The 144,179-nt window shown below is 34.8% G+C and overlaps 4 protein-coding genes across 4 annotated transcripts; 3 read left to right on the top strand and 1 right to left on the bottom strand.

The window, feature by feature from the left end:
• Positions 1-16,110: 16,110 nt before the first annotated feature.
• On the top strand, positions 16,111-17,544 carry LOC139866814 (vignain-like). Its single transcript, XM_071855103.1, is given in 5 exon segments — positions 16,111-16,382; positions 16,385-16,588; positions 16,679-16,914; positions 17,021-17,161; positions 17,242-17,544. Coding segments are annotated over 5 exon segments (1,089 nt in total). The 5' UTR covers positions 16,111-16,141; the 3' UTR covers positions 17,509-17,544.
• A 1,647-nt stretch (positions 17,545-19,191) lies between these two features.
• Positions 19,192-20,130, top strand: LOC139867988 (protein ALP1-like). Its single transcript, XM_071856330.1, has one exon. It carries the CDS (start codon positions 19,192-19,194, stop codon positions 20,128-20,130), a length of 939 nt encoding a protein of 312 aa, XP_071712431.1.
• A 60,042-nt stretch (positions 20,131-80,172) lies between these two features.
• On the bottom strand, positions 80,173-80,733 carry LOC139867987 (light-harvesting complex-like protein 3 isotype 2, chloroplastic). The gene is made up of 2 exons (XM_071856329.1): positions 80,469-80,733; positions 80,173-80,321 (listed from the first exon to the last, which is right to left on the bottom strand). Exons 1-2 carry the CDS (start codon positions 80,731-80,733, stop codon positions 80,173-80,175), a joined length of 414 nt encoding a protein of 137 aa, XP_071712430.1.
• Positions 80,734-101,061: 20,328 nt separating this feature from the next.
• On the top strand, positions 101,062-138,132 carry LOC139867985 (uncharacterized). Its single transcript, XM_071856328.1, has 2 exons — positions 101,062-101,133; positions 137,665-138,132. Exons 1-2 carry the CDS (start codon positions 101,062-101,064, stop codon positions 138,130-138,132), a joined length of 540 nt encoding a protein of 179 aa, XP_071712429.1.
• Positions 138,133-144,179: the final 6,047 nt, after the last annotated feature.

Below are 144,179 nucleotides of genomic sequence, written 5' to 3'. Positions count from 1 at the left end.
ACTTACATTTGTCTATACATATTTATTTACAAATAATTGTTCGTGAATCGTTGGGAACAGTCAAGGTCAAATGAATATATTAAACACAGTTCAAAGTTTTTAAGATTTCAACATTACAGACTTTGCTTATCGTATCGAAATCAAATAAGATTCAAGTTTGAATTTGGTTGGAAATTCCCGGGTCATCACAAAAGCCGTCACCGAAGAAGGAAAAAACGGTGGACCATTATTCATACAAAAAGCGAGAAACACCGGACCACCGGCGAGATGCCGGTGGTCGATGAGGAAAACAATACAAACCTTACAAACCGTCAAACAGAGGGAGAAAGCTTGGAACAGAGGTGGTGGCGGCTAAAGAAATTAACTCTAAGAGATGAAGTTGTTGAAGATGAAGATGAAAAAATGATTAAAAGCCACTGTAGGAAAAGTAGATCGGAGTAAAGGAAGTTTTAAAAGTAGATCGGAAAAGTAGAGAAAAGGGTGGGAGCGTCTCCATACATTGATTGATACTCCGTATTAAAAGGAATATTGATATTGAAGTGTTCCAATTATTATGACCTTTTTTTTTTTTAGCAAAAAAACGATAACATAGAAACATAGCCTCTTCATCGAAAGATGAAAAGACATACGAAAGTTACAAAGTCGAAACGAATCACAGCAAGGTTCGGGAACTACAAAAACTCTCAAACTAACAAACACCGAACCTTGAGCATCAAACATAAACAAAACAAAATAACTCATACAAACCACCTAGCCACACTAACATACACCAAACTTACAACTCGAAACACACCCACCTAGCCAAAAAAATAAAAACGCCAACAACTTACCGTCTCCTCGCATTACCTTTTCGAGTTTTGACGACCGATTTGACCACCACACCATCCACCTTCAACCGATTGAACATCTTACCTTTCCGATTCGTAATTTCATATGAAGAGACACAAGAAGCTCCATTTCTAATTCTAACACCCGGTACGGGAGGTGGAAGCGACCCTTCCATTAAAAGTTTCTCAAAAAAACCAACCTTTCTCCCAACACCACTAACGCCCCAGTGCACATCTTTACCCTCACTTGTACCCGAAGAATCCAAAGATAGAGGTCCCGGAGAACCAACTTGATTTGCGTCCATAAACGCCTGTTGAATCGTCTCACCGCATACCAAGTCACTATGATAGTCTTTAAGTTACAAAGGACCCGAACACGACACCACTTCATCATCCACCCTCATATTTCTCTCATGGCTAACAGTAGCACAAGGATGTGCACTACCCGCAACATCCAAATTATTTAACTCCCTTGGAACAACCAAAGTCGCACTTGAAACATTCAAAGGAGATACATGCCCACCGACATTCAAACTCTTCATAGACGCATCAACCTTTTTCTTAGTCGAACCATAGTGATTATCATACACCGAAACTACAGGAATACATGGAATGGAAGGAGCCGAAACAGGGGTAACAACGTCACCCTGACGTGACTCTTCCACAATATTAAAACAAACATCCACCTTCTCAACCGAAACCAAGCATTCATCTTCTACAACCGCGGGTCCACCATCTTTACTTAGCACCACTCCTACCCCTTCTAACTTGTCATTAACCTCTCTATCACAGCTAACCGCCTCGGACCCAAGCCAAACGGTCCGATTAAAAGCATCGATCCAGTCCGATGAAAAACCATCCAACACCAACCTCTCAATCAACGAGACATCACCTACTTCATTCACCAATAAATGCGTTTTGGAACAAACTGAATCATCTAAAACATCCTCAACAAGCTCATGTAAATGCCTAACATAGCTAGTTTCGATAAAGGCAAATAAAGAACCGAGATTACCTAAGCGAGAAGAAGACTGAGCAACGGATAGCACACTGCCAAAAAGACCTCCTCTCTCTTTAACGTTCTCGGGTGAAACATACTTAGCCGGTACCCCCTAAATCTCCACCCACACAAATCGGCTATACTTACTCGCTAACTCAGCAAACGGGGTGACAAGAGTGAATTCAGACGAACCAAGTTTAATCCTTTCTAAGCTAACAGAATCACCACACACAACCACAACACCAAACGGGCCCATTCTACTAACATGAGAGATTGCAGCCTTCCGATTAGCGAAAAAACACTCCAGCTTTTCATCAGTTAACGGCAAAGAATCAACTAGCAAGATACTAAGGTCTAAGTTTCTAACTGATCAACCACCAATTTATTCGGAGCAAGATTACACCGGAGTTTTGTGAAAGAATGAGACATACCGCGAACAGAACTTACACCAGCAGAACGTTTGAGGGGCCATCCCACATACAACGGACGACCAAACGTTCTTGAACCATTTAAAGTCGAAACCGCAGTCGTCGCCGATGCCGTGGAACAAAAAGAAACAAAGGCATACCTTCTGCCCGGCCAGAATTTGATTTTCGTAATCTCCCCAACTTTGCCTAACACACTTTCTAGCATATTATGATTGCAGCCCTTCTCAATCCTTCCGATAAAAATTGTTCGACGTCGAGAGTCGGAGTCATCAGTGTTGCCTCCAGTCGGAGAGGACTCAACACCACCACTCGCAAAAACCCGAGGATTACCTCCATCGTTGGAAGCACTATGAGGAATTTCAACCGAACGAAGAAGATCAGAAAAAGAGGGTTGAATTTGGGGATGGATCTGAGATGTGGAATTGGAGTTATTTGGGGGAAAGGAAAAAGGTTTTGAAATTGAAAAAGGATGAGATTTAGGAGAGAGAGATTCCGTCAGATTAAAAAAAAGATGACAAGGCAATTATTATGAACTTTAACATCCATTAACTTATCAATATTAATGACTTTTATTGTCATTATTTTTTCACTCTTTGGTTCTCTCTCTTAAAATATAAATTAGAGATCAGTCTCTAGTTTTGGAGAGATGAAAAAAACACGTTAAAAATAACACACAAAAATTCACATATTGTGTTTGTAAGCTTAAGTGAAGAGAGTCTAGCTGCATTGAATCCTAACAGCACGGTTGCAAAATTCGTTATTCGAAGATTAATCGGTCGGGACTTTGAAAGGATTAATCGAAAATTCGGGGATTAATCGGACATTAATCGGATTGTATTGTATACATTTAAATATTAAAATTTAAAAATTATATGTGTAACTATAGAAAAAAACCATGAATATAAAGATAATTTTTATCATAATTGTCTAAAATTGTTCATTTTACTTCAAAACTATAAAATTCTAGTGTAAATTCATGTTAAAATGTTAACCATTTTTTACTTTGGCTAACTTTGATTACCAAATTCGATTTTGATCCATCGATTGACGTTGACCGTTTAATTAAACGGTTTTTTGGAAATCGGAACGGATTGCTCTTAAAAATGATTAATCGGAGATTAATTGACGAGTAATCGGGTTTTTTACAACACTGCCTAACTGTGTGGTGTAGCTTGGAGTACATCTTTGAGTTAGCTTATGGAAAATAAATACGACAACTTTTTCAGGCAAGTTTTCAAGCCCGACAGTACTATTGTTTCGGCCGTTGTACCCTAGGAAACAGACATCGTGTAGACAGCGAAACTATTTTAATAGAACCGTGTTAAACACGGGCCTCGACTCATCATGATGAATTGCCAATTCTTTCATCTCATGTAGGAAAGTATTTAATCATATGTATTTTATTTATTATTTAAATGAATTTTATTCGAGAACGAAATTATTTCCTACATTATATGCACTGATAACATAAAACATTTGGTATATTAAAAATTGTATGGTGTAAACTATACACGAAGCCGTTGCACTACATGTAGCATAAAAGTGCAATGTATAGATATACAACATACACCACAAATATTATTTTACGGTGTCAATATATATGAAACCCTAAATGGAAATAAACTCCGTACCTTGATATAGAAATTTTATCATTTTATACAGTTATTGTAACATCCCGTGATTTTCCGTTAAATTTATTTTAACATCCGTCTTTTTTTTTTTTATAATATCTTTCGTTATTCAAATTTGTATCTGTCGTTAACTAACGTTCATAATATTCTCGTTATCTAATTATAACGTCATCAATTACTCGAACGTTTTTAAAATATTCGTTGGGTTAATTTCCGCACCCGCTTTGAAACTCGAGGGACCGAGATTGCCAAATGGGCAAACTAGTTGACTAGGTCAACTAGTCAACCCACTTACCACATCCACTCATTCACTCATCTTCCACCTCCCCATTTTTCTCCCTACTTCCATCTTTTGAACTATAACTCCCAAATCATAAAATCATCATCTAAATCCGATTGGAGAAGCAAACAACAAAACAAATTACATATTTGGAATCCTCTCTTCATCCTCTACAATTTGATACCAACTTCATCTCGTTTGGGTAACATTTCTAAAACTCTAGATTTCTCTAAATTCGTGTTTTTGACTTGAAATGGTGTTAGTTAGTGTCTATGGCTCAAGTCTAACATGAATATATGATTTATATGTTCGATTTCGTTATTTTTGATGACTAGCATGAACTTGAAAGTTTGGTGTGTTTGATTTATGATTTGGATGCTTAAATGTTGTTAATATGTTAAAGTGCAAGTATTAGATGTGTTCCTAGTGCCACTAGCTTCAATTTGATGTGTAGGTTGATTTGTAAAACTTCATAAACTTGATTAGTGATTTTGGTGATTTTGGATTAGGGTTTGATAAGCTTTATATGAACTTTTGGTGCATCAAATGCTATGAATTGTTGTTGATAAGTGTTTAGTTGCAATGTGTGTTTGATTACCTTCGAAACGTCATATCATACATGTGAATTGGTTGCCCGAATCATAAAATACGTTTTACGAACTTGAAACTTGAAAACAAACCTTTCTCGATCAATTGACGAGTTTTCGTTTATTGTAAATGATGTTTTTGATTGATGATATGTGGTTAGTTGTATTCCTTGTCGAAATAGCTTTCCGATGATATAAAATACATGTTCTAATTGTTTGCGGATCATAAAATGTGATTGTTTGTGTTTTGGTTCGTGCATACTTTGAAAACTGACCAGAAATCCCTGCACAGAGGGTGGCGCGGCGCGCCCCTACCCCGCGCGGCGCGCCAAATGGCCTGGCCAGAATTCTGTCCAACTTGGTCAAATTTTGAATAATGTTTGGCATGCTACGCACCTCCGATTAACATGTAACTTGGCCAACATGCTCATATATGATTTCTAAGATTAGAAAAATAGTTCGGAACCCGACCCGAACGTGTTGACTTTCGTTGACTTTGACCGACCAAAGTTTGACTTTTTGTCAAACTTAACCAAATGATTATGCAACCTTCCTAACTTATTTATATACTTGTATCTTGCATGAAACTTGGCAATTTGATTTCACATGCTAAATAATCGAGTCGTAACGAGCCATAGGACTAATTGAACATCTTTGACCTATCGTGTTTACCGTTATTGATACAACCTATTGTTTAGGTCAAGACTAGCATTGTTCTTTGCACACGTTTACTTTGTGAAGTACATTTATATTCGTGCACTCGAGGTGAGATCATAGTCCCACCTTTTCAACAATTTTTATTCTTTAAAATCGTGGGCTGAGAAACATATACGTTACATATTTACATACATTTCACATGTATATACACTTTTCATACTTTTATACTTTGAACACAAATACGAATACAAAGATACAGACGAGTTAGAACAAAAGTCCTCAATCCAATTATCATTAGTTCCACTTGCAGGGTGTAAGTGTAAGCGAGTGATTATGTTGTGTGGCCATACGGGTTTAACGAACCCTCATTCAGACGGTTCGCTACCGTTAGTGGATGAAATATAATTTCAACGTGCATAGTGTATGTTCTAACACTATATTCAAAATTCAGAGGGAAGATTCAGTTAAGTTTTGGTAATTGGGTGCTCGTGATACAGACAACATCTTTTGGGATGTATACGCTTGATATTCACTTTATACTAAATCTTGTGGTTTACAAACACATCTTTAGAGATGTATACGCCTTGATACTAAACCTTGTGATTCAAGATATATTTTTACAAATACATTTATGATCTCACCAACGTTTTTCGTTGACAGTTTTCTACATGTTTTTCTCAGGTCTTGCACGATATGTGATACATGCTTCCGCTCATTATTTGATACTTGCATTGGATGTCGACTATACATGCATTTCATGGAGCGTCTTTTGACTTTACTTTAAACCGTGTCGCCTAGATTTCATTTGTACTTACAATCTTGTAATTTAACTTTTGGTTGAACAATTCTTGTAAACTTTGGAAACAATCTTTATTTTGAAATGAAGGCGACATATTTTGGTCAAACGTTGTCATAAAGACTTATGACCAGGTAAAGGGACCCACGTAGACGACGCCGTCACTTGACGATTTGTCGGGGTCGCTACAGTTGGTATCAGAGCCTTGGTTGTAGGGATTTAGAGTTCATTTGTGTCCACCCCGAGTCATAGGGTACATAGGTGAATCTAGACTACAACCGGCATATAGACTGAAGTAGGAATTACTTGACTATTTGTGCATTTATACTCGAACTCTTCTATCATATCTAACTCGTATTCGATCTTGATCTTACGTTGATAAATTTTGTTGATGCGCCACCTTGACTTTATGAAGTAATGTTAGATGCACATGAGAATCAGGGTAATATAATTTCCGGGATTATATTACGGTGATTCACATGGACGTTCCGACATTATGACATGAAGAATTTAGGGCGAGTCAAGGAAAATTTTCTCTCTATCCTTAATCCATACTCCGGTTAGTATTGTTGAAAATACTAACCAACGATATTCTTGTGTCTTGAAGGAACAATGGCTCCTCGTCGTGTACGCCGCAATGAAACTCCCGAACAAGCCCTCGAACGGATGATAGCTACCGCCGTAGATGCGGCCATGGCCGGTCACTCATCCAACAACAATAATAATAACAACCACAACAACAACAACAACGACAACAACAATGGAGCCGGAAACTCAAACGAGGGATGCTCCTATAAAGCTTTCATGGGGTGCAAACCTCACACTTTTGATGGAACCGGGGGACCGGTCGTGCTCACCCGATGGTTTGAGCAAACGGAAGCCGTCTTTAGCATAAGCGGTTGTCGGGACCAAGACAAGGTCAAATACTCCACTCACACTTTCTCCGGAATTGCTCTAACATGGTGGAACACCTATGTTCAATCGGTGAGTACCGATGAAGCTCATGCCCTCTCTTGGGCCGATCTAAAGGAAAAGATGATTGTTGAATATTTTCCGCGCGAAGAAACCCGAAAGCTCGAGGAAGAACTAAGAGCTTTGAAAGCGGTCGGAAACGATCTTAAGGCTTATAATCAACGCTTCGCCGAACTATCCTTGATGTGTCCTAATCTTGTTAACCCCGAATCTCAAAGGATTGAGCTCTACATGCTCGGTCTTCCAAAAAGCATCAAACAAGGGGTGATGTCATCCAAACCCACTACTCATCAAGCCGCTATGAACATGGCTCGCCAACTAATTGAAACGGTTGACGAAATCGTAGTTCCGGCACCTAAGGCCGAGGATAAATCGGGCGGCAACAAAAGGAAGTGGGAACCCTCTCAATCAAGCAACAACAACTTTGCTAAGAAGCCTTACACCTCCGACGGCAAGAAAGGTTATACCGGACACCTACCGTATTGTAACGAGTGCTACAAACATCATTTAGGCGAATGTGGCAAACCATTTTGCTTGAAGTGTCAAAGAAGTGGCCATGTAGCCCACGATTGTAGGAATACCACTCCCGTCGCTCAAAAGGAGCCCAATGCACCCAAGACGGGTGTTTGTTTTGAATGTGGCCAACCGGGTCATTTTAGGAATGCGTGCCCAAATAAGAAAATCAACCCCAACGCACGCCGTTAAACTTTCAACATCAACGCCTAGGATGCCCGAGACGACGATGGACTAGTCACGGGTATGTTTCTTCTCGAGATTTTCACGTTTCATGTTTATTCGATTCGGTTACCGTTAGACGTTTTATAAACAAGACTTTGACTCGTACCCTTTACATTCCACTTTTTCCCCTAGACACTACTTAGGCAATTTAAGTGACCAACGGAAAATATTGTGTGCCTATAAATTTTATTGGAGGATATACGTTAAGACTTTTGACTTGACACCTATAGAACTAGGGAGCTCGGAACCTATTCGAAAAAAAAAAAAAAAAAAAAAAAAAAAAAAAAAAAAAAATGTTTCCCCATCATCTCGTATAGATTATTGTGAACTGAGTAATTTTCGGTTGGAAACCGATACCCTTTCCCTCGCATCCATGACCTCATGATTTCTTGCATGAATCCCGTGTGTATTCCAAAACGACCTCCGTTCCGGTTATCATCAATTGGGGGTTAAGGGAGACGATGTCTCCTGAGTCTTTTCCGAACTCGCAACGTTAGTTGTAAATCCCTCTTAGTACCATTCGATTTATCCAAGGCTCGTCCGTATTCATGAACCTCCTAAACCACGTATGCAACTTATCTAGACAAATCTGTTATCACATTTATAGATGACATCTTAACTTATTCAAGTAAAGAAGGCAAACGAACAACATCATCATCTTACGCTCGAACTTTGAGAAAAGAGCAACTCTATACCAAATTCTCCGAGTGAGAATTTCTGTTAAACGAAGTCAAATTTTCTAGACCATGATGTTAATGGTCAAGGCATTACAATCAATCTCGAAATCAAGCCACACGTGATCATGAAACTCTCTCAACTCAGACTTGTATTCGTAAAATCTTAGATCTCGTCTGTTATTACCGAAGATTCATTTCTGACTTTTCTCGTGTTACACGACTTTTAAACTCGTTAACTCAATAAGGAAAAACTATAAACCTCTCCGTGTTCGAGCCTTGAGCGTGATTCTTCACCCCAACATTTCTAGTTAAATTCGTTATTTTGCACGAAGAAGTCGAATACTAAATTGTGGATCCGATCAATTTTCTCGTCATCACGTACCACTCTACATACCTCTGATATTTCACCGTTACCGTCTGATACTACTGGAATTTAAGATAGCACACAATCCAAAGACACTTCACTCTTCTTTGACTTAACACCCTTGTGTTTCTGATAATCGGTCAACTATTATTCAACCACGAACTATACAACTGCGTGTACTACCTCGTTTCTCGTTCAGACTTCAACTTTTGACAACTAGAGGCACGTTATGGCAACCTCGAGATGCAAGCTCATCCTATTCTAAGTCCTCATTTCACTCCTAGCTTTATCGCTCGCATTTCCGTTTAAAGAAACTCCTTGTAACATTTCTCCATGGATAGAGAAATTCATCATATTACATTAGTATTCGCCACGAGGGTGAATAGTCCTAACGAACATTTTTTCGAACCCTAACTGACTTGTTCAAACGTATCTTAATAGATTCTATTCCAACACGGTGTATCCTTGTCAATTATCCCGTATCGAAATACTCGTTTCGCCTCTAGTTTTTAGTAGATCCCTCTTACAACAGTAGTTACCACTCGTGTGTTCACACGCACCTTCCGAAACCCTATATGACCGCTAATGTCATACCCCTATTCGTTGGACCAAAGCATGTGGCAAACAAAACACCAAATCTTAACTCATCCAAGAAACAACAATTGAAATAATCCAAGTCCGAGAAGGGCTCGAGACGACCCGTAGTCGCCCAAAAGAGTCATACCAAACTTAGATGAAAACCTCACAAATCCCAGTGTGTAACCGCGTAATATTGAGAAACCGCACCTTGGAAAGGTGTAATCCATTTTGGAAAATCGAGAAAGGCTATATCCGCAATATCGAACCTTTTAAAACCTTGGGGCGTATTGGAACCGCTTCCTATCGTTTATAACTTCCGACTAAATTAAGTTTCCGTTTACCCTACATTTCGTGTAACAAACTTAGAAACGTGTCCTGCGGAACAGGAACGTGCAATCCTTCTAGATGCACCAACTACTGATGACAAACTCCTCCTCGTAGGGGAAAACCGGCTGAACTTGTGGATCGTAAAACCAAACCTTACTACTACGTAACACCCCGACTATTCAGATTCGTGGAAATGCCTAAGGATGTATCTTCACTGCTCCGTAGATTGAACAACGCTAGGTCGCGAGTAAGAGACATCGACTACTACTTCCAACTAAATTTCGGGACGAAATTTCTTTTGAGGTGTGGATAATGTAACATCCCGTGATTTTCCGTTAAATTTATTTTAACATCCGTCTTTTTTTTTTTTATAATATCTTTCGTTATTCAAATTTGTATCTGTCGTTAACTAACGTTCATAATATTCTCGTTATCTAATTATAACGTCATCAATTACTCGAACGTTTTTAAAATATTCGTTGGGTTAATTTCCGCACCCGCTTTGAAACTCGAGGGACCGAGATTGCCAAATGGGCAAACTAGTTGACTAGGTCAACTAGTCAACCCACTTACCACATCCACTCATTCACTCATCTTCCACCTCCCCATTTTTCTCCCTACTTCCATCTTTTGAACTATAACTCCCAAATCATAAAATCATCATCTAAATCCGATTGGAGAAGCAAACAACAAAACAAATTACATATTTGGAATCCTCTCTTCATCCTCTACAATTTGATACCAACTTCATCTCGTTTGGGTAACATTTCTAAAACTCTAGATTTCTCTAAATTCGTGTTTTTGACTTGAAATGGTGTTAGTTAGTGTCTATGGCTCAAGTCTAACATGAATATATGATTTATATGTTCGATTTCGTTATTTTTGATGACTAGCATGAACTTGAAAGTTTGGTGTGTTTGATTTATGATTTGGATGCTTAAATGTTGTTAATATGTTAAAGTGCAAGTATTAGATGTGTTCCTAGTGCCACTAGCTTCAATTTGATGTGTAGGTTGATTTGTAAAACTTCATAAACTTGATTAGTGATTTTGGTGATTTTGGATTAGGGTTTGATAAGCTTTATATGAACTTTTGGTGCATCAAATGCTATGAATTGTTGTTGATAAGTGTTTAGTTGCAATGTGTGTTTGATTACCTTCGAAACGGCATATCATACATGTGAATTGGTTGCCCGAATCATAAAATACGTTTTACGAACTTGAAACTTGAAAACAAACCTTTCTCGATCAATTGACGAGTTTTCGTTTATTGTAAATGATGTTTTTGATTGATGATATGTGGTTAGTTGTATTCCTTGTCGAAATAGCTTTCCGATGATATAAAATACATGTTCTAATTGTTTGCGGATCATAAAATGTGATTGTTTGTGTTTTGGTTCGTGCATACTTTGAAAACTGACCAGAAATCCCTGCACAGAGGGTGGCGCGGCGCGCCCCTACCCCGCGCGGCGCGCCAAATGGCCTGGCCAGAATTCTGTCCAACTTGGTCAAATTTTGAATAATGTTTGGCATGCTACGCACCTCCGATTAACATGTAACTTGGCCAACATGCTCATATATGATTTCTAAGATTAGAAAAATAGTTCGGAACCCGACCCGAACGTGTTGACTTTCGTTGACTTTGACCGACCAAAGTTTGACTTTTTGTCAAACTTAACCAAATGATTATGCAACCTTCCTAACTTATTTATATACTTGTATCTTGCATGAAACTTGGCAATTTGATTTCACATGCTAAATAATCGAGTCGTAACGAGCCATAGGACTAATTGAACATCTTTGACCTATCGTGTTTACCGTTATTGATACAACCTATTGTTTAGGTCAAGACTAGCATTGTTCTTTGCACACGTTTACTTTGTGAAGTACATTTATATTCGTGCACTCGAGGTGAGATCATAGTCCCACCTTTTCAACAATTTTTATTCTTTAAAATCGTGGGCTGAGAAACATATACGTTACATATTTACATACATTTCACATGTATATACACTTTTCATACTTTTATACTTTGAACACAAATACGAATACAAAGATACAGACGAGTTAGAACAAAAGTCCTCAATCCAATTATCATTAGTTCCACTTGCAGGGTGTAAGTGTAAGCGAGTGATTATGTTGTGTGGCCATACGGGTTTAACGAACCCTCATTCAGACGGTTCGCTACCGTTAGTGGATGAAATATAATTTCAACGTGCATAGTGTATGTTCTAACACTATATTCAAAATTCAGAGGGAAGATTCAGTTAAGTTTTGGTAATTGGGTGCTCGTGATACAGACAACATCTTTTGGGATGTATACGCTTGATATTCACTTTATACTAAATCTTGTGGTTTACAAACACATCTTTAGAGATGTATACGCCTTGATACTAAACCTTGTGATTCAAGATATATTTTTACAAATACATTTATGATCTCACCAACGTTTTTCGTTGACAGTTTTCTACATGTTTTTCTCAGGTCTTGCACGATATGTGATACATGCTTCCGCTCATTATTTGATACTTGCATTGGATGTCGACTATACATGCATTTCATGGAGCGTCTTTTGACTTTACTTTAAACCGTGTCGCCTAGATTTCATTTGTACTTACAATCTTGTAATTTAACTTTTGGTTGAACAATTCTTGTAAACTTTGGAAACAATCTTTATTTTGAAATGAAGGCGACATATTTTGGTCAAACGTTGTCATAAAGACTTATGACCAGGTAAAGGGACCCACGTAGACGACGCCGTCACTTGACGATTTGTCGGGGTCGCTACAGTTATGTTCTTATTTTAGTTCTAGCTTGATGAAATGTAAAAGCTTATATTATTAAACTTTATCAGTTCATGATAAACTTCAAAGAACAAATTTATGTATCATCACGGAAATGATACTCCAATATAATAACACTTCAAATGAAGCAAGTCTTACTAATTTAGTCAATCTATACAGTTCCGTGAAAACCATAACAAAAAAATTTAGTGGTTAAGGTCATGATATTTTTAAACAAGATGCTATGTTCAAACTTCACTATCAACAACATACATTAATGGGTAGTCATGGAAAGGGTCACGAGATAATATGATTATGCCACACACATCTAAGACCATATTTAACCCTGATAGGCTTGTTGGCGTGTTGCTGGGTAGGGGTGGAGTGCTTGATTGGCGTGCTAGTAAACTGAGAAATAATGAGGTGATGTGTTAAGTGGCGTGTTAGGTGATTTGTTAAAATATGATTGGAAGTTGGGTAAAATGGTGGATAAAAATAAAAAATAAAAAATTCGACCAATCAAAATTGGCCCATAAACTTGCACGCCATCTTTGTTCAAGTACGTCAACCTTGAAACCCATCAATACGCCGCACTAGAGGCGTGTTGAAGGGGTGTTGCAGACACACAAGGGGCTAACACACCCCATTGGAGATGGTTAAATAAGAATACTTGCTTTTCCCGGGTAATATGAGCAAAAACCTTGTACATTTATGAGTTCATATAGTTCCATAAGCTAAAATATTAGATCATAATAATATATTTTCAAAGACTTGAGCATTGTGCTATGTTTATCTAATTACATGCATTCAAAAGTAACCTTATCGAATAGATATTGCATACTCGAATCAATGGAAAGTTAGATGAGCAGATTAAGGATTGATGAAGCAAAACATGAATAGTGTTAGGTGATTGATTAAGAATGATAATGATAATTAAGAAGGTTGCTTTTACTTGTCAACAAGATCTACAACTCCATAAAGAAATAACCTAATAAGTCACCACTATAGATTTATGCCCTTTCACCGACCATTAATTATTTTAGCATTTCTTTCTACTTTTGTTGTAATTCTATAAACTTGCATTGATTTGATTTAAAATTTAAAAGAGAATTTGTTTGTTAAAATTTTTATAATAATAACTTCATTTAACATGTTGTACCAAATCTGATTAGATTTAGGGTTTGTTTACCTATTAACTTAACTGAAATGATTACTTCAGCATTCAACGCGTTTATTTCTGACCTCTAAATTTCATATGACGCTGAATGGTTCATCATTCAGTCCTAAATCAATCATAGTTGAAATAATATCTAACCATTAAGCAGCTAAATTTTTTTTTATTATTTTTTTTTTTTTTTGGGTAATATCTTCCTTAACTATATCAATTAACACTTACGGAGTATCATATAAATATATTAAATTTTGATCTATGAAAGGTTAATAGCATAATTTTACCTCATTCATATATTGTTACTTGGAAATAATTATCTCAAACAAGTTATTGTTATACAGAATCAACTTCATTCAAAATTTTTAAATCGTTCAGATTATGAACCATTCATTGCTTACTCAATATGTTTTACCGTCTTACGTAAATTCATTTAATTGATTTAAAATACACAATTTATACTATAATTAAAAATATTAAATTCTCGTAACAACTAATTGTATTGTGAATTTTAAATATACTTGAAAATTCAATAAAAGTTACTATTAAGTTTCTTTAATAAATGGTATTGATAGATATATTCACTACAATTATATATTTAGTCTTCTACCTACAAAAGTATACATAACGCACAATTAAGATGAGATCATATTATATAATGGTGAAAATATCGCACATCCATATTATAGCAAACATTGTATTTAGTAAATTTTAGAATATTCATAGCAAATTTATATTTATATATCATATTAACATTTACTAATATATGAGGGTTTACTATACAAATCTATCTATTGTTTGATACGTTATGTAATATACTCTCTAGGTCTTATAAAAACTGTATCATTTAAACTTTTTTTTGTTAGATTTAAGATAAACTTGCAAGTTGTCTAATTTACCCCTATTTTATTAGTTTTTTTAATAAATGAACTTGTTATAAATAGTAATTAGTAATAAATTAATCGTCATATTAAATCACAATTTTCAATAATAAAAATGGCATTATTGGAACTTTAGCGGTTTTTTTAATGTTATTTAGAGTTAGAGACGATATTTCTGAGACAAACAAAATTTCTAAGGTAGACAAGTTTTTTGTTACGGAAGGAGTGTAATTTATCCCAAATCTATCATATAGAGGCGTTGCTTTTAACATTGCAAAATAAAACTTTATCTAATCAAATTCACAAGCCGAAAGTGATTCACATTGCGTGGTTAAGCTTCTATTTCCTTGTCTCGGTGTGATTTGAATATTTTGTATCGACACCATTACATTTCTTGATTCTTGGTTCGGTGGCTATCGCCGATTTGGTTCGGTGGCTATCGCCGATGGTTTTCTACTTCTTTTGCTTGATTTAAGTTTTTAGTGGTATTTGATGCGGTTGAATGGTGCGGGTGGTTTGCATTTTTCATATGGTTTTTTTCTTTGGTACCTAGGACTACTTCTCTCGTTTCTTCGATTCGGTTCATCAGATTGTCACAGATCTTCGCCATCAATTGAAAGGAGACGTTCTACGTTTTAAGGAGGATAATCCTGGTGTTCAAAGAAGCGAGATTGGTCGTTGATGTCTATGTCAAATGTTTGTTGGTGTTAGCATTAGTGCAATTTTTGCTAGGTCATGGTCATAGTTTGTATCAAATAGATCGGTGAATCTTGTCAATCACACTCATTAAAGTCTAAATAAGTTTATAACTCGTCTTGATCTTTGAATCTATTATAATGTAAATTATGTTTTCTTAAAAACAGAAAATAAAGATAAAAAAGAAAGAAAGAAAAGCACCATTTTCTAATACATTCATTCTGGTTATACTCTAGAAAAGTACCCAACAACTTGAGTTAACATTAAAGCAACCAAAGAAGGGCTAAAAATAGCATTTTGAACAAGAAAAACGAAAAGTGCACAACAAAGAAACCAATATGATTTGTCCATTTTCCTCAATTTGTACCAATATGATAAGTATGTCATGCATGCATTATACCATAAACATTCATATCAACACCCCTTCAATTCCTTTACTCAACCATCATTAATTCACTACATGAAATCAGTTTTTTTATCACTTAAAGTTTGCAACTTTTTTACACATTTTATTCTTCAATTTTAACATCACACACATTCTTCTCACCTCACATATTATTGAACCTCAATGGTTGTTCATGCCCATAAGGAACCTTTTTCATCCGCTCTTTAGTCTTTATCAACTTGTATCCATTTCAAGTTCAATCTTGCACTCTACCTGAATTCCTCTATATATACCACCTTCCAAGTTCTCAACTTTCATAATCTTTATCCAAATCCCATCAAGAAACAACAAGAAGAATTCAACAAAATGTCGATTACTAAATTTCTTTTGGCTTCTCTTTCTTTAGCTTTGGTTTTAGGCGTCACATGGAGCTTCGATTTCCATGAAAAGGAGCTTGAAAGCGAGGATAGTTTCTGGGAAATGTACGAGCGATGGAGAAGTCACCACAAAGTGGCTACACACCACCAAGAGAAGCAAAGGCGGTTCAACGTTTTTAAAGCCAATGTGAAACATGTTCACGAAACAAACAAGATGAACAAGCCTTATAAGTACAACTTAACAAGTTTGCTGACATGACTAACCACGAGTTCAGAAGTATCTACGCGGGTTCCAAGATTCATCATCATAGGATGCTTCAAGGAGATCGAATTGGAAACAAAACGTTTATGTATGCTAACGTTGACCCTGTTCCTAATTCGGTTGATTGGAGAAAGAAAGGGGCTGTCACCCCTGTCAAGGATCAAGGACAATGCGGTAAATCTATAATCTAGAGTACAACCCTGTATGCATCGTGTACAATATCTTACGCGTATGAACTGATTGTCTTATATGTTTCTATTACAGGAAGTTGTTGGGCGTTTTCAACCGTGGTGGCCGTTGAAGGAATAAACCAAATTAAAACTAACGAGCTAGTACCGTTATCAGAACAAGAACTTATCGATTGTGACACTTCAGAAAACCAAGGGTGTAATGGAGGGCTAATGGATTTGGCATTTGATTATATTAGAAAGAAAGGCGGTTTAACTAAAGAGGACGAGTATCCTTACACAGCTGCAGACGGACGATGCGACTCTATAAAGGTACGATCTTTCTTACAGATAATATTAGGTGGCAATATGGGTAGATCATGTAAAGTGTCAAAATGGGTATGGGTCGATATTTTGACTTCTTTTTTTTTATTGTTAGGAGAATGCACCGGTGGTATCAATTGATGGACATGAAGATGTACCTCCAAATGATGAGGACGCGCTGATGAAAGCAGTAGCTAATCAGCCCTGTTCTGTTGCCATTGATGCTGAAGGTTCCGATTTTCAGTTCTATAAAGAGGTACAAACATATATTCTCAATACCCAAAACAATATAATTTGATAAAATGCTAAAAGAAGTTACTTTTTTAATGTTAACAGGGGGTTTTTAACGGAAAGTGCGGAACAAACTTAGATCACGGAGTAGCAGTTGTGGGATACGGTACAACGCTAGACGGAACTAAATATTGGATCGTTAAGAACTCGTGGGGCCCCGAATGGGGCGAAAAAGGATACATTAGGATGGAACGAGGAATATCGGATAAACGAGGACTTTGCGGTATAGCAATGGAAGCTTCTTATCCTATCAAGAAAGACGCTAATAACCCCAAATCGGCTACAACATCATCTCTCAAAGACGAACTCTAGATCGCAAAAACACTTACCGACACACACACACACACACATACATCAAGACATTATTTATTAGTATAGTAACTATAGTTCAACTTATAATACAGCTTTATAGTTTTTAGTTTTTCTTCCTTTTAACATTATGCATCTTAGTATCTTACAAAAGTTAGCTTCTTTTAAAGTATCCGAAAACATACTGTTCCTAATATACTTATAATTCGCTAGTATATGTATCATACTATGAATGAATCTGCTATTGTATGCATCGAACTTTCAACAATTGTTCATTTATACGTGTGACCTTTACTACTTGTAATTGATGATGTGGGACAACTTTAGATGGTGCAGCAACTTATATGACTGGTCACATGAATAAATTATAAGAATACATTTACATGATACAATAACAATAAGTGAAATTTGAACTATTAAAAACTAATTTTAAAGTAAGATGCATACAATTACATTTGATTAAATTCAGATATAATTTTGAAAAGTTATGAAAATAGAACATCCAAATGCGAGGGCTGATTAACCTAAGCAAAGATAACATGGACCAATATGTATATAACAGATACAATTTATACCCTAATTAATTATTAATCAAAAAAACATAATAGAAAAACTTTAATCACACGCAAAAATTACATTAAATTATACCTGACGGTTGAGGGTAGTAGGATCATGGCGGGACCAAAAGAGGGAAAGCAGGTTGTTGTTGTAGTGACAAACAGTCGGGTCAAACTCGACCCAAACAACTTCAGAGTGTTCGGTGGTTCCGGTGCAACCCAAATTGTAATTCGGGTTGTGAACGTGGCCTTGAGAGTACCCAACTTCAGTTTTCACAACACCTTCGACCCGCTGGAATGCCAGCTCAACACCCCAGAAACATTCAGCTCCAAATTGAGCTAATTGGTGGGTGATCCGTATCCGGATCTAGCGCCGGGTTATATTTGTGTGACTGGACAGGTCTGATTTGTGTTAAGACCAATTTTAACGCGGCGTCAGAGGGGTCCCGTCAGACCTGCCGGCATTGGGTGACGCCCCTAGTGAGACGTTACCGGTGACGCGAGAGGGGCGTTAGTCAAGTTTTTCACGGAGGAGTGAGGTAGCGTCAGGGACACGTGTCAGTTGCGGATTGGCTGAAAAATAAAGCCGTTGGCAAACGGCTATTTTTGTGTTTTTTTGAATTTTTTTTATATTTTAAATTCTATATATTTTTATCTATATAAACCCATACATTCTACACTTTTAACACACCATTTCCCTTTATTTTTCTTTCATTTCTATCAATTAAATCATACAATTTTCTCTCATAACTATCAATTATTTTTCTTTCATGGCATCGTATTTACTTAGTTACGATTCCGATTCGAAAGACGAGCGTATTATTGCACTAATTCAACATTTAGAAGATGATGATGGCGAAGTCGAATCCGAGCGTGTTCCAAGATCACGAATTTATATTCCAAGAAATCGTGAAGAAGTCAGAGAAAACTTATGGAAGGATTATTTAAGTGACACACCCGTGTTTCCGCCATATAAATTTAAAAGGCGTTTTCGTATGCGGATTGAACTATTTCTCCGAATATCGCAAGGTATTTCTAATTTCGATTCTCATGATACTCCCGAGCATTTTAGATTTTTAGGGAACGTTTTGATCCTATCGGTCGGCCGACTTTTACAATATTGCAAAAAATGACTTCGGCTCTACGCCAATTGGCGTATGGAACTGCCGCCGATATGTTTGATGAATATTTAAAAATGAGTGAACAAACCTCAATACTTTGTTTAGATAACTTTTGTAAATGTATTATTACATTATTCAAAGAACGTTACATGAGATCTCCCAATGCATACGATGTTCAACGATTATATAGTAAACATGAAGAGAAACATGGTTTTAAGGGTATGCTCGGGAGTATTGATTGTATGCATTGGGAGTGGAAGAATTGTCCCGTTGCTTTGAAGGGGCAATACACTAGGGGTGATCACAAGAAACCTACCATTATGCTTGAAGCAGTTGCTTCGTATGACTTGTGGATTTGGCATGCATTTTTTGAAATGGCGGGTTCCAACAATGATATAAATGTTTTGAATCAATCCTATGTTTTTGATAAACTTAAAAAGGGAACATCTCCACTAGCACCATTTGAGGTAAACGGAAATCAGTACACAAAAAGCTATTACCTAGCTGACGGTATATATCCTGACTTGGCTACTCTAGTCAAAGGTTTTGCGTGTCCGACAGATGATCCAAGGATTAAGTTTACTAGGTTTCAAGCTAGTGCCCGAAAGGATGTAGAGAGGGCATTTGGGGTTCTTCAAGGTCGATTTCATATTTTAAGGTTAGCAGCATGCACTATATCGGTAAACAAGATGCGGAGAGTTATGGACTGTTGTATCATATTACATAATATGATTTTGGAAGATCAAGGATTTGCGTTAAGTGATTGGGAGGAAGAGTTCATTACCGAAGATATGGAGAATCGTCCAGAACGGATACCGAATAGAGGAAGGGATCAAGACGTTATCATCCGAGAAATAAGAGATAGGACGGTGCACGACCAACTAACCGATGATCTAGTTGAGCATATTTGGAACCTTCCGTCCGCATTCCGCACCATGAATCGTTAAATTTATGTAATGGTTAAATTTTATGTAATGGTTAAATTTTATGTAATTGTTAATTTTTATATGTTTTTAATTATATGTAATATAATTTGTATGCATAATAAAATAGAAAAAGAAAAAGAAAAAATAAAACTGGTGGGACCTATTTGACACTGGAGGGGCGTCAGGGTTATTTTGGTGTCAAAGGGTGACACTGCCACGTCACAGGCATATTGCACTTTTTAGCCAAAAAGTGAACAATCTGTCTGTGACGTCACAGGCAGGGTTATTCATGATCTAAGGATGAATTAGTGTTTGTTCAAAAGTCAAATAGTGGACATATTTACAAAATTGATACTTGGAGTATCTTGAGTTGTACATTTATGCGTGATAGATTTAAAATCTGTATTTTGGCTATGGAAATAAAGTTTTCTTAACATGATGGTCCTTGATATGGTTTTTCGGCTAAGGGTTACCGTTGAATATGGTGAAAAATGTGTTTATAACACGTGATTTGTTAGTATTGATAGTCTTGATTGTTATGAAATGTCACGCCCCCCAAAATGGACCAGGGGTAATTGTGACCAATCATATCATAACACAGTTGTATAAACGAGAACGACTCTATATGAGACTTTTTAAATAAAATCTTTGTTAATAAAACAGCGGAAGCAGTAATACATGTTTACATTATTATTAAAACGTAAAATAAATGTTTATGAACTAAAATATAATATGCGATGTGGACTCCATGCAAGCATCAAATCTATCATCACAAAATTGCAAACAGCTAGCTCAATCATCACCTGAGACAAAACATGCTTAAAGTGTCAACCAAAAAGGTTGAGTGAAATTCACAGGTTTATAAATAATATCCAAAGTTTTAGACCACAAGATTTAGTTTAAAGTTGATTGATATAGAAATATCAATCTAAAAGTGTTGCTGCATTTTGTAATATCGCTACTAAACAAGTTTACCCTATGACACCTTGTACTGTCAGTGTCGTGGAATCATTATTATGTAACCAAAGACCAACAGTCGAATGGTTAGAGACGTTACTCTCAATAGGCCTATTCACAATAATTAAGTTTGCATTTAAACGTAGCAATTAATGATATTACGGTAGGGATTTAACATGAATCAAAGCATGACAGCATAGTTAACAATTTAGTACTTGTGTCTAAGCGTAAAACAGTTATAAAGCAAGCATGTGTCTCACCTCAAAAGTTGTAAAACAGTTATGAAACAGTAAAAAGTGGGGCTATGAAGTTCACCTTAGTAACACAAAAGAGTATTCCACGAAAGAATTGAACGGAAGGACGTGACCGAGATCTCAACCTAGAGATAGAACGTATGATCAGACATTATCTAACAGACAATAGCATATAGTACTATATTGATAGTAATGGTTCATTAAAGAATTTCCATTTTCGGAAGGTTACTATTTATGAAAAGTTTCCAATTATAGTAATTTTCCAATTTTAGAAAATTCGGGTTAATCTTTAGCAAGACGTTGTATAACTTTACTCAAACTTCGTTGCTATCAAATAAGTCAGGAATGACCAGATGTAACCGGGGGCCCAGGACTCTTGACCAGAATCTAAGTCATGGCATTCGAGATCCACAAGCTTACCCATAAATGGCAACCTAGACATCATTCACTTACGACCGTGAGTAGCGATGAAGTTCACATGAATTGTACATTATCTTTGATTAACCTTCACTTTAGGTTTATATGTTATTATATATGTTATATTATATTTATTAATGTATTAACAATTTGATTATCTTATATTATATACTATAAGTTATTATTATTAAATTAGTATAGTTATAAAATAAGTGTTTATTAATAATGTATTGTTATTAACTTACATTATAAGCATTATACTTTATTATATAGTATACTTAGTTATTAACCGTAAGTTATAATAATAATATTAATTTAGTATATGTAATATACTTATGTTAATCGAAAATCATACTAATATATGTTAATTCGAATATTAATTCATTAAATATTATATTTATAATTTTTATAAACTTAGTTAATTATACAATTCAGTAGGATATTTTATAAAAATAATTTTATCAAGTTTTTGTATTTATTTCCCACTTTTCTTTATATATATACTCGGTTTATATTAATCAAATTTAATTAGGTATTAAATTGACCAAAATAAATAATTTTATATTTTTTACAGGTTCTATATTATGTAAAAATGTTATAAAAATTATTAAATCAAATTTTATATCAAAATATTATTTATTTAATGTTTTCTAATTATTTAACCATTGTAATCGGCCTATAATTAAATAAATAGAAAAAATAATTTAAAATTAATTTTTATATTTTTTTAAAGTATCTAGTGATGCTACTAATCATATAAAAATTTTATAAAAATATTTAATACACGTTTGTATTTATTTTGTATTTTCTTTATTATTTCTCTCGATTTAGAATAATGCAAAAGTAAATTCTTTTTAAATACTAATCATCCCATTTATTTAATTTTTATAATTTTTGCTTGTTTATAAAAGTATAATAATCTCAAAAAAAAATTATAATTATTTTTATTACTGTTTAATATTTTATTACGAATTTTATAATATTTTTATGTTTAAATACTACATAATTCGTATTTAATTATAAATAATATTCCATAAATTATCAAAATTATTTTTATACATCATAATACTTATAATACTAATTATAACATGTAAAAATAATTTATATATATTAAATTCGAATTTTTAAAGAATATACAAAGAAATAAAAGCAATTCGATACAAAAAATATAGAAAATACCTCAAGTACTTTCCCAAGTTTGTGAGAGAGTTTTTCCAAAGATTTGATACAAGTTTTTATGAAATGGAAGTGGGTATTTATAAGAAAAAAATGGTTGGTGAAAAGAAAAAATATAAATAAAATAAAGGTGCCAATTTTGACAAAAAATAAAAACAGTTAAAAATGTTTTTAATAAGTTTTTGTTTTTGAAAATATTTAGTCAAAATTTATGGGCTCATTATTTAATTTATAAAAAAATCTCTTTTTTTATAAGCTAAAAATATATATATAATGATTAAAATAACTTATCATTTAATTAATAATTATGTTTCATATAGTTTTAAATATAATACGCATTAATATTAATATTAACTAAAGTTATTTTATATAATTAGTGTAAACTTTAGTTAACAAAAAGTGTCGACTAAAAATAAATATTTGATCAATGTCAAATTTAATTATATATTACGTATGGATAACAACCCTATAGTCAAATTAGTCAATTCAGGTATGGAAATATGAGGGTTGTTATAGTACCTACCCGTTAAAAGAAATTTCGTCCCGAAATTTAGTTGTTACCATTAATCGGTGTTGTTCGTACATAGACGAGGATATTTACGTTTTATTTGGTTTTCACATTCCCAGGTATGCTCGGGGTCTTGCGTGAATTCCAACGGATAGAATATTGTTCTGTTTCAAGAATTAAAATCATACAAACCATATTTTCTACAAGTTCTTCTACGAAGTGCATTTTATTATTAATGCGGAGATCATTCAAAATGATGATGTTATACAAGTCATTTCAGTAAATTGGATATATAAAATGTGTTATGAATAATATCGAGCTCATTTAAACCTTGAGCGTTTATGCCACCATGCTAGGGTAGACAAAATAGAGAGGAGTTCATGAAAATCATAGTCGTGAAATTTGATAGAGATTGTCATTCTTTACAACAAGAATGATGAATATGAGTTGAAAATATTGTTTTATCAACATTGGGTAATATGGATAAAACGATTCGATTATAGGAAGAGTATAAATGAAGTTATCTTAAAAGTTTGAAATAAGGAAATATCAGTTTGCCTTAACTTTTGACATAATTAAAGGTGATTTCCGGAATTCAAGGGATTTAAAGGAAATCTTTATAATCTGTATAAGATTTGATTCTCCGGTAATTAAGGAAATTAAAATTGCCTTGATTGTTGTGTCTAGAATTTTGCTATAAATTAGCTTCTTCTGTTTTATTATCTTCACCACTTCTATACTTTCTTTCTCGATTCATACTTCCAAAGATTGTGAAAATGCTCCATCCAGTTCTTATCCTGGATATTTTTCTGACTATCGTTTCTGTCATTCTTCTTTTTCATTTACCCCCAGAGGAATCTGTTTACTTCTACAATTACCTTGAGGTTATAGTGTTTTTAATTTTCCCGTGTCTTTATGTTGCTATACGCATTGATATACACGGTTTGTAATTTCCGTGTTGTTATCGGGCTTTATATTTTCCCTTATATGTCGGAGCTTTATGCTTTTGTTTCTTCTTCCCGACTTCAAGTCAAGTGAATAATGGTCCAGAACTCGTAGGTATGAAGTTTCGAATGATCATAATTTATAAAGTAGAAAGGAAAGGTAATAGCACGATTTGATTTGTCAAATTACCAGAATATTCGGAAAAGACAGAATCATCAAGAAAAATATTTTCTTGATATGTTTAGAGGTTAAATAGAATGTAAGAGTCGTGTAACATGGCGAATGGTGATTTATACAGTCTATGAATCATCATCTTCCATTAAAAATTTAGCATGACTTACTGTAATATAATCACGTTGGCCTGACGTCATTATATTATACTAACCCATGCTTCAATTCCCAACACTTCTTCAAATCATTCATAATTTAAACTTGAATTTTACAGAATATAGAAACTAATACAGTTTTCTTTATGATGTGATAAAGATATCTCAAAGAGATAATTAATTGCGGACAAGAATCGTTATGATGATATCATCAGAAATATAGAGGATATTTATGATGATATTTTGGAATTTCTAAGTTCGAAAGTTGATGAAGAAAAATTTTCCGCAAGCTTTTAACATGACTTCGGAGCAAGATATTCTCTAAAGAATTCATCGGATCCAGAATTACCTGGATTCTTTGAATATAGGGTTTGGTCCCTGTATTTGTCCTTGGTCTCCTCCATGGTTAGCTCAATCCGTTTTTCAGTTCCAAATTTTCTTTTGAGCTTTTCCAACGTACCATTCTTTATTATAAAACTTTTGGCCATTGAGACCATCTACAATTTTGCTGTTTTCTCTGCATTTAATGCAGCCATATTTGAATCATTGGTTATCAATCTGAGATGGTTTTAAGAAATTTCGTTTTTAGATGATTAAACGCTGATTGTAATCGTCAACGGATCTAATGGTTGATGAATAGGCGTTGTTGATTTCAAAAGAAATGAACGATAATTTCAGTGGTTTGATGTGATAATTCATCATAGAATACGAATGAATATAATTCATGAATGTAGTGATTTTTTTAGAAGGATAACACCTGCTAAAGCTTTACTTGGATTTTGATATGTCAAAATTAGAATAGATAATTGAATTTGTATGAAGATGGTTGTTCTTTTTAGTGAACGAATACATATATCTTGTGGATGTATAGTTATTGATTATTGAATCAGAATTTGTAGAATGTACGGTGTAACATATTAATGTGAAATCTAAATATTTCTCAGGTATTACCTACCCGTCAAAATATTTTCACAATTAACAGTTTGTACAAAAGAATTACAATCTTTATGAAGATATACGTTCATATATGTATTCTTCAGATAGGTTTAATGAGTAATATAATATTAAACTCATTCAATTTTGCTGTTGAAACGAGAGTAAATAATCTCCAAAATCTTAGAGATTTCATAATTGTCGCGAAATATTTCGCTAATGAAGTTATGATTCAATAGTTCATCGTTCATTATTATAGATATACCTTGGTGTATGATGTTGGTGCTCGTGTAATCCTTGTGAAATTCACAAGACACGAATAATGTTTTTCTAAAAAGTTTCGAGTATATCAAAAATGGAAGTATACAATCAATCTTGTATTTGAGTAATACACTTGGTTTATTATGAAACGGAGTTTATTGTGTTGAAGCAGTTATTAACGATTGTTAAGTCGTTAACAAAGGATATACATCATAGCATATTGTGATATGAATTAACCAAGTAGTACATACTAGTTAAGATTCACACGTAATAGCTTAGTACGAAAAGATTTATTTTTGTTCCAATCCATATATATAAAGTATACATATATAGTTCTTCAGGAAGAATGAGTCAATACATCTTAACTCATTATTACTAATATTCCTTGGAATCTATGGGGCGTATGATGTTGATGTTCGAGGTACTGAGTGTGATGTTGAGGCGTGGGATGCGGATGTTGTTGTTAATGAAACTGATGCTGTTGGTGGTGATGCTGATGGTACTGGTTATGCTGCTGGTGCTGCTACTGGTGTTCGTAGGTTTCGCACCATATTCTCCAGAGCCACCACTCGAGTGCGAAGCTCGTTGACTTCTTCTATTATTCCGCGATGATTGGCGGTTCGGACAAGTGGATGAATAAGATCTAGAATTTTAGATATTATATATTCGTGACTGGATATCCTGGAAATGAGGGTGAAAATAGTGTTCCGAACGGGTTCGCCGGTAAGTGCTTCAGGTTCTTCACCAAGAGGTGAATTCGGTTGGTGGAAGGGATTACCTTCTTCTTGTCTCCATTGATTAAGTTTACTACGAACCCATCCCCAATTCATCCAAAATAGATGATGGCTGATTGGTTCATTTGTTCCGGTTACGCTGCCATTGGAGCTCGAGTAATCGGTTGAGAAATCCATATTATGTGATTTGAATTAGGGTTTGATATGAGATTAGTGTTGAATACTGGATGATATATTCATCTCCTTGAATATGTATATGTAGCAAAAAGATTTCCGTAATTTACGGAGGAAATTAGACAAAGATTATTGGGATAGATACGATAAGATATAATAAGATATGATGTGTCTATACTCTAATAATGGTAGTATGACGTGTCTAGATGATAAGTATGTAATCTGATAATCTTTTGATTAAAGATTTTCAATTCGTAATGTCCTATTCAGGTCCAGGGGCTTGAGCTATAGGATCCTTTAAATCAGTAATCCAAACGCTTTCTATTCTATAGTTTCGTAGACGTCATCCGTCAGGAAAATTCAATGATCAAAACAACAAGAAAGCAAAGAAAGTAATGAATATGAATAGTGATGACATTATAATGTCTTTGAGATTCTCGATAACTCAATAACATTTTCTGGTTCGCAAACCAGTGCATAAAGGCATAAGGCATATAGGTACGTGATATAACAGGGAGTTATATACGTTTGAGTATGAATAGTAACAAATATAGGAGTTTCAAAATTCATGGATAATATTTCATGTAATACACATGTAATACACAAACCATGATAGATGACTTAGGAATGTCAAGAATTTCAGAAATCGTAGTGTCGCATTTATACGCGGTGGCATAATTGGATAGTACTTAGAAAAGTGAACAGAGTTCTTAGATTGACTTGACTGTGACGCCCCGTACAAAACCATCGTGTACGGATCATCGACAACAGGATCATTACAAGGTCAAACACTATATGCTGTTTGAAAACCAGTTTGCATTCGTAAAAAGATAGCGTTTTACAAAAGATGACTAGAAAACATTAACATGAGTACATGGTACAAAGGTCATTACAAAGCTATTGTTTTAAAATAACGTAAGTCACGAATGCAAAATAAAAGTTCCATGCTTGAGACATCTCTAAGTAATGCAGCGGAAAATCTAACACAGCAGGTCCATAACAGCAAGTCTATAACGGCAAGTCTAACAGCAAGTCTAACAGCGGAAGCAACAACGTCTAAGCACCTGAGAAATACATGCTTAAAAAGTCAACACGAATGTTGGTGACCTATAGTTTGTTTGTAATCAGTAATGTAATGTAGGCCACGAGATTTCAGTATTTCAATCAAGCGTTTCAAATCAGTAATTCAAATCAGTATGATAAAGTATATGTATAACCGTGGGCACCCGGTAACTAGACTTAACGTTTATAACCCCCTGAAAGTACACTTGGCGAGTGCGTATGTTCACGAAGTATTAAACACCCAGTAAATGCTAGCGCGACTAGCCCGAGTGGGGATGTCAAACCCTATGGATCCATATCTAAGATTCGCGTTCACCGGTTCAAAAACCAAGGACTAAACGTTACCATGCTAAGGGGAATGTTTATGCCGTTGTATAACCCACACACATATAAAGTTTAAGTACTCGTGCCTAGTATGTAAAACGTAAAAAGTGCATGTATTCTCAGTCCCAAAATAATTAAGGTAAAAAGGGATGCTATAACTCATAGTGATAAAAGCGGTAAAGTCGGTAATGAAAGTACGCAAGTAGTAAGTCGGTCCGAAAGGTCGTCAACCTAAATCAAGGGTTACTAGGTCAGTAGGTCGTCTTTATAAATTCTAATAGTGCATAAAATAAGTTTAAGTGTCATCATCATCATCATTCATCATCATAAAAGCTAAGTAAGTTCGACAAGAATAGAGATCGAAACAATAGGCTGACTTCGGTCAGCTGCTACGACCTCTACGTAAATAGAAAAGACACATAGTCAGTGGCTATGGCTCCGTATGTGAGTCCCCTAATAGCTGACCAATTTTCAAAACCTAACTCGTCTTCATTTGACCGTGGTGATGGTTTAAGTGAGAGTAGGTCAGAAATTTCAGCACAACGTTAATAGGGTGTAGTGACTCTCGGAGGGCCATAAATCCTAAACCGTAACTCGGATTAAGACGAGGCCTAAATGGAAAATCATCTAATCGAACCGAAATAACTGAAAATCAACTTTCCAGTAGCCCAGGTGGCCTGATCAGATACGGAAAACAGTAGGTAAGTGCTCCTGTAGGGTTCTTGGTGCTTGATGTTCATCACGGTTCTCATCCTTGATGCTTGTAGCTTCAAGTGTACAACTCGTTGATGGTTTAGCATCACTTTTGACGAAGATTCACCATCAATACACAATATGTTAAGACCAAGTAAGAACACAACTCATTCATGAGTCTTAGATGGATGATGAACCAAGGTTACATCATATCCTTAGTCTTAACACAATTTCAATTCACAATAACAACTAAAGTTACAAACTTTACATTAATTCAACAAGTATAAGCACAATCCAAGTCAAAAGAGGTGATGGAACCCTAAGCTAGAGAGCTTGGATCCATTTCACACAAGTTACAAGGTTGCAAAGCTAGAAAGCTTGAACCTTTGATGTTCTTGAAGATCTTGAAGCATAAAGCTTGGATCTTTAAGATATATGAAGATAACAAACACAAGTTTGAATCTTTTTAACAAAATAACAAGATCAAAGCAAAAAAAACTTAGATCTAACAAAAAGATATGAAGATTCAAGCTAGAAAGCTTGCATCTTGTTTGTTCTTGAAGATTCATGCTTGAATCAACAAGATATAAGTAAGATCAAGCTAAAAGGAACTTGATCTCCATAGATGAATGATGATGATACATGAAAATATTGAAGGAAAAGAGGAAGAAAAAGAAAACTTACAAGTATGGAAAGAAAGAAAGAACAAGTGTGTGAAAAACCAAAATGATCAAGTGTTGGAATGAGAGACTAAAGGCTAGTATTTATAAGCATTAGAGATTCACATGGATTGATGAGGTGGCCATGAGGCCTCCTTGGTGGCTGAAATTTTGAGGGAGGGGAGGGGGAGACAAAACTTTACTTTTTGGCTAATGGTGTCTAAAGTGTGTCCTTTTGCTAGAATCCCATGTGACAATTAGATAAACCTTATCCATTATGCTAGTATGACTCACTAATTAATTAATTTATTATTTATTTATTATTATGGGCCACTAGTAATTATGCTTGGGCTAATTAATTGGGTCACTAGCTAGAGTAGGGTGGGCTTGAGCCCAACAAGGTAGAAAGTCCAACAAGACTAACTATTGGGCTTTAGCAATTAAATAAATAAAATTAAGCATCCAAAGGCCCAAGTAATTATTATTATAAAATAATAATTAATATTTCGCAGTCCAAAAGTTCCGGTTCCGACAAAAGTCAAACGTGCGCGCAGTCCGCGGTTTATTCGTAACGGCAAGTAACGCTAACGGTTATAAAGCATCCGGTGGACAAGTTAAGCATTCTACATACACCAAGGCACGTTTTAAAGTATATATGAATATAAAACACGTATGCCAAGGTTCCGGAGTAATAAAGTAACACAGTACGCACAAATACGCAGTTTCGCAAAAATACAAAGCATAAAAGCTAGTCGAAAAAGTCAGGTCGTTACATTACCCACCTGTTAATGGAAATTTCGTCCCGAAATTTAAAGAGTGACTACAAATGGTACCGTATTTAAATAAGAAGTAGCGTATCAAGGTTCCGTGAGACTCGTGGGCTCAGAAGTGAGTTATTTACCTCGAAAGGTACTTGGGCGTATAAAAGTAAGAATAGGTATATGCCATTAAGTAAGTCTCTTGTCCTAAGAGATCAACAAGTTGATTTCGTTTCTTGCTAATATGTCATCCGAATATATATACCCACAAAAGGAAATTTGATGTTTTTAGCCTTACAGGCATTTTCAGTAAGCTGGATGCGTGAAATGCATCATGAATGTTACCAAACTCATTTAAAACATCGAGCGTTTATGTCACAATATAAAGCTGACAGATGAAATGAAAAACATGGTGATCACAACTATGCGATTTGATGTATAGATAGTGTTGGCCGCGGATTTCACTAACCCCTAAATTTCGGAGGGAGACCATAGGCATAAAGAACCCGATATTTAAGAACGTTTCATTTGACTAAATGAATTGAAATTTTTAGCTGAAAGTGACTAATCGGACTTATTTGAAATGCAAGCCATAATTATCTATAGTGTCTCCAAGATGGTCTGAACGAACAATGAAGTATATCACCTTAGTTTACCATACTACAGGTGAACAGTTCCATAATGTAACTTTTTACTTTTAGTTACATGTTGGGGTTAGGGTTAACATTAACTAGAACAACATATAGTTGCAACCGGCGAAGGAAGGAATGTGTGGAGTAACCATATCCGTGTTACAGACGTTTTAAGCAGTCCCTTCCAAGAGGATAACAAGATTCATAGATTCTTAAGGTATCTTATGTTACATTTCCGAAAGAAAATTGCACGAAAGGTGTGGTCCTTGAACGAGAGTGAATTCTCCGAACAGTTCGTTCTGAATTTATCCTTATACTTAAGGGGATGCGCGGATGAGAAGATACGTGAACTCCTGGTCATAAAGAATGATTTACTCCAAGTTAAGAGAATCTCCAACAATGATTTCTTGTACCTCAACATAATGAATCCTAGAGATGACGTTTACGAGGGTGTTGCGATTAGCCGTGAAATATTGAGAGTAGAAACCTAACTAGTTCCTTTCCTACAATCGGGTAAACACTGAGTGTACATCAGAAGACTGATTTATTGGCTCGCGTTTTTGCCAAGTCTAACCTTAAGAGGAACATTTCATGAGCGCAAAGACTTCTTAACAATTTTTTTTTTTTTTTTTTAAATCTGCCACCCAAAGTGGCTCAAGTGTTTTTAACAAGGATTTTAATAGTAAGCTTCATCCCTAACGGAGGGCGAGAAGAAGTGTGATCCATACATGGTGTAGCTTAATACGAAAACCTTTAAAATCAACCAAGGAAGTTTTGAAAAACCTTTAAACGTTTGATGTGACAACATAAACGGAACGAAGTTCTTAGTAAATTTAGAAATATGTACAACGTGTACCATTTTGCATAAAACTATTTGACTTAAGTTAAACAACTCATTAAAGGAGCGATTGTTAAATAATTTAAAGGTATAACTTAGTAGTTATTAACCAAAATAAGTAAGGGTAAATTTGTTAACTTAATTATATATATACATATATGATTTTATAAATCGCGTAAGTGACCGAAAAATTTTATTACTTTCATTTGTCCATAATCTCGTGCGGACCTCACAAATAAGCAACGTGTAAAATCAAAATATTTTGATAAATATAGTTTTTCGTATTTCAGAGGTTATGAGTTGAAAAAGGTCGAGTAAAAAATCTTTGGATCATCGGTTGACATGTTACTAGGTAATGAAAACTAATGACTTAAATGTAGTTTTGAAAATTATCAGGACCTAAGTCTTTGGCCCAAAAATGTTCACGTGCGAAGCAGTTGCTAAAAGTGAGGTATGAAGGATAGAGCATGAGGATGAGAAGTTAATTGTTTCTTGACTTTGCAAAAATGCCAAACAGGTTATGGCCAATATTAAAGTCGGAGTACTGATGATGTTAATATCGCTAGATGAGAATCCCTTGGAATAAGTCAGGACTTTGAGTTGTGTAAGATAGGGCATCGCTCGGACAGGTGTGAAGGATAAGATCCCTAGGGTAACGCAGTAATTTTGAATGGTTTAAGTGTTGATGGATGCCCGAAGGCTCTGCATGACGTGGTAGTAAGTGCCTTCATCACATACACACCCATGAATCTCTCGGTTTCGATGGTTGTAAAGTCTCCATGAAGACTTGGATACGAATAAGCAACGAAAAATTTTATGTTGACAAGCAACGAAAATTTTATAAAAATCGTTTAAGGTGACAATGTAAGAAAAGAAACGAAGTTCTTAGCAAACTAGGGTTATGTGCAACACGTACCATTTAAGGTAAAATATCTTTTGAATAAAAGCTTTGATTTGTAAAAGTGAAAGTAAAATTTCATGTGTAATAGTCAAAATAAGTAATTATTTAACATATACGGTTTCTAAAATTTGTACGAATGGCAATAAAATAAATTTTTATAAAACTTTGAGAGGATCGCACAGTAAAATAGTGTGTGTAAAATTTTGGCAAACAAATTTTCATATTTCGGAGATTACAAGTTGGGAAAAGATCGAGTAAAAGATTTTTGAAAATTTCGGGTGACATTTGAGGTAATAAAAACTATTGAATTTAAATGTGGTTGATGACTTTTAGTAGGACATAAGTCCTTTGACCAAAAATGCTTAAGTGTGAAGTTGTTGCTTATAAGTGAGATACGAGTGGGAGAGTATGAGGATGGGAATTAACTACCCATTGATTTTAGAAATTTCGAACTGGTACGACTAATATTGACGTAAGAAGGATGATGGTACGATTATCATCAAATAAGAAATCTCTCGGAGTAAGTTAGGATTTAGAGTCACGTAAGAATGAGTATCAAATAAGATTCCTGGACAGTCCTTAAGATAGAATTTGAATTGCCGAAGTGACGGGATACATTTTCCTTTATGTATCGTTGTGCAGGTTTGTCCATTGTATCGGTTCCTTTCATGGCTAGAAAGTGAGCAGATTTAGTGAGGTGGTCAACGATAACCCAGATGGTGTCATAACTGCCTATTGTTTTTGGTAGTCTTCAGGATGAAATCCATCGTCATCCCTTCCCATTTCCATTGTGGGATCTCGGGTTGTTGAAGTAACCCAGATGGCTTCTGGCTCACCATTCTCGCGAGGTATACGAATAATATTCTTACTATAAATAACTTACGCTTTCATCCTTGAAAGCCAATCTGTTCCAACTATTTCATCAAAGCTTCCTAACTTGATGAGTATTAGGTTAATCCTAAAGTCCATTCCAACTAAATCTTATTATACTATCGCGAAAAATTCCATCAACCTTCTCAAATAACATCTGCTTGTGCGTAGGTAACTAATCCTTTCCAACTACTACTATAAAACTTCCAAGTTTTGTCAGCATGAGGTCATCTCCAAATGACCCACCTGTTAATTATAAGATACTACCTTAAATCATTCCTCTATCTCTGCCAGATTACCATTACTTTATCCTATAGAATACTTAACTCTTATGGTTGTTAATGGCTTACTAGTCATAACGCTAAAGTTCTTAGATGTAAGGTTTATATCACTCTAGTATTAACATCTCAGAGACAATAAACGTTGTGAAGAAATGCACCCTAACTAAAATCAGGATCCATGCGAGTCTCCATAACTGAGATAACGATTGCTCTACCGCAAGTAAGTCCAAAGTTTTTCCTATTTGAGAACTTTTTACTTAATTGCCCAAGGTGTGTATATCTATAACAAATTTTCAGGTTATCAATTCTGCAATCCAGGCCCTTCTCTTACAGTACCTAGACTAAGTGGTTATTCCTACCTTTATCAGACCATAATGCGTATACTCAAGTGGTTCCTACCAAAATTTCCTTTGAATCGCTTCATATTCCTTATATAGTAACATTGGGATTTCTGCATGATTTACGTCAATATAATCACGCTGGCCTGGCGTCATTATATTGTACTAAATCGTACGTTCATTCCAATATCACTCCATATGGTCAATGTAACGTGTTCACTTCAAGTTCTACTCAATTCCACCTAACGGTGCCTTATCTATGCTATCTCAAAACAAAATCTACATAATTAATCTCATAGTTTCTCGTTGTGGGTGCGTAGGTTCCGTAGGTCATGCATCTAAATGTCTCGAAATTTCTTCAAAATGTTCGGGTTCCGGTAATGTCGTTAGGTTCCTTTCTAGAAATTCAATATGGGTCTCGTGTCGAGTTATACGTGTAGCAAGTAGTAATACGATATGTTTCGAGGCGACTCCCAAGTCCTTGGGTATGGCTGAGCATCAGTAGAAGACACTATGACCTTGTGAAAGGAGATGCCTTCCCGACTTCTCCAATTCCTAAGAGTGTTGGGGACCTATGTCCAGAAGTGTCGTTAGATCGTCGAGCAGTAGGGAAGAATGAAGGAGATAAGTGACGATCATGGAAGCGTACGGGATACAGGTCATCTTACGGGAAGTGAACAACCTTCTAATGTTCATGCGTTGTGCGTGGCTAATTTGAGTGAGCTCGGGGTGCGGTTATTCCGACAAGTCCTCACATATCTCCTCCTCCAAGGATCAACTTTAGTGGGCGTGTAATCCGAGGGGTACTCCTACTAGATTGTGTAAAGTAATGTTTCGATCTCCGGAACGGTGGAACGGTATTAACAGGCGGATTACAATACTAATCCTTAGGGCTAGACGAGTGGGGAAAAGGGTTCAGAAAAACATCTAAACTAGGAAAGGTAAGTTTTCCAAGTCGGTATAGTGAATGGCAGACATGAAGCAAGCATGTAATCAAGCACTACAACAACCTAGGTTATCTAAAACAGTACACAGCATGGTAATAATATTAACAGCGCTAAACGGAAGTAACATGTGAAAGCAGATAGTAATCATGCAATAGCGGAAATAAGCCTACAGCAAGTTCGCATGGCAGTAATGTAAGACCTAAATATTTATTATACATAATGTATTTATGGTGTACGATGCGTGTATGAAGTGTACGTGTTGCTTGCTCGAACGCCGAAGGAAACTGGACGTTGTCTGAAGTGGCAAGGTGTGTACGTATCTTTTCAACCCTAAATAAATTTGTGTTGATGTTTCAAAGCCTTACCATTGGAAAGGAAATCTTATTACGTTTCCAACGATATTTGATTCATCGAAAACGGAGCTACGGTCAAAAAGTTATGGCCAAAACAAGTTTCTGAAAACTGACCTGTAGGTTGGAGCGGCGCTCCACTTTCGGCGCGGCGCGCCGAACCCGTCTGATGCAATTTTCAGCCTTTTTAAAAGGCTTAAATGAGGGGTACTTTGGTCTTTTCATTTAGGGTCGGTTTAGGGTCACCAAAACTGATCTAGAACTTCATTGGAGCTCATTTTCACTCATCAAACACTCTCATCTTCAAACCCTAGAGTGAGAGGAGAGTTTTAGAGAGAGAGAGCTCCAATTGGAGAAGAAGAAGGGTGTTTCGGGTCAAACCTTGGGTATTAAAGTTGTTCTACTCGTCAACAGCATCATTTTGGCGGTATTGGTAAGTTCAAACTCCGAACTTCATCTTTGTAATTTGATATTCAAGTTTAGGGTTTTGAACTAGTTAGTTATAAAACCCATTTAGGAGGTGAAATGGGTAACTGTAACTAGTTATTGTTGATGTTGGTGGGTTTAGGGTTGGTTAATGATTTAACCATGTTTAAGGCTTGTATGTAGTGTGTAATCTCTAGTATTAGTGATTCTAGTAGTGTTGAAACTCTTTTGGGTATGTTTGGTTGACTAACTTTGACTAGAGTCAAAGATTAGGGTTTGGTGATGATTATAACCCAATTGTCGATTTAATAAGGTTTATAAACTTAAAATAGATTAAGTTGAAGCATAGAACCGAGTTAAATATGTTTTGGTGTCAAAACTTGCTAATGGCGTGATATTGACTTCTTATGGGTCAAATTAGGGTTTAAGTGTCATTTTGGGCAAGATAGGTGTTTAACACCTATGATTGGGTTTGATTGGCATATTAGGACCATTCTCACTTGTGTTAGTGATTATTGGTTAGTTTGGGCGCGGTTTGTGCTTGGAAGTGCATTTGGGTCGAAATTGCACTAGTTGTCAATTTGGGTTGATTTGTATATCCACCCTAATTGTGTTACTTGTTATGTGATAAATGGATTAGGTACATTCCATTGGCGATTGCGGATTATTCGGTAGCATTCTTCAAGGCGACAAGGTGAGTGTTAATATCCTATATGCATATATATGTGTAGGATGGGTGCGGGTCGGGTGATGGGGTTCTCGCTTGTAGAGCTCGCTTCTCATATAGGTGGAATTGTTGGACTTGTGTATAGGTCCAATTGGCACGGTTGTGAGTTTTGGTTGACCACTTTGGCGAGGTGCACACTTTGTGTGTACGTTATCACATGGGCGTGTGATGTGGACTTATATAACCCCAATGACGAAGGGTTAATATAGTGAGTGGAATAATTATATGTGTAGGTATATAATATATCTATTTGTGGTAGCGTGAAATGTGTAGTGTCGAGGTGTTAAGACACCACGTTTCACGTGACGAGTGAAGTGTCGAGGTGTTAAGACGCCACTCGGAGTGAAGCATCGAGGTGTTAAGATGCCACTCTAAGTAATTGACGGGTGAAGCATCGAGGTGTTAAGATGCCACTCGGGGTGAAGCATCGAGGTGTTAAGATGCCACCTAGGGGTGTAGTGTCGAGGTGTTAAGACATCACTCCGTAAAATAATGAGTGAAGCATCGATGTGTTAAGATGCCACTCGGGGTGAAGTACCGAGGTGTTAAGGTGCCACCCTAGGGTTTAGTGATACGAGGTGTTAAGTATACTAAAGAATGTTATGAACATCGATGACTTATTTCGCGAAGTCATTCCCTTGCGAAGATTTGGTTAACCATGGTTATTGTGATGTAAGCGTAAGCAATTATGCTATTTGAGATATTTATATATATATATATATATATATATATATATTGTATACGTATAATGTTGTTTATATTAATGAATTGTTGTGATGTAGCTAACCCTCCGGGTGTGGCTTATTGGCATTGTTCACATCGTCGTTGGTGAACTCACTTTATTTATTGTTAGCTTGTCGCTTAGTGATGTTACAGTATGCTTAGACTAGCTTGCCTTTATGCTTGGATGCTTCGGTATGCGGTATTTGATATTTGTGTGGCGTGTCCATTTTATACATATATATGCATGTAGTATGTTATCATTCACTAAGCGTTAGCTTACCCTCTCGTTGTTGACTTTTTTATATAGATTGCATGGATGCGGAGGCTCGGGTAAGCGGGGACTAGTGGACTTGCGTAGTTGCTTTAGAAGGCTTGCTTTTGGATTGATTAGGATTGGGTAGCGTATCCCCAATCGCCATGCTCGACCTTTATTTTGTATTACAAATCATATGGTTGAAAACTTGTATTTTCGTACGAAAGTCGTAAAACGGCCGATGTGGGCCCGGTCTTCGTAAAACTAATTTTATTAGTGGAACGTGTTAGTTCTACATATATTAATGTATGGTTAAAATCGTTTTGTATAAATACGTCGGGAAGTGGTCAAACATTTTTCGCATTTCATGACTTTTTGGACAGGCCACTTTGGCTCGCCGCGCCATATGCTGTTCCAGCAAAAAAAAAAATTAATTGATATTTTCGTGTGATCGTTTGTATTACGGGTTGGGATGTTACAAGTGGTATTAGAGCATGGTCTAAGGGATTTAGGTGACTTGAGATAGGTGCCTAGACTTAGACTTTTGTGTGTGCTAAATTTGTTGCGGGACTTGTAGGATTACGGGTCAGAATGGGTTTAGTTAGTGCCTTGTTTATAGGTTGACTAACATTTATATTAGTAATGCGGATATTATTAATATGCTATTGTGCTGTGATAATGATTCTTGTGTTATGTTTTGTTTGTGTTTGCGGTTGCATATATCATCAGGAGAGGCGGTCGTTGTACTAACGAGTCGATACGACGTGTATGCGTAATAAGGACTTGCAAACCTTATTACGGGTGCAAATCGTGTCTAGCAAGTGATGTACGACGAGTGTTTAGCAAGATGGGATGGTATTGTGTGTGTGCTTTATACGTTCGTGATCTACTCTCTTTGCATTCCTTAGAATGGCGACGGGAAATGGGATCGAGACGAACGACGCTGAGTTTAATGCTAGAGTTACACGTATGTTAGGCGATTGTAGTAGTATTCGGATGTTAGAGCGTGTTCGCTTTCGTGTTGAAGTTGATGATCCATGAGGTTCGTCGGGTGGATGAAACCCTTGAGATCAAGTGTTTGATCTAGATGAATGTTGGTAATGGAGTCTACGAGACGCAACGTTAGGTGCCTCTTTCATATCTACTAGCGTGGTATTCGACTCCGATGGTGTTACAGTTACATTGAGCATAGGGCACCGGCAAGAAAACCCTTAGGTGTTTGAGTAGCGGTGTGAAAGTTACAAGCGATAGCAACTCGATGATTGCTAGAGTAATACCTTACGGTTCGGTAAGTGCTTCGGTTGAAGTAGCAAAGGATAATCCGAAATCCTTCGTATGCTCAAGGTTGGAGCAAGGTTTGTTGACGTGCGTATTAAGAGATGCAAGACGGGTGAATCTCGTCTTTCTTTTAGGAGTTATGATAATGCGATTGGCGCATTAGTTGTCGGATTAGTGGTCACTCTTTCCGTGAGAGTGAGCATGTGTTTATCGTAGGGAGCTATTGTTGGAGACGAATTAGTGAGAATTCGAGGACTATGACCAATGAGGATATTGGTTGTGTATGTTGATGAGTGGCCATTCCATGGGATGCTATTATTTTGACGATGTGTTTACGGAACGGAGTTCTAGGTGGGGGAGTTTATACTCTCGCACGAAGGTATTCTAGTGTGATGTAGTGACTAGCTAGGTCGAGTTAGTCCATTGCAGTTTGACTAACCGAGTCGGGTTAATTAATTAGAAGTTAGGTGTTGACCGAGGTGGGTTAACTAAGCGAGTTTGACTAACCGAGTCAGGTTAATCAATTAGATGTTAGGTGTTGACCGAGGCAGGTTAACCAAGCGAGTTTGACTAACCGAGTCGGGTTAATCAATTAGATGTTAGGTGTTGACCGAGGCGGGTTAACCAAGTGAGTTTGACTAACCGGGTCGGGTTAATCAATTAGATGTTAGGTGTTGACCGAGTCGGGTTGACCAAGTAAGTTTGACTTAACCAAGTCGGGTTAATCAATTAGGTGATAGGTGTTGATCGAGGCAGGTTGACCAAGTGTGTTTGACTAACGAGTTCGGGTTAATTGTTTTGGTGTGGAGGCTTAACCAAGTCGGGTGTAACCATGAGGTGATTAGAGGGTTACTTGTATTGTTCTCCATAATGGTTAGCGTAGAAATGGTATGCCGTTCGAGAGGCGTTTACGTTGACCAAGTGTGTGTGCAAGAAGAGTCACGGATGTTGACTATCTTTGATGTGTGTAGTTTTCGGCCAGTCTTCATGATTGTTGGATGTGTGATCTATTGGTGGTTTTATACGCCGAGAGTGGGGTCGTGAGGACCACGTCGTGGGATTAGTGAGGCGATAGCCGTGTTTCGCTCACATGTTGTTACGGGTGTGACAATAGTCGATTTTGTACACCTTAGGTTTAGCATAGCCATAGTCATTTTGGGCGCTTTTGGTTTTAGCCGTTGCTTATGATGTTAGGATAGTGGCGTATTGGTTGTATTGCGCACTACAAAGGATGTTTAGTGGTAAGTGTAATCCGTAAGGATTCATGTGGTTCGATTTTCAACGTTCGGATCGTTGACTTTAGGTTGAAACTCGGTCACTTTTAGCGTTGTCCTCGGTAAAGGTACGCTAAGGAATTGATATCTCGGTACGAGATTGGTTGAGTTTTTCCCGATATGGGGAAAAGAGCAGGTTTTAGTGCTCGGATGGTGGTTTTAATAAATCGCGGGTGACGATTTTAGTTGTTAAAGGTGATTCATTGGGAAGAATTGTCTAGGAAAGTTCGGATTGGAACTTAGGATTGAGGGCCGTTGAGTAGTTCCGGATTGGTTAAGTGGAGAAGATCACGAGGACGTGATCGAGTTTAAGTGAGGGAGAGTTGAAAGACCCAAATATTTATTGTACATAATGTATTTATGGTGTACGATGCGTGTATGAAGTGTATGTGTTGCTTGCTCGAACGCCGAAGGAAACTGGACGTTGTCTGAAGTGGCAAGGTGTGTACGTATCTTTTCAATCCCAAATAAAGTTTGTGTTGATGTTTCAAAGCCTTACCATTGGAAAGGAAATCTTATTACGTTTCCAACGATATTTGATTCATCGAAAACGGAGCTACGGACAAAAAGTTATGGCCAAAACAAGTTTCTGAAAACTGACATGTAGGTTGGAGCGGCGCTCAACCTTTCGGCGCGGCGCGCCGAACCCGTCTGATGCAATTTTTAGCCTTTTTAAAAGGCTTAAATGAAGGGTACTTTGGTCTTTTCATTTAGGGTCGGTTTAGGGACACCAAAACTGATCTAGAACTTCATTGGAGCTCATTTTCACTCATCAAACACTCTCATCTTCAAACCCTAGAGTGAGAGGAGAGTTTTAGAGAGAGAGAGCTCCAATTGGAGAAGAAGAAGGGTGTTTCGGGTTAAACCTCGGGTATTAAAGTTGTTCTACTCGTCAACGGTATCATTTTGGTGGTATTGGTAAGTTCAAACTCCGAACTTCATCTTTGTAATTTGATATTCAAGTTTAGCGTTTTGAACTAGTTAGTTATAAAACCCATTTAGGAGGTGAAATGGGTAACTGTAACTAGTTATTGTTGATGTTGGTGGGTTTAGGGTTGGTTAATGATTTAACCATGTTTAAGGCTTGTATGTAGTGTGTAATCTCTAGTATTAGTGATTCTAGTAGTGTTGAAACTCTTTTGGGTATGTTTGGTTGACTAACTTTGACTAGAGTCAAAGATTAGGGTTTGGTGATGATTATAACCCAATTGTCGATTTAATAAGGTTTATAAACTTAAAATGGATTAAGTTGAAGCAAAGAACCGAGTTAAATATGTTTTGGTGTCAAAACTTGCTAATGGCGTGATATTGACTTCTTATGGGTCAAATTAGGGTTTAAGTGTCATTTTGGGCAAGATAGGTGTTTAACACCTATGATTGGGTTTGATTGGCATATTAGGACCATTCTCACTTGTGTTAGTGATTATTGGTTAGTTTGGGCGCGGTTTGTGCTTGGAAGTGCATTTGGGTCGAAATTGCACTAGTTGTCAATTTGGGTTGATTTGTATATCCACCCTAATTGTGTTACTTGTTATGTGATAAATGGATTAGGTACATTCCATTGGCGATTGAGGATTATTCGGTAGCATTCTTCAAGGCGACAAGGTGAGTGTTAATATCCTATATGCATATGTATGTGTAGGATGGGTGCGGGTCGGGTGAAGGGGTTCTGTAACAACCCAAACCAACCCTCGACCAAACCACGCGAAAATACAAAATAAAAAAAAATTTCCTGTGCAGCATACCCGCGCGGCGCGCCAGATAGGGGCGCGGCGCGCCAAAGTGGACTGTCCGGAAAGTCTCTAAATGCGAAAAAGATAGACTAGTTCCCGACACTTTTAGACTAAACGCTTTTTACCATACATCCAAATATGTAAAACTAACTTGTTTCAAATATAAAATCAATGTTTTACAGGCGGGGCCCACATCGGCCGTTTTACGAGTTTAATACAATTTACGAGTTTCGACCACCAAAAAGTTTAAGTTCCAAACTACACAATGAGCATGGTGTTTGGGATTAAACTACCCAACTATCGGTCAAACTCCAAGAGCTACTAAAGCCAAAAGCGTCCCCTAGCATCAAGCGGGATCTCTAGTCCAAAACGACGCCCTTACCCTTGTCCAAAAACGAGCCTATAAAATGGTAAACAACGAGAGGGTAAGCAAAGCTTAGTGAATGCAATAATTATACGAATACATATATAATTATACCTACTTGCATACACTTACACAACCGCAAACGTGCTAGCAAACAATATTAGCTTATCGTCGCAATAACAAGCTATAGTTCACCAATACTCCCAAGCTAGCATAACATCCGCGTATAAATATAACTCGAATAATATAATATGCTTACAACACAAATAACCATGGTTAACCAATAGTACAAGGGAACGGCGCTCGCGAAAACGCCATCGGTGTTCATAACATCCGTTAGGGCACTTAACACCTCGCACCACTAACCCCTAGGGTGGCACCTTAACACCTCGGCACATCACCCCGAGTGGCATCTTAACACCTCGATGCATCACTCATTATTTTTACGGAGTGGTGTCTTAACACCTCGACACTACACTCCTAGGTGGCATCTTAACACCTCGATGCTACACCCGAGTGGCATCTTAACACCTCGATGCTACACTCTTCACGTGAAACGTGGTGTCTTAACACCTCGACACTACACATTTCACGCTACAACAAATAGATACATTATATACCTACACATATAATTATTCCACTCACCTCAAAGTCTTCGTGTAAGATAACCAAACTTGCAACGTCAAAGTAACGTACCTATTACATTTTAGCACATAATCAATTCACAACTCAAGTCGGTCAAGCAACTCACTTAACAATCTAGAGTCTTTTGACTCTAAGTGCAATCCCGACCCATTTTGCACCTTTAACCCTAATAATGGGTTAACTTCACCAAAAACCCTAACTTTAGCCAATTAAGGTATTAACACACTTTTAACCACAAAGTTAACTCGTTTTCATACTTGCAAGACAACCTAGGTCATCAAAGACCCATTTGACCCATTTCTAGGTCAACACACCCATTTGGGTCACCCACAACCCAAATCACACCCACTAACATTAACTATAAGTGTATTAGTATTTACTTAGGTCTTCAAGACCCATTTACACCATTTACCCTTTCAAAACCCTAAGTTAGTCACCAATTGGGTCTTCATGACCCAAACTTACCCAAAAACCCCCAAATTACTCACAAATGGGTTTTATGTGCAATACTTACCCAAACCCTAACCCTTAAACACATTAAACTAAGGTAATCAAGTTTAGGGCTTACCACAACAATCAAAACGTAGCTAAGGAGGAGATGAACAACTTTAACTCTCGAGTTCTAACCCGAAATGAGCTTCTTCTTCCCCGATTTAAGCTTTCTCACACTTAACCACCCCCTCTCTCTCTAGAATGAATGGATGATGTTTGGTGGTTGAAAAATGAAGTAATGAGCTCACCAAACTGATCCTAAGGCCTTTAATTCGGACCTCAAGGTGATTTTACCAAAATGCCCTCAAAATATCTAATTAAAAAGAAAAGGGGAATCTGTCGCAGACAGATGGCGCGGCGCGCCACTTAGCCGCGCGGCGCGCGACCTCCTAGTTCAGCATCTTTTGTCTTTTTAATTATGTGCAACAAAAACCCCAAACTTGAGTAACTCATATACACATGTGTATACTACGAATATTCGGGTCTTACAACTCTCCCCCACTTATTCGGATTGCGTCCTCGCAATCCAAGCCGCATGACACGAGGGAAGATAAACTAACACGAACTCTTCGGGCTCCCAAGTGAACTCGGAACCTTTACTTCGTCGCCATTGAACCTTGAAAGTTCTCACCTCTTTATTTCTCAACATTTTCACCTTCTCGTCAAGTATAACAATCGGTTCCTCGACATATTCTAACTTGTTGTTTAGCTCGATCTCGTCTAAAGGCATCCATGAGGAATCATCTGCAAGACACTTACGGAGGTGGGAAACATGAAATGTATTATGGATCCCCGCAAGCTCTTCGGGTAATTCCAATCGATATGCAACTTCACCAACACGAGCTAAAACCTTGAATGGCCCAATAAACCGAGGAGCTAACTTTCCCCGTTTTCGAAATCGAATAATACCCTTCCATGGCGAAACCTTAAGCATCACCATATCGCCTTCTTGGAACTCAATCAATCGCCTACGTCTATCGGCATACGACTTTTGCCTATCTTGAGCCTTCTTCAAATGTTCCCGAATCAAATCGATCTTGCTATTGGTCTCTAAAACCAAATCGGTACTCCCGATCTCTCTTTGACCCACTTCTCCCCAACAAACAGGAGTTCGACACCTACGCCCATAAAGCATTTCGTAAGGTGGCATCCCGATACTAGTATGATAACTATTATTGTACGAGAATTTCACCAAAGGCAAATGCTCATCCCAACTACCACCGAAGTCAATGATGCACGCTCGTAGCATATCTTCCAAAGTTTGATTCGTACGTTCGGTTTGACCGTCTGTTTGAGGATGATACGCCATGCTCAACTTCAATTGCGTACCCATATCTTCATGAAACTTTTCCCAAAACCGAGATGTAAAACGGGTATCTCGATCCGAAATAATAGATATAGGAACCCCATGTCGCGAGACCACTTCCTTGATAAACAACTTAGCCAAGGTCTCCGACGATATCGCTTCTTTAATGGGAAGAAACAAAGCGCTTTTTGTCAATTGGTCAACTATAACCCAAATCGAATCGAATTGGGTTCTCGCCGTTTTAGGTAACTTTGTAATGAAATCCATGGTAATGTGCTCCCATTTCCATTTCGGGATTTCTAATGGTTGCAACTTACCATACGGCTTTTGGTGTTCGGCTTTTACTTGTAAACACGTGACACATTGCTCAACATACTCCACAACATCACGTTTCATGCCCGGCCACCAATAATCTTTCTTCAAGTCAAGATACATTTTCGTCGCGCCCGGATGAATGGAGTATTTTGACTTATGTGCTTCATCAAGTAGCACTCGTCGGTAATCACCCATCTTAGGCACCCACACCCTTCCTTGAAAGGACAACAACCCACGCGGACCCATAGTAATAAACTCCGATTGGCCCACGATTCGCTCCGTATGCTTGTTGTGAACATAAGCCTCTATTTGAATCTCACCAAGCTTTTCAAGAAAATCATTGGTAATAATCAAACGTAACGACCCCACTTTTATCGCCGGATGTTGACTCTTTCGACTCAACACATCCGCGACCACATTCGCCTTACCCGGATGATAAAGTATTTCACAATCGTAGTCTTTCACCACATCCATCCACCTACGTTGGCGATAATTCAAATCTCGTTGATTAAAGAGATGTTTCAAACTCTTATGATCCGAATAAATCGTACACTTGACACCATACAAGTAATGGCGCTAAATTTTCAACGCATGCACTACCGCCGCCAACTCAAGATCATGAGTCGGATACCTCGTTTCATGTTCCTTTAATTGTCGAGAGGCATAAGCGATAACCTTACCTCTTTGCATTAGAACACACCCGAGACCATTTAAGGAAGCATCACAATAAACCACCATGTCTTCAACACCTTCCGGTAACACTAACACTGGAGCTTGACACAACTTCTCCTTTAACAATTGAAAAATAATTTCTTGCTCGTTCTCCCAACCAAACCTCGCATTCTTCCTTGTCAATTTCGTCAATGGAGAAGCAATCTTAGAAAAGTCTTGGATAAACCGACGATAATAACCGGCCAATCCGAGAAAACTTCGGATTTCCGTAGGCGTAGTCGGTCGTCCCCAACTCTTCACCGTCTCGATCTTCCCCGGATCTACTTGAATACCATTCTCATTCACAATATGACCAAGGAATTGAACTTCCCTTAGCCAAAATTCACATTTGGAGAACTTTGCATACAACTTCTCCTTTCGTAGCGTCTTCAATACTTCACGCAAATGATGTTCATGTTCGTTCATACTTTTCGAGTAGACTAGTATGTCGTCAATGAACACTATTACCGACTTGTCCAACATAGGTTGGCACACTCGGTTCATAAGATCCATGAATGCCGCCGGTGCATTCGTAAGACCAAAGGGCATAACTACAAACTCATAATGCCCGTAACGCGTTCGAAAAGCCGTTTTCTCTATATCTTCCTCACGGACCCGCATTTGGTGATAGCCGGACCGTAGGTCGATCTTAGAGAAATACGTTGCACCTTGAAGTTGATCAAATAAATCGTCAATCCTAGGTAATGGATAACGATTCTTGATCGTCACTTTATTCAACTCACGGTAATCAATGCACATACGCATACTACCATCTTTCTTCTTCACAAATAACACCGGAGCGCCCTATGGCGAAGCACTCGGTCGAATAAAACCCTTCTCGAGCAACTCTTGGGTTTGATTTAACAACTCTTGCATTTCCGTTGGTGCTAAACGATAAGGAGTTTTAGCAATGGGAGTAGCTCCCGGAACCAACTCAATACGAAACTCAACTTGTCTTTCCGCCGGAACACCCGGTAATTCATCCGGAAAAACGTCTTTGAATTCACTAACAACCGGAATTTCACGAATAGGTGGTGGCTCATTGTGAGTATCAACAACATGAGCAAGGAAAGCTATGCCACCGGTAACAACAAAACGACGTGCCCGTGCAAAAGTGCATATCGGCACCGGTCTCCTTCGCTTATCACCATGAATAATTAACTCTCCCCCACTTAGGGTCTTCACACGAATACACTTATCATGGCATGCAATATCAGCTCTATAACGATCGAGCCAATCCATACCAATGACAATATCAAAGTCACCCAAGGTCATTGGAATAAGATCAATTTTAAAGGTTTCGACACCAAAAACAACATCACAATTTTCACACACATCAACCACTAGCACCGTCTTGCCGTCCGCTATTTCGACTTCTATCGGACGACTTAACTTAGCTAACAGTCTATTAAGTTTAGGCACAAATTTAGGAGACACAAACGACAAATTTGCACAGCTATCGAAAAGAATCCTTGCCGGATTAGAATTAACCATGTAAGTACCTGAGACAACTTCGTGCGATTGTTTGGCTTCATCATTGGTCATCAAATAGTTGCGACCCCTAGCCGTACCCGCCGCCTTTTCTAACCGTTTCACATTGTCATTTCGCAAGTCGGGACACTCCGGCTTCTTATGCCCTTCTTTGCCGCAATTAAAACAAGTGACTTTGTTCCCGGAACGTGGTTTCGGACACTCACGAGCCATATGACCCGGTTGCCCACAATTGTAGCACGTATAAGAAAACCCACCGGTAGTGCCCTTCTTTGCACTATTGACACTTTCGGCCCCCTTCTTGCTCTTGCTCTTCTTGCTTGAGGCGTTAGAGTAACTAAAACCTTCAAATTTTCTTTTGGAAAACATGAAATCACTCTTTCTTGGAACCTCCGGCTCAAAACCCCGAGCCAACTCGAACAATTCATCAAAAGACTTAGCCATACCCCGACTAATCTTCCCCTTGTACTCATCATTCAAAGTACGGTAGAAATCCTTCATGAGCTTATGATCATCACCAACATACTCCGGGCAAAAACGAGTCTTTGCCAAGAAGGTAGACTTAAGAGTAACTAAGTCCATTGAACCTTGTTGCAAATGGTGCAACTCGTCCCGGATGCTATCGAGATCGGAAGAAGTTCGGTATTCCTTGAAAAACTCCTTCTTAAACTCTTCCCACGTCAAGCCCATACATTGTTCCTCACCATACAAGTTGATTTTATCATCCCACCATAACTTAGCCTCTTCTCGTAGCATGCTAGAGCCATACCTCGCCTTCTTCTCGGGAGGACATTCCGAGGTACGGAAAGCTCCCTCGATGTCGGAGATCTAACATGTACTTTTTAAAGGATCTCGTACCCCATTAAACATCGGGGCTTGAGCGTCCTTGAAATTCTTGTAGTGGAAGTCCCGCCTTCCTTCACCTCCTTCACCACGAGGATAAATGTTTCTAGCATCAAGGGCCTCTTCGATAGTGGCCTTCATTCGTTCATTTATCAAATCGGTCACTTGCCCATCGACCGAATCTTGGAAGACTTTTCGGACGTCCGTAAGAAAATCCGCTTTTAACTTTTTAAAGACGGCCTCAACCTTGGCCGAAAACTCGGCGTCCTCACTTGTACTTCCGTTATCATGATCGGGTCCGTTTCTCGTCTTCATTCTATAAAACGAAGTAGGTTAAGCGGCGAAACAAAAAGACATAACACGTATGTATATACATATACGCCACACTACCCCATCTTGCTCAACAATCGTCGTACATTGCTTGTTCGACACGATTTGCGCCCGTAACAATGGTAGCTAATCATTGTTACGCGAGCACGTCGCATTAACTTGCTAGTACAACGTCCATCTCGCTCGATGCTCGCTAAACATACATAACAAATAGCGCATGATTAGTTTACATAAACCTATGCACAAACCAATCCCGATCCGACCCAAAGTCCTACAAGTCCCGCATAGCGCACACACAAAAAGTCTAAGTCTAGGCTCCTATCTCAAGTCACCTAAATCCCTTAGACCATGCTCTGATACCACTTGTAACAACCCAAACCAACCCTCGACCAAACCACGCGAAAATACAAAATAAAAAAAAATTTCCTGTGCAGCATACCCGCGCGGCGCGCCAGATAGGGGCGCGGCGCGCCAAAGTGGACTGTCCGGAAAGTCTCTAAATGCGAAAAAGATAGACTAGTTCCCGACACTTTTAGACTAAACGCTTTTTACCATACATCCAAATATGTAAAACTAACTTGTTTCAAATATAAAATCAATGTTTTACAGGCGGGGCCCACATCGGCCGTTTTACGAGTTTAATACAATTTACGAGTTTCGACCACCAAAAAGTTTAAGTTCCAAACTACACAATGAGCATGGCGTTTGGGATTAAACTACCCAACTATCGGTCAAACTCCAAGAGCTACTAAAGCCAAAAGCGTCCCCTAGCATCAAGCGGGATCTCTAGTCCAAAACGACGCCCTTACCCTTGTCCAAAACCGAACCTATAAAATGGTAAACAACGAGAGGGTAAGCAAAGCTTAGTGAATGCAATAATTATACGAATACATATATAATTATACCTACTTGCATACACTTACACAACCGCAAACGTGCTAGCAAACAATATTAGCTTATCGTCGCAATAACAAGCTATAGTTCACCAATACTCCCAAGCTAGCATAACATCCGCGTATAAATATAACTCGAATAATATAATATGCTTACAACACAAATAACCATGGTTAACCAATAGTACAAGGGAACGGCGCTCGCGAAAACGCCATCGGTGTTCATAACATCCGTTAGGGCACTTAACACCTCGCACCACTAACCCCTAGGGTGGCACCTTAACACCTCGGCACATCACCCCGAGTGGCATCTTAACACCTCGATGCATCACTCATTATTTTTACGGAGTGGTGTCTTAACACCTCGACACTACACTCCTAGGTGGCATCTTAACACCTCGATGCTACACCCGAGTGGCATCTTAACACCTCGATGCTACACTCTTCACGTGAAACGTGGTGTCTTAACACCTCGACACTACACATTTCACGCTACAACAAATAGATACATTATATACCTACACATATAATTATTCCACTCACCTCAAAGTCTTCGTGTAAGATAACCGAACTTGCAACGTCAAAGTAACGTACCTATTACATTTTAGCACATAATCAATTCACAACTCAAGTCGGTCAAGCAACTCACTTAACAATCTAGAGTCTTTTGACTCTAAGTGCAATCCCGACCCATTTTGCACCTTTAACCCTAATAATGGGTTAACTTCACCAAAAACCCTAACTTTAGCCAATTAAGGTATTAACACACTTTTAACCACAAAGTTAACTCGTTTTCATACTTGCAAGACAACCTAGGTCATCAAAGACCCATTTGACCCATTTCTAGGTCAACACACCCATTTGGGTCACCCACAACCCAAATCACACCCACTAACATTAACTATAAGTGTATTAGTATTTACTTAGGTCTTCAAGACCCATTTACACCATTTACCCTTTCAAAACCCTAAGTTAGTCACCAATTGGGTCTTCATGACCCAAACTTACCCAAAAACCCCAAATTACTCACAAATGGGTTTTATGTGCAATACTAACCCAAACCCTAACCCTTAAACACATTAAACTAAGGTAATCAAGTTTAGGGCTTACCACAACAATCAAAACGTAGCTAAGGAGGAGATGAACAACTTTAACTCTCGAGTTCTAACCCGAAATGAGCTTCTTCTTCCCCGATTTAAGCTTTCTCACACTTAACCACCCCCCCTCTCTCTAGAATGAATGGATGATGTTTGGTGGTTGAAAAATGAAGTAATGAGCTCACCAAACTGATCCTAAGGCCTTTAATTCAGACCTCACGGTGATTTTACCAAAATGCCCTCAAAATATCTAATTAAAAAGAAAAGGGGAATCTGTCGCAGACAGATGGCGCGGCGCGCCACTTAGCCGCGCGGCGCGCGACCTCCCAGTTCAGCATCTTTTGTCTTTTTAATTTTGTGCAACAAAAACCCCAAACTTGAGTAACTCATATACACATGTGTATACTACGAATATTCGGGTCTTACAACTCTCCCCCACTTATTCGGATTGCGTCCTCACAATCCAAGCCGCATGACACGAGGGAAGATAAACTAACACGAACTCTTCGGGCTCCCAAGTGAACTCGGAACCTTTACTTCGTCGCCATTGAACCTTGAAAGTTCTCACCTCTTTATTTCTCAACATTTTCACCTTCTCGTCAAGTATAACAATCGGTTCCTCGACATATTCTAACTTGTTGTTTAGCTCGATCTCGTCTAAAGGCATCCATGAGGAATCATCCGCAAGACACTTACGGAGGTGGGAAACATGAAATGTATTATGGATCCCCGCAAGCTCTTCGGGTAATTCCAATCGATATGCAACTTCACCAACACGAGCTAAAACCTTGAATGGCCCAATAAACCGAGGAGCTAACTCTCCCCGTTTTCGAAATCGAATAATACCCTTCCATGGCGAAACCTTAAGCATCACCATATCGCCTTCTTGGAACTCAATCAATCGCCTACGTCTATCGGCATACGACTTTTGCCTATCTTGAGCCTTCTTCAAATGTTCCCGAATCAAATCGATCTTGCCATTGGTCTCTAAAACCAAATCGGTACTCCCGATCTCTCTTTGACCCACTTCTCCCCAACAAACGGGAGTTCGACACCTACGCCCATAAAGCATTTCGTAAGGTGGCATCCCGATACTAGTATGATAACTATTATTGTACGAGAATTCCACCAAAGGCAAATGCTCATCCCAACTACCACCGAAGTCAATGATGCACGCTCGTAGCATATCTTCCAAAGTTTGATTCGTACGTTCGGTTTGACCGTCCGTTTGAGGATGATACGCCGTGCTCAACTTCAATTGCGTACCCATATCTTCATGAAACTTTTCCCAAAACCGAGATGTAAAACGGGTATCTCGATCCGAAATAATAGATATAGGAACCCCATGTCACGAGACCACTTCCTTGATAAACAACTTAGCCAAGGTCTCCGACGATATCGCTTCTTTAATGGGAAGAAACAAAGCGCTTTTTGTCAATCGGTCAACTATAACCCAAATCGAATCGAATTGGGTTCTCGCCGTTTTAGGTAACTTTGTAATGAAATCCATGGTAATGTGCTCCCATTTCCATTTCGGGATTTCTAATGGTTGCAACTTACCATACGGCTTTTGGTGTTCGGCTTTTACTTGTAAACACGTGACACATTGCTCAACATACTCCACAACATCACGTTTCATGCCCGGCCACCAATAATCTTTCTTCAAGTTGGTGAGCTATAGTTTGTTTGTAATCAGTAATTTAATGTAGGCCACGAGATTTCAGTGCTTCAATCAAGCGTTTCAAATCAGTAATTCAAATCAGTATGATAAAATATATGTATAACCGTGGGCACCCGGTAACTAGACTTAACGTTTATAACCCCCTGAAAGTACACTTGGCGAGTGCATATGTTCACAAAGTATTAAACACCCGTTAAATGCTAGCACGACTAGCCCGAGTGGGGATGTCAAACCATATGGATCCATATCTAAGATTCGCGTTCACCGGTTCAAAAACCAATGACTAAACGTTACCGTGCTAAGGGGAATGTTTATGCCGTTGTATAACCCACACACATATAAAGTTTAAGTACTCGTGCCTAGTGTGTAAAACATAAAAAGCGCATGTATTCTCAGTCCCAAAATAATTATGGTAAAAAGGGATGCTATAACTCACAGTGATAAAAGCGGTAAAGTCGGTAATGAAAGTACGCAAGTAGTAAGTCGGTCCGAAAGGTTGTCAACCTAAATCAAGGGTTACTAGGTCAGTAGGTTGTCTTTATAAATTCTAATAGTGCATAAAATAAGTTTAAGTGTCATCATCATCATCATTCATCATCATAAAAGCTAAGTAAGTTCGACAAGAATAGATATCAAAACAATAGGCTGACTTTGGTCAGCTTCTACGACCTCTACGTAAATCAAAAAGATGCATAGTCAGTGGCTATGGCTCCGTATGTGAGTCCCTTAACAGCTGACCAATTTTCAGAACCTAACTCATCTTCGTTTGACCGTGGCGACGGTTTAAGTGCGAGTAGGTCAGAAATTTCAGCACAACGTTAATAGGGTGTAGTGACTCTCGGAGGGCCATAAATCCTAAACCGTAACTCGGATTAAGACGAGGCCTAAATGGAAAATTATCTACTCGAACCGAACTAACTGAAAATAAACTTTCCAGTAGCCCAGGTGGCCTGATCAGATACGAAAAACAGTAGGTAAGTGCTTCGGTGGGGTTCTTGGTGCTTGATGCTCATCACGGTTCTCATCCTTGATGCTTGTAGCTTCAAGTGTACAACTCGTTGATGGTTTAGCATCACTTTTGACGAAGATTCACCATCAATACACAATATGTTAAGACCAAGTAAGAACACAACTCATTCATGAGTCTTAGATGGATGATGAACCAAGGTTACATCATATCCTTAGTCTTAACACAATTTCAATTCACAATAACAACTAAATTTACAAACTTTACATTAATTCAACAAGTATAAGCACAATCCAAGTCAAAAGAGGTGATGGAACCCTAAGCTAGAGAGCTTGGATCCATTTCACACAAGTTACAAGGTTGCAAAGCTAGAAAGCTTGAACCTTTGATGTTCTTGAAGATCTTGAAGCATAAAGCTTGGATCTTTAAGATATATGAAGATAACAAACACAAGTTTGAATCTTTTTAACAAAATAACAAGATCAAAGCAAAAAGAACTTAGATCTAACAAAAAGATATGAAGATTCAAGCTAGAAAGCTTTCATCTTGTTTGTTCTTGAAGATTCATGCTTGAATCAACAAGATATAAGTAAGATCAAGCTAAAAGGAACTTGATCTCCATAGATGAATGATGATGATACACGAAAATATTGAAGGAAAAGAGGAAGAAAAAGAAAACTTACAAGTATGGAAAGAAAGAAAGAACAAGTGTGTGAAAAACCAAAATGATCAAGTGTTGGAATGAGAGACTAAAGGCTAGTATTTATAAGCATTAGAGATTCACATGGATTGATGAGGTGGCCATGAGGCCTCCTTGGTGGCCGAAATTTTGAGGGAGGGGAGGGGGAGACAAAACTTTACTTTTTGGCTAATGGTGTCTAAAGTGTGTCCTTTTGCTAGAATCCCATGTGACAATTAGATAAACCTTTTCCATTATGCTAGTATGACTCACTAATTAATTTATTTATTATTTATTTATTATTATGGGCCACTAGTAATTATGTTTGGGCTAATTAATTGGGTCACTAGCTAGAGTAGGGTGGGCTTAAACCCAACAAGGTAGAAAGTCCAACAAGACTAACTATTGGGCTTTAGCAATTAAATAAATAAAATTAAGCATCCAAAGGCCCAAGTAATTATTATTATAAAATAATAATTAATATTTCGCAGTCCAAAAGTTCCGGTTCCGACAAAAGTCAAACGTGCGCGCAGTCTGCGGTTTATTCGTAACGGCAAGTAACGCTAACGGTTATAAAGTATCCGGTGGACAAGTTAAGCATTCTACATACACCAAGGCACGTTTTAAAGTATATATGAATATAAAACACGTATGCCAAGGTTCTGGAGTAATAAAGTAACACAGTACGCACAAATATGCAGTTTCGCAAAAATACAAAGCATAAAAGCTAGTCGAAAAAGTCGGGTCGTTACACTTGGCATTCTAAGATAAGTAAAGTTTCTAAAGTATAGTGTAGCATTTAACAATTAAAGGCAACAATTAAAGGCACTATAGTCAAGGAAAGTTGTAGTCCTACATTGCTAAGGTACCTAATTGTATAAGGCACACTTAAAATGCAATCCTGGTTCTCTACAACAGCACTGCTCTGATACCAATCTGTCACACCCCCCAAAATGGACCAGGGGTAATTGTGACCAATCATATCATAACACAGTTGTATAAACGAGAACGACTCTATACGAGACTTTTTAAATAAAACATTTGTTAATAAAATAGCGGAAGCAGTAATACATGTTTACATTATTATTAAAACGTAAAATAAATGTTTATGAACTAAAATATAATATGCGATGTGGACTCCATGCAAGCATCAAATCTATCATCACAAAGTTGCAAACAGCTAGCTCAATCATCACCTGAGACAAAACATGCTTAAAGTGTCAACCAAAAAAGTTGAGTGAAATTCACAGGTTTATAAATAATATTCAAAGTTTTAGACCACAAGATTTAGTTTAAAGTTGATTGATATAGAAATATCAATCTAAAAGTGTTGCTGCATTTTGTAATATCGCTACTAAACAAGTTTACCCTATGACACCTTGTACTGTCAGTGTCGTGGAATCATTATTATGTAACCAAAGACCAACAGTCGAATGGTTAGAGACGTTACTCTCAATAGGCCTATTCACAATAATTAAGTTTGCATTTAAACGTAGCAATTAACGATATTACGGTAGGGATTTAGCATGAATCAAAGCATGACAGCATAGTTAACAATTTAGTACTTGTGTCTAAGCGTAAAACAGTTATAAAGCAAGCATGTGTCTCACCCCAAAAGTTGTAAAACAGTTATGAAACAGTAAAAAGTGGGGCTATGAAGTTCACCTTAGTAGCACAAAAGAGTATTCCACGAAAGAATTGAACGGAATGACGTGACCGAGATCTCAACCTAGAGATAGAACGTATGATCAGACATTGCCTAACAGACAATAGTATATAGTACTATATTGATAGTAATGGTTCACTAAAGAATTTCCATTTTCGGAAGGTTACTATTTATGAAAAGTTTTCACTTATAGTAATTTTCCAATTTTAGAAAGTTCGGGTTAATTGATGTTATGTGAGGCGTATATGAAATAGTGTATATTTTTCTAGGAAATACTATTAAATACGATACAATTTTACACAAGATATTTATTTATTTAAAGAATGGATATACTTAAACCTTGCTACAACACTTATAGGCAGTGTACCTAATCGTACAGTAGTGTAGTTTTTAGTAAGTCCGGTTCGTTCCACAGGGAAAAATCTTTAACCAAAGCTTAACGCTATATTAGTTTTAATTTATAAAAATACAAATATATAAATAAGTAATATTATTATTATAAAAGGGGGGGGGGGGGTTTTACCGTTTAATGACCGGTTTGTCGATTTTAAAAAACTTTAGTCGCAGTTAAAACCTAATGTAAAATAATAAAAATAAATATAACTTAATTTAAAGCGTAAAGTAAATAACAATAAGGAAATTGCGATAAATAAAAGTGCGATAAAATAAAATTGCGATAATTAAAAAGTACGATAATTAAAAGTGCAATTAAATACAATGACAATAAATAAAAGTGCGATAATTAGAAGTGCAATTAAATGTAAAATAAAGGAAATTAAATATGAAATAAAAGAATTATGCTTATTTAAACTTCCGTAATCATGATGTTTGACTTGTTGATTTTAGTTTTATGCCCATGGGTTAATTGTCCTTTGTCCTGGATTATTTAATATGTCCGTCTGGTTTTTGTCCATAACAGTCCATCAGTCATAAATATAAAGTGCGAGTGTCCTCGTCAAATTATCCTTATACCCGAAGTTAAATATTCCAACTAATTGGGGACTTAAACTGTAACAAGGTTTTAATACTTTGTTTAATAATTACACCAGGATATCGACTGTGTGTAACCCAAGGTTTTAATACTTTGTTATCAATTATGCCAAGTGTCCTTGTACATAATTTCACCCCTGTTTTAATAATTTCATAGACTATTAATTCATTCCCGTGTCCGGTTTAATGAACGATTATTCGTACATATAAATATCTCGCCCATCGTGTCCGATCGAGTGTATATGGTTATTTATTGGGATGTCCAATTGTAAATCTTTATATTAAAATTAACAAACTATCATTTAGTTAAACAAATATAAAGCCCATTAATAGCCCATAGTCTAATTTCCACAAGTGTCGTTCTTTTGTCCAAACTCCAATTATGGTACAAAGCCCAATTACCCAATTTTAGTAATTAGCCCAACATCATGATTACTTCGGATTAAATAAGCATAATAATAACTTAGCTACGAGACATTAAATTAAAAAGGTTGAACATAACTTACAATGATTAAAAATAGCGTAGCGTTACACGGACTGAATTTTGACTTACACCCTTACAACATTCGCTAACATACCCTTATTATTAGAAATTAAAATTAAAATTAAAATTAAAATATAAATATATATATATATATATATATATATATACGTTTTGATAGAGAGATTAAAGGATATATAAAACGATCAAAATGCGTTAGCTTTTATAGGCATTTTTGTCCAAGGTATCTCCGCGAGTCGCGGTCCCTTTGCACTATAAACTCCGCAAGTCGCGGAGTTCGTAAACCCAGCTCATACAAGTTTGGATCCTAGTCTGCTGACGGTTTTAATATATAAATATAATATATATATAATTTATATAATTAATTATATATTATATTATATTTATATACATAGTTAACTTGTAATTTTTAGTCCGTTGCGTTGAGCGTTGAGAGTTGACTCTGGTCTCGGTTTCGGATTTTCGAACGTCCTTGCGTACAATTTAATATCTTGTACTTTTCGTTTTGAATCTTGTATTCTTGTAATTTTGAGACGTTTCTTATCAATAATTGGAACCACTTTGATTGTATTTTATACTTTTGAGCTTTTTGGTCGTTTGCGTCTTCAATTCGTCGAATCTATCTTTTGTCTTCACCTTTTATTATTTAAACGAATATCACTTGTAAATAGAACAATTGCAACTAAAAGCTTGTCTTTCTTGAGGAATAATGCTATGAAATATATGTTCGTTTTTAGCATTATCAAATATTCCCACACTTGAGCGTTGCTTGTCCTCAAGCAATATAGTCTTGAAATACTAGAATCACTTCTTTATTCTTCACACTTTGTACATCAATGATTTCTATACGGCGATATAAACAATGGTAGTAACGATGTGGTTTACAGTCTCACATGACTATAAAAATTTAGATCCATTAAGGAAATTGGATCTTTATGAAAACATTTGATCTTTTGAAAATTCATTCTAGATTTTACCCTAGCTAAGTTTTCCGGAATAACCCTTCACCGGTGTTTGCAAATTGTTTTTGTGAGTTTAGTGGGTTTTAGATTTGAAAATTTTAGCTCAAAACTTGCGGTTTTGTGTCACCCACTTGCTAACCTTGTATTGGGAAAGCAACACGTCCAGTATACTTGCTCCGTATATTACCTTTCAGTAAACTACCGTCCGGTTGAAAAGGAAAGCGTTAAACAAGAAACTGTTAAGGCAATGTCCCCTGACATGCTTTTGTTCATGGTCTAAAACGTGTCAGATGCTATTACTATCCTTTGTAGGAGCAATAGTAAAGATCATCCTATAATTTTTCTGGTCTGGCACAAGGTCCTGTCTTCGACCATGCTATGCAACCACCGTTCTTACGGTTGACACCCGATTTGGTTCAGGTGACCTAATGAATTCCAGGTGAATTCCTAGGATTTTACATTCAATGGTAATGAACGCATTGAAAATAGGTTTTCAGAAAACAAATCGGTTTGAAATTTTGATCAAAATATTTTCTCGTTCAAGCTCGAGTTTAGATATCATTGAATTCTATGAGTTTGTAATTCTCAATCTTTAAGGTCAATCTCTAGGATTGAGTAATATCAGTCTTAAAAGCTGATTTTTGATCTTTAAGGAGATTATCCTTTCTGGGGATCTGATTCATTAGTCTTATCAAGCTAATTTGCACGGTGCCCTTCATTGTACGAGACAGATCCTCTCATGGTTAGGATAAGTCTGACCACTTGGCGACCCTGTTTGATGCTGAGGTCCGTGGATTTCCTGCTGATTTTAGAGATGACTTTTCTTGATTTTTCGTCAACCTACAGCTGGTCTGGACGACAACTTCTTGACCTAAATCAAGAAGCGCGTGTCTTTTTTGGAAGACTTTACTTCCTTTTAATGATGGAATTGATTCATCGTGTAGATCCATCTTTCTTTCAAATATATGATAATAAATCGGGTAAAACTGTTTATTTTCGTCCAAAACAAAAGTATTTTCAATTAATTGTACAAAAATATGTGATATATGTTTTGAATAACTTGGTAAAAATTTCCCACACTTGGCTTTTATTTTCCTTTCTTTGCCTTTTTATTCTTCTCTATTCCATTTTAAATGAATTCTAACATTTTGGTTTGTTTCTCAATTTATGTCCTTTCCAAGGTAACAATAATTTCAGTGTTAACACCTAGTTTTATCGTTCATAAATATGTATAAACATGATTTTGAGTTCATTTAATTGAAAATTTTAAAAATTTTTACTAGAATTGGGTAGTCAGTATATAAGACTAGGGCTGTTCTTTATTATCAGAGAGCACTAGATTCTAATACAACTACTGCTTTACTAGTATTTCTAATGGTAACCAAGTGTATAAAGTAAAAATTTTAAAATCCGAAAGAATTTAACCCCTTCCCACACTTAAGATCTTGCAATGCCCTCATTTGCAAGAAATCAGTAACAATTTAAATTATTGAGGGTGATTAGCGTAGAAAAATGATTAAATTTTACCAAAGTTTCCAAACATATTGCTGTTTGTGTTGAATGATAAATGGTGCACATCATTTGTTCATTCCGTCTTGTTGTTATTTCACATATATTTTGCATCTTGTCGTCAAAATTAGTTGCTTTTGCTGAACTTAATGCCAGTCTTTGAAAATGCATTGTTTTACCCTGTTGTGTACATAAGATAAACTGCAAACATATATACATATTTTTGAAGTTTGGTATATTACCCCACATTCAAAAATTATTAAAATCTAATAATAAAAGTTAGGAAATTATAAAAACTATTACAATATCAACATAAGTGCTAAATGTAGTAACATTACAAAAATAAAATAAATGAAACTAAATAAACTAGGGTTGATACTGATACCAGTAGGGGTTCCATGCATAACCATATGTGTTATAGAATGCTTCAGCTGGGTTATAAGTAGGATACTGTGGTTGGATCTCTATAGACCAGGGAGGAAATACGAGCTTTGGAGTAGGAATATAGTTTCTACCTATATGTTGGCAATGAGCTATGATGTGGTTTTGATGAACTTGCCAATCTTCAAATGCTCGATGTCTAGCATTTTCATATTCTTGTGAAGCTATAAACCTTTGCATTTCTGTCATTTCATTTCCCCCTCCCACATTACCTGGCTGTTGATCTCTTTCAACCTGTGGATGTCTTCCATTATATTGTACTGCGGCGTTATTTCGCCTCTTCAAAACCTTAGCACCATGATATACATTTAAACCAATTGTATCGTGGGGTTCTGGTTCTTCGATTAATAATCCCCCCAACTTATATCCACATCGAGATACTCAGCAATTAATGTAATAAATATACCACCTCCTATTTTACTGTGCGGTCTCATCCCCCTAACCATAGCTGATAAATAATAACCCACACAATAAGGTATACTTACAGCGCTTTGTGGGTATCGAATACACATGTGGTAAAATAAATCTTGCTCATTTACCTTTTCCTTATTTTTACCTCGCTGTGTAATCGAGTTCGCTAGAAACCTATGGATTACTCTTAATTTAGCTCTATCAATATCAAGATAAGAGTAATTTCCCCCTTTAAATCGGTGATGGCTAGTCATTTGACTCCATACACCATGCGTATCAAAACTTTCATCAATCTTCCTACCATTTAATATCAACCCTCGACAATCGGCAGATGCTAGCTCCTCAGGCGTATATATACGTAAGGCCTGAGCCATGTCAAGTAGAGACATGTGGCGCATCGAACCTCCTAACAAAAATCTAATAAAAGTTCGATCGGTTAAACTAGCTACCCGATCATTTATTTCTATACTACACAATAATTCTTCACACCATACTTTATATACAGGTCTACGCATGTTGAATAATCGTACCCAATCGTTAAAAGTAGAATTACCATACCTCTGTGTAAGTAATTCTCTAATTGGCTCGTCCAATTGCACTACCTCTAATGGTTCCCATTCTATTACCCTAGGTACTTCAACAGCTTTAGAATGAAGAGTGTGCAAGCTCCTTTGGTATTTTGGATAATCTATCCAACGTCTGTCTAATCTCAAGTTCGGGTGCAAATCTTCCACGTGCATATCTGAAAATGTCATAACTGGATGAGGTATATCTTGTTTGTAATAGTTATCAACATCCTGTTGTTCTGCATTCTCAGGAGGAGCAATGCGAGCTTGGGATGAAGATTCACCCCTTTCAGTCTGCAAAACACATCAAACACAATTTTTGTGCATCCAAATATGCATTAGTGTCAGCAAAATCATCAATCAAAATAATTACAATGACATGTTCAATTTATATCAAACTTATGCTCATTTTCATATTTTTATCAAATCTACACTTTTTCAAATAAGTATATACGAAAATGTTCGCCAAGTTCATAAGCATTCAACTCAAATAACATGTCAAAATAATCATTGTTAGCAATCAAACAAGTTTCAAATGGCATTATCTCTCAAAAATCAAGTTCATGAATTTTAGACTTGAAAAAGTCCACTTTAATTCTCAAAAATCATGTTTAGGCTCAAAGTTTGGATCATTTAACTACCTAAACATGTTACACTACTTAATTTAGCAATAATTCATGACAAAAATCGGCCGTAACCTGTTTATATCAAAAAGTCCCAAATTGCTCAAGAACACAAACCCTAGATTACTCAAAATTTGAAGTTTAAGGCTTCTAATCATGTTAAATAGCATCAATCTAGGTTATACAAGCATAATACATAAACAATTTAAGTATAATTACACTAAAAAGCATCAAAATTGAATTGGGTATAAATTTGTTCAAGAACACTAATTTTCGGATTAAATGGTGTTCAGGTGTAGAAATTTACAGTTTTTCTTGAGTAATTCCTTGATAGCATCCTTCTCAACATGATTTTGTGAAAGATTTGATGAAAAATGGTGAAAAAATTCGATTTTGTGTGTGTTTTTCGTGTTTGTTTTCGTAGTTTTGTGGTGTGGTTGTGTGCAACTGATCTGATCTTTGCGTTTTATTTTTTTCTGGATTTTGCAAACTCCGCGAGTCGCGGTGTTTACCCATTACAAACTCCGCGAGTCGCGGTGTTTGTATTTTTTTTTTTTATAAAAACCTTAACTTATAAAACAATTAATTAATTAATTCTAAAATTTTTTTTCCTTGTTATTTAGGACGAGGTCGTTTCAGAACGATGTCCTAGTCCGTCCCTCGACAAAATTTTAAAATTTGTCAATTTAAAGCGCGGTTTTAAAAGCAAAGATTTTTGGGTTTTTTAATTTTTTTTGGCATACTTTAATTCAATAAGATTAAAAATAATGATAATAAAAGTTCTCGTCCCTCCCTCGGGTAAAGCAATTTCGGTTCAAAGACCTAGTCTTCAACTCACAATGAATTTTAAAAATCATATTTTTAACTTAGCGAAATAAAGTAAATTTTTGTTTTTTAAATTCACACCAAACTTAAATTTAAAATGCATAAAATTAAAAATTCATATTTTAAAAATTCGCACCAAACTTAAATTATATTTTTTTTTTATACATACAAACTTATATTAAAAATATTAATTTTTCAAATATTTACAATTTTAAATAAGTTTACAATATTAAATTAATATTTATATATTAATTTTAAAAAAAACATGGTAAAAATAAAATTAAAAATCTTTTTGGTTTTTTTATCCCACTTTAATCAATCAAATATTATCAAAAATATATGCCCCTCTTTTCGGTAAAGTAATTTCGGTTCCATAACCTAATTTAACTCATGACGAATTTTTGAAATATTTTGAGTTGATTGATTAAAGATATTTATACCTTAAGAATAAACGTTAAATTTCGCAGTGATGTAATAAATTTTTGTATGATATCAACAATTTCGGTCGCAAGATCTAATTTTATCGAATACCAATTTAATACTTTATAGCGAACAAATTAGCGTTTGTTATCAAAAGGTTAAAAATAAAAATAATAATAAAAATAAAAACTGTACAGACTTACCTGTGAGATAGATTTCTTAGTGATATGCTCTAGCCCACTCATAAGATAGTCGGACTAATTGGTTTTCCATGGATACATAGGCGTAACCTCGAGCATTTAATGTTTTTTCTTCTAAACATATAAACGGTCCGTCTCTGCATAAAGTAACAAATTCGGTATTTGAATAGGTTTGATTATTTGAACATTTACCTTCGTGTGACCATTTTCCGCATTTGTGACATTTTTTAAGGTGTCGTTCTCTTCTTATCGCTGCGGATTTTGATTTTCCTTTACCAAATTGTAAATTATTATTTTCGCATCTGGATTCTTTTCTTACTTCGTCCAATTTACTTCTGATTAATGATACTAGTTCACTCGGAAGTGTGTCATTATTTCGTTTAGTGATCAAAGCGTGTAGCATTAGACCATAGTTCAGTTCACAGGAAGTCTTCATTTCGTAAAACCTAAAAAAAATAAAAATTCAGAATGGGGGGAGAAGACTAGTTCTTTAGGGTCTGCTAGGGAAAGACCATTCGGGTTCCATTTTCGAGAACTACACGAAAACAGAAAATCTAACTCTAACATAAATACATATTATCCTTTAAAGACTTAATTCTCCCCACACTTAGTTAGCTGTGGTATCGAAATTGTGATTAACTTCGCTGTTGACTTCCATCGGACTATCTATGTAGTGTTTAACTCTGTGACCATTAACTTTAAATTCAATCCCATTTGAATTTATTAATTCTACTGTTCCGTATGGGAAAACTCTTTTGACTATGAATGGTCCAGACCATCTTGATTTCAATTTTCCAGGAAATAGCTTGAATCGTGAATTAAAAAGAAGAACTCTATCTCCTTCTTTAAATTCTTTTGAACTTCTGATTCTTTTATCATGCCATTTCTTCGTTCTTTCTTTATAGATTAACGAATTTTCTTATGCTTCATGTCTTAATTCTTCTAATTCGTTTAATTGACTTAACCGTAGACGTCCAGCTTCATGTAAATCAAGATTACATGTCTTCAAAGCCCAAAATGCTTTGTGTTCAATTTCTACTGGAAGATGACATGCTTTTCCGTAAACGAGTTTAAAAGGTGTGGTTCCAATTGGAGTTTTGTAGGCTGTTCTAAAAGCCCAGAGTGCATCCTCCAATTTTATGGACCATTCCTTCGGATTTGATTCTACGGTTTTCTCTAGAATACGTTTTAAAGCTCGGTTGGTATTTTCAACTTGTCCACTCATCTGTGGATGATAAGCTGTGGAGATTTTATGAGTTACTCCATATATTTTAAGAACTTTCTCAAGTTGATTATTACAGAAATGAGTTCCCCGATCACTTATTAAAGCTTTCGGTGTTCCAAACCTTGCAAAAAGACGTTTTAAAAAGTTGACTACAACTCGTGCATCGTTAGTTGGGAGAGCTTGTGCTTCCGCCCATTTAGATACATAATCAATGGCTACGAGAATATAGAGATTATTATGAGATTTTAGAAATGGACCCATAAAGTTAATACCCCAAATGTCAAATACTTCACATACTTGAATGACATTTTGTGGCATTTCATCACGTTGACTTATTTTTCCGGCCCTTTGACAAGCATCACAGGATTTGCAAAGAAGGTGTGCGTCTTTGTAAATTGTAGGCCAATAGAATCCATCATCATAAACTTTTCTTGCTGTGAGTTGAGGCTCATAATGCCCTCCTGTTGGTCCTGTGTGACAATGGTTTAAGATTTTACTAGCTTCCTCCCCGAATACACATCGACGTATTATTCCATCGGGACAACTTTTAAACAAATGTGGATCTTCCCAGAAATAGTGTTTTATATCACTGAAGAATTTCTTTCGTTTTTGGAACGACAATCCTTTCTCAAGGAATCCACATACTAAGTAGTTTGCATAGTCTGCAAACTATGGAATTTCATTATAATCTATCTTCAATAGATATTCATCAGGAAAGTTGTCTTGTATAGCCGATTCATTTAGAACTTCTAATTCGGGATTTTCAAGACGAGAAAGATGATCAGCGGCGAGATTTGCAGCTCCTCTTTTATCTCGGATTTCAATATCGAACTCTTGTAAGAGTAAGATCCAACGGATTAATCGTGGTTTAGCATCTTGTTTCGAAAATAGGTATCTAAGAGCAGAATGGTCGGTATAGACCACCGTTTTTGCTAGAACAAGATATGAACGAAATTTGTCAAAAGCAAAGACAATAGTAAGGAGTTCTTTTTCAGTAGTTGTGTAGTTCGTTTGTGCTCCTTGTAACGTCTTACTAGCATAATAAATAGGTTGAAATCGTTTTTCAATCCTTTGTCCTAAAACGGCTCCCATTGCAAAATCACTTGCATCGCACATTAGTTCAAACGGTAAATTCCAATTTAGAGTTATCATGATCGGCGCATTAGTGAGTTTCTCTTTAAGAATATTAAAAGATTTGATACATTCCTCTGAAAAGATGAATGGAGCATCTTTTTCTAGGAGTTTATTCATAGGAGTGGCAATTTTAGAAAAATCTTTTATGAAGCGTCGGTAAAAACCGGCATGCCCTAGAAAACTCCTAACTCCTCTAACATTGGTGGGATGTGGAAGTTTAGCAATTACATCTACTTTAGCTCTATCCACTTCTATTCCTTCCTTTGAGATTTTATGTCCAAGAACGATGCCTTCTTTAACCATGAAATGGCATTTCTCTCAATTAAGTACTAGATTTGATTGTTCGCATCTAATAAGCATTCGTTTAAGATTAGCTAGACATGATTAAAATGTATCACCGAAGACTGAAAAGTCATCCATGAAAACTTCCATGCATTCTTCTATCATGTCGTGAAAAATCGCCATCATGCACCTTTGAAAAGTTGCAGGGGCGTTGCAAAGTCCAAATGGCATGCGTTTGTAAGAAAAAGTACCATAAGGGCACATGAATGTGGTTTTCTCTTGATCTTCGGGTGCTATTGGAATTTGAAAATATCCGGAAAAACCATCAAGAAAACAATAGTATCTATTTCCGGCTAATCTTTCCAATATTTGATCAATGAAAGGTAAGGGAAAGTGATCTTTTCTGGTGGCGTCATTTAATTTTCTATAATCAATACAAACACGCCACCTTTCTTAGGTACGCATTGAACTGGGCTTACCCATGGACTATCAGAAATTGGATAAATTAAACCTGCATCTAGCAGTTTAATAATTTCTTTCTTAACAACATCTTGCATATTCGGATTTAGTCTTCGTTGACGTTGCACATACGTTTTATGACCTTCTTCCATAAGGATTTTATGTGTGCAATACGAAGGACTTATTCCTTTAATATCATGAATCTTCCATGCAATGGCTGGTTTATGAGCTTTTAACACAGAAATGAGTTGTGATTTCTCATTTTCAGTAAGAGAAGACGATATTATTACAGGTAACTCAGATTCACCATGTAAATAAGCATATTCCAAATGGTTTGGAAGTGGCTTTAACTCTAATATCGGTGGTTCTTCTATCGATGATTTATATCGATATCTGTCTTCTTCTTTTAACATTTGAATTTCTTCTGTTGTTGGTTCATATCCATTAGCTATTAGTGTAGCTAACATTTCAGTTTCATCAATTGGTTCAGTACTTCTCCTAAAGAACATTCTCATGTTCCTTATAATTCTGGAAATTCTTCTAACAATTCTGCATGTGAATCTATAGTTTGAATATAGTAACATGTATCATCTGCAGATTGCGGTTGTTGCATAGCTCTATCAACTGAAAAGGTAACACTCTCGTCCTCTATACTTAGGGTCAGTTTCTTACCAAACACGTCTATCATTGCTTTAGCCGTGTTTAAGAATGGTCTTCCTAATATGAGAGGAACTTGAGAATCTTCTTCCATGTCCAGAACAACAAAATCTACTGGAAATACTAAAGTACCAACTTTAACTAGCATGTTCTCCATTATCCCTCTAGGATATTTTATTGATCGATCAGCTAGTTGTATGCTTATTCGTGTTGGTTTCAATTCTCCAAGGTCTAGTTTAGTGTATAGTGAATACGGCATTAAATTTATACTAGCACCTAAGTTTGCCAATGCTTCTATTGAACTAAGACTACCCAGAAAACATGGAATTGTGAAACTTCCTGGATCAGATAATTTTTCTGGTATCTTATTCAACAGCACTGCTGAACAATTAGCATTCATAGTAACAGCCGAGAGTTCTTCCATTTTCTTTCTATTCGAGATTAGATCTTTCAGAAATTTAGCATATCTAGGCATTCCTGAAATCACATCAATGAAAGGAAGATTTACATTTATCTGTTTAAACATATCCAAGAATTTGGATTGCTCGGCTTCAAGTTTCTCTTTTTTCATTTTACTCGGGTAAGGAAGTGGTGGTTGGTATGGTTTAACATAAGGTTTAGCCTTAACTGTGTTATCTTCATTAACCTTTTCAACTACCGGTTCTTTTTCCTTATCTTGTCCAGGTTGTAGTTCTTGTGGAGTAGGAATAGCTTTCTCAGAAATTACAGGTATTTCAGGTAGTTTAAGTGTTGTACCACTTCTTGTGGTAATAGCTTTAGCTGTTTCATTCTGGGGGTTAGCATTTGTATCACTAGGTAAACTTCCCGGTTTTCTTTCACCTATTAACCTTGCTAGGTTACTTACTTCTTGTTCCAGATTTTGAATAGAAGCTTGTTGATTTCTAAATGCTTGAGCATTTTGTTCATTAGTTTGTTTCTGAGATGTGAAAAACTGCGTTTGAGTTTCAACTAGCTTCGTCATCATATCTTCTAAATTCGGCTTTTTATCATCGGTTTGTGGTAGTTTGTTTTGAAAATTAGGTCTTTGCTGATTGTAAGTATTATTGGATACTTGTTGATTACTAGGACCTTGTTGATTGTTGTATGGAACATTTCGGTTATAATTCTGGTTTTGATTGTAAATCGGTCTTGGCGGTTGATAATTATTCTGATAATTATTTCCAGGCCTTTGGTTTATGTATGAAATATTCTCTCTTTGTTCCATTGTTAGTTCAATACCGAGACAATCTTTTGTCAAATGTGGTCCTCCACACTGCTCACAACTAATTCGTATCGAGTGAATATCTTTAGTCATCTTTTCCATTCGTCTCTCGACAGCATCTATCTTTGCGAAAATGGAATCTAAGTCATGGCTAGAATCGGCTCTAGCTGCTTTAGATGATCTAACGATATCTTTTTCTTGGTGCCACTCATGTGAGTGGGAAGCAGTGTTATCAATAATTTTGTAAGCATCAGTTTCGGTTTTCTTCATAATAGAACCACCAGCTGCTATATCGATGTCTTTCCTTGTAGTGATGTCGCATCCTTGGTAGAATATTTGTACTATTTGATAGGTGTCTAAACCATGTTGCGGACATCCTCTTAATAACTTTCCAAATCTTGTCCACGCCTCATATAGAGTTTCATTCGGTTTCTGTGTGAACGTAACAATTTCTCCTTGAAGTCTTATGGCTTTAGATGCCGGAAAGAATTGTTTAAGAAAATTTTCAACTAAAACATCCCATGTATCAATCGCCCCTTCAGGTAATGATTCCAACCAATCTTTGGCTTCTCCCTTTAAAGTCCAGGGAAATAACATGAGATATATCTGTTCATCCTCAACTTTTCTTATTTTAAATAGTGTACAGATCCTATTAAAGGTACGAAGATGTTCATTTGGATCTTCCTTCGGCGCACCACTAAATTGGCATTGATTAGTCACCATATGTAGAATTTGTCCTTTGATTTCATAATCTGTCGCATTAATGTCTGGATGAGTAATTGCGTGACCTTGGCCAGTGCGTTTAGCTCTCATTCGGTCTTCCATACTTAAAGGTTCCAGATTCTCCATTATTGAATTTGTTGAATCTGAATCACTAGAGGATTCTGATTTAATGGTTCGTTCCTCAACAATCTCTGTTTGAATGATTGGTGGTTCCGGAGGAAAAATTAATGGTTCAGGATCTATGAATTGTCCCTGAATATTTTCCGAATTCTCAATTGTGAGGTCGGGTTCAAAAAATGGATTATCGGAAATTTGAATTGGAGTACTTGGTCGACTGGATGACGATTCTAAAGAAAAATCAACGGCGGTAATATTAGCTAGATGTCTTGATCTAGTTACAGGTGGTGAACGTACAAAAGGTGGTGAACGTCTTGCTCGGTGCATTCACTGAATATCCTATTAGTTTTTAAAAGGAAAGAAAAATTATATAAGTTATCCAATTAATAGACTTTTCTGATTTTGCTCACGTTTCGAATAGCCAAAAGATGCAGCAGAGGGGCATGATTCGTTTGGTCTCAATATAATTGAGTACTGTTTGGCTCCAATAACCCGGTCCACGTACAAATCCAACTATTACTACGAACCAGAAAATTTTGATGTCTATCAATTTAACTACTTAAAATAAATTTTCGTAATTTTAAGAAATTTAGAGAAGAAATAGAATAAAATCTATGTCCTAAAAACTAGAATGACGAGAAATGAGAAAGAAAAAGAGCGCGTCGAAAAAGGTCGAAAAAGAAAAGGGTTAAAAAATAAAAGGCGTCGAAAAATAAGAAAGAAAAAGAGTGACTATAAAACTTTAAAACACTCGACTAACCCAACCTTATTATTATCACTAACTTAAAATTAAAATTGCAAATTGAGATTACTAATTGGAATGATAATTGATACATAGGTAAAAGGCGTCGAAAAATAAAAATAAGAAAGTAGCGCGTTGAAACTTAAAAAGGAACTAAAAACTAAGAATTAAAAGTTGTGTCTAAAAATATTAAAGCTTAAAAGAAATACTATATCCCAAATGGCAATATCTTAAAAAGGTACTAAAACTTAAAAAAAAACGTCGCAAAATTCTAAAGCACCTAAATCTTAGTCTAAAGAAAAAGCACTTAAGGGAATTTACGGCAAAGCCTAAAAATCTAGAAGTAAAAATAATTATGGCAAAAACTATAACTTAAAACTAATTACGAGTGAAAAATACAAATATTACGAATAAACAAATAAAAAGATACAAAATATAAAAATAAACTTAAAGTTGTAAAATTACAATTTTTATAAAAATATTATTTTTATATTATTTATTTTATAAAACTATTACTTTTATATATATAAATAAAACTAATTAAAATTAATTATTACAAATTAATTAAAACTTAAACTAAATAATAAATTAATTAACTAATTTAGGGTTTATTAATAATAATAATAATTAATAATACTCCGTAATTAATGCGATTAGGGTTCCTAGTCGTGTCGGGGTGGCTCCGCGAGTTGCGGTACACCTGGCAACAAACTCCGCGAGTTGCGGGGTATGAAATTTCAGATTAGGTGGTTTCGTTTGACAGGTTTCGTAATTATTTTTTTATTATTTTATTTTTCTATTTTTAATTTAATTAATATATTTATATAAATTTAATAAAACTTATATTTTAAAGACTAAAATAAAAATAGAAATATTTTATAATTTTATAAATAAAAATCTTAAAACTAGATTTATATATATAATTTTTTTTTCGGTTTTGATTTTATGTTTTAAATAAACACAAAATATTTAAATAAAACTTATATTTTTATAAAATAAAAATAAAGAAACTTTATAAAACTTAAATATTTAACAAACTCTTAAAAATATTTATATTTTTGTTTTTCTTTTTATATTTTCGAATATTTAAAACGTATTTTTACAAAAACGTATTTTTATAAAAGTAAACTAAAAATAATTTTTTTTTTTATATTAGCTTTGCGCTTCCGGCTTTTAAGCTAGATTTTGTTCCCCGACAGCGCCGCCAAAAATACTTGATGTTATGCGAGGCGTATATGAAATAGTGTATATTTTTCTAGAAAATACTATTAAATACGATACAATTTTACACAAGATATCTATTTATTTAAAGAATGGATATACTTAAACCTTGCTACAACACTTATAGGCAGTGTACCTAATCGTACAGTAGTGTAGTTTTTAGTAAGTCCGGTTCGTTCCACAGGGAAAAATCTTTAACCAAAGCTTAACGCTATATTAGTTTTAATTTATAAAAATACAAATATATAAATAAGTAATATTATTATTATAAAAGGGGGGTTTTTACCGTTTAATGACCGGTTTGTCGATTTTAAAAAACTTTAGTCGCAGTTAAAACCTAATGTAAAATAATAAAAATAAATATAACTTAATTTAAAGCGTAAAGTAAATAACGATAAGGAAATTGCGATAAATAAAAGTGCGATAAAATAAAATTGCGATAATTAAAAAGTACGATAATTAAAAGTGCAATTAAATACAATGACAATAAATAAAAGTGCGATAATTAGAAGTGCAATTAAATGTAAAATAAAGGAAACTAAATATGAAATAAAAGAATTATGCTTATTTAAATTTCCGTAATCATGATGTTTGACGTGTTGATTTTAGTTTTATGCTCATGGTTTAATTGTCCTTTGTCCTGGATTATTTAATATGTCCGTCTGGTTTTTGTCCATAACAGTCCATCAGTCATAAATATAAAGTGCGAGTGTCCTCGTCAAATTATCCTTATACCCGAAGTTAAATATTCCAACTAATTGGGGACTTAAACTGTAACAAGGTTTTAATACTTTGTTTAATAATTACACCAGGATATCGACTGTGTGTAACCCAAGGTTTTAATACTTTGTTATCAATTATGCCAAGTGTCCTTGTACATAATTTCACCCCTGTTTTAATAATTTCATAGACTATTAATTCATTCCCGTGTCCGGTTAAATGAACGATTATTCGTACATATAAATATCCCGCTCATCGTGTCCGATCGAGTGTATATGGTTATTTATAGGGACGTCCAATTGTAAATCTTTATATTAAAATTAACAAACTATCATTTAGTTAAACAAATATAAAGCCCATTAATAGCCCATAGTCTAATTTCCACAAGTGTCGTTCTTTTGTCCAAACCTCAATTATGGTACAAAGCCCAATTACCCAATTTTAGTAATTAGCCCAACATCATGATTACTTCGGATTAAATAAGCATAATAATAACTTAGCTATGAGACATTAAATTAAAAAGGTTGAACATAACTTACAATGATTAAAAATAGCGTAGCGTTACACGGACAGAATTTCGACTTACACCCTTACAACATTCGCTAACATACCCTTATTATTAGAAATTAAAATTAAAATTAAAATATATATATATATATATATATATATATATATATATATATATATATATATATATATATATATATATATATATATATATATATATATATATACACACGTTTTGATAGAGAGATTAAAGGATATATAAAACGATCAAAATGCGTTAGCTTTTATAGGCATTTTTGTCCAGGGTATCTCCGCGAGTCGCGGTCCCTTTGCACTACAAACTCCGCAAGTCACGGAGTTCGTAAACCCAGCTCACACAAGTTTGGATCCTAGTCTGCCGACGGTTTTAATATATAAATATAATATATATATAATTTATATAATTAATTATATATTATATTATATTTATATACATAGTTAACTTGTAATTTTTAGTCCGTTGCGTCGAGCGTTGAGAGTTGACTCTGGTCCCGGTTCCGAATTTTCGAACGTCCTTGCGTACAATTTAATATCTTGTACTTTGCGTTTTGAATCTTGTATTCTTGTAATTTTGAGACGTTTCTTATCAATAATTGGAACCACTTTGATCGTATTTTATACTTTTGAGCTTTTTGGTCGTTTGCGTCTTCAATTCGTCGAATCTATCTTTTGTCTTCACCTTTTATTATTTAAACGAATATCACTTGTAAATAGAACAATTGCAACTAAAAGCTTGTCTTTCTTGAGGAATAATGCTATGAAATATGTGTTCGTTTTTAGCATTATCATTAATCTTTAGCAATATGTTGTATAACTTTACTCAAACTTCGTTGCTATCAAATAAGTCAGGAATGACCAGATGTAACCGGGGGCCCAGGACTCTTGACCAGAATCTAAGTCATGGCATTCGAGATCCACAAGCTTACCCATAAATGGCAACCTAGACATCATTCACTTACGACCGTGAGTAGCGATGAAGTTCACATGAATTGTACATTATCTTTGATTAACCTTCACTTTAGGTTTATATGTTATTATATATGTTATATTATATTTATTAATGTATTAACAATTTGATTATCTTATATTATATACTATAAGTTATTATTATTAAATTAGTATAGTTATAAAATAAGTGTTTATTAATAATGTATTGTTATTAACTTATATTATAAGCATTATACTTTATTATATAGTATACTTAGTTATTAACCGTAAGTTATAATAATAATATTAATTTAGTATATGTAATATACTTATGTTAATCGAAAATCATACTAATATATGTTAATTCGAATATTAATTCATTAAATATTATATTTATAATTTTTATAAACTTAGTTAATTATACAATTCAGTAGGATATTTTATAAAAATAATTTTATCAAGTTTTTGTATTTATTTCCCACTTTTCTTTATATATATACTCGGTTTATATTAATCAAATTTAATTAGGTATTAAATCGACCTAAATAAATAATTTTTATATTTTTTTACAGGTTCTATATTATGTAAAAATGTTATAAAAATTATTAAATCAAATTTTATATCAAAATATTATTTATTTAATGTTTTCTAATTATTTAACCATTGTAATCGGCCTATAATTAAATAAATAGGAAAAATAATTTAAAATTAATTTTAATATTTTTTTTAAAGTATCTAGTGATGCTACTAATCATATAAAAATTTTATAAAAATATTTAATACACGTTTGTATTTATTTTTTATTTTCTTTATTATTTCTCTCGATTTAGAATAATGCAAAAGTAAATTCTTTTTAAATACTAATCTTCCCATTTATTTAATTTTTATAATTTTTGCTTGTTTATAAAAGTATATTAATCTCAAAAAAAAATTATAATTATTTTTATTACTGTTTAATATTTTATTACGAATTTTATATTGTTTTTATGTTTAAATACTACATAATTCGTATTTAATTATAAATAATATTCCATAAACTATCAAAATTATTTTTATACATCATAATACTTATAATACTAATTATAACATGTAAAAATAATTTATATATATTAAATTCGAATTTTTAAAGAATATACAAAAAAATAAAAGCAATTCGATAAAAATATAAAAAATACCTCAAGTACTTTTTCAAGTTTGTGAGAGAGTTTTTCTAAAGATTTGATACAAGTTTTTATGAAATGGAAGTGGGTATTTATAGGAAATAAATGGTTGGTGAAAATAAAAAATATAAATAAAATAAAAGTGTCAATTTTGACAAAAAATAAAAACATGTTAAAAATGTTTTTAATAAGTTTTTGTTTTTGAAAATATTTAGTCAAAATTCATGGGCTCATTATTTAATTTATAAAAAAAAATCTCTTTTTTATAAGCTAAAAATATATATATATATATAATGATTAAAATAACTTATCATTTAATTAATAATTATGTTTCATATAGTTTTAAATATAATACGCATTAATATTAATATTAACTAAAGTTATTTTATATAATTAGTGTAAAGTTTAGTTAACAAAAAGTGTCGACTAAAAATAAATATTTGATCAATGTCAAATTTAATTATATATTACGTATGGATAACAACCCTATAGTCAAATTAATCAATTCAGGTATGGAAATATGAGGGTTGTTATATGAAAGGTTACGACAAACTTGATGGAGCATGCGTCGAATTGTCAATATCAATTGTAACGATGAATAATTTTTTTTAACATAAATTATTCATTTGGATTCGAAAGTATATCAAATTTAATTTTGATGAACATGACAAAAGCTGATCAAATATACGTAAAAGACTAAGTTATGATCTGGCTGTGTAATAAGAGCAAATAAGGATAAGATAGATTAAAACAAATAAAATTAAAAGCCATCAAATATCACTTCCGTATTTGTAAGATACAATCTTTTAAATTTTGTATTTGTAGTTTGTAGTCGACATAAATTGGATGACGTAAACAAAGGCTTTGGATTTATTTACAAAGAATTCATGAAAATTAGATATAATGGTCCTAATTTAAATTGGCTTTTTGATCTAACTATGTTACCATGTCAACTTTTTGAGATGTTACTTTGCTAATATAACTTTTGTACGGATATTTAATTTAATATAATATATAAAGAGAGAGAAGATAAAGTGAAGAGATCAAATGATCCGTATGAGCAACCCATGAAAGATAGTTGGGCCACAACATGGTTCACAATTTTGGCTGTTTGATAATTTATCTTTTGGGCTCAATAGTGATAAGTTGATACACCTAGGTTATTCTACTATATGTAAGACTAATTGTGAACTATAATGATTCTGGAGAATTTTTGAATGAAATCTGTAACGTAGCGATGTTGCAAAAAAAAGGGTGTAGTGGGTAATATTGTGAAAGAAGATTGTAGGAGGGTTTTGAGTTTTGAGTGATGTTGCAAATATGATTGTCAGATGAGTGAAAAAAATGGTAAAATAACACAGAGTGACAATCCTGATGAACGCAACAGTTTTTCTAGTCTGTTTTTGAACAAAGCATCATAAATCGTCGACCATAAATGCCCCATTGGGGGCGTTTTGGACGTCATTCGCTACCTAATTAATGAAAACGGGCGTTGTATGCCAGCATAGTAATTCGTCTAACATGCCGAAATGGTCGTGCATATTATTGTTTCAAATTTTTAGATTTGTTTCGCATAATTTGGCTGCAATATAAATTAAGCGTCGTCATTTGTAAGTTTCAGATTTTCTAATGAATACCTTTAAAATTGTCATTAAGATGCATAGACATATTGTATCTTAAATAGCTACCATTCAAAAGTCGATACAAACCGTTTAATACAATAATTTGATGCACCTTCGCGACAACCCTTGAGTCAACTCTTGAGGCTGACATTAGAATAATCTTTATCTTATTAATTTTTCTAATACTAACTCTTAGAGCTATCATTAAAATGCATGAACACGTTGTACACTTGAATAACTACCATTCGAAAGTTCATATAAGCCGTTTAACACAATAATTTAATGCACGACTGATGTTACATTTTAAAATACTTTTCGGTTATTTATTCAGGTGCTTATATATATTTTTGGTTTTTACGAAGTTCACAACTAAAAGAGACGTAAGCAGTGAGCACATTGTCACATACGGAGTATATTCCAACTTGACAAAATTCATTGTACTAGAAATTAGTGTGACTGTTAATTCTGAAGATTCCATCACAAAAATATTGAAAAATCGTATGGCTTAAAAGAAGAATTAATTTATAATTCATTGCAGAATACTCCAACAAAAAGCTAAACTAATATACACCTTTAGTTTTCAAACGCATTTTATTAAATCTATGGTATACTAACGTACACATTGGTTAGGTTATGAAGCACAGATTGTACTTGGTTTTTCAGTGGTTAATAAACAAACAAATAATAAACAAAATTACAATTTCTTTAAACATCTACACAATATATTAGATTGTCCAAATGTAATTAAATCGCGACGTGTTTACAAGACTCGGTTTTCACTCTTCCTGGTAACATATTGTCGTGTTAGAAATGTTATCCGTTAGTTATTTGAATACATGATGTATTTGTCAGTTTTGTGTAATTCATCGATAATGTAATGTAATACAATCAAAATAATAACCCAAGTAATCTAATCAAACTTAAGCAGTTAAGCATCTATCTATTAAATTCTTTGAAAATGCCACTTAAGTGACATTACTTTGTAATAAAACCATACCTTAAAAAAATTACAAAGACACATGTCACTCCCTCACCACACTTTGATGACATCACTTGTCCCCAATTTTTAAATTAAAAAAAAAACATCTTAATAAATTAATTAATCAAATTCGGATTTTAAAAAAATAAAAAATAAAAATTACTCCGTATAGCACGCTTTAGTAATCAGTAATAATATTTTTAAATTAAAGCTGCATATCTTGAAAAATGTATAGCACGCTTCAGTCATTCACTTCTCCCTATCAAAAATTCAAAATAATCCTTCATTCACTTCCTCTTCAATCCTAGATCTGGATCTTCTAAAATAGAAATACCTATTTTCACTGAGATTACTCCGTATATTGTTTTCATCATTTGATTTTGAGCTTCCTTAAAAAGTTTAACCACAGAGAGAAATTAGGGTTGCATTCTTATTTCGATCTTACCAGTTTTGTTATTCGATGCGATTTTTAAGGTTACTTTGATTTCTGCTTATCAAGGTTAGTATCTGTACTTCAATTTCTTTGTATTTGTATGGTAATATTTTTCTTCTTTTAATTTGCAGACATTTTATAATGGTTTTCATCTACTTTCGCAAGTATTGATCTTCATGGGTTTAATTTTCATATGCATCTTTTATGGGTTAGTGATAAGAGGTAATTGCGATGTTAAAAGGTTTTAGTCATCTATTTGTGTTAAATTAATTTTACATAATTCTTGCCAATGGTTCTGTTGGGTGTAGTCCTCTGTTAGGGTTTTTTGTTTTTTCATTTTAACATAATCTTGCATCATTAAGATTAGTATTTTAAGTTTTTTTTTTTTTCATTTTTATACTGAAATTTTTTAGTTATGGGTTGATGCGTATTAGGGTATTTAGTTGTATTACTTTAGGGTTTAATGTGTTCTTTAATTTTTTTTTGGGTGTTTATCAGTTAATTAATTTGCTTAATAAGGATTATTATAGCTTAGTTATACATGCTAAATGATAGTGTGTGTGGTGTTTTCTGCAGATTATCAGGTTCATATGAAATTTCTATGAAGGTATGATTTCTATTCCGTTTTGTTCTTCTATGAAATGTGTGTGTGTGTGTATTATTAAAAATTTTAGTAAGCCTTAAGGTTCGTTGGGATTATTTACCTTTTTTTATTTTCATCTCTATTTCTTAATGTTTTCTGAAAATCGTATGAATATGAATCTTGACCTTGTGGTTAATAGTGAAGGAATTTATAGCCCTTCACAGGTTCACGGAAGCATGGAACTATGCAACATATTACATGAAGGTACTCATGGATTTTTTTTATTTTTTATTTTTTATATTATGGTTAGTTAGTTTACATGAAGGTACTCATGAATTTTTATTTTGACACTGCTTGACATCATATAAATAATTATAGATTGTTGATTTTCTGTTTCTAAGCTCAGATTTCATAATCTTTTGATTTGGATCAGTTGCATACTTCACAACTTAACGTTATATAGTAATTATGAAAGTGCATAAGAGGTGTTCGATGAAATGTCGGAGAGAAATGGAGTTGTATGGTATGAATTTTGTTAAACCTGGACAGTTTGAAATTAAAGTTAGATTGTTGGCTGTGTTTTCTTTAAAATTTAAGGTTTATATGATATTTGAATTTGAATTCAATCCAATTGTTTGCTAAATGTCTGTAATATCACATGGAAACTATCTCCACATGGGCACTATGTTTCAGTTGTATATTAAATATTGGTTTATGTATGTATATGTATATGTATTATCATTAAATGAACATTACATCTTCATATGTATGTTGCTGGTGTCATTGTATGCAGATAATGAAGTGAACTAAAAGTTGTTGGGCCTTGCAGAGAGTTACATTAACACCGATGCTCCACTGCAATTTTGGGGAATTGTACAATAGTCCAAGTAAGTCAAAAATATTTGATATCAATAACATGTTTGACTTCTAACTGGTATTGTCTTTCTTCACTATGCATATGTAGTTGTTTCCATTCCTTCTTATTTCATGTTTTGCAGATGTTTGGAAAGATGATGCTACTGTCCCTGAATTAGTAACTAATACATCGGTGATCGATTAGTAAACGATGCAAGTCAGAGGTATAATTATTGTTTCCAAGGTGGTGTTAATGGTGTCGTAGGGGTAAGTTAACAATTTCTCTTTTCTTGAAGTTGTGCTTCTTTCCCACCCTCTTAAACAGTTCCATAACTTAACTTAACATAGTTTTACTTACAATTGATTTGGCATGTTTTGAGACTGGTCTCACATTTAGTGTTGTTTCTTTTTGGTATGCTATTTAACTCTGTAATTTTTATGGTTATATCTAACTACTTTACAATGAATATTCAAAGAGGCATTGATATGACTATTTAATAATGTACACTTATATATCATCAATGGAGCTTATTATATTTTAGTGTCTTCAACGTCGATTAATGTAGAGAGGTAAGTTTGCTACTCCTTAAAGATCGATTATGATTATGAATTTTGTAGTTTTATATGCTATAGGTGCAATTAAGTCTGCAAAAATGGAGGCTGATTGAAGAATGATATTTTTGTAGTTCCTATATATCAATTGATTCTTGAAGTGAATGATATTTTTTGTTTATCTTGTATTTGATGGTTTACGGAATGCAAGTACACAACTCCATTATGACGGGCCTTTCTAGCGTGGTGGAATATATCGTCTTCGATTTCTAATAATGTAGCAAATTCTATTAGTTAGGGAAACTATTTGGTGGGTTCTTGGGAGCTAAACACACTTAACTTAGCATCAAGGTACGTTTTGTTATCGAGTATATGGAGATGGCGCAACAAGCTAAAGGAAGACATCCTTGCAAATGTTAAATGATGTCTCATTTTTGGTATTCAAATCGTAGTCCAAAAATGAAGGTTGACTTTCAAAAATGGAGATTGGATTCCAAAATCAGTTTTTGATAACGGTTAAGAAGTAGAAAATGGAGTCATGGGAAGATATTAATATGTTGATGGATTTTGGATAAATGGGGTTTTGAGTGACATAGTATGTACTTAATTTGTACATAAATTTGGAGTTGGAGTCCTTTTCATCCCATTCTAATGACTTTTTTCTCAGTTGGTCCCTCTATTATACCCCAAATCGCTACTTTGGTCCTTTGGTTTTTAATTTGGCAATCAACGTCCCTGAGTTATTCTGATTTTGCAATTCGCATCCCTCCGTCAAGTTTCTGTTAAAAAGGTCCGTTAACTCCTGTCACGTGCAATGCATGTGAGGGTATAATCGTCTTTTTACTCTTTTCTTCATTAAAAACAAGGGACCACCGGCGCAAAATATCTTATAATTATATATTTTTAAATTATAAATTTATAAATTCTTATAAACAAGGTAAGCCATCAAGAATCCTACCATTGCAGCTCAACCTGAGAAACAGAAGCTAAATGGGTCATATATGAATTAGATATAACATACGAAACACATCACTTTCAAATAGCCCCAACTTTCGATCTGGTGTTGGGGCCAAATCAAATCATTTTTTTAATTTTAATTTTTTTTTTGTTTTTTTTTGTGAAAAGCACCAAATCACATCATTTGTGTATCCAAATTGGCAATTTCTAAGCTTCTTAAAAAATGTAAGATATTTAGCTTCATTTTATTTCGATCATATAACAATTTATAAATTTGGCAAACCATTGAGCAGTTCGGCTTCAAGAAGATGAAACCGCTTCATCCAAGCCCACCATGGAATAATCGAGGTGTCAAAAACTACAGGAAAGTCATTGTTGGAAGATTCTGGATTGTCTTCTAAATTAGACTTGAACCCTTAATTAAACCCCAAATTTCAAATAAATGTACAAATTTCATGAGTCATATTAATAATGAATTTGGTCTACATAATCTCACCAGCATCAATAACAGCATCCCAGTCGGTAGCTCCACCTTTCTGAAACTGCTTTCAATCCCAAGTACCCGAAACCCATTTCGGATCTTCATATTTCAGAGCCACTTCCTCAACCAAATTCGCCACCGGAGCTCCGTTTCCAACCTCAGAATCTGTCTTTTCTTCAACAATAACGGCAGCAGCTCCAGACCCATTTTCAGTACTTCTAATTGGCATAAAAAGCAACTTCCTTTGAGGCTTTATAGAATGATATAAGTTAATTGGTAAGTGGGTTTTCGATGAAGATGAAAAAGAAGGAAGCTTTGTGGTTGGAGTTGAAGAAAATAAAGCCATTGATGAAGGCGATATTTATAGTTTGAATTTTTATTTTCTGGAGTATAGATCAGAGCATATTGTGTATGTGATTGAGGAAATTAAGCTAGGGCTGAGAATTGAAGTGGTGAGAGTATTTAAGCAGGAGTGAAATTAAGTTGAAGATATTGGAATATTCATCTATCTATTTTGGGATGTTTGGTAGAGGGTTAAAGAAAAAAATATTTAAAACTGGGAAGAAAACTCAACCATCTTTATCGCAGTCGGACGAATAAACAATTACTCTCCTAATATTTTTAATTTTATAAATTTATAAATTAAAAATATATAATTATAAGATATTTTGCGCCGGTGGTCCCTTGTTTTTAATGAAGAAAAGAGTAAAAAGATGATTATACCCTCACATGCATTGCACGTGACAGGAGTTAACGGACCTTTTTAACAGAAACTTGACGGAGGGATGCGAATTGCAAAATCAAAATAACTCAGGGACGCTGATTGCCAAATTAAAAATCGAGGGACTATAGTAGCGATTTGGGGTATAATAGAGGGACCAACTGAGCAAAAAAGTCCATTCTAATGGGTATTGTTGTAATGGGTTCTGGTGTCATTTGAGTGTATTAGTCTATTTGGTTCCAAGGGTTTTAGTCGTTCAAAATTCTATTTTCAAATATAGCATATCATTCAATAATTTTTCTTTAAAATCCCGTGAATCCACGGATCCTTGCACTAGTAAAAATGAAAAACAAAAGTATATACTCTGTAATATGTATGGGTGAGTAGTTATAGTCCACATAAAGCGTCATCAAATTATAAACAACGTGGCAACATATTATGCATAAGATACATAACCACAATTATAATCATAACTTATCAAATCCAATCATCACCCTAGCTACCAACCCACTATCTTTAATTTCTCAATTTTCAATAAGAAAAAAGGAAAAGAAAGGAAAAAAGAAGGTTACGAGTACATATTCCATATACATTATACATGAACGTACATGAAATAAATCGTAAAACATTAAATTTACATATCATCACCGCACCTAAATATGAGCACGTGTTTTTCTATATCATCTATTACTATAGTCAATCATATATTCACCTTTGGAGATTGGCGTTAGATAGATTACCGACTCGTCTAAATTTGTTTCGGAGGTGTGTTGTGTTTGAGTGTGAAAGAGATTCAAACAATCAAGACTCGCGAAAACAGGGGCGAATCGCGACCACAATGAGCGGATCGCAACCGCGATGCAATGACAGAACGAGGCCCAATTTTGGGGAGAGTGTATCACGACCGGGATGAAGGCATCGCGACCGTGATGCGTGTCTAACAGAAGGAACTTTCCAGAATCGAGTTTGGCTTGCTCCCTAAGTCGTTTCCTTGTTGAGTTTTGCCTATATAAAGACTCTATTGTAACCCATACATTGTATCACGAAATTTATCAATAATATCTCTTTAGTTTGGCCCGTGAATTAAAGTAATCAATCTGTTGATTACATATAACCACGTTAATTCTTCGTGTTCTTATTTTCTTTATTTTTGTCTTCGTTTGTCCATTGTGGGAAAGGTTATTTCTGGAACTCTTATTGTTGGGTCCAGTAACCCTAACAATTGGTATCAGAGCTCAAGGTTTTTGAACTGGGAAGATGGCGGAAGACGAAAAATTTAGAATCGATAGGTTTGATGGAAAAGACTTCGACTTTTGGAATATACAAATCGAAGATTACTTGTATCGAAAGAAGCTACACCAACCCTTGTTGGAGGTGAAACCCGAAAGCATGGATGATGCCGATTGGTCTCTTTTGGATCGCCAAGCTTTGGGTGCGATTCGTCTTTCTCTCGCCTAGAACGTTGCATATAACGTTGTGAATGAGAAAACAACGTTTGCATTTTGAAGGCTCTCTCCAACATGTACGAAAAACCCACGGCGGCGAATAAGGTTTTTCTTATGCTAAAATTGTTCAATACGAAGATGAGAGAAGGTTCGAGTGCAACGGATCACATCAACGAATTCAACAATATTATATCAAGGCTTGAATCGGTAGATCTCAAGTTTGATGATGAACTAAAAGCACTAATCTTGCTTTCATCATTACCGGAGAGTTGGTCGGGTACGGTTACCGCGGTTAGTAGCTCTACGGGAACTACTAAGCTAGATTTTGTAGGTATTAGGGATTTGATTCTCGGTGAAGACACTCATAGGAGAAACTCGGGGGAATAGTCATCCGGATCCTTGTTAAGTGCCGACAACCGTGGTAGAAAAATTGATCGTGGTGATGAGAAGAAGGGTAGGAAGAAGTCAAAGAAACGGTATCCATTAAAGGACCGAAGTGAAGCTATTTGTTAGGGTTGCAATCAAAAGGGACACTTTCAAAGGAATTGTAAAAATTCTCCAGCGAAAGGTGTTAACTTTACCGCGGAAGATACGGATGATGCAATTTTATGTAGTGTTGGAGATTCGGCGGAGTCTTGGATTTTAGATTCGGGAGCTTCATTTCATGCCTCACCCACTAGGAGTTCGATGAAGAATTTTCGATCGTATCAAGGTAAGGTAAGATTGGAAAACAATAAAAAGCTTGAAATTTGTGACGACCCGGAAATTTCCGACCAAATTTAAACTTAATCTAAATATGATTTCGATACGATAAGCAAAGTCTATAATACTGAGTCTCAAAATTTTTGAACTATTTAGATGGATTCAATTGACCCTTGACTATTCCCGACGATTCACGAACAACTATTTGTAAATGATTTTATAAATATTTAAATGTACATATATATATATATATATATATATATATATATATATATATAATAATTTGAAATATAATTTGAAATAATAAAATACAAGCTAAACATTTAAAACCAAATATGTAAAATAACATGCAAGATAATAATGTTGTTGTTAAGATAAATAAATCTATATATATATATATATATATATATATATATATATATATATATATATATATATATATATATATATATATATATATATATATATATATATATATATATATATATATATATATATATATATAAATATAAATGACTTCTATACATAATTATCATTATTGTAATTTCTAATATGAAATAATATAATATAGTAATAGATATAAAATGATTATATATATATAACATTATAACGTATTCATATTTACATGAGGTAACTAATATGCAAACACAATTGCATAATAATAAATATAAAATGTGTAAATATTAAACATTCAGTATATGTTATTACATAATATATTACGATACATAATTAATAATAAATAATATTAAGATATTCAATTAAGTTATGAATTTAAGATATAGTTACTAAGGTAATATTGTTACCACTTTCAAAATGATATCAACATTAGTATTTTTAATATCAGTATAATAAATATATAACATATAGATATAGAATTTGATATATATAAATATTATCATTAATATTATTATTATCCTTATTAATACTAATATAATTAGTATTGTTATTATTATTATCATTAATAATATTATTATTATCAAATTCACTAAAATTATTTTATTGTGACTTATTAGTATTATTACTCTTATTATTATTATTATTCTTATTCTTATTATTATTATTATTCTTATTATTATTCTTATTATTATTATTATTATTATTAGAAATTTAATTATTATTAATATAATTATAATTATTAATTATTAATATTAATATTTAATATTTAATATATATATATATATATATATATATATATATATATATATATATATATATATATATATATATATATATATATATATAATATCAAACGTAGAATTTGGAATCTGATTCAGTTCCATATATCTATCAAGTTACAATGCGTTTTTTGTTTATGTCCCCAATCTGTTTAACGTCCATTTCAATTAACAAGAATCTGATACAACACGATAGCAACTAGTTTAATTTTTTTTCCCTTTCGTCCTTGTAATTCATCCTGTTGATATCAAATAGCTTTAAAAGCCAGTGATTTCTCTGTATTCATAACAAACTCATTCCACTTTACACACACAATATCAATTACAATCATAATTAACAGTTGAATTTAACAGAAAAGATTTAAAACTGCACGTTACCTCTGTTCTTGCTTTATTTTTCAAACTATTTGAATTCGAAATATGTTTCAAAATGTGTTAAAACAGTTTTGTTAGGAAGATTTTACTTAATCGATCTGGAAAGTTTCAACTGTCAATTTCTAATATCGGGATCGAATTTTGGAGTCAAAGTATTTGAATTAAAAAGTCAACCAATGTGTTCATGGGAAAATTCGAGTTCATTTCTAAGTTTTAAGGTAAATTGAAGATACGGATAGTTTCTAAAAGAGATTTGCGAACTATTTCATGTAGGAAGTATAGTCTAAAACAGCTTCAATTTTAAAATCAAGAATTGAGTTTGTATGTGTCTTCGAAACTGATACAGCAGACTTATAAATTTATTTATTTATTTTCTGATGTTCAAATGTTTTCAATTTAGGTCTGTTACTGTCAATTTTAAATCTTAATCAAAATCTTAACTCAATAATCTTATGGTGAACACATCTCTGGTCTATTTCATATTGAAGAAGATGATAGAATACTTGGTGGGTTTAAATAAATAAAGTATGAACATATAATCAGAAAATGGGACGGCTTGGATGGTTAAAAGTGTTGATGGGTTTTCGAGGGGTTGTGGGTTCGAGCCCTGTTGGGGGCTTTTCTTTTTAGAAACTCTTTTAAAGGTAAATTTTATTTTCAAAACTATTATTATTATCATTATTATTGTTATTATTATTATTATTATTATTATTATTATTATTATTATTATTATTATTATTATTAATTATTGTTATTAATACAAGTATTATAATATTATTAATATTATTAATATGATTATTATTGTTATTACCATGATTATTATTATTGTTGTTATTATTATAAGAATTATAATAATTATCAATATTATCATAATTATAAATATTATAACAATTACTAAAATCGTTATAAGTATTATTAATGTGTTATTATTATTAATTTATCATTTTAGTATTATTATCATTTTTACGAATAAAATTATTATTGCTATACTATTATCAAAATAACACAAACTATTATTGATGTTCTGCGAGGTGTATATGAAATAGCTTTATTTTTACTAGGAAATACTATTAAATACGATACAATTTTACACAAGATATTTATTTATTTATAGAACGGATATAACTAAACCTTGCTACAACACTTATAGGCAGTGTACCTAATCGTACAGTAGTGTAGTTTTTAGTAAGCCCGGTTCGTTCCACAGGGAATCTTTTCAACAAAGCTTAACGCTATATTAGTTTTAATTTATAAAAATACGAATATATATAAGTAATATTATTATTATAAAAAGGGGGTTTTTACCGTTTAATGACCGGTTTGTCGATTTTTAAAACTTTAGTCGCAGTTAAAACCTAATGTAAAATATTAAATAAATAAAAGACTTAATTTAAAGCGTAAAGTAAATAATGATAATGAAATTGCGATTAATAAAAGTGCGATAAAATAAAATTACGATAATTAAAGAGTACGATAAATAAAAGTGCAATTAAATACAATAACAATAAATAAAAGTGCAATTAAATACAATAACAATAAATAAAAGTGTAATAATTAGAAGTGCAATTAAATATGAAAATAAAGGAATTATGATTATTTAAACTTCCGTAATCATGATGTTTGACGTGTTGATTTTAGTTTATTCCCATGGGTTAATTGTTCTTTGTCCTGGATTATTTAATATGTCCGTCTGGTTTTTGTCCATAACAGTCCATCAGTCATAAATATAAAGTGCGAGCATCCTCGTCAAATTATCCTTATATCCGAAGTCAAATATTCCAACTAATTGGGGACTTAAACTGTAACAAGGCCTTAATACTTTGTTTAATAATTACACCAGGATATCGACTGAGTGTAACCCAAGGTTTTAATACTTTGTTATCAATTATGCCAAGTGTCCTTGTACATAATTTCACCCCTGTTTTAATAATTCTAGTGACTATTAATCCATTCTCGTGTCCGGTTAAATGAACGATTATTCGTACATATAAATATCCGGCCCATCGTGTCCGATCGAGTGTATATGGTTATTTATAGGTATGTCCAATTGTAAATCTTTATATTAAAATTAACAAACTATCATTTAGTTAAACAAATATAAAGCCCATTAATAGCCCATAGTCTAATTTCCACAAGTATCGTTCTTTTGTCCAAACCTCAATTATGGTACAAAGCTCAATTACCCTATTTTAGTAATTAGCCCAACATCATGATTACTTCGTTTTAAATAAGCATAATAATAACTTAGCTACGAGACATTAAATTAAAAAGGTTGAACATAACTTCCAATGATTAAAAATAGCGTAGCGTTACACGGACAGAATTTCGACTTACACCCTTACAACATTCGCTAACATACCCTTATTATTAGAATTTAAAATTAAAATTAAAATTAATATATATATATATATATATATATATATATATATATATATATATATATATATATATATATACGTTGAGAGTTGGATGGATGGATATATATTTTTTTGATGCACCAAACTGCGACTTTTATAGGCATGTGGGCTGAAAAAGGGCCTCATGCGATCGCATGGGCTTTGCCCTTCAAGGCCATGCGATCGCATGGCCAACTGGGGAGGCTCAAAAGTCTTTAAAAACATGGGCTGCCTATTTATTTATTATATAATATAATATATATAATTAAATTTAATTATATATATATTATATTATATTCTTGTACTCCGTTGACTTGTAATTTTTAGTCCGTTGTGTCGAGCGTTGAGAGTTGACTCTGGTCCCGGTTCCGGATTTTTGAACGTCCTTGCGTACAATTTAATATCTTGTACTTTGCGTTTTGAATCTTGTACTCTTGTAATTCTGAGACGTTTCTTATTAATAATTGGAACCTCTTTGATTGTACTTTGTACTTTTGAGCTTTTTAGTCGTTTGCGTCTTCAATTCGTCGAATCTGTCTTTTGTCTTCACCTTTTATTATTTAAACGAATATCACTTGTAAATAGAACAATTGCAACTAAAAGCTTGTCTTTCTTGAGGGATAATGCTATGAAATATATGTTTGTTTTTAGCATTATAAATTATTATTATCACTGATAATGGTATTAGTACCAAATTATAATAATAATTATTATTATTACTAACACAGATATTATTATTAGTATTGTCATCATTATTATTAACATTACAATGTACCATTAAGAGACTTATCAATTAAACATTAATATTAGTGATACTATGTGATTACTAAAAATTTCTATCAAAGCCATTAAAATTACCATTATTATTAAAAGTAATATTTTTACTAAAACTATCATTATTATTGCTATCAGTATTATCTAGACCATTATTATTAAAATAGATACGATTATGAAAATAAGAGTTTTAATGACGTCATTAGAGTTATTAGCATAAAAATAAAGATTTTATATATAAATACATATTTATACACATAACTTATCTATATCTAAATATATATATATATAAAAAGGAAAATATATACAATGAGACTTATTATTACACTATATATGTATCTATAGTTTACATCACCAATAATATATATATATATATATATATATATATATATATATATATATATATATATATATATATTCGATCGATTACAATTATGTATATTAATAAATATACAAATGATATAGGTTCGTGAATCCGAGGACAAACCCTGCATTGTTCAAATGTCGTCATATGTATTTTTACTACAAAATACAGTACAGTGAGTTTATTTGATTCCCTTTTACTCTTTAGATTTTTGGGACTGAGAATACATGCGCTATTTTTACAACTGCTTTATTAAATGCTTTTGAAATATATTTTGTACTGCGAATACATGAAATGCTTTTATAAATGTTTGACGAGATAGACACAAGCAAAACATTCCTCGAATGAATTATTATGCAGATAGAAGTTCTGCGGATTATTATTGAATTATGTGGACATGATAATTGCCACCATTGAATTATGTGGACATGATAATTGCCACCATTGAATTATGTGGACATGATAATTACCACCATTGAATTATGTGGACATGATAATTGCCACCAATTAATGCGAATGTTATGTATCGAGAGAATGATTTTATACACAGGTTATGTGTATGTTATTTTTATGCACGAGATATGTGTACGGTTCCTAAGATTTATGAAAGATGATTTCGTACACGAGAAAGGTGTACTGTATTTAAAAGATATCACATGTACATTACAGGTGGGTATAGGATTCGGACCCATTTGTACCATGAAACATTTAAATCTTGTGGTCTATCAAAATGATGAATTTTATTGTTTTAAGATAAATTTATGAACTCACCAACCTTTTGGTTGACACTTGAAAGCATGTTTATTCTCAGGTATGAAAGAAACCTTTCGCTGTGCATTTGCTCATTTTAAAGACATTATTTGGATTCGATCATCGCAATGGAACCAGATGTTGATGACTTCGTCCAGATGGATTAGGACGGGGTATGACAAAATTGAAGGTATGGGAGATGTTGTATTGAAGACTACTCCTAGTTCTAATTGGACTTTGAAAGACGTGAGGTTTATTCCTAAGTTGAAAAGTATAACAACCCTCATATTTCCATGCCTGAATTGACTAATTTGACTATAGGGTTGTTATCCATACGTAATATATAATTAAATTCGACATTGATCAAATATTTATTTTTAGTCGACACGTTCTGTTAACTAAAGTTTACACTAATTATATAAAATAACTTTAGTTAATATTAATGCGTATTATATTTAAAACTATATGTAACATAATTATTAATTAAATAATAAATTATTTTAATCATTATATATATTTTTAGCTTATAAAAAAAATAAAAATAAAAAGAAATAAGATTTTTTTTATAAATTAAATAATGAGCCCATGAATTTTGACTAAATATTTTCAAAAATAAAAACTTATTAAAAACATTTTTAACATGTTTTTATTATTTTGTCAAAATTAGCACCTTTATTTTATTATTTTTTTTCTTTTCACCAACCATTTTTTACCTATAAATACATGGCTCCTCATTCATTTTTTCTTGCCAAACACAAAAACTTAAGTTATTCTCTCAAAACCTTGAAGAAAATTTGAGGTACTTTCTATTTTTATTAATTTTTTTCAATATTGTCATTTATATTTATATTTATTGTATATTCTTTGTAAAATTCGAAATTAATTATGTTTATATGTTATAATTAGTATTATAAGTGTTATGATGCATAAAAATAATTTTGATAATTTATGGAATATTATTTATAATTAAATACGTATTATGTAGTGTTTAAACGTAAAAACAATGTAAAATTCGTAATAAATACTTTTAACCAAAAATAAAATATATATAATTTTTTTCTATGTTTTTAAAACTTATATAGATCTGAAAAAAATTATAAAAATAATTACTTGAGTCGAATTGGTATTTATTATATAATTAAACTCTATTATTATGTAATTCGAAGGTAAATTAAGAATAAATATAAAATAATAAAAAATATTTTTTTTTAAATATTTTTCTACAGGTTATTAGACTGATAGAAACTTATAAAAATTATAAAAATAATTATTTGGGTTTATTTAGTAATTATGTAGAATTAAAATTGTTTTGTGAATACATTAAGGGTAAAAACAAAAATAAATACAAAAATATAATAAAAACGTTTTCTTAAATTTTTATACTAATCTATATGATTAACTAAGACTATAAAAATTATGTATGTAATTTTTAGATATTTAATTTATTATTTAGACATTTTTGAATAATATTCGATTAATAAAACACTATTATTTTTGAAGTAATTTAGGTATTTATTTAAAGATAATTATATTTAATATATATAAGACATACTAAGGTATAATAACTAAATATTAAATAAAACTTAGGTTATATTATCACATATATAATTATTAAGTACATTAATAATTCGTTGTGTGTATACACCTAAAGTGAAGGTTAATCAAAGATAATGTATAATTCATGTGAACTTCATCGCTACTCACGGTTGTAAGTGAATGATGTCTAGGTTGCCATTTATGGGTAAGCTTGTGGATCTCGAATGCCATGACTTAGATTCTGGTCAAGAGTCTTGGGCCCCCGGTTACATCTGGTCATTCCTGACTTATTTGATAGCAACGAAGTTTGAGTAAAGTTATACAACGTCTTGCTAAAGATTAACCCGAACTTTCTAAAATTGGAAAATTACTATAAGTGGAAACTTTCCATAAATAGTAAACTTCCAAAAATGGAAATTCTTTAGTGAACCATTACTATCAATATAGTACTATATACTATTGTCTGTTAGGCAATGTCTGATCATACGTTCTATCTCTAGGTTGAGATCTCGGTCACGTCCTTCCGTTCAATTCTTTCATGTGCTACTAAGGTGAACTTCATAGCCCCACTTTTTACTGTTTCATAACTGTTTTATAACTTTTGGGGTGAGACACATGCTTGCTTTATAACTGTTTTACGCTTAGACACAAGTACTAAATTGTTAACTATGCTGTCATGCTTTGATTCATGCTAAATCCCTACCGTAATATCGTTAATTGCTACGTTTAAATGCAAACTTAATTATTGTGAGTAGGTCTATTGAGAGTAACGTCTCTAACCATTCGACAGTTGGTCTTTGGTTACATAATAATGATTCCACGACACTGACAGTACAAGGTGTCATAGGGTAAACTTGTTTAGTAGCGATATTACAAAATGCAGCAACACTTTTAGATTGATATTTCTATATCAATCAACTTTAAACTAAATCTTGTGGTCTAAAACTTTGGATATTATTTATAAACCTGTGAATTTCACTCAACCTTTTTGGTTGACACTTTAAGCATGTTTTGTCTCAGGTAATGATTGAGCTAGCTGCTACTTGCTACTAGATGATTGACGTATGCTTTGCTGCTTGCATGGAATCCATCATTCATATTTATCATTTTATTTAGACATTTCCCATTTACTGTACTCTTATGATGTAAAACTTTGAATAATGCTTCCGCTGTTTATTTAAAAATATAACGTCTCATTTAGAGTCGTTCTCGCTTATACAACTGTGTTATGATATGATTGGTCACAATTACCCCTGGTCCATTTTGGGGGTGTGACAGATTGGTATCAGAGCAGGCTGATGTAGAGAACCAGGATTGCATTTTATGTGTGCCTTATACAATTAGGTATCTTAGCAATGTAGGACTACAACTTTCCTTGACTATAGTGCCTTTAATTGTTGCCTTAAACTGTTAAATGCTACACTATACTTTAGAAACTTTACTTATCTTAGAATGCCGAGCCAACCTAAGAACTCTGCTCACTTTCCTAAGTACTATTCAATTCCGCCACCACATTTAAATGCGACACCGTTCTCGACATTCCTATGTCATCTATCATAGTTTTGTGTATTACATATGTATTACATGAAATATTATCCATGATTTTTGAAACTCCTATATTTGTTACTATTCATACTCAAACGTATATAACCTCCTTGTTATATCACGTACCTATATGCTTTATGCCTTTATGCATCGGTTTGTGAACCGGAAAATGTCATTGAGTTATCTTAAAGACATTATAATGTCATCACTACTCATATTCATTACTTTTAAATCTTTGATTTCTTGTTATTTTTTTATCATTGAATTTTCTTGACGGATGGCGTCTACGAAACTCTAGAATAGAAGGGTTTGGATTATCGATTTAAAGGATCCTATAGCTCAAGCCGTAGACCTGAATAGGCCATTACGAATTGAAAGTCTTTAATTGAAAGATTATCAGATTACATACTTATCATTTTATGATCTCGACACGTCATACTGCTATTATTGGAGTATAGACACAACATATCTTATTATATCTTATCATATCTATCTTAATAGACTTTGTCTAACACTTTTTCTAAATTTCCTCCATAAATTATGGAAATCTTTTTTTCTATATATACGTATATCAAGAAGACAAATATATCATTTAATATTCAACACTCATCTTATAACAAAAACCCTTATTTTGATCAGATAATATGGATTTCTCACTTGATTCCTTGAACTCCTCAAGCTCTAATGGCAGCGTAACCGGAATGAACCAACCAATTAGTCATCACCTTTTCTGGATGAATTGGGGGTGGGTTCGTAGTCTACTTAATCAATGGAGAAGTGAAGAAGGTGATCTTTTTCACCCACCACATTGCCTTATTGGCGAAGAACCTGAAGCACTTACCGGCGAACCCGTTCGGAACACTATTTTCACCCTCATTTCCAGGATATCCCGTCACGAATATATAATATCTAGAATTTCAGATCTTATTCATCCCCTTGTCCGAACCGCCAATCATCCCAGAATAATAGAAGAAGTCAACGAGCTTCGCGCTCGAGTAGTGGCTTTGGAAAATATGGTGCAAAACCTACGAGCACCAACAGCAGCACCAGCAGCATAACCAGCACCACCAGTACCATCAGCATCACCGCCAACAGCATCATCTTCACCAACAACAACATCTGCATTCCACGCCTCAACATCACACTCAGTACCTCAAACATTAACATCATACGCCCCATAGATACCAAGGAATATTAGTAATAATGAGTTAAGATGTATTGACTCATTCTTCCTGAAGAATTATATATGTATACTTTATATATATATATATGGTTTGGAACAATAATAAATATTTTCGTACTAAGCTATTACGTGTGAATCTTAACTAGTAAATACTACTCGGTTAATTCATATCACTAATATGCTATGATGTACATCCTTCGTTAATGACTTAACAATCGTTAATCACTGCTTCAGCACACTAAACTCCATTTTCATAATAAATCAAGTGTATTATTCAAATACATGTTTGATTTTACACTTCCATTTCCGATGCACTCAAAACTTTCTAGAAAACATTATTCGTGCCTTGTGAATTTCACAAGAAATCCACGAGCACCAACATCATATACCGAGATATATCAATAACAATGAACGATGAAGTATTGATTCATAACTTCATTAGCGAAATATTTCGCGACAATTATTAAATCTCTAAGGTTTTGGAGATTATTAATTCTCATTTCAACTGTAAATCAAATGAGTTTAATATTATATTAACTCATTAAATCCATGATTACATTTGAAAGAAAATATATATGTACGTATATTTTCATAAAGATTGTAATTAAATATTCTATTGTACAAACTGTTGACGGTGAAAATATTTTAACGGGTAGGTAATACCCGAGAAATATTTATATCTCACATTAATATGTTACACCGTACATTCTTCAATTCTGATTCAACAGTCATTAACTATACTACTTACATCCACATATGTATCCGTTCACTAAAGAACAACCATTTTCATACAAATTCAAATACATATTCTGATTTTGACATATCGGAATTTAAGTAAAACTTTAGCAAGTGTTATCTTCTTAAAGTTCACTACATTCATGAATTATATTCATTCGTATTCTATGATGAATTATCACATCAAACCACCGAACTTACCATTCCTTACTTTTGAAAATCACAAACATTTCTTCGTCAACTGTTAGATCCATTGATGGATGCATCTTACGCTTAAACACTTCAAATTCAAAATTTTTGAAAACATCCTTTGAATCTTGACGATCACAATCAGCGTTCAATCATCTAAAAACGAAATTTCTTGAAACCATCTCAGATTGATAACTGACGATTCAAATATGGCTGCATTAAATGCAGAGGAAACAGTAAAATTGTAGATGGCCTAAATGGCCAGGAGTTTGATGATAAAGAATGGGGTATTGGGAACGCTTGATAGAAAATTTGGTGCTGAAAAACGGATTGAGCAAACCATGAAGGAGACCGTGGACAAATCACAAGGATTAAACCTGTAATCAAATAATCTAGATGATTCGATTTCTGATGAAAATCACAAAAGATCTCCTTACGCATTCTAAATCCTTACAGAAGAATTTTGCTCGTTATCATTTGATCTTAGAAAATTCTAAGATATCATCGTATCTTTCATTATAAATATCCTCCATATTTCCGAAGATACATTCATAACTACTCTTGTCCGAAATTATTTATCACTTCGCACTTTCTGTGTTACATAATAAAGGAAACTGTTTTAGTTTCTATATTTCTATAACATACAAGTTTAAATTTTGAATGATTTGAGGTAGTGTTGGGAATTGAAGCATGAGTTAGTATAATATAATGATGTCAGGCCAACGTAAATATATTACAGTAAGTCATGCTAAATTTTTAATGGAAGATGATGATTCATAGACTTTATAATCATCATTTGCCATGTTACATGACTTTTACATTCTACTTAACCTCTGAACATATCAAGAACATATATTCTTGATAGTTCTATCCTTAGTAATTCTAGTAATTTGACAAATCAAATCGTGCTATTACCTTTCCTTCTGCTTTGTATATTATGATCATTTGAAACTCCATACCTACGAATTCTAGACCATTATTCGCTTGACTTGAAGTCGGGAAGGAAAAACAAGAGCATAGAGCTCCGACATATAAGGGAAAATATAAAGCCCGATAACAACACGGAAATTACAAACCGTGTATATCAATGCGTATAGCAACATAAAGACACGGGAGAATTAAAAACACTATAACCCCAAGGTAATTGTAGAAGTAAACAGATTCCTCTGGGGTAAATGAAAAAGAAGAATGACAGAAACGATAGTCAGAAAAATATCCAGGATAAGAACTGGATGGAGCATTTTCACAATCTTTGGAAGTATGAATCGAGAAAGAAAGTATATAAGTGGTGAAGATAATGAAACAAAAGAAGCTAATTTATAGCAAAATTCTAGACACAACAATCAAGGCAATTTTAATTTCCTTAATTACCGGAGAATCAAATCTTATACAGATTATAAAGATTTTCTTTAAATCCCTTGAATTCCGGAAATCACCTTTAATTATGTCAAAAGTTAAGGCAAACTGATATTTCCTTATTTCAAACTTTTAAGATAACTTCATTTATACTCTTCCTATAATCGAATCGTTTTATCCATATTATCCAATGTTGATAAAACAATATTTTCAACTCATATTCATCATTCTTGTTGTAAAGAATGACAATCTCTATCAAATTTCACGACTATGATTTTCATGAACTCCTTTCTATTTTGTCTTCCCTAGCGTGGTGGCATAAACGCTCAAGGTTTAAATGAACTCGATATTATTCATAACACATTTTATATATCCAATTTACTGAAATGACTTGTATAACATCATCATTTTGAATGATCTCCGCATTAATAATAAAATGCACTTCGTAGAAGAACTTGTAGAAATTATGGTTTGTATGATTTTAATTCTTGAAACAGAACAATATTCTATCCGTTGGAATTCACGCAAGGCCCCGAGCATACCTGGGAACGTGAAAACTAAATAAAACGTAAATATCCTCGTCTATGTACGAACAAAACCGATTAATGGCAACAACTAAATTTCGGGACGAAATTTCTTTTAACGGGTAGGTACTATAACAACCCTCATATTTCCATGCCTGAATTGACTAATTTGACTATAGGGTTGTTATCCATACGTAATATATAATAAATTCGACGTTGATCAAATATTTATTTTTAGTCGACACGTTCTGTTAACTAAAGTTTACACTAATTATATAAAATAACTTTAGTTAATATTAATGCGTATTATATTTAAAACTATATGTAACATAATTATTAATTAAATAATAAATTATTTTAATCATTATATATAGCTTATAAAAAAATAAAAATAAAAAGAAATAAGATTTTTTTTATAAATTAAATAATGAGCCCATGAATTTTGACTAAATATTTTCAAAAATAAAAACTTATTAAAAACATTTTTAACATGGTTTTATTATTTTGTCAAAATTAGCACATTTATTTTATTATTTTTTTTCTTTTCACCAACCATTTTTTACCTATAAATACATGGCTCCTCATTCATTTTTTCTTGCCAAACACAAAAACTTAAGTTATTCTCTCAAAACCTTGAAGAAAATTTGAGGTACTTTCTATTTTTATTAATTTTTTTCAATATTGTCATTTATATTTATATTTATTGTATATTCTTTGTAAAATTCGAAATTAATTATGTTTATATGTTATAATTAATATTATAAGTGTTATGATGCATAAAAATAATTTTGATAATTTATGGAATATTATTTATAATTAAATACGAATTATGTAGTGTTTAAACGTAAAAACAATGTAAAATTCGTAATAAATACTTTTAACCAAAAATAATATATATATATAATTTTTTTCTGTGTTTTTAAAACTTATATAGATCTGAAAAAAATTATAAAAATAATTACTTGAGTCAAATTGGTATTTATTATATAATTAAACTCTATTATTATGTAATTCGAAGGTAAATTAAGAATAAATATAAAATAATAAAAAATATTTTTTTAAATATATTTTTCTACAGGTTATTAGACTGATAGAAACTTATAAAAATTATAAAAATAATTATTTGGGTTTATTTAGTAATTATGTAGAATTAAAATTGTTTTGTGAATACATTAAGGGTAAAAACAAAAATAAATACAAAAATATAATAAAAACGTTTTCTTAAATTTTTCTACTAATCTATATGATTAACTAAGACTATAAAAATTATGTATGTAATTTTTAGATATTTAATTTATTATTTAGACATTTTTGAATAATATTCGATTAATAAAACACTATTATTTTTGAAGTAATTTAGGTATTTATTTAAAGATAATTATATTTAATATATATAAGACATACTAAGGTATAATAACTAAATATTAAATAAAACTTAGGTTATATTATCACATATATAATTATTAAGTACATTAATAATTCGTTGTGTGTATACACCTAAAGTGAAGGTTAATCAAAGATAATGTATAATTCATGTGAACTTCATCGCTACTCACGGTCGTAAGTGAATGATGTCTAGGTTGCCATTTATGGGTAAGCTTGTGGATCTCGAATGCCATGACTTAGATTCTGGTCAAGAGTCCTGGGCCCCCGGTTACATCTGGTCATTCCTGACTTATTTGATAGCAACGAAGTTTGAGTAAAGTTATACAACGTCTTGCTAAAGATTAACCCGAACTTTCTAAAATTGGAAAATTACTATAAGTGGAAACTTTCCATAAATAGTAAACTTCCGAAAATGGAAATTCTTTAGTGAACCATTACTATCAATATAGTACTATATACTATTGTCTGTTAGGCAATGTCTGATCATACGTTCTATCTCTAGGTTGAGATCTCGGTCACGTCCTTCCGTTCAATTCTTTCGTGTGCTACTAAGGTGAACTTCATAGCCCCACTTTTTACTGTTTCATAACTGTTTTATAACTTTTGGGGTGAGACACATGCTTGCTTTATAACTGTTTTACGCTTAGACACAAGTACTAAATTGTTAACTATGCTGTCATGCTTTGATTCATGCTAAATCCCTACCGTAATATCGTTAATTGCTACGCTTAAATGCAAACTTAATTATTGTGAGTAGGTCTATTGAGAGTAACATCTCTAACCATTCGACCGTTGGTCTTTGGTTACATAATAATGATTCCACGACACTGACAGTACAAGGTGTCATAGGGTAAACTTGTTTAGTAGCGATATTACAAAATGCAGCAACACTTTTAGATTGATATTTCTATATCAATCAACTTTAAACTAAATCTTGTGGTCTAAAACTTTGGATATTATTTATAAACCTGTGAATTTCACTCAACCTTTTTGGTTGACACTTTAAGCATGTTTTGTCTCAGGTAATGATTGAGCTAGCTGCTACTTGCTACTAGATGATTGACGTATGCTTTGCTGCTTGCATGGAATCCATCATTCATATTTATCATTTTATTTAGACATTTCCCATTTACTGTACTCTTATGATGTAAAACTTTGAATAATACTTCCGCTGTTTATTTAAAAATATAACGTCTCATTTAGAGTCGTTCTCGCTTATACAACTGTGTTATGATATGATTGGTCACAATTACCCCTGGTCCATTTTGGGGGTGTGACAAAAAGGAAGCTTATCTCGGTTGGTCAATTAGATGAGGAAGGTAACACGATTACTTTTGAAAATCGCCAATGTAAGGTGGTTAAGGGTAGTAGGGTCGTGGCACGTGGACATAAAAGGGGAACGCTTTATATGGTTAAGGTGTTTGATGAAAACACGGTGGTTGCTACGGTTAATGTTGGAGATAGTTCTACTCTATGGCACTGAAGGCTCGGGCATATGAGTGAAAAGGGTATGAAGATGCTTGTTTTGAGTGAGAGAATTTCGGATTTGAAGAAAGTGGAGCTTGGGTTTTGCGAACCATGTATATATAGGAAGAAAAAGAAGGTGACTTTTAGGAAATCCAGGAATGCGCCCAAGTTGAAGAAATTGGAGCTAGTTTATACGGATGTGTTTGGTCCAAAGAATGTAGAATCACATGGAGGTTCTCACTATTATGTCACCTTTATCGACGACTCCACTCGAAAGGTATAGGTTTATAGTCTTAAAGCTAAATTCGATGTATTTGATACTTTTGTGAAGTGGAAAGCTATGGTAGAGAATGAAACTAATTTAAAGTGAAGTGCTTAAAGTCGGATAATGGAGGAGAATATAGTAGTCTTGAGTTTAAAGACCATTTTGCAAAGCTCGGTATTAAGATGTTAAAAACGGTACCGAATACACCACAACACAATGGGGTCGCCGAACGTATGAATCGTACGTTGAATGAAAGGGTTAAGAGTATGAGACTACATACCGGTTTGCCTAAGATGTTTTGGGTGGATGCGGTTAGTACGCCGGCTTATTTAATTAATAGGGGACCCTCAACACCATTGGGTTTCCGATTTCCCGAGGAAGAATGGCAAGGTAAGAAGGTGAGTTATGGTCATCTTAGAATCTTTGAGTGCAATGCATATGTAAAGACCAAGGATGCGGATAGAGACAAGCTTGAGACTAAGTAAAAAACATGTACTTTTATTGGTTACGGTTCGGATGAGATGGGTTATCGATGTTGGATAACGAAGCTAGAAAAGTGGTTCGTTCGCGTGATGTTACCTTTGATGAAGATTCGGTTTATGGCAAACCGAAAACGGGGAGTCCTAAACTGGATTATGTTACTTTTGACGATGTTTCTATTGATGATCTTGTAGGTTCTGGTGGAAGTTCGGGTAACAATGAATTGCCGAATAATGGTGAGGCGTCACAAAATGCTAATGATGAAGATGGTTCAGATAGCGGTGAAAGTTCCGAACACAGTGGGAGTTCTAGTGATGAAGAGGATGATGATAGAACCGGTCCAACCATACCGATTGCTCCTACACTATGATGTTCTACTAGAGTGCCCAAGCCTAATCCTAGGTATTCTTCATCAACAAACTATTTGCTCTATACCGAGAATGGTGAACTCGAGAGTTACTTTGAGGCGAGAAAATCAAAAGAATCCATACAATGGAAGCTTGCCATGAAAGAAGAGATGTGGTCACTTGAGAAGAATAAAACTTGGTCACTAGTGAAACTACCTCATGATAAAAGGGCGTTGCAAAATAAATGGGTGTATCGGCTAAAGAATGAGTTGGATGGCAAGAAGAGATATAAGGCTCGGTTGGTGGTCAAAGGCTTTCAATAAAAGGAAGGAGTTGATTACAACGAGATTTTTTCACCGGTAGTTAAGATGACTACTATTCGGTTGGTACTTGCTATAGTTGCATCCGAAGACTTACATCTAGAGCAATTAGATGTGAAGACCGCATTCTTACACGGAGATCTTCGTGAAGAGATCTACATGAAGCAACCCGAGGACTTTGAGGTAAAGGGTAAAGAGAAATGGGTTTGTAAGCTAAAGAAAAGTTTGTATGGATTGAAGCAAGCACCTCGGCAATGGTATTTGAAGTTTGATGAGTTTATGAAGAAGATTGATTTCCTAAGATGTGAAGCCGATCATTGTTGCTACTTGAAGAAATTCAAGTCTTCTTTTATCATCTTGTTATTGTATGTTGATGACATGTTGATTGCGGGTTCTAACATGTCCAAAATCAACAAGTTGAAGAGATTACTTTCCCATGATTTCGAGATAAAAGACCTTGGTGGAGCTAGGCAAATACTTGGGATGAGTATTGTGTGTGATCGTGTGAAAGGAACTCTATACTTATCTCAAACTAAATACATTGAGAAAGTAGTAGAGAGGTTCAACATGGAGAATTCAAAGGCTCGTTCTATGCCTTTGGGAAGCTCAATAAGGTTATCGAAATGTCAATCACCTAAAATGGAAGAAGACAAAGCGGAGATGGAAAATGTTCCGTATGCATCGGCTATGGGTAGTGTTATGTATGCCATGGTTTGTACGAGACCAGATATTGCCCATGCGGTGGGGGTAGTAAGTTGTTATATGTCTAAACCAGGGAAAGGGCATTGGGAAGCGGTCAATGGTTTCTTCGTTATTTGAAAGGTACTTCTAATATGGGATTGTGTTTTACTAAAAATAATGTCATACTTAGAGGTTATGTGGATGCTAATTTGGGTGGATGTGATGATTCGGGGAAAAGCACTACGGATTATGTTTTCACATTAGGGAAGACGGCGATTAGTTGGATGTCTCGACTACAAAGAAGTGTTGCTTTATCTACAACGGAGGCCAAATACATGGCTATTGCGGAAGCTACTAAAGAGCTTGTGTGGTTGAAGGACTTCTTGAGTGAGCTGGGTAAAAGACAAGACTATTGCGTCTTGTATTGTGATAATCAAAGTGCAGTTCATCTTGGGAAGAATCCGGTGTTTCATAGTCGTACGAAACACATCAAGTTGAGGTATCATTTTATTCGACATCATATAAGAGATGGTACTTTAATTTTGAAGAAAGTCCTTGGTTCGAAAAATCCCGCGGACATGCTTACTAAGGTGGTGACGATGGGCAAGTAGAGGTTTTGCATTGCCTCAACTGGTCTTCTCATGAATTGATGAGAGAAGATGACCTATTAGAGAGATAGAGAGTTGATGTATCGATTGTAACAAGAAGTGTTGAAGACCTTGTATCGAAAGTCTACTCTTCCGACATATGTGACGAGTGTGTGTGTCCCAAATGGCGTTTTGGCGGTATGTATGGTGTTTCGACTATATTGGTTAGTTTGCTGAAGTGTTGGGTTGATAAAGATTGTGTTTGTTTAAATACTCCTTCAAGTGGGAGATTGTTGGAGTGTGATAGAGATTCAAACAATCAAGACTCGCGAAAACAGGGGCGGATCGCGACCGCGATGCAATGACAGAACGAGACCCAATTTTGGGGGGAGTGTATCGCGACCGGGATGAAGGCATCGCGGCCATGATGTGTGTCTGATGGAAGGAACTTTCCAGAATCGAGTTTGGCTTGCTCCCTAAGTAGTTTCCTTGTTGAGTTTTGCCTATATAAAGACTCTATTGTTACCCATACATTGAATCGCGAAATTTATCAATAAAATCTCTCTAGTTTGGTCCGTGGATTAAAGTAATCAATCCGTTAATTACATATAACCACGTTAATTCTTCGTGTTCTTATCTTCTTTATTTTTGTCTTCGTTTGTCTATTGTGGGAAGGGTCTGATATTGCTCTAAACATACATATTATTCGACGCAATATCACTTATATTTCATAGGTTTTTATCATCTACAAAGACATTCAATTCGCATTTCACAAGAAAAACGACAAAAGTGGATAAGAGCTTGCTATTTGAAGATTCGACGATAAAACGATAGTTGTAACCAAATTTATATCAAGAAACGTTTATCCGAATTAAAGTACAAGATAAAAGAAGAAAAGAGTTCAAATAAGAAGTGCCAAATCAGTACACGTCAATACGGGATCAACAAAGAACAACTGAAAAAGAAAAATGAAGAAAATTGCTGATTACTCTTACACGAATCGTGTATAGCTACACGAATCGTGTAGATTATTGTTCTTACACGAATCATGTATCCCTACACGGTTCGTGTAATGTTAGGCCAAACAGTTTCCAGAAACGTGCAAATGGGGCGGCCACTTTATGATTTTTAAAACAATTCTTTTCTTAAAATGAGCTACAGCAAAGAATCAACATGTTCACCTACTACTACTTGGATCAGTTTAAATACGGAGTACTATCAAGAGTTGAAGACACACATATTTTCATACAATTATTATACGCAAGTTATTATTCTGTAATTTTTATTACTCTATTAGTTCAAGGTTAAAAATAGTTGTACTATTTAGGGGTATTGTTCGTGATTAAGGGTATTATTGTACGCGTGAAAGGGGTGTTATTATTGTAATTTTTCTACCGTTTGAAGTTAATACAAGTGAAGATATTTTAGTAAGTTTACTCTGTTAAAATTAGCGTTGTTATTATATTTGCATATCTATATTTTTATGTCTACCTTAGTGTAATGAATAGCTAAATTTCCCTAGTGTTTGCTTAAATGTAGAGCCCCTAGTGAAATGGATTGTTACCATTAGTAAAAGTTAAAATGTAACTTTAGTATTTTTAATATTGAGCCTAGTTAAAAGAACCATTTTTTTGTAATTAGGTATTTAACCCTTGCCACTTAATTTATTAAATTTAAATAACGAAAGTTGTTTTTATTTACATAAATTGAGCTTCAACATTAAAAATGATCTAGACGAATTTATGGATAAGTTATTGACACCAATTTAGAAATAAACTTCGGTGGTTTGGGTGATATCAATAAGTTATATGAAGGTGAAATTATAAAAAGGGAAACCGTTATAATTTAGGTATTGGCGAAGGTCAAAACTAGGCTAGGTCTCAATTTAAATACTTAGGAAATAGTAGCTTTCTAAAAAGAATCCAATGAAAATTAGATTTTATTTAGTTAAGTTGTAACTTTATATTTATTCGAGAGAAAAATGTAAAGTTTGATACTAGAACATTTTAAATAGGGCGTAAAACTTAAAACAATCCATGGACCTAGGGGTGACACAATTAAGTAAACACTCCCAATTATCTTATTTATATTTGTTATAAAAGTATTATTAAAATTATTTACGAATTATCTTTTTAAAATATAAAAAAATACATAAAAACAATTATTTTTCGTAACAGTAATCTGTCACATCTTTTTACTCATACACGAATCGTGTATAGTCACACGAATCGTGTAAGGCTCTGACGCGGCTACAGTACAGCTAGGGTTAAATTTAGGGTTTTAATTATTTAATTATATATATTTAGGTTATTAGTTATTTTAATTAAGTTAATTAGTTTTACTTATTATAAAATACCTTAATAAATGTTTTAATCTTAAAATTAGTATTAATTATTATAAGTTTATAAATTGTAACTAGTTTATAATTAGTAAATTAATTAAATTCCTTTTAATTTGTATTAGTTTTACTAAAAATGCATTTTAGTTAATTTAAATAAGTTTCTATTATAATTGCTCAAAACAAAATTCTAAATATATAGTTTCATTAAAAATTACTATTTTACTAATTACCATTTAGTAACATAATTAATGCATCATAATTAGTTTATTTTCATTTAGTTCCTTTTTAAGTTAATTTTTGTAATCTTGTAATTTTATTTAGTAAATTAGTTTTAGTTATTTTCTTTTACTGTTATTTTACAATTGCCTAATCCAAAACCCCCTTTAATTAAGTTTGACATCAAAGACTATTAAAAACCATTAAACACTCCATCTCCCTGTGGAACGAATCGGATTTACCAACAAACTAAACTACACGGATAGGACTAGTTGCCTATATATATGTGTGAAATCAACCTAAAATCTATAAAATACCACATATACAATAAATCAATTCGTGTAACAAAACAACTCAAATCCGTTCATAAATAAAGGTTACGTTTCCGCACATCAACTTTTTGGCGCCGCTGCCGGGGAGTTGGCAGTTAAATAAATAGATAATTTTTCTGATTCGTAGTAGTAGTTGGATTTGTACGTGGACCGGGTTGTTGGATCACCAATTTTATTGGTCAATAGAAGGATCCTGCCCCTCTGCTGCATCTTTTGGCTATTCGAAACGTGAGCAAAATCAGAAGGATAATCTGTTTGTTTAAAGGTTTTTATCATTGTTTTTATGTTATTCGATCCTCTCGAGGAAATTCATTTCCAAGAAAGTTCAAAGTTTTTGAATAAATCCTTTAGTTCTTTGTACAATTTCCCAAATTGTATGATCCGGTCAATCTTAAACTCATTAAACTTAATCCGGAACCTCAAAGAATTAATAAAAGGACAAAAACAACAAAAAGAAATATGAAGTACTAGTAATTTTAAAACACCGAAAAAACACTAAAGAGAAACAAGTAGGTAACCCTAGATAAACCTTTAGTGTTGTGATCTCATAATAGAAATTAATGTATGAACTTACGTTCCTCCAACGCTGAATTAACTCCTTCACATCCTGAACCCGAAAGGAAATTCCACGAACGCTTAAGAGCTCAAGAAGTAGAATCTCTTGCTACAAATTTAGAGTCACTTTCCTTAGAATCCGACTCTGAACCAATAATTCAACCAATCATAGAGCCGATTATTAAAGAAGAAGAAGAAATGGCTGATACAAATCAAACGATGGAAGCATTAATGAAGGCCACAAGAAAAGGTCAAGGCCATGCAATCATCCAACCCACGATGAGTGATGGCTTTGAAATAAAAGGTCAATTTTTACACATGGTGACTAATACATGTCAATTCGGTGGAGCCCCAAATGAGGATGCTAACGAGCATCTTCGTAAGTTTGTAAGCATTTGCAAGCTTTTCAAAATCAAAGATGTCACCGATGAAGTTGCATGTTTAAAAATCTTTCCATGGTCCTTAAAAGATGATGCAAGAGATTGGCTAGACTCATTACCAAAAGGTTATATTGAAAACTGGAATGATATGATGGATAAGTTTTTGTCAGAATTCTTTCCTGCTTCAAAAGCAGCAAAATTGCAAAGTGATATAAATCACTTTATGCAAAAGCCTAATGAAACTCTTTATGAAGCTTGGACCCGATTCAACAAAATGCTTAGGGTATGTCCTCAACACGGGTTGAATACATTCCAAAAGGTCCAAATATTCTATAAAGGAGTCAATGTGGCAACTAGAAAAGATATAGATGTTGCAGCCGGAGGTTCGATCATGAAGAAAACACCTGAAGACGCTCACACAATCATTGCTGATTTAGCGTCCCATTCTCATAATTGGCATCAAGAAATAGAATTTTCTAGATCATCAAATGTTGCTAGTATTGAAAGCAATGATGAAATTGCTTCTTTAAAAGTTCAAATAGCAAATCAAGCAAGACAAATCGAGAAAGTAACCAAGGAAATGCATTCTATCAGAGTAGGATGTGAACTGTGCCAAGGTCCCCATCTTACTAGAGATTGTGATCAAAGTACAATGGAAGAACAAGCAAATTTCTTAGGATACTTACGAAAAGGTGAAATGAACTTCAGTGATTTTCCAGCTATAGAAGCAAACAACCAAAAATATCCTCCTATAAATAGCTATCAAGTAGGAGGACCTTCAGGATCAAATAATAATAACTATCAAAATAACAATAACTATCAAGGAGGAAATCCAGGTTACCAAAACAACCGGAATTTTCCAAATCAAAATCAAAGAAATGCACCACCAGGTTATAATCACTTAAATAACCGAAATCAACCTCAACGAAATTATCAAAATAATTTCCAACACACACAACCACTAGCATTCAATCAACCACAACCATTAGCAATTATGCAACCTCAACCTGAGAGGAAATCTGGTTTAGAAGATCTCTTAAGAGATTTTATGGTTAAGCACGAGCAAAATGCAGAGCTCCAAACTCAGCAAATCCGAAATCAACAAGCCACAATATAAAACTTAGAAAGGGATGTTGGAAGGATATCACAGTTACTATCAGAGAGACCACCAGGTACTCTCCCCTCAAATACTCAAGTGAATCCCAACAACCCCCAAACAAGGAACGAGCATGTAAATGCTATAACTACTAGAAGTGGCTTAACTACTAAACCGGAGACTCTTAAGTCCCCGGAAGTTTCTTTATCTCCTTCTGTTTTACAAATACCGGTTGATGAAAATGAGCAAGTTGATAAAAAACAAGAGAAAGATGATCCACCTGAGGCCATACCAAAGAAAAGTGAAGAACCACCAGTAAAGGTGCATAAGGAACCTATTCCTTACCCGAAAGCATTAAAGAAAGACAGACTCGCAAGGCGGTATGAGAAATTTGCGGACATGATTAAGCAAATTAGCATTAACATGCCACTCGCGGAGGTTCTTAGGGATATGCCCAATTACGGGAAGTTTTTAAAGGATCTCATATCCTCGAAGGGTAAATACCACGACGTTTCTGCCACATTCCTCCATGAGGAATGTTCGGCCATCTTAAAGAAACAAAATGTACCTCCAAAATTAGGAGACCCTGGTAGTTTTATCATACCATGTATGATGGGTGATTCGGTAGTGTACGATGCACTAGCCGACCTAGGTGCAAGTGTTAACTTAATGCCTTACTCGTTATATTTAAAACTTGACTTAGGAGACTTAAAACCAACCCGGATGGGTATTCGATTAGCAAACCAATCATTTGATACTCCCATAGGTATAGCCGAGGATATACTTGTAAAAGTTGGCTCACTTATCTTTCCCGTCGACTTTGTTATTCTAGAAATGCAAGAGGACACAAAAGTTCCTATCATTTTAGGACGTCCTTTCCTAAACACTGCAGATGCTATCATTAATGTCCAAAAGGAACAATTGAGTCTAGGTGTGGGAAACGAGAGAATAATTTGTCACATTGACAAAGCCATGAAAAGACCCACTTCTACCGATGACTCTTGTTTTCAAATTGATGTTATAGATCTTTGTGTCGAGAATGAATTGAAGGAGCTACTTGAAATTGATATCCCGGGGTTAGCCCCGGTAAGTGAGAATGAATACTTCAATATTGATAAAGATTTTGATGAGTTAATGAAGGTGGTCACGGATGACGAGACCATAATAGAAGAAATTCCCATGGAAGAGGAATCGTTTGAGGAAATCAAAAAAGAAGATAGATTTCGTATAAAAAATTCCTTAGAAGAACCACCCGTACTAGAGCTTAAAGAGCTACCCAAACACTTGGAGTATGCTTATCTCGAAGGTACATCTAAATTACCAGTAATTATTGCTTCACATCTTTCAGATAATGAGAAGGATAAGCTAATTTCTGTATTAAAAACCCATAAAAAGGCTATAGCCTGGAAAACAACCGACATTCCGGGAATAAACCCGTCTTATTGTACACATAAAATTCTCCTTGAGAATGACTACAAACCCGTAGTACAAAGACAACGCAGGCTAAATCCCAACATGAAAGAGGTTGTTAAAAAGGAGGTCGTCAAGCTTCTTGACGCCGGGTTAATCTACCCCATCTCCGATAGTCCATGGGTTAGTCCAGTACAAGTAGTACCCAAAAAGGGGGGTACAACCGTTATATTAAATGAAAAAGACGAACTCGTCCCAACTAGAACAGTTACCAGCTGGAGAGTCTGTATTGATTACAGACGTCTAAATGATGCCACTAGAAAGGATCATTTCCCGTTACCTTTTATTGATCAAATGCTTGAACGATTAGCGGGAAAAGAATATTATTGCTTTTTAGACGGTTTCTCCGGTTACTTCCAAATTCCAATTGATCCCAACGACCAAGAAAAGACCACATTCACTTGTCCTTTCGGTACCTTTGCCTATCGCCGCATGCCGTTTGGTTTATGCAATGCACCCGGAACCTTTCAAAGGTGCATGATGGCAATCTTTGATGATATGGTAGAGGATTGTATGGAAGTCTTCATGGATGACTTTTCCGTGTTTGGAGACTCCTTTGAATCGTGTCTTTTCAATCTAGAACGTATCCTTATCCGATGTGAGAAAGCAAACTTGGTCCTAAATTGGGAAAAATGCCACTTCATGGTGAAGGAGGGCATTGTACTTGGTCACAAAATATCTCGTGCGGGAATAGAGGTAGATAAAGCTAAAATTGAAGTTATCTCTAAGCTACCTAAACCATCAAATGTTAAAGCAATTAGAAGCTTTCTTGGTCACGCAGGATTCTATAGGCGATTTATCAAAGATTTTTCTAAAATCGCCCGCCCATTGACCAAGCTTCTTGAAAAGGATGCTCCATTTAACTTTGACACTAATTGCGAGAATGCATTCTCGATTCTTAAGTCAAAACTCACACAAGCTCCCATTATGGTATCTCCAGATTGGAGTATGCCATTTGAGCTAATGTGCGACGCAAGCGACTATGCTTTAGGTGCTGTTTTAGGACAACGTCCCGATAATCATTTTCTTCCAATTTATTATGCAAGTAAAACTCTAACAGGAGCCCAAATTAATTATACCACCACGGAAAAAGAACTCCTAGCGGTTGTTTATGCATTTGATAAATTTCGGTCATATTTGGTGTTGTCCAAGACCATTGTTTACACGGACCATTCGGCACTTAGGTATTTATTCTCGAAAATAGATGCAAAACATCGTCTCATACGTTGGGTTCTTTTACTTCAAGAATTTGACATTGAGATACGTGACAAGAAAGGAGCTGAGAATCTAGCTGCCGATCATTTATCCCGACTTGAAAACCCCAAATTAGATAAACTTGATGATACAATCATCAAAGATACATTTCCTGACGAATCTCTAATGAGGGTTGAAAAAGAATCTGAAATCCCATGGTTTGCCCATTTTGCAAACTATCTTGCTTCAGGCATTCTACAAAAAGGACTTACTTATCAGCAAAAGAAGAAATTCTTTGCGGATTTAAAGTCTTATTTCTGGGAATACCCAGACCTATTTCGTGTTGGTGCGGATCAAATAATTCGCCGTTGTGTGTACGGACAAGAAGCTCAACAAATTCTTGAGCATTGCCATCAAGGGCCAACCGGCGGTCATTTCGGACCAAACCACACTGCAAGAAAAATCCTTGAATCGGGCTTTTTGTGATGACCCGAAAATTTTTGACTTATTTAAACCAATTCTCTATACGATTTATTATTTTAACACGTTAAACAAAGTCTGTTAGATTGAGTCTCAAAATTTTAGAACTGTTACATATATACAATTACCTTTGACTACTCTCGACGATTCATGAACAATTATATGTATGTATATATATGTACAAGTAAAAACGACTTTTCTACAGTAAAAATTACTTTGCTACAGTAAAACACTATTTGCTACAGTGAAACCGTATTTTGCTACAGTGCTACAGTGAAAACGAGTTTGCTACAGTGATTTGCTACAGTAAAACACTATTTTCTACAGTAAAACACTATTTGCTACAGTAAAACACTATTTGATGTCGACGAACTAGCAAACAAAAACAGAAAAGGCGGCCATGCAATCGCATGGCAAAAATACTGAAAACTCATGCGATCGCATGAGCTACAGTAAATCGAAAAGTATTATAAATACGCCAGATTCCTGCACGAACTCTTCACACTTAAATTTCTTTAATCAATTTTTATATTTATAATTATAATTATAATTTTAATTTAAGTTTAATAATAATAAAGTATATTCGAGGGTGTTTTAATTCGGGTTTCAAACCGCTTTAAGCTAAGGAAATATTGGGTATTGTTCGGGGTATTGTTCTTGAATCCAAGGCCAACCATACAGTCGTCTACCATCATTACGTCTACGCAATTTGCCTACAATATTGAATCGCAATATTGAACTGTGAGTTATAGTCTCCCTTTTTAAATACTTTAAATATTTTTGGGCTGAGAATACATGCAATTTATTTTAAACGCAATAAGACACAAGTACATACAAAATTCTACACTGAGTTAAACCGAAAATCCCTTAGCTTTGGTAACTAGTAGCTGCCAGTACATAGGATATGGACTGGTGGGCGCGAATAATTGTATATGGATCCATAGGGCTTGACATCCCCGTCCGAGCTAGAGCGCTAGCCTTTTAACGGACGTATGTTATTTGAGTTTAAGACACGTTGGTTTGCGTGTATTAAAACGAATGGGGTAATTATCACTATAGCGTTAAGTTTAGTTACCAGGGTGCTCTGTTACGTAGAATCTATTGATAAACTTTTGATGAAATCTTGTGGTCTATCTTTATATATGTTTATGACTCGAGCAATTAAACCTATAACTCACCAACATTCGTGTTGAATTTTTAGCATGTTTTATTCTTAGGTCCTTAGAATGCTTCCGCTGTGATGTGCTTGTTGCCTGCATGGAGTCTCTCATGCTTTGTACAAAGTTTATTGCATTCAAAATAAAACTGCGTTGTGTAATAAATAATTGGACTGTGAAGTCAACCTGTAAATTAAAGACTTATGTATTTTGGGGTTTTGCTTATACCTAAGCACTCGCCCACATGTTTATAACTTTCTATGTTTAGAAAGTCACTTATTTTAATGAATGCAATATTTTATCAAAACGTATCATATAGAGGTCAAAACCTCACTGTGGAATCAATGATTAACGTGCTGCGTCAATAGAGATTTTGACGGGTCGTTACAGTTGGTATCAGAGCTTGAGGTCATAGGGAACCAGAAATTACATTAGTGTGTTTAACTGGTAATTGTTAGGATGCATTAGTGAGTCTGGACTATGACCATATTTGTTTTTACTGATTTTTGCTTATCATTTGGTCAAAAACATTATATGTAATATATTTATATGCTAACGTAATTGTTGTTTCAATTATGTGATAGATGACTTCTTCTAATCCTATCATTTTGTACGACTCGGAATCGGACACTGAATCTATTCTATCCACAACTGAAAAGGGCGTTCCAATACCTATTAAAGAAGAAATTGTGTTAGCCGGGGAATCTCAACTCCCGGTAAACCCAGAGGAGGTTCCAGCTCCACCCAGCTTTAGTTTTCCGGAGCCACAGTATCGTTGGCATGGACCCATGATCCCTGGAGTAAACGAGGATCGTCCATTTCTAAACAAATATGGACATTGGTCCAGATATACCGCCGACGGGCGGGTTGTGCCGATTACGCCTGGCAGATTTCGGTTCATGACCACCGGTACATATTCTTGCAGTTCGTCATCATATTCTCCTACACATGACTCAGACAGTTCGTCATCAGACAAGATCAGTAAGGAGGAGGATTTCGCTAATGAAATAAAAGAGATCACTAAGGAGAAATTCCAACTTGCTATAGATAATAAAAACAACCACAATAATAAAATGTCCTTAGTTATTAAAAAAGAACAGGACCATTCGATCCGTAACCACCCTTATTGTATTAAACCCACTGAGGCAACGGGTACCTCAAAACCCCAACTAAAAATAAAATACACTGCCAGAATGTCTGTCGGACCATGTGCACACAAACAATTGGCAGAGAGAACCAAATGGGAAGAAGTTTCTGATAGTTCTGAATGAACGACCTCGCAACCATAAATCTTCCATGCGCTATTTTATTGCTTATGTATGCTACTCTATCTTGTTATGTAAAATAAGTATATGTAAAATATCAGTATTGTATGGTATTGTATTATTTTGGTTTATTAATAATAAATGCATGGAATGATTATTTGTATTATTACTACTTGTTATTATTATTATTATTACATAATAATGTAGTAACTCGCTATAATTTTTCATAGTGGAATATTATTAGGATTTTAGTAGTTAATTCCTGGTACTAGCTATTATGTATGAACTTAACGGGTAGGTAATACCCTAGAAATAATTATAAAATGCTAATAAGAAGAAAAGGCTTTTATAATAATCGGTTCATATTATTAATATGCTACGATTAACTATTGACAACTCATTTTACCTATAATATTCTATATGATTAAATTATATCTGTTGTGTTTATTGAAGAAACATGTCTCAAATGTCGGATGCTGAGTTTGAGCAACTAGTCGAGAAACGTGTGAATGAAAGAATTGCTGCAACCGAAGCAGCAAAAGCAACAGCCGAAGCAGCAGCCAAAGCAGCAGCCGTAAACACAAACTCACGAAACGGATGCTCATACAAAACTTTTCAAGGATGCAAACCACAGACGTTTAGTGGAACCGAGGGACCAGTCGGTCTAACCCGATGGTTTGAAAAGATGGAGTCCGTTTTCAAAATCAGTAATTGTGCGAACGGAGACAAGTCAAAGTATGCTTCGTGTACGTTGCAAGACGGTGCACTTACTTGGTGGAACAATTATGCTAAAGCAGAAGGAATAGATACGGCATATGATATCTCTTGGGAAGAACTGAAAAAGATGCTAATCGAGGAGTACTGTCCTAGAAACGAGATCAGAAAAATGGAATCTGAGTTACGTAATCTGAAGGTTATCGGCGCGAATCTCAATAACTATGAAAAGCATTTCATGGAACTAGCCTTGTTGTGTCCCGAATTGGTGCCAAACGAGAAACGAAAGATAGAAATGTATATTGACGGTTTATCGATCAATATCAAAGGAAATGTTACATCGTCCAAACCGAATACGATGCAGGAAGCCATGACAATGGCACACCAACTCATGGACCAGATCACAGAGAGTTCGATTAAGGCACCAATTACCGAAGTCAAGACAACTGAAGGAAAGAGGAAATGGGAAGACTATAAGGGCAAAAGTACTCACCTGAAGAAACAAGAAACTTTTAAAGGTAAACAAGATGGGGCAACTGCAAGTCCAAACTATAAGGGACCCCATCCGTTCTGCAAAAGATGTTACACACATCATGCAGGTTATTGCCAAGTGGTCTGTGATAAGTGCAACAAGAAAGGACATGTGGCGAAAGATTGTTATGCCACCGTTTCTGAAGTAAAGACAAAACTGACCGATGTCAAGAAATGTTTTGGATGCGGGAAGTCTGGTCACTTTATAAATCAATGCCCTGATAAGGAGAAGAACAAAGAACCCGCACGAGGGAGGGCATTTAATGTTAGTGCCAGTAAAGCACGTGAGGATCCTAATCTTGTCACGGGTACGTTTACCGTTAATAATCAACTAGCTTCTATTATGTTTGATACGGGTGCAGATAGAAGTTATATGTGTAAAGACTTTAGTTCTAAACTAAAATGTGCATCATTACCTCTAGACGATAAATATACTATAGAATTAGCTAATGGTAAACTGATAAAAGCCGATAAAATTTGCCATGGTTGCGAAATGAATCTCGCTGGTGAAACCTTCAAAATCGATTTGATACCCGTAGAATTAGGAAGTTTTGACGTAATCGTTGGCATGGACTGGATGTCCAAAACAAGTGCGGAAGTTGTTTGCGCTGAGAAAGCAATCCGCATCCCTCGTAAGGATGAAACGTCATTAATGATTTATGGGGAGAAGAGCAACTCAAAGCTGAACTTTATCAGCTGTATGAAGGCCCAGAAACTTATAAGAAAAGGTTGTTATGCTATTTTGGCACACGTAAAGAAGATCGATACTGAAGAAAGAAGCATTAATGACATGCCGGTTGTAAGAGAATATCCCGGAGTATTTCCAGAAGAATTACCGGGGCTACCTCCACACAGATGTGTAGAATTCCAGATTGATCTCATACCAAGAGCTGCACCTGTAGCCCGATCTCCATATAGACTTGCACCTTCAGAAATGCAAGAATTACAAGACCAGTTGCAAGAATTATCGGACCGTGGATTTATTCGTCCTAGTTTTTCACCTTGGGGTGCTCCTATTCTGTTCGTCAAGAAGAAGGATGGATCTATGAGAATGTGCATAGATTACAGAGAATTAAACAAATTAACGATCAAGAATCGGTACCCATTACCGAGGATTGATGATTTGTTTGATCAATTGCAAGGATCAAGTGTTTATTCTAAGATTGATCTACGCTCCGGATATCATCAACTGAGAGTGAAGGAAGAAGATGTTCCTAAAACCGCGTTCAGAACCCGTTACGGTCACTATGAGTTTCTAGTCATGCCTTTTGGATTAACTAATGCTCCAGCAGTATTCATGGATCTAATGAATCGCATCTGTAGACCGTATTTAGACAAATTTGTCATTGTTTTTATCGACGACATATTGATTTACTCGAAGAACAAGGAAGAACATGAGCAACACTTAAGACTGGTACTGGAGATACTCAAGAAAGAAGAATTGTACGCAAAATTTTCGAAGTGTGATTTCTGGTTACAAGAAGTACAATTTTTGGGCCATGTTGTCAGTAAACATGGAATTAAAGTTGACCCCACCAAGATCGAAGCCATTAGTAAATGGGAAACCCCGAAGACTCCAACACAAATTCGCCAATTCTTAGGTCTTGCTGGTTACTACCGAAGATTCATTCAAGATTTCTCTAGAATCGCCAAACCCTTAACTGCATTGACTCAAAAGGGAAAGAAGTATGATTGGTCCACGGAACAGGAATCCTCATTCCAGTTATTAAAGAAGAAGTTAACGTCTACACCCATTTTGTCATTACCGGAAGGAAATGATGATTTCGTGATCTATTGTGATGCTTCACGCCAAGGTTTAGGATGTGTATTAATGCAACGCACAAAAGTCATCGCATATGCCTCACGACAACTAAAAATTCATGAAAAGAACTATACGACGCATGATTTAGAACTTGGAGCAGTAGTTTTTGCACTCAAAATATGGAGACACTATCTATATGGCACCAAGTGTACAGTGTACACTGACCATAAGAGTCTTCAGCATATTTTTGATCAAAAACAACTCAATATGAGGCAACGTCGCTGGGTAGAGTTGTTAAACGATTACGATTGTGAAATCCGTTACCACCCCGGAAAGGCTAATGTTGTAGCTGATGCCTTAAGTCGAAAAGAAAGAGTAAAACCTCTTAGGGTCCGAGCTTTGAATATTACAATTCGTACTGATCTCACAAAGCAAATTCAAGCAGCACAGTTAGAAGCTTTAAAAGAAGAAAACGAAAAAGGCGAAATGAGCAAAGGGTTAGAAAAACAACTTGAAGTAAAAGCCGATGGAACCCTGTATTTTGCTGGTAGGATATGGGTACCAAAACATGGTAACCTAAGACAACTAGTACTGGATGAAGCACACAAAACGAGGTACTCAATTCACCCAGGAAACGGGAAAATGTACCACGATCTCAAGAAGTTTTATTGGTGGCCTAATATGAAGACAGAAATTGCTACTTATGTAAGAAAATGTTTGACGTGTGCAAAGGTCAAAGCTGAGCACCAAAAGCCGTCAGGATTACTGCAACAACCGGAAATTCCGCAGTGGAAATGGGAAAGAATAACCATGGATTTCATTACGAAATTGCCAAGGACTGCAAGTAGTCATGATACTATTTGGGTGATAGTTGATCGTCTAACTAAATCAGCTCACTTTCTACCAATAAAGGAGACAGACAGTATGGAGAAATTAGCACGCCTATATTTGAAGGAAGTAGTTTCCAGGCATGGTGTACCCATCTCTATCATATCTGATCGCGACACCCGATTCACATCACGTTTTTGGCAATCATTACAAAAAGCATTGGGAACTCGATTAGATATGAGCACCGCTTATCACCCACAGACAGATGGTCAAAGTGAAAGAACAATACAAACATTGGAAGACATGTTACGGGCATGCGTGATTGACTTCGGAACCAGTTGGGATCGACACTTACCGTTGGTAGAATTTTCATACAATAACAGCTATCATACGAGCATCAACGCAGCGCCATTTGAAGCACTTTACGGTAGAAAGTGCAGATCTCCTATCTGTTGGAGTGAAGTAGGAGAAAGACAACTTACTGGACCAGAAATTATTCACGAAACCACCGAAAAGATCATTCAAATACAACAGCGATTAAAAACGGCCATGAGTCGCCAAAAGAGTTATGTTGATGTAAGAAGAAAACCGCTAGAATTTCAAGTGGGCGACAAAGTCATGTTGAAAGTGTCACCCTGGAAAGGCGTTGTACGATTCGGTAAACGAGGAAAGCTAAGTCCTAGGTACGTAGGACCCTTTGAAATCACCGAAAGAATTGGAACAATTGCTTATCGATTAAAGCTACCGCAAGAACTTAGTAGTGTTCACGACACATTTCACGTGTCAAATTTGAAGAAATGTTTAGCTGAAGAGGATGTCGTAATTCCTCTTGACGAATTACGAATTAATGATAAACTCCATTTTGTCGAAGAACCTGTCGAAATCATGGACCGTGAGGTCAAACAATTAAAACAAAGCAAAATACCGATAGTTAGAGTTCGTTGGAACGCAAGACGAGGACCCGAGTTTACTTGGGAACGTGAAGATCAGATGAAGCAAAAGTATCCACATTTGTTCACTGATATCGCTCATGAAACAGGTACTACTCAAAATTTCGGGACGAAATTTTCTTTAACGGGGAGGTACTGTGATGACCCGAAAATTTTTGACTTATTTAAACCAATTCTCTATACGATTTATTATTTTAACACGTTAAACAAAGTCTGTTAGATTGAGTCTCAAAATTTTAGAACTGTTACATATATACAATTACCTTTGACTACTCTCGACGATTCATGAACAATTATATGTATGTATATATATGTACAAGTAAAAACGACTTTTCTACAGTAAAAATTACTTTGCTACAGTAAAACACTATTTGCTACAGTGAAACCGTATTTTGCTACAGTGCTACAGTGAAAAACGAGTTTGCTACAGTGATTTGCTACAGTAAAACACTATTTGCTACAGTAAAACACTATTTGCTACAGTAAAACACTATTTGATGTCGACGAACTAGCAAACAAAAACAGAAAAGGCGGCCATGCGATCGCATGGCAAAAACACTGAAAACTCATGCGATCGCATGAGCTACAGTAAATCGAAAAGTATTATAAATACGCCAGATTCCTGCACGAACTCTTCACACTTAAATTTCTTTAATCAATTTTTATATTTATAATTATAATTATAATTTTAATTTAAGTTTAATAATAATAAAGTATATTCGAGGGTGTTTTAATTCGGGTTTCAAACCGCTTTAAGCTAAGGAAATATTGGGTATTGTTCGGGGTATTGTTCTTGAATCCAAGGCCAACCATACAGTCGTCTACCATCATTACGTCTACGCAATTTGCCTACAATATTGAATCGCAATATTGAACTGTGAGTTATAGTCTCCCTTTTTAAATACTTTAAATATTTTTGGGCTGAGAATACATGCAATTTATTTTAAACGCAATAAGACACAAGTACATACAAAATTCTACACTGAGTTAAACCGAAAATCCCTTAGCTTTGGTAACTAGTAGCTGCCAGTACATAGGATATGGACTGGTGGGCGCGAATAATTGTATATGGATCCATAGGGCTTGACATCCCCGTCCGAGCTAGAGCGCTAGCCTTTTAACGGACGTATGTTATTTGAGTTTAAGACACGTTGGTTTGCGTGTATTAAAACGAATGGGGTAATTATCACTATAGCGTTAAGTTTAGTTACCAGGGTGCTCTGTTACGTAGAATCTATTGATAAACTTTTGATGAAATCTTGTGGTCTATCTTTATATATGTTTATGACTCGAGCAATTAAACCTATAACTCACCAACATTCGTGTTGACTTTTTAGCATGTTTTATTCTCAGGTCCTTAGAATGCTTCCGCTGTGATGTGCTTGTTGCCTGCATGGAGTCTCTCATGCTTTGTACAAAGTTTATTGCATTCAAAATAAAACTGCGTTGTGTAATAAATAATTGGACTGTGAAGTCAACCTGTAAATTAAAGACTTATGTATTTTGGGGTTTTGCTTATACCTAAGCACTCGCCCACATGTTTATAACTTTCTATGTTTAGAAAGTCACTTATTTTAATGAATGCAATATTTTATCAAAACGTATCATATAGAGGTCAAAACCTCACTGTGGAATCAATGATTAACGTGCTGCGTCAATAGAGATTTTGACGGGTCGTTACACTTTTATTAGCCCACGATCTTTAAAGATGCCCATGATTTCGTTCGGACTTGTAAGGCATGCCAACGAACGGGTAACATCACGAAAAAGGATGAGATGCCTCAAACCGGCATCCAAGTTTGTGAAATCTTTGACATTTGGGGAATCGATTTCATGGGACCCTTTCCAAGTTCACATAAGTGCAAGTACATACTAGTAGCCGTTGACTATGTATCCAAGTGGGCTGAAGCAAAAGCTTTGCCTACAAATGATGCTAGGGTGGTGGTAAACTTCTTGAAAAATCTCTTCTCACGCTTTGGAATCCCAAAAGCACTCATATCCGACCGAGGAACACATTTTACCAACAACCTTCTTGAAAGGGTGTTGAAGAAGTATGGCGTAACTCATCGTTTCTCTACTCCGTACCACCCGCAAACAAGTGGTCAAGTGGAGAACACGAATCGTGCCTTAAAACGCATACTTGAGAAGACGGTTAATAACAACCCTAAAATCTGGCAACGCAAGTTAGATGACGCGTTGTGGGCTTTTAGGACTGCGTATAAAACACCAATAGGTACCACGCCATTTAGACTTGTATACGGTAAAGCGTGTCATCTACCTGTTGAAGTTGAACACAAGGCGTACTGGGCTATGAGAGAATGTAATACCGACCTTGTACAAGCCGGAGAAAATAAGTTATCACAACTTAACGAACTAGATGAATTAAGATTACAAGCCTACGAAAATTCTAAAACATATAAAGAAAAAACTAAAGTATGGCACGATGCACGATTAAAAAAGAAAGAATTTGAGCAAGGGGATAAAGTATTGGTATTCCAATCACGTTTCAAGTTTTCACCTGGTAAACTTAGATCCCGATGGAATGGGCCATATATAATAAAACAGGTTTTTCCATCTGGATATGCAGAGTTGTATGGTAAAGACGGCGGAACTTTCAAAGTGAACGGACACAGACTCAAGTTATACTTTGAAGAAATCAATACTACGGAAAGAGACGAAACCACCTTCTACCCTAAGGACAAATAAATTCAGGGTAACTCTAAGGTTTTAAACTCCATTCTCGATTTTTATTCTTATCTTTAAGAGTGGGGTTAGATTGGTCTTTCCCTAGCAGACCCTAAAGAACTAGTCTTCTCCCTCCATTCTACCTTTTTAATTTCTTTTGGTTTGTTTTTATTGTTTATTTTCAAGATGCGAGGTCAATATATCTACAACCACTTCATTTTAATATGCGATAAGATTTTACCAAGAGATGTGGTGTTAGATATTAAGAAAAGATGCGATGCGACGAGAAAAGGAGAAAGACAAGATTATAATGAGAAAAATTATGGAAAAGGCAAATCAAAATGCGCTAAAAGGCGTCGGGCACGTCAATTGGGTAAATGTGAAAAATGTGGAAAACCAGCTCACTCAGGAGATTGCCCAAAGAACCAAACGGACTCTAATTTCGAGTACGTAACTTTATGCCGAGAAGGGCCTTTCAAATGTTTAGAAGAAAACCTCTTAAACCCACGAGGTTACGCCTACGAGGCAATGGGAAGCGAAATTTCGCGACTCGACTACGAAGCGAGTCAACGTGGGTTCACTATCTAATTCTTTTTCTCGTCGATTGTATGTATGTGCATATTTTATTTTTATTTTTTTTTATTATTTTGTGTGTATTTAGTTTATATTTGTTTGCAGTGAGTTTTATAAAAAGGTCTACTATTTAAAATTGATTAAACTTGAATTTAACCTGTTTTCATTGAAAACGATAATGTTAAAGTGTTAAAACTGAATTATTGCTGTTCAAATTGCACGAAATTAATTGTTAAATTTTTAAGATATCATTTAAATAGTAAATCACGAAAACAAAATATAAAAAAATTCTTTCTACTAAATTGAGGTGAAACGCCTTGAGTTTAACTTGTTTCTTTGAAAATGAAAATGTTAGGTGTCACAACTGAATTTTTATTTTTCAAAAATTGTACAGAATATTTGTTAAATTCTAAAAGTCTATAGTAGATTGCAAAAATATACTCTTTTATCAATAACCGTAAAAATATATAACTTGTAAATCTTTGTCGTGGATAATGATAGGTTTGACAACCGATATTAATCTCTACCTAGACGATAGGAAACAAAGTTTTAAGTTTGAAAATTAGTTGATTTAAGGGTATATAACAAAAATAGAGTGAATTTTTATTTTTCATGTACTTGTTTTTATTTTATTTATTTTCGATAAAACTTTTAAAAACTTTAACTTTTAATTAATTGAATTTTATAAATTGAAGTTAACAATTTATAAACGGATTAAGATCAGGTGTAAAAACTGAATTTCCGTTACAAATATAAATTTTTAAAAGATATTTTAAATTCAATTGATTTTAAGTTATAAAAAATAGAGTGTTTTTATTTTATTTTAAATTTGTTTTCGAAAAACATTAAAAACTTTAACTATTAATAAATTAAATTTTATAAATTTATTTTTAAGATTTATAAACGGATAAAGAACAGGTGTAAAAACCGAATTTCCGTTACAAATATAAATCTATAAAAGATATTTTAAAACTTAATTGATTATAAGTTATATATAAAAAAAAAAAAAAAAATACAGCTGAAATTTAGCCTTACACGATTCGTGTACCCCTACACGATTCGTGTAAGGCCAAAAAACCTGAACATATCAGACGGGGCAGGGGACTGCTTCTCACACTTTATCCCTCCCCAATTTTTTTTTGCTGCGACGAACCACACACCCCAAAATCCTCAAAATCGCACCAAATACATAAATTAACACCTCCAATCTCCTCTAATTCTTCAATCTTTCATCATGCCAAGAGTGGTAAGGATTTTTAACCCATTTTAATTAGTGTTCTTCAAGTTTTTCATTATTTTTCTTTATAGTTATAATCCGAATTTTGTGCATGCTTGTGTTGATTTTTTCTTGATTATTGTTATATCTATGTTGTTAGTAATATGATAAACCCGATTAGCATAAGAAAATGATGTTTAATTGGTGTTTGCAAATTAGGGTTTATACCAAATTGGGGAAAATTGAGAAATTGAAACTAAAGTGTGTTAATTTGGTTATAATTAGTTGTTTTTGAGTATTTTGTTAGTATATAGAACTTGTGAACATGATTTTGATTGCTTGATTGTGTGATTTTTAATTTTAGCCTAAAATTGTTAACTTTTGATACTTTCATGAATCAAGTATGCGTTTGAATGATGTTAAGGATGATTTAGAAGCTGAGATATGCGCAATGTGATTGAATTGAAGTAAATATGCTTAGAAAAATTGCGTGTTTTCACTTGTGAATTAGACTTTTTATATGAAACTTGATTTTTGATTTGTGGTTTGTTTCTGCTTTGTTTTGAATTATAGAACTAAATCTCCCAAGTTTGTTGAATTAAATTGATTAAGGTGGTGTTGAAAACAAGTTGTTTGTTGAAATTAAAATCTTTGCTAACATTTACACATCCTATTGGGATGATTTCCTTGTTTTTAAAATGTTATGCAGGGACCAATTAGAATGAGGGCAGTTAACCAACAAGAGGAAGTTACGCCCGAAATGGAACAACAACTCTTGCAACTACACCCGATTCTACATTTCCCTATAGAATTAAGCCAAAGGGTACAAAAAGTTAAGGATTTACTTACTCTGGTAAATCGAACAATCAATCAAGTTTGCATTGTTGATTGGACTCCCCTAGGTCCCCCAGTTAATTTAGATACACAGATAAGGAATATTTTAACCCAAAGCTACACGGATGAATTTGGGGTAATTAGGTATTTTAATGACTGGGAGAGATTATTTCGTTTGACTGCTCCTGTATATAGGGAATTGTGTTTAGAATTTTACTCTACTGTTAGGATGAATACCCGCCCCACAACTGTCCAAGATACTAGTTTCCTACAATTCCGACTGGGTGGGGTTGATAGAGTAATGTCCCTAGGCGACATAACTATGGCCTTAGGGATTTATGAGGGTGATGATATGATTGCTCCAGGTTTTTGGGAATTTATATTTACAGGAGCTAGGTATTCAGGAGATTATGATTCTGTCAGCGTCTGGCGATCTTTTTCCGGAAGAAATTCATATACAGCAGGCCGAGAATCATACCTTAAGATCCAAGATATTCGCTATCGATTAATTCATAAATTTATAGCGAACACGATTAACCAAAGGGCATTCCTTACTACAGATAGGATTAATTATGTCGACCTTTGGTATTTGGATGTTATTAGAGATAGGGAAACTAATATTAGTATACCCTATGGAGTGGCCTACTTTTTGGCCAATGTAGGTAAGGGTGCTCGAAGAGACAGTGACATATCGGGGGGTCACTATATCACGTGTTTGGCATCCTGGTTCGATATCAACCCGAACGACTTCGCACCTCCAATCCAACCAATAAATCAACAGGTTCGCACTTTAGGATTGGATGTGTATAGGACTGCTAAGGCCATACGTGTGAGGGCTGGGGTGATTAGTTTAAGGCCACAGGAAGTTGCGCCTCAGGAACCCATGGAAGAGGATGACGAACCCGAGAGGGAAGCCAGGAGGAGACGACGAGAGACAGATCAGGCTAGCTCGTCTCATACAGGTACTTCTGATTTCGATATGCTCCAAAACTCGTTTAACGCATTGAGTTTAGATGTACGTAATTCATATCAAAACTGGGGAGCGAGATCAGAAGATCAGTACACTGCTTTATCTCGGCAATTAGGGGACATTAGGCATACCCAGCTAGATCAATATAATATGCTGTCCAACATCCGATATGATCAGAGGGGAATGGGAAATCAATTTGAGTGGGCGCACCAACAGGCATATCTATACACGTCTAACCCGCAAGCTTACGCACCCTCAGCCTTTCCATCATATCCCCCATGGCAATCACCCGATGACCCTCTACCTCCACCCTATGACCATAACGCCGCCATTGCCGCGAGTCAGGATGCATATAGGCGTTTCTACGAGGAACAACGCCTAAACGAGCAGCGGCAACGACAGCAGCAGGAGGAGGGCGAACGAGGAGGCCCATATTGGAGCCCATTTGATTAGTTCTAGTTCTATTGTTTTGAACATTTACATTTTTATTTTTATGGTTTGTAATAACATAATTTTTTGGTGTGTATTGAAACTTATTATGTTTTTATTTTTTATATATTAGCAAGAAAATATAGTGTGGGGTAAAAAAATGTGTTGTACGATTGAATTAAAACCCCATATTTTGTGTGTTTTTAACATGGTTTTGACAGGTACAGACGAAAATGCAATTAGACGAAACGAAACATCAAATTACATTGTGATACAAACATTGGATATGATCATAGGTAAAACAATTTGAAAATCCAAATCGGTTAACAAAGGAAGTTCCAAATACTCTACACTTTTTGTCCTCTCAAATTTATACATTATTATCTGATTTTATGTAATGAGGGCATTACATAATCTTAAGTGTGGGGTGGGAATATATAAATTCTCGAGAACTAATAAGTTGGTGATTTTTATCAAGATTTATAAAAATTTTAAACAAATATATCAAATGAATTTTTAGGGTAACTACGAGCGATTAAAGCATAGGTGTCAAAAACCGAAATTATCGTCTCAATACATTAAAAACGCATAAGTTATTTGTTTAAAACTTATAAAAGAAAACCATTTATAACAAGAATTTATAAAACCTTATGTTGAGAACCATATATCACATGTTTCTATGAAGTTATTGCAGATATCATTGCTTTGGAACGTATAAACCTGAATATTCCACTATTACGAGTAATAGAGGATGAATCAAGTCCATCCCGTAAGGAAGTAAGGTCTTCCAAATTGACACACTTGCTAACTTTTGTTAGAAGATGTAGTCCAGAACAGCTGTAGGTTGACGAAAAATCTTGAAAAGTCATCCCTAAAATCGGCTGGAAATCCACCTAACCTCAGCATCAAACAGGGTTTTTGGTGGTCAGACTTATCCTAACCATGAGAAGGATATGTCCCGTACAATGGGGGGGCACAATGCAAATTAGCTTTTAAGACTAATGAATCTAATCCCCAGATGGATGATCTCCGTAAAGATTAACCGCATCTATGTTTGACCGCGGTCAACATACATATGCCATAACAAATTGAGGTGTGCAAACTCATGGTTCACCGATGATATTTGGACACGATATAATTTTGTTCTAAAACTTATGCTATTTTATGAATTATATTTGTGTAAAACCATTTTTTGGACATTCGGCTTCAAGTTCCATGATACTACAATCATGGGGGCGAATAGCTTGCTAATCGCCGACTGAGACTACGGTTTTCAGTTACCCTCAACCGGAATTTGAGGTTAAAACCGGAAAACGTGTCTAGTGTAAAAACTAGCATGACATTTTATAAAAATCATAAAACGTTTTCACAAGGTCCAATTTTCCCTAAGGATCCAAATTTTTAAACCCTAATCACGAGTTTCATGTTTGTTTCTGTTGTCAGAATTTCATTTCGTGTGGTGTGCGTGTGATCCAATAAATACTGTGTTGTGTAATATATTTCATGTAGCGTATGTTTCATTTCGTGTAGTGTGTGTTGTGTGATCTAAATGTTCGATAAGAAAGATATATAATGTTCTAACTCTGTTAAAAGATGTAATTGCTTGAGGACAAGCAACGTTCTAGTGTGGGGTATTTTGATATTGCTCTAAACATACATATTATTCGACGCAATATCACTTATATTTCATAGGTTTTTATCATCTACAAAGACATTCAATTCGCATTTCACAAGAAAAACGACAAAAGTGGATAAGAGCTTGCTATTTGAAGATTCGACGATAAAACGATAGTTGTAACCAAATTTATATCAAGAAACGTTTATCCGAATTAAAGTACAAGATAAAAGAAGAAAAGAGTTCAAATAAGAAGTGCCAAATCAGTACACGTCAATACGGGATCAACAAAGAACAACTGAAAAAGAAAAATGAAGAAAATTGCTGATTACTCTTACACGAATCGTGTATAGCTACACGAATCGTGTAGATTATTGTTCTTACACGAATCATGTATCCCTACACGGTTCGTGTAATGTTAGGCCAAACAGTTTCCAGAAACGTGCAAATGGGGCGGCCACTTTATGATTTTTAAAACAATTCTTTTCTTAAAATGAGCTACAGCAAAGAATCAACATGTTCACCTACTACTACTTGGATCAGTTTAAATACGGAGTACTATCAAGAGTTGAAGACACACATATTTTCATACAATTATTATACGCAAGTTATTATTCTGTAATTTTTATTACTCTATTAGTTCAAGGTTAAAAATAGTTGTACTATTTAGGGGTATTGTTCGTGATTAAGGGTATTATTGTACGCGTGAAAGGGGTGTTATTATTGTAATTTTTCTACCGTTTGAAGTTAATACAAGTGAAGATATTTTAGTAAGTTTACTCTGTTAAAATTAGCGTTGTTATTATGTTTGCATATCTATATTTTTATGTCTACCTTAGTGTAATGAATAGCTAAATTTCCCTAGTGTTTGCTTAAATGTAGAGCCCCTAGTGAAATGGATTGTTACCATTAGTAAAAGTTAAAATGTAACTTTAGTATTTTTAATATTGAGCCTAGTTAAAAGAACCATTTTTTTGTAATTAGGTATTTAACCCTTGCCACTTAATTTATTAAATTTAAATAACGAAAGTTGTTTTTATTTACATAAATTGAGCTTCAACATTAAAAATGATCTAGACGAATTTATGGATAAGTTATTGACACCAATTTAGAAATAAACTTCGGTGGTTTGGGTGATATCAATAAGTTATATGAAGGTGAAATTATAAAAAGGGAAACCGTTATAATTTAGGTATTGGCGAAGGTCAAAACTAGGCTAGGTCTCAATTTAAATACTTAGGGAATAGTAGCTTTCTAAAAAGAATCCAATGAAAATTAGATTTTATTTAGTTAAGTTGTAACTTTATATTTATTCGAGAGAAAAATGTAAAGTTTGATACTAGAACATTTTAAATAGGGCGTAAAACTTAAAACAATCCATGGACCTAGGGGTGACACAATTAAGTAAACACTCCCAATTATCTTATTTATATTTGTTATAAAAGTATTATTAAAATTATTTACGAATTATCTTTTTAAAATATAAAAAAATACATAAAAACAATTATTTTTCGTAACAGTAATCTGTCACATCTTTTTACTCATACACGAATCGTGTATAGTCACACGAATCGTGTAAGGCTCTGACGCGGCTACAGTACAGCTAGGGTTAAATTTAGGGTTTTAATTATTTAATTATATATATTTAGGTTATTAGTTATTTTAATTAAGTTAATTAGTTTTACTTATTATAAAATACCTTAATAAATGTTTTAATCTTAAAATTAGTATTAATTATTATAAGTTTATAAATTGTAACTAGTTTATAATTAGTAAATTAATTAAATTCCTTTTAATTTGTATTAGTTTTACTAAAAATGCATTTTAGTTAATTTAAATAAGTTTCTATTATAATTGCTCAAAACAAAATTCTAAATATATAGTTTCATTAAAAATTACTATTTTACTAATTACCATTTAGTAACATAATTAATGCATCATAATTAGTTTATTTTCATTTAGTTCCTTTTTAAGTTAATTTTTATAATCTTGTAATTTTATTTAGTAAATTAGTTTTAGTTATTTTCTTTTACTGTTATTTTACAATTGCCTAATCCAAAACCCCCTTTAATTAAGTTTGACATCAAAGACTATTAAAAACCATTAAACACTCCATCTCCCTGTGGAACGAATCGGATTTACCAACAAACTAAACTACACGGATAGGACTAGTTGCCTATATATATGTGTGAAATCAACCTAAAATCTATAAAATACCACATATACAATAAATCAATTCGTGTAACAAAACAACTCAAATCCGTTCATAAATAAAGGTTACGTTTCCGCACATCAGGGTCATTTCTGGAATCACTCTTATTGTTGGGTCCAATAACCCTAACATGTTGAGATCAACAAATCAGTTTTGTGTCATGTAACTTTAATGTCGATACTACCAACCATGTTGTTTTCGAATGCCAAACTGCTTTGGACATTTGGAGAAGAGTTCGTATTTGGGTAGACTTGTGGATTTGCAGTTTTTAAAGAGTGGTTCGAATGGATTAATTAGTTCGATAGTTAGCTTTAGAGATTGAAAGTAAAAGACAAGCTCTACACGATTTTTGCAGCGGTCGTATAGCACATATGGAGATTCATAGCGTCTTATTTCAACCTCCGATAAAGAAAAATCTCATTTTTTATTCTATTTGTTTTACGTCTTATAGTTGGTTTAGTAGCAGAAATAAATGTAATGTTTCGTGCAACTCATAGCATGTAAAGTCATTGTAATCGTTGACTTTTTCTAACTTCTTGCTAGGAGGGTCTTATATTTTTTTTTTAATATATTGAGTTGTTCCTAAAAAAAAAAAAAAAAAAAAAAAAAAAAAAAAAAAAAGTAGTAAATCATATATTAAATTATTATGTGATCTTTATCTCTCTCTTCCTTCTAATTTTAAGTTTCTAAAAAGACACTCAATAAAATAAAATCAAATACTCCGTATTATACTTTACTTTGTATTTTATAATGATAATGATCACTAGCGAAACTTGAACATAAATATCCAGGAGCGAAATTTACATGGAGACATTTTATACATATTTTCACTTTTAAAAAATAATATTGATCCTCATTATAGATCATCTAAGTTAATTTCTCGAATTTAACCATAATTACGTTGTTTAAAATTGATTGTAGATGTAAATGATCGAGAGATATAAAAATGATAAGTAAGTTGTATATAAATGCAATGTGTGCGAGTCTTTACGAGTTTGGTTTTATCTTCTGCATACAAACTTTAATTTAGTTGATTAAAAAACACAAATATTCGTAATTTAAATGACTACAAATTTCATAACTTACTCAAAATTTAGTAAAAACAATTACCCCTCTCCGCCTTATAAAAGTTGCCCCTCATAATCATAATAATGATAATTTTACATTCTAAAACAAGAGTATTTATTATTTCCATGTTTTTTCTTAGGCAATAACAAAGATCATGTGGCAGCGGCGTAACATAGGCGATAGCCGAGAAAGGGTGTTAGTCCTATCTGTTTTTTTTTTTTTAAATTTTTTTACACTAAAACTTTTTTTTATTAATAAATAAAGTTTGTTTTAATGTTTACCTTCACCACTAATTTCGCCTTAGGTTCAAGTGGCTTATTAACGGATAACCTTGTTCACCAAGGTGTATTATTCTTGTTCTACAAGATTGCATTGTTTTAGAAAATATATTTTATCCTAATTGTATTAACATCCTAGTCTAATTATAACTCCGGTAAGTGTATTAACACATGTAATACCTTATCAATGCAATTGGTTTTTTACGTTTTGCTCTATGCATATACTGTTATACAAGTTCGCCATTGTACATCGCGTGGACATAGGGAACACTACTTATTCACCTAACTACTCATCCAACTTCTTCCGAGTTGTTACATTACAAACCAATCTATAGTTTCTATTATATTGCTAAAATGATGATGTCATTATTATGCTACTTCTTTTGTTAAGAAAAAAATCAAAAAGAAAAAGAAAAAAAATCTAAGCATGGTGGGTGATGTCATTAATCTAAATAATTTTGAATACAAGGACTACTTATTCACCTAACTATTAATTATTTTAATTATTAAAATTAAATTATTAAAATTAAATTATTTTAATTAATTATTTATAAAAGTTAGGCAGGAGGAAACCAATTCAACATTTATATTTTAATTTACACTTTTAAAATACAAGGACAATCAATATTATCTCTTATGACTGGATGCGGATTGTTAAATATGCATTTTAGGTGTTTGATGAAATGTTCAGCTTACGAGTTTCTTAGTCGTACTATGTGGTTCCACGGGTCATTAAACTAAATAACTTTAACATTTACGTTCACTTAATACCTATCATTTAACTGTTTCGTTTAAACAAACCCGTGATTCTACGGGTCATTTCACTAGTAAATATAATATTTCATTAAAATTTCTGTTCTTATTAATATTACTATGTGTTATATCAAACCATACATTAAATTTGCTGTTTTGTCTTTTTTAAGAAAAGAACATATTAAATCTAAAGTTGCACACTCACTACGATAGCTAAGTTCACTTCCACATCAATGAATTTCATAATCCAAATGACATTTATCAAAAGATGATGCTTTGAGTTATAGTTTAATAATAATTTTTTCAACCCTTAGAACATAGAAGTGCACAATCTCTAACAAAAGATTATAAACAAATAATACTGTAATAATTAATAATCAATTAAATTAAATGAGAAGGCTAAATGTACTCCTTCAATTACATTATAGGCTTATTATATTTAATAATTTATAAAGTCATTTGAATCAATTGTCAAGTACAAATCATGTAACGTTCAAGATTAAATTAATTGGGTTATTGACTACAGGGTTACCAATGTGCACAATTCACTTGGTTACGGGTCTCGTCGCTCGAAGAGCTCGTCACCCACACACAATGTGGTTGTTGCTAACTTTCTATAAAAGTTTTCTCTACGAACCCGAAAGAGTACGAATATTCAATTTTAATATTAGCTTTCATTTGAACTTAATAAAGAATAAATAAAAATATTCTTTTTAAATATCAAATTTTCTTATAATTTTTGATATTAGCTATTAATAATATTAATTTATTATGTTAACTTTGAATTATTATAAACAAAAATTAAGTTATGTATGATATGTTTAAATGTAAATATAGGGTTTAAATGTGGGATCTTTAAAGGCCAAAAATTTGACATTGTCGTGCAAATGGTGGTGGAAATTTAGAAAAAACTAGTGAAATAACCCGTAGAATCACGAGTTTGTTTAAACGAAACAGTTTAATGATATGTTTTAAGTATTAAGTGAACGTAAATGCTAAAGTTATTTAGTTTAATGACCCATAGGGAAACAGAGTCCGTTGAAAAGCAATTAATTAATAAGATTTAATTTTAATTCAAAATTATTTAGATTAATGACATCACCCACCATGCTTAAATTTTTTTCTTTTTCATTTTGATTTTTTCTTAACAAAGGAATTAGCCTAATAATGACATCATCATTTTAGGATTTTAATATTAACTATAGATAGATGAGAACGTATTGTGAGTTCGTATCATTAAAAGTATTTTTTTGGCGAGAAGGGGGTTAGGAGTTGATTCATACAATAATCCTAGATCAAGGAATTTTACATGGAAACACAGGTGGGGATATTGATGTCTTAGGCATTATGTTCTAAAAGTCATTTAATTAAGCAATTGTTGATGGGAAGCTTAACACATTTTTGGGAAGAGACTTGTTTTGCAAATTCTATGTTTAAAGATAGGTACAAGCGGTTGTACATACCAAAGGGTCATTGCCTGACAGTATCGAGGTGCTCAATTGAACTTGAGGTCATGAGTTCAAGTTCTGTAGTGGACATTATGTTTATACTTGTGTAAAAACTCGTGTTGAATGTATGTGTTTGTCTTTAAAAAACAAGCAGATGTAGAGACTTGAGTTGGGTTAAGAGGCACTAGTATCTGACTGATTGCTCAATATTGCTCAATTCTGAGCTAGGGATTAATTTCACATGGAGTTTGGTCTCGAGAGTTATCGGGAAGGCTTGAAGGTGAACTACAAAATCTAAAAAATTATCTCTCTAATTTAGCTTCTGGCAGTGGCAACAATGATAATTGGGAATTGTTGGGAAGAGATGATCGCCTGGACGTTGGGAGATACAAATTTGAGAGAAAAACAACTCTATTACTCACAAGAATAGATTTACAGAGTATTACAAAACTCTTACAAAAAAAAAAAAAACTCTCAAACTCACACACACTCTCAAGGTTGTGATTACACTTCTCTGGGTGATTTTGGGATGATTTACAACTGAGGTTTGCACCTCTATTTATAGTAAAAATTCTATGGCCGTGGAATGGTGTGAACGGAGAAGGTTGGCGGCCGTCATCGTTATCAACTTTGCTACTTCCATATGAATTGTCAAGGTTGCCTACTTTGAATATCTAGAAGGTGGGCTTCTAGATTGTAGGCTGAAAATCTTCAATTCTCCCCCTCCAGCTGAATCCACAAACATTCCAGTTATGTCTCTGCATAACTCCAACTTCTCTCGAGTCACCACATTTGTTAACATATCCGAAGGATTCTCCTTTGTATGGATCTTCACTAGTCTCAACAGTTGTCGATCAATTACCTCGCGTATCCAATGATAGCGAATATCAATATGTTTTGTACGGGAATGGTACATGGAGTTCTTGCTCAAATCTAGAGCACTCTGACTGTCACAATGTACCTTGTACTCCTTTTGCTTGATTCCAAATTCTTGCAGATAACGCTTTAACCACAACATTTCTTTTCCAGCTTCTGCGGCAGCAATATACTCTGCTTCAGTTGTGGATAATGCAACACACTTTTGTAGTCTTGACTGCCATGAAATAGCTCCTCCTGCAAAAGTGTAAATGAATCCTGAAATAGATTTCCTACTATCAGGATCTCCGGCCATATCCGCATCTGTATAGCCTTCCAAGATTGGATTAGCTCCCCCGTAACAAAGACATAGATTCGTTGTACCTTTAAGATATCTGAGAATCCATTTTACCGCATTCCAATGCTCTTTCCCGGGGTTGGAGAGAAAATGACTCACCGTTCCCACTGCATGAGCAATATCGGGCCTTGTACACACCATCGCATACATCAAACTTCCAACTGCTGAAGAATATGGTACTGAAGACATCTTCCCGATCTCTTCCTTGGATGAGGGACAAGAATTCTTGCTTAACTTGAAATGGTTGGCTAATGGAATGCTAACAGGTTTGGCATTGTTCATATTGAAACGTGAAAGCACTCGTTCAATATACTTCTCCTGAGATAGCCATAACCTTTTATTCTTCCTGTCTCGGGTTATTTGCATTCCCAAAATCTGTTGAGCCTGTCCTAAGTCTTTCATGTCAAAAGACTTCGAGAGTTCCTTCTTCAGCTGGTTGATCTTCGTTGCATCTTTTCCTACGATCAAAATATCGTCTACATATAGTAGAAGAGCAACGAAATCTCCTCCAGAAAACTTCTGAATGTAGACACACTCATCTGCTGCAGTTTTCTTGTACCCTTGACTCACCATGCATGAATCAAACTTCTTGTACCACTGCCTAGGTGTCTGCTTCAAACCATATAAACTTTTCTTCAGCTTGCATACGAGGTTATCTCCTGAAACCTCAAAACCTTCCGGCTGCTCCATGTAAATTTCTTCATGTAAATTTTCATGAAGAAAAGCTGTCTTTACATCCATCCGTTCAAGCTCCAAGTTCATACTTGCGACCAATCCAAGTATGACTCTAATTGAAGTCATCTTGACTACTGGTGAAAATATCTCGTCAAAATCATTCCCTTTCTTCTGTTGGAATCATTTGACTACAAGTCGTGCTTTGTATTTCACCACTTTTCCACTGCCATCCTTTTTCAGCTTGAACATCCATTTGTTTTTCAGTGCCTTCTTCCCTTGTGGAAGTTCTACGATCTCATAAGTCTGATTTTTCTGCAGAGAATCCATCTCATCCTGCATTGCGAGCAACCATTTTTCTTTGTCCTTATGAGATATTGCTTCATGAAAACTCTGTGGTTCTCCATCTTCAGTAAGTAGAAGGTACTCGGATTTCGGATATCACCTCGATGGAATCCGACCTCGTTCAGATCTTCGAACTTCAGGAATATACTGAGGAGATCCACCATCATCTTCGCCTTGTGATGGTCCTGGAATGTCTGGCAGATGGGGTTGTGGCTCCCCCTGCTCAGCACCGTCATTTTCCTCATTATCTTCTACTTCCGGTATTTCATCTTGCACTGCATGTTCATTTCTCATAAATGATTCTGTTGTTACCTCTGGCACCTGAGTGACAACATTTGATTTCTGAGATATTGTAGGCTTTTCAATATCTTCTATTGTCTGGCTTTCATGGAACACCACGTCCCTACTTCTGATCACCTTTTTCTCCTTTGGATCCCATAATCTGTATCCAAATTCTTCATCTCCATAGCCTATGAATATGCATGGAGTAGTCTTTACATCCAGCTTCTGTCTGAGCTCGTTGGATACATGTGCGTACGCCAAACATCCAAATACTCTTAAGTGAGAGTATGATGGATCCTTTCCAGACCAAAGTTTCTCCGGAACTTCAAAATTCAGTGGTACTGATGGAGATCGGTTGATCAAGTAACATGCGGCTCTGACTGCTTCTCCCCAGAATGGCTTTGGCAGCTTAGCCATACTGAGCATGCTCCGAACACGTTTCATGATTGTTTGGTTCATTCTTTCTGCTATACCATTGTGTTGAGGGGTACGTGGAACTGTCTTCTCATGTCGGATGCCATATGATCTGCAATAGGCATCGAACTGCCTGGAAGAGTATTCACCGCCGTTGTCGGATCGAAGACACTTTAACTTCTTTCCTGTCTCATGTTCTACCATGACATGGAACTGTTTGAAGTAATCGAAAACTTGGTCCTTCGTTCACAAGAAATATACCCACACCTTTCGAGAAGCATCATCGATAAATGTTAGAAAGTATCGGTTGTCGCCGATTGATTCAACCTCCAAGGGACCGCAAACATCAGAGTGTACCAGACTAAGTAACTCTGATCTTCTCGTTGAAGAGGAATTAAACGAGACTCTATGCTACTTACCAAACAGACAATGATTGCAAGAATTTAGTGCAGCGTCCTTGTCTACATTGATAAGTTCCTTCTTTATTAGGGTAGACAACCCTTTCTCACTCATGTGACCGAGTCTCTGGTGCCATAAATTTTGTGATGCCTCCTTTTCTGTAACATTAATGCTGTCTGTGCAGATCTTCACATAAGTCTTGTACAGTGTGCCACAAATGTGTCCTCGAGCGACTATCATAGAGCCTCTTGACAACTTCCATGTGCCTCTACTGAAATGACTATCATAGCCCTGTTTATCGAGAGCTACCCTAGAAAGTAGATTCAGCCGAAGATCTGGCACATGGCGGACATCCTTCAGAGTGATTGTGCACCTGGAACTTGTCTTTATCTTGACATCACCAATTTCGACAATCTCAGCGAAACTGGAATTTCCCATCTTCACAGCTCCAAAGTCTCCAGCTTTGTATGTTGTGAAGTATTCCTTGTATGGAGTCACGTGGTAGGAAGCTGCAGTATCTACCACCCATTATGTTTCTTCTCGTGAGATGTGAAGGCATGTCTCATCATGGGTTGAACAATAAGCTACATCACCAGAGATAGTCACTAATGTTTCTCCACTCTTATTCTTCGGCTGTGAACTGCTTTGACCTTGTTTCTCTTTCAATCTATAGCAGTTCTTCTTCATATGTCCCTCTAATCCACAATGATGACATTTATATGTTGGTTTTTTGCCATCAGCTGACATGCCCCTGCTCTTGCTTCTGCCTCTCCATTTATTTTTGCTACTCATTCGCTGTCTCCCCCGATTCTCTGTGACAAAGGCATGGGTCTGATCTGTGCCCATGTCTTTTCTCCTTGCCTCTTCACTGAATAGGGCATCCTTGACCATTGACATGGTAAGTTTGCCATTCGGGGCTGAGTTGCTGAGTGTTACTACCAGCGTTTCCCAACTACCGGGAAGAGAACTAAGTAGCAATAGCACCTGAACTTCATCGCCAAGAGGCATCTCTACAGACGATAACTGGTTGACCAAGCTCTGGAACTCACTGGTATGCTCAGCAACTGAAGTTCCACTTTTGAGCTTCATGTTGACTAAACGCCTCATCAGTAGGGCTTTATTCCGAGCAGTCTTGGCCTGGTACATGTCCTCCAACTTTTTCCAGAGGTCATATGCGTCTGTCTCTTGTGCAATATGGTGGAAGACACTATGATCAATCCATTGATGGATCTAACCAATAGTTTTTCGGTTTGATTTCTTCCACTCTTTCTCTTTGGCAGAATCAGGGTTTATACCCTTCAATTCAATAGGATCGAACAAATCCTTACAGCTGAGGAGATCTTCCATCCGAGGTTTCCACAGCGTGTAGTTTGTGGCTGTGAGCATAATCATAGCTCCCGAAGATGATGTTGACTCTTCTGTGGACATTATCACTTTACAATTGATTTTTCAACACTAACGGGGTTGAATTTTAGAAAACAGATATCATCGTTACGTCCGGAACGGTTGAAACTGGTGGAATAGACACTTCGCGGCTTAAATTCCACTTATGGGGCAAAATTATAATTTTTATAAACTTCAGGGACCAAAAAATGAAATTCTGAAAATTTCAGGGATCAAATTGTAAAATTTCAGAATTGCTACAATACTGCTACAGTACTGCTACAGGAACTTGCTACAATGCCGCCAGCTGCTACAGTGAATTGCTACAGGACTGCTACAGTGATCGTCTTCTCCGGCGAAAATTCCGGCACCGGTCGTCTTCTCCGGCGAGTTGACCAAACTTTGACCGCATTTTCTGGGCTCGTTATAACTCCGTTTAAGTCGCCGTTTTTTGTGGTGGACTCGGTTCGACGAGACGAATCCAATGGTACACTCAAAATTGAATTTTGAGAAAACTTCAGAAGACCCAAAAACTCAACCAACGTCTCTAACCAAGCTCTTGATACCACTTGTTAGGAAGAGAGGATCGCCTGGACGTTGGGAGATACAAATTTGAGAGAAAAACAACTCTATTACTCACAAGAATAGATTTACAGAGTATTATAAAACTCTTACAAAAAAAAACTCTCAAAGTCACACACACTCTCAAGGTTGTGATTACACTTCTCTGAGTGATTTTGGGATGATTTACAACTGAGGTTTGCACCTCTATTTATAGTAAAAATTCTATGGCGGTGGAATGGTGTGAACGGAGAAGGTTGGCGGCCATCATCATTGTCAAGGTTGCCTACTTTGAATATCTAGAAGGTGGGCTTCTAGATTGTAGGCTGGAATTCTTCAGGAATAATAGTTCTCAAGCAATGAATCTTCGTCTACAAAGATATTATCCTACATGGTTGATCAATGAATTCTACCTATTGGATCTACTATCACTATTCAAACTTTTTGGAACAAATTAATTCCTTCAAAAGTGGGATTGTTTATATGGAGAGTTAGAAGATTTAAGATCCCGATTCAGTGGCGGTTCTACGAATGGTAGTTAGTGGTGTCACTGGATAAAGATTCAAATTTTTTTCTACTAGATGACTTATTTTAGTTGTGTCACACAAAAATATTTACACCATCCACTGTTGTCACTAGTTAAAAACCCCAAAATATTTCCACTACATCGCGTATTTCAGAGGTGTCCCGTGCTACCACTAAATTCTATATAGGTCCACCCCTGTCCCTTTTAGAGTTGAGCTTGATAAGCGCGATGTAGACTTAGATTGGTAAGATGTCCGGTTTGTGATGATAACATTCAGACAATTGAACATGCGTTAATTCATTGCAAAAGGGCTTCCGGAGTGTGGCCCGAAGTTTTCAAATCGTGGAAAATTAGAGCTCCATCCGATCTTAGCATTAATAACCTCTGCCAAGGTAACGAGCACAACTTTCGGTCGAATTTGGGCAAGGGCAAGCGGTAGAGTGGGAGGGTGGCTACGTAATCTGAAAACATAGAAATGAAGTTCTACACGAAAAGAGTAATCTGAGTAGTGCGTCGATCCTCAACAAGATTCAAATTCTGTCACGTCTATGGTTCACGAACAGGTTGAAACAATACAACATATTAGCATATTTGGTTATTGAGTCTGATGTCGTTTGATGCAGTTAATACTTAATACTGACATAGCAGGTGTTGGCTAGCTACTCCCTCCGTCTCATAATAAATGTCATGTTTTGACTTTTCAAAGTCTTTATTTCTCATCTTTAACTTTATATATAGTTATTTGTAATATATAATATTTGATAAAAATTATATGAGTAGGTTAGGTTATAACATATTCCTTTTTTTTAGCTTGTTTTGGTGTATAGGTTAATATAGACCCTACACTTACTTATGGTTACTTGAGGTCATGTCCTTATACTTTAGGGGTTGGTAGACCTAGAGGGGTTAGAAGCGGTAGTATGGTAGCCACCCTTGGTAGGATTAGAGTGGGTAGTTGGAATATAGGAACCTTGACGGGCAAGAGGATTGAGCTCGTTGATACCTTTCTTAAGAGTAATGTGGACATAGTGTGTGTTCAAGAGACTAGATGGAAGGGTGAAGGGGCGGTAGATATTAAGGACTATAGGTTGTGGTACTCGGGTTCTAGGATAGCACGGAACAGGGTAGGTATCTTTTTGGGAAAACTAAATAAGGATAACGTTGTTGACGTGGGTAGGTTTAGCGAAAGGATTATGTCTGTTAGTCTAATTATTAAGGAGGAGACTTTCACGGTCATTAGTGCATACGCACCTCACGCGGGTTTAAGTGACGCGGAAAAGAAGATTTTTTGGTAATTGTTAGATGAGGTAGTGAGGGGGTGCCCAGCTGACCATCGACTGATTATAGGGGTTGATTGAATGGACACATAGGAGCAGAGGCAGAAGGTTAAGAGGGAGCCCATGGGGGCTTTGGGTTTGGTCCTAGAAATGAAGAAGGGCGCTCAATTCTTGAGTTTGGCATTGCCCACGAGATGGTTGAAGCAAACTCTTTCTTCAAGAAGAGGGATGCTCAGTTAGCCACTTTTCATAGCGGGGGTCGTAACACGCAGATTGACTTTTTGCTTCTTCATAAGGGAGAACTTAGGACATGTAGGGAATGTAAGGTCCTTCCGGCCTTACGTGCTCCTCCCAGCATAAATTGTTGGTTATGGACCTAGTCATTAGGGGAAGAGTTGGTAGGAGGGCCATGGTTGTGCAACCTAGAATTCTTTGGAAGAACCTGCATGGAGCGAATGCAGATACTTTTAGAGCGACTGTTGCTGATAGATTGAGTGTAGAAGGTGATAATGTAGCCCTTAATGACATAGACCAGATATGGAACCGCATGGCGTCCACTATCAGGGATGTGGCGAAAGAGGCCTTAGGGGTGGAAATAGGGACATCGAGAGCCCATAAGAGTAGTAGAGAATCGTGGTGGTAGTAGAGAATCGTGGTGGCTTAGTGACGATGTCTAAACGAAAGTCGCGTTAAAACATACAAGGTTTAGGGAGCTCATTACTTTTGGAGAAGGGACACCGACAGAGAGAACTAGGGTAGAAGAAAGATATAAAGAAGCTTAAAGAGAAGCAAAGAAGGCTGTAGCAATTGCAAAAGACAAAGCATATGAAGATCTATAGAGGAAACTAGACTCTAAAGAGGGAGCTAATGACATATATAGGATAGCTAAAGCTAGGGAGCGAAGAAGTAGAGACTTAGTTAACGTCAAATTTATTAAGGATGAAGCGGGTCAAAGTATAGTGAGAGAAGACCTTATTAAGAAAAGATGGGAAGAGTATTTTTGCATCCCTTTTCGGTAGGGAAAGACCCGAGCGGAACGGGGAACTCCACGAGGTTTGTGAGTATCAAAACAACTGTTTCTACACGAGGATTAACCAGGAGGAAGTTAGATCGTCCCTACAAAAGATGGGGAGAAACAAAGTAGTAGGACCAGACCAAATTCCAATTGAGGCGTGGAGGTGCCTTAGAGACGATGGGGTTAGTTGGTTGACAAACCTTTTCAATACGACGTTTAGAAGTGCAAAGATGCCTATGGAATGGAGACTCAGTGAGGTTATTCCCATTTATAGGAACAAGGAGATGCGCAAATATGTAGTAATTACAGAGGCATAAAGTTACTTAGTCATACTACGAAGCTTTGGGAGAGAGTGATTGAGATGATGTAGTGACCCGAACTTTTCCATGTTTATATATATTAAATGAAATTGTTATTTACATTATTAAGTGTTTCCAACATGTTAAGCAATCAAACTTGTTAAGACTTGATTAATTGAAATAGGTTTCATATAGACAATTGACCACCCAAGTTGACCGGTGATTCACGAACGTTAAAACTTGTAAAAACTATATGATGACATATATATGGATATATATATATAGTTAACATGATATTATAATAAGTAAACATATCATTAAGTATATTAACAATGAACTACATATGTAAAAGCAAGACTACTAACTTAATGATTTTGAAACGAGACATATATGTAACGATTATCGTTGTAACGACATTTAATGTATATATATCATATTAAGAGATATTCATACATCATATTATCATGATAATATAATAATTTAAAATCTCATTTGATATTATAAACATTGGGCTAACAACATTTAACAAGATCGTTAACCTAAAGGTTTCAAAACAACACTTACATGTAACGACTAACGATGACTTAACGACTCAGTTAAAATGTATATACATGTAGTGTTTTAATATGTATTCATACACTTTTGAAAGACTTCAAGACACTTATCAAAATACTTCTACTTAACAAAAATGCTTACAATTACATCCTCGTTCAGTTTCATCAACAATTCTACTCGTATGCACCCGTATTCGTACTCGTACAATACACAGCTTTTAGATGTATGTACTATTGGTATATACACTCCAATGATTAGCTCTTAGCAGCCCATGTAAGTCACCTAACACATGTGGGAACCATCATTTGGAAACTAGCATGAAATATCTCATAAAATTACAAAAATATGAGTAATCATTCATGACTTATTTACATGAAAACAAAATTACATATCCTTTATATCTAATCCATACACCAACGACCAAAAACACCTACAAACACTTTCATTCTTCAATTTTCTTCATCTAATTGATCTCTATCAAGTTCTATCTTCAAGTTCTAAGTGTTCTTCATAAATTCTACAAGTTCTAGTTTCATAAAATCAAGAATACTTCCAAGTTTGCTAGCTTACTTCCAATCTTGTAGAGTGATCATCCAACCTCAAGAAATCTTTCTTATTTATAGTAAGATATCTTTCTAATACAAGGTAATACTCATATTCAAACTTTGATTCAATTTCTATAACTATAACAATCTTATTTCGAGTGGAAATCTTACTTGAACTTGTTTTTCGTGTCATGATTCTGCTTCAAGAACTTTCAAGCCATCCAAGGATCCTTTGAAGCTAGATCAATTTTCCTCATTTCCAGTAGCTTTATCCAGAAAACTTGAGGTAGTAATGATGTTCATAACATCATTCGATTCATACATATAAAGCTATCTTATTCGAAGGTTTAAACTTGTAATCACTAGAACATAGTTTAGTTAATTCTAAACTTGTTCTCAAAAAGTTAATCCTTCTAACTTGACTTTTAAAATCAACTAAACACATGTTCTATATCTATATGATATGCTAACTTAATGATTTAAAACCTGGAAACACGAAGAACACTGTAAAACCGGACATACGCCGTCGTAGTAACACCGCGGGCTGTTTTGGGTTAGTTAATTAAAAACTATGATAAACTTTGATTTAAAAGTTGTTCTTCTGGGAAAATGATTTTTCTTATGAACATGAAACTATATCCAAAAATCATGATTAAACTCAAAGTGAAAGTATGTTTTCTAAAATGGTCATCTAGACGTCGTTCTTTCGACTGAAATGACTACCTTTACAAAAATGACTTGTAACTTATATTTCTGACTATAAACCTATACTTTTTCTGTTTAGATTCATAAAATATAGTTCAATATGAAACCATAGCAATTTGATTCACTCAAAACGGATTTAAAATGAAGAAGTTATGGGTAAAACAAGATTGGATAATTTTTCTTGTTGTAGCAACGTGAAAATTGGTAACAAATCTATATTAATCATATCCTAGCTAACTTATATTGTATTATACATGTATTCTAATATATTATGTAATCTTGGGATACCATAGACACGTATGCAAATGTTTTGACATATTATATCGACCCATGTGTATATATTATTTGGAACAACCATAGACACTCTATATGCAGTAATGTGGGAGTTAGCTATACAGGGTTGTAACAACCCAAACCAACCCGCATTAAACCGCGTTAAATTTACAAAATAAAAAAAAATTGCTGAACTGCCACCTGGCGTGGCGCGCCATATAGGCCGCGCGGCGCGCCAAACCTGACTGTCCGGAAAGTCTTTAAATGCGAAAATGTTTGACTAGTTCCCGACATATTTAGGCGTAACGCTTTTAACCCCATGTTCCATATATAAAAACTAGCACGTTCTATTAATAAAATTATGTTTACGAAGCGGGGCCCACATTGACCCAAATTACCCCTTAAGTACCAAAATACAATTTTCGACCATAAGACTTTTAATACAAAACAAAGCCGAGCATGGCGATTGGGGATACGCTACCCAATCCTAATAAATCCAAAAGCAAGCCTTCTACGCAAATTATGCAAGTCCTCTAATCCTCGCGCTTACCCGAGCCACCATCCGCATGCAATCTATAAAAAGAGTCAACAACGAGAGGGTAAGCTAACGCTTAGTGAATGATAATATACTACATACATATATATGTATAAAATGGACACGCCACAAAATAACAAATACCGCATACCGAGGCATCCATATATAAGGTACTACACTAAGCATACCGTACGATCTCTAAGCAACGAGCTAAAGATACAACAACAATATAAGTTCACCAACGACGATGTGAACAACGCCAAATAGCTACACTCGGAGGGTTAGCTACAACACAACAATACATTAATATATAACAATATAAACGAACAAGGTTAACACCTTAACCCAATACCGAGAACCAAATACCACAATGAAGATTGGCCGAACTACACGAGCCTTAGTAATCCGAAACCACACGAGATTACTATCTTCACAACATCGAGGTTGGCCGAACTACACGAGCCTTAGTAATCCGAAACCACACGAGATTACTACCTCAATAAGATGACCGAACTACACGAGTCACCATGAATCCGAACTACACGAGATTCATTTGATAAGATGACCGAAACCACACGCGTCATCGTGAATCCGAAACCACACGCGATTCACATCTCCAACTCAAACCCACGGTCACGGGATTATAAAATCCACCACATCGGGGCTACAACATCCAAATCACAATCACGTGTGATAATGTACACACGAACGTGTACTTCGCCAAAGATGGTCAACCAACGCACAACCGTGCCAATTGGACTTATACAAAAGTCCATCAAGTCCACCTACATGTGAAGTGAGCTCTATAGCCGAGAATCACTCCACCCGACCCGCACCCATCCTACACATACATATGTACATAGGATAATATCACTCACCTTGAAGTCTTGAAGAGTGCTTCCAAGTAATCCGCAAGTCGCCAATGGGAAAATACCTAATCCATTATCACAATTACAACATTACACTTAGAGTGGATTCACAATTCAACCCAATTCAACCATTAGTGCAATTTCGACCCAAATGCACTTCCAAGCACAAACCGTGCCCAAACTAACCCATAATCACTAACACAAGTGAGAATGGTCCCAATATGTCAATTAAACTCGAACTCAAGTGTTAAACATGTGTCATACCCATTTTGACACTTAAACCCTAATTTTGACCCATAAAGGTCAAAATCTCATCCTTTACAAGTTTTGACACCTAAACACATTTAACTCGGTTCTATACTTCAGCTTAATCCATTTTAAGTTTATAAACATCATTAAATCGCCAATTGGGTCATAATTACCACCGAACCCTAATTTGACCCAAAGTCACAATTAGTCAACCATAATACCCTAAATGGGTTTCAATACTTCAATAATCACTATACCTAGTGATTAAAATCCAAACCAAAGCCTAATCAAGGCCAAATCGTCATCCAACCCAAAACCCGCCAAGTGACAAGAATAACTAGTCACCATAAACCCATTTCATCACCTAAAAGGGTTACACAACAATTTAACTCAAAACCCTAACTTGAATATCAAATCAAATAAATGAAATTCGGAGTTTGAGCTTACCAATACCACCACAACGTAGCTAGGAACGAAAGGAACAACTTTAAAACCCGAGACTTTGAACGATTCGAGCTTCTTCTTCACCAAAACCTCAAATCTCTCTCTAGACCTCTCTCTCTCTCTCTCTAAGAATGGATGAAGATGATGAATGGATGTGAAATGATCCAAAGTTAGATCTAAACCAACTGATATGGTTCACAAATCCGGCCCCAAGTGAATTTACCAAATTACCCTTCATTTAAAATAATTAAAAACAAAGGATTCTGTCAGCGCGATTCGGCGCGGCGCGCACCAGACCCGCGCGGCGCGCACCAGACCCGCGCGGCGCGCAAGTAGTCAGTTTCAGGTTCTTTTGCTTTTTAACTAAATATAAATATTAAACGAAGCCCGTTCTCGTATGTCTTTTATAAACAAGTATACAAAATAAATATTCGGGTCTTACAACTCTCCCCCACTTAAACTCGATCACGTCCTCGTGATCCTCGTCATTAACCAAATGGACCCCACTCAACGGTCCTTAACATACGTCCCAATCCGACTTTCCTAAGCAATTCCTCCCACCGAATCGCCTACAAC

This window comes from Rutidosis leptorrhynchoides, chromosome 9 (genome assembly GCF_046630445.1).
Source record: "Rutidosis leptorrhynchoides isolate AG116_Rl617_1_P2 chromosome 9, CSIRO_AGI_Rlap_v1, whole genome shotgun sequence".
Lineage (NCBI taxonomy): Eukaryota > Viridiplantae > Streptophyta > Magnoliopsida > Asterales > Asteraceae > Rutidosis > Rutidosis leptorrhynchoides.
This window is presented reverse-complemented; position numbering and strand designations above follow the sequence as displayed.

Bases quoted from the DNA above. Each gene is read 5' to 3' on its own strand.
- LOC139867987 (XM_071856329.1), bottom strand. From the start codon at position 80,733: ATGGCTTTATTTTCTTCAACTCCAACCACAAAGCTTCCTTCTTTTTCA. The intron at 80,322-80,468 runs GTACTTGGGATT...GGTTTAATTAAG, and splicing joins AGATCCGAAATGGGTTTCGG to GGTTCAAGTCTAATTTAGAA.
- LOC139867988 (XM_071856330.1), top strand. From the start codon at position 19,192: ATGACTTCGGCTCTACGCCAATTGGCGTATGGAACTGCCGCCGATATG.
- LOC139867985 (XM_071856328.1), top strand. From the start codon at position 101,062: ATGGAAGAAGACAAAGCGGAGATGGAAAATGTTCCGTATGCATCGGCT. The intron at 101,134-137,664 runs GTTTGTACGAGA...TTTGGTGTATAG, and splicing joins GTAGTGTTATGTATGCCATG to GTTAATATAGACCCTACACT.